The following is a 134,107-nucleotide window of genomic DNA, read 5'->3' as shown; positions in this document are numbered from 1 at the left end:
TCAAAATCAAAACCCAGTTTAAATGTTTAGACTGGCCATTTCAATATCCTTTGCTTGATTTGAATCTCTTTCATTGTTTAGCTCACAATTTTTTATTCCAATTCGCATCTAACCGTTAGGAAATTATGCTTATGTAATAGTAGGCTATTATTTCTTCAACAAGCCTTTGCTTATTTGTTCATTACAGCCACTTTATTCTTTTTTATGTATTTAAGATAAAACCATCAAAGTGTAAATCCAGTGCCCATACCTGTTTTTTGTTTGTTTTGTTTTTTAGTTTCAACAGCATCCACCAGTGAAGTTTATGCAGTGTTCACCGTCTGTGCTGTAAGGAAAAATTCAGAGTAGAAAATTAGTGTTTGACAGAAAATTTAAACAATACAAATAAATATAGCCGATTACACTAAAATCAGCAGATTAGGTATCCTACCGGCTTTACATCATTTGTTTGTTTTATATACAATACACCGTTTCTCGTATGTGTCAGAGAGACTATACAAGGACCTGTGACTCCTACTGAGTCACTGTAAAGAAGAAACGCATGCTGTTGAGTGAACGGGTGATAAATGAAAGGGACCAAAAAAAAAAAAAAGACCTCTATATTTAACCCTTTAAACCCGCAAGAAAAAATTCTAAATCACATTACTAAGCAACCCCTGAATGGAATAACACAGGTATAATTTTAAACCTTAGAATCTCTGCCTTTTTAATAAATGTAATTATATCAGCAAAAAATATAATAATAATAATAATAATAATAATAATAATAACTAGATAAAAAAGTTTGTTAAGACAAACTTTAAGTTGGCTTGAGAAAGCCTAGCGTGAAAGTTTTAAGCAGTTGTTGCCTGACTAGAGAGTTTGAAAAAGTTTGAAAAGTTAAAAAATTATACACACTCAAATTAACTGGTATGGCTATAACCATATCCATAACGAGTCAGAAAACTGATATAAGAGGTTGAAATCAGATCAAACCCATGATTAAGCTCTGATAAAACATTTCTGCTCATTTTTGTTACTTTATTATTATTATTTTTTTAAGAATTGTAATGTTTTGTGTAACAAAATGGTTTCTCTGTGTTTGGGTTTGACTGTAGTAATAATAATTCAAAAACTGATTCTTCAAATCAACATTTCAAACCAAAATAAATCTAAACCTTTACAAAATGTTGTCTTTGAGAATGTCAACATACATATACATAACCACAACTTAAAATAAAAATAATATTAATAATTGTATTTGTGTCTAAAAACAATTTACAGGCCTTTTATATAGAGATATATCAATATTTCAATGGGCAGAAATTAATCATGATTATTGCATAAATATTAATTAGTGCCATGATGTTACCATGATGTTATAAAATATAATATAATACAAAACAAAAAAATAGAAAAGAAAAATATATATATATTACATTGATTTAAGCTGGGCGGGGGGAAAAAAAGGTAAAATTTCAGGTCTCCGGTCACTTTCGACTGTGAAGATCACAAGTGTGATTCCCAAATGAGGAGCACCAGAGGGTTACAAATAATTAGGCATCATTATAAAACTTAGAAATTCAGCTTTCGATTGCATCCAACCATTTTCATCAACTCCTAACCAGTGCTGCCTGGTTCCTCTAAACAGGAATGTAAACCGGCTAAGAAATAAATAATACGCTTTTTTTTTTTTTAAATATAAACCTTAATCAAACACAAAATATGTGTCATTTGAAAACTTGGAGTCTGACCTTTACAATGCATGTGGCCACTTTGATTAACTCCTAAATAGTGCGAGTTATTTGCAGATAAAAATAAAAATACTATTTTTTTTATGTCAGAAACATCATACAGCTCAGATAGCCATGTGTCACACGTCATTTGAAAGATCTCATGGAGTAGAACTAAAACTTAGACTAAACTCGAGTGAGGCATTACTTCAAATTCAAAACAACCATTTCAAATCTGTAAAGGGCTAAGAGAAAGGCTACCTTGGTTCAAAATGCTGTAACTTTTGATTACTTCAAGATATCAACACAACATTTTATTCACAGCACACATGTTGGGGAACATCACCAAAAAAGTATTTTTTTCTCCTACCTTATTTCTTTTATGAGATACTGAACATCAATTAAGAATATTAAAGATTTCCCTTGACCACACTAGTGTATCTTACATTGTATCACCTATTTCTCAGTATGAGCATATTCAAATGCAAATCTTTTCCCCATAAAGATATAAACAAATTTCTATCAGAAATGAGAGTGACTTTCCATGTTTAAAGCATGTTGGATCAGCATTGAATTTTGGATTAAATCTGACAGCACATGTGTGAAGACAGTGATATTGAGCTAATGTTGATTTGTTGTTGTTCACAAGATCATGAAAGTATATCTCTGTGGAATGCTAGTGACACTTTATTTATAGCCCATGACTTACATCCATTACTCAATGCTTGCCATGTTCTTCAGTGAAACAAGATCAGGACGGACAAATGAGAAGCAGCCTCCTAACACTGTTGACATTGTTTATTCATTGAGTTGAAAGCTTATAAGAAAAATGGCTCTAAACAGTAACAGAAAAGGATTCTTCAGCTTGCAACAATAGCAGAACCCTTTTTTTAGGCTTCCATAAAGAACCATGCTTTGAAAGTGCTTGAGGGTGTTATAAATAACCTTTTTAATGATAGTTCACTCTCATTATAAATTAGTATCATCAATGTTATTTTTATATATTGTTTCTTAATATTGCTTTTATCTGTTCGTCATAAAACTAAAAAGAGCAAAGAATGCATTTGTTTAGAAACCAGTTACAGTTAAATTTGTATTTTAATTTAAGTGTAGCACAATCAGCTGACCTGGGATTTGATGCTGTCCTGTGCCTTCTGTCCAGCTCCCCAATTACTGCTTTATCAGGTAGGCTAATCATTCATTTTCCTCAATCAATTTTACATTTCAGGAATGTAACTGATCTCCATTCAGTTTAGCCTGTTACTACATAAAAAAAAGGAAACAAAATAGATCTATGTGAAAGTGACTGCCTATTTTGTGACATTTACAGAGATGAAGGTGATTGAAAACTCTTTTAAAATCTCTAGAACATAACCTTAGAACACTTGTCACTTGAATGCTAGTTTCATAGGAAAATTAGCTGTACATCTGCAACAAATTCAGGCCTGGAAATGTCTGGGTACAGGTTTTTGAACTTGGGGTCTAAAACGTGAGGTGCTTTTTTGTTTACTGTAGCCTCCTGCTCTTCCAAACTTTTGAGCTCTTCACTACCATTCTCAATTGACCTGTTAGCAAATCAGTAGCCTTTTGTAGCTTTTAAATTTCCCTGACATGGGATTCTTTCAATACTTTCTTTTGTTGCTTGTCCATGATTCCCCTCAAATGTCTGCTTTTCAAACTCAGAACATGCACAACCTCTTATTCATGGTTTCTTTGAAAACTTTCAGATGTTCATCAACTGTCCAAGCTTAACCATAACGTTTATCTACCTCAAGCCTCTTTGAGGCTTCTCCTCATGTTTCTGAATGTTCAAACTCTATGAGCTCAGGTCGCAGTCAACAACACTGGTCTGAACATCTAGGCCGATGATCAATTCCACTTCAAGTCTCCAATACCTTTCTTTCAGTGCTTGAATACTGCAACATTCAGTCGAGGTTCACAGGTTTTCAGCTTCTAAACAACAGCAACATGCCTATGTGTTGATAAGATTCCTGTTCAAATGAGGATCACAGGTTCCATGCCTCTTAAAATCAGCAACGTGCCGATGAGGTTCCTATTCAGACAAAGTTCTCTGCCTCTGGAAAACAGAAACGTGCAGACGAAGTAGGTTTCATTCTGTTTGCGATGCCAATAATTTTAAATCACGAATGAGGTGACACCAAGAATGTTGGTCATGGAATGAAAAGACAGGGATTCCAGGGTGCAGATAAGAGTCCTTTATTAATGCCGCTTTCTAGTCAAGTGTCAAATGAGAAGTGGCCCATGAGAAGAGACGAAGTGGTCTAGAACACAGATATCACTACTACATATATCTCCCTCTCTGTTTGCTCAAGCATTAGAATACTTCCCAGTTCCTGGCTGCACCATGTACTTATTGATCAGTTTTTAACAGAAACATAGGAGGTAGTGCAACCTTGCATATAAAATTATGATTACATGTTACACAGTATGAGAAGAATAAAGACTGAAAAGAAAAGTATATATGACATTTACAATATGCAAATACATAATACAGTACAATATAAAACAAAAAAGATCATAACTGTTAAACAACGCTATACTATCTAGACTGCTGAAAGCAACAACTTCAAATATGGGGATTTTGGGTATATAAATGCTGTCAACTGGCAATCCTAAAGATTACTTAGTCTGGGCTAATTTAGTGAAGAGACTCCATCTTATTTCAGTCAAAGCATTGTCTTAAATATGTGCAGACATAGGCTATTTGTTCATAATGAGATACATAATGAGAAGGATACATAACTTAAAGGTGCAATGTGTAATATTTAGCAGGATCTATTGACAGAAATGCAATATAATATACATAACTATGTTTTCAGAGGTGTATAAAGACACATAATAAACCGTTATGTTTATATTACCTTAGAATGAGTAGTTTCTATCTAAATACACCGTGGGTCCCCTTACATGGAAGTCACCAGCATGTTTATACAATAGGCTTAAACAGTGTTGCCAACTAATTAAAACTCAGAGGGAGTGTAAGCCACATTAAAAAAAGTGAACCGCTTAAGTCATTTGTGGATTAATGCGTATTAGAGATGCAAATCGTTTAAAACGATTCAGTTAGATTTGGTGAACTGAATGATTCGTTCGCGAACCGGATATCCTGTTTTGATTTGAACCCTCTCTCACAACAGACATAGGAAGAGAAGACAATGCTGAATAAAGTCGTCGTTTTTGCTATTTTTGGACCAAAATGTATTTTCGATGCTTCAAAAAATTCCAACGGACCCTCTGATGTCACATGGACTACTTTGATGATGTTTTTCTTACCTTTCTGGACATGGACAGTATACCGTACACACAGATTCAATGGAGGGACTGAGAGCTCTCAGACTAAATCTAAAATATCTTAAACTGTGTTCCGAAGATAAAAGGAGGTCTTACATGTTTGGAACAGCATAAGGGTGAGTTATTAATGACATAATTTTCATTTTTGGGCGAACTAACCCTTTAATTTGTTTCATGATCATTGTCACTCATATTTGATTGACCTAAATACTGTGCATAATTTCTTCTTCATTTTATCATAACTTGTATTAAAAAAAAAATAATCCAGAAAAAAAAATCCACCTTGCATACAGTTTGAAACCCAGATTTCAAATTCTCCACTGTTCCAAAGCCTACTGAACAGCTAGAAAAATATATAGTCTTTGCTAACCAACCTTTGACAAACTGCTAATGTTGGAGAAACAAACAAAATACCTTTTGGTAGATGATGTTTTTTTTCTCACTGATGTTCGATACGCTGCCTCCTTTTGAACAGTCACTCTTCACAGACACAGAGCTGGACACATGTGAGCTTGATCTTGCACTAATGACACAAATAATTAAGAGAGAAAGAAACATTTTATGACAACAAGAAATTCATCAATCTCATACAAAGACATTTGATGTTGCAAATGGGAGTCAACCACATTCGATCTTCAACAATGACCGTGCTTTATTATTCTCATCTTATGCCTGCATGTCTCTCTCTTTCCCTCACTTTCAGATTTTTTTCTTATTAGGCTCACCCTTTCTGAGTTCCAGTTGGTTTGGGATGCTGGCAGTCTTTATTAAACTGGCATGATTGCCAACTTCTCCGCTGCCAATCAAGTTTCAAGTTTCCCATCAGCATTTAAAAGCACACTGAAATGAAAGAGAGAGGATCCTTGATCCCCTGCTTGTTTGCCTAGTGTTGTGCTTTTGTTTGGTGACAGTTTAATCCCTACCACTTATAGTTTGCAATCTCGCTTTTATATTATTCTACTACCCCCCCCCCCCCCCACACACACACACACACACACAAAAACATTTTTTTTTTCTCTTCCCTTTTTATTGTTGGCGTTTGCTCTGTCCAAGAGAAAGTGTATAGGTGAGATGTTACGTGACTTACATAGTGCAATATGTAGGTAACTCAATGTTTAGACAGCTCAGGTAAAAAAGTGAACGTCAGCCTTTGTAATTTTGTCTGTTAGTTTGAGTAGGGAAGATTAGGGTGCTTGGAGATGAAATTTATGTTTTATTTTTTGTTTGTTGGTTTGGTTAGAAGTTGAATTATGAGTTTTTGTTTTGATTTTGATTTTCATTGGCATCACTTTGTGTCCCCTTTTCTTTTTGGTTTAATTATTTAGTTTATTGGTTTGTTAACACTTTTGTTAATATACCCTTACTTTTACTTATGTAAAATAAAACACTTTACTTGGGCATTACTTTGTTTAGTGTTTTCCTACCAATCATATCCCTACGTGTTTAACTTAGTCTCTTCTAAACTGACTTAATCTATAGACACAAACTAGATTCAGATTCAGATATTTATTATTAGTTTTTTTTTTTTTATTATCTGCAGCTATGGTAGAATAACTGCATGATAGTTAGCTATTAACCCTGGTACTGGCTATAAAGCAGTCTTACCTCTGTTTCTGTGAGAGACTCATCTCAGACAGAGAGATCTTACCTCGCTCCTGAGACATACTGCAGCTGAACAGCTCAACTCTGGGATTTTTGTGTCACTGAAGACGATCAGAGGCTCATCGTGACCTGGACATGACAATGTGACATTACTGAGAGGAATATCATGATAGTTCAGAGGAATACATAATGAAAAATAAGAACTAATTATGAATGTTGCGTTACTAACAAGCAATATGAAAATAAAATAGCCTATTCTACAAATATACTGCCACTTGCTGTTATTAAATGGTGTTAAAATCACTTCAGAACATTCCAATCACTCCTCACAACACAGGCCTCTCTTTATCAGTTTTTATGAAAATTATTGCATCAGTCCTTCTCACTTTGACTATTATTTCACAATCTACTTTATTAACTTAAATCTTAACATTTGGACGTTATGGAGAATTCGTCGGGTGCAAATGCAACCTATTTTTCTGTTGACAAGTCCGTGGTTTTACCTGTTGCCAGGGTTGTTTTTCATGTCGGCGGGTTGAAAAACAACCTCAATAACGTGATATTTAGCCACTGGAAATGCGAGTTTTGCAAAGGGAACCCCGCCAAAACACGTACGTGTATTTTATCCCCAGAAGCTATTGTTAAAGGGGGGCACTCAAATTGGGCTAGGGATAGTTTTGAGTACTGATTGGGTGGGTTATTTTGTGAAAACCTGGCAACCCTGATAAGAGCCAAAAACTGACAAGAAGGAATGTGGGCTAGTGATGGCAAGCAAAAGACGTGAAGATAAAGGCAGTTGGGAAAAGCTAAAAGGAAAAAAGCTAACAATTACATCAGGTTACCTCTGCCCGCAACTCTCAATATGCACAGCATGTAGCCTGTAGCACTATAGTTAAAACCCAGGTACAAGCATCCAATGTTATTTATAACATTTTCTGCATTTTCTGGAATAAATAGGCTACTACATTAATTCATAAAGAGACAGCAGTGGTTTTACAACGGGTTACATTTGAGAGATATTGTATTAGAAAATAGAGTAAATAAAGTAGCCTAATGTGATTAGTATGATTAACATGACATGCACACGCACACACACACACACATACACACACACACAAAAACATATGAATACTCAAATTAAAGAATTATGTTGTTTCAGGTTTGTATATTATAGGTTTATGATTATCATGGTAATATACATTTTGCATTCTGCATTCTTTTTATGTAGATTTCAAGTATTTTAGTTCATACAATAATACATTTATTTCAATCATGTGTTGGAAAAAAGAAAACAGAAAGCATCACATAATTTGTAATGGTTTTACTGGTTATAAGGAAAATTGTGTTGGTTTTAATGGAAACTGTAATGGCGCCTTTTGGTCTCTACTAAATAGTTACTAAATCCTTATGTAATATGTCCCAAAACACACTACGGTAAACCATTGTCTAATGCTTTTAATGGTTAAAAGTTGATGGTTTGTAATGTTTGTAATGGCATTTGTAGTGGAAATCATTCAAATTTCTGTTTTGGTTTAATTTTTGTCAGAAGGGTCACCATGGGTTTTGTGATATTATTTGCCATAAATACAACAGGATTGCTGTAATATTGTGAGATAGTTATGACTGTTTGTAGTTGTGGTGGGCTTATTTGGGAGAAAATCCAGGGCCTTATACTCCCAATCCGTCCCTGTCTTTCAGTAATTATGATGTACTCGATATGTGAGCAAGATATTCTATTTAGTCATACAGCAGCTTATTTGTTGCATTTTTTATTGAACAAACCAATTTACAGCAATATTTAGAACCTTATGAATTTAATAGAACATATTCGCTTCTGTTCATTCTTTCGATTTAAAAAAAATAATAAAATATGGTCATTTATTAAACTTCCGCGAAATGTACACGCACACACACAAAAACATATGATTACTCAAATTAAAGAATTCTGTTGTTTCAGGTTTGTATATTCTAGGTTTATGATTACCATGGTCATTTTGCATTCTGCATTCTTTTTATGTAGATTTCAAATATTTTAGTTCATACAATAAAACATTTATTTCAATCATGTTGAAAAAAAGAAAATAGAAAGGCCATTTGTTAAACTTCCGCAAAACCTAAATTTGTAACATAGTTAAATCATTTATAAATATATTGCATTACCTCAAATAACTGTAAACCTGGAAGTATTCAAACGTACAGTTACAGCAGAACAGACGATCTTGATCAACAGGAATTGAATCCAGAAATCTTTGAAACACTTTCGATTTGCAATCGCTGTTGAAACATGCGATCCTTCACCATTTTTTTTACATTTATTTTATAATCAAAATAAAAGTTTTCTAAACAGACTTGATACATCTTTGCCATCAACTGGACAGGGGCGTGAAGCACCACCACACCTGATTTCTCCTTCTTTCTTCCAACGGCAGATAACAAACTAAAATACCGTGTATATGGTCATTTGATTTTCTACTTAATAATAAATAAAGAGAAATGAGAAACGGTTTGATTTTCTTTCTCTTTTTTTTTTTTTGGTTTTGTTTATGAAACGAAAAAAATGAAAAGTTAGCTGGATTTTTCGTATTCTTGTTTATGGGTTAAAAAAAAGGAGATTATGCTTTAATATATGTTTTGAATATGTGTGCGGCGCTGAAACACCCCTTTCATCCCTTTGGTGCCGCACCATACCTTATATACCTTATAAATTCATGGGGGGAAAACACAACCCCACATAAATATATTTACATGTAGTCATTTAGCAGACGCTTGTATACAAAGCGACTTACAAATTAGGACAATGCATGCAAACAGAATCAACAAAAGAGCAATGACATGCTCACATCACTTATTTGATGCGCTTGGAGGAATTTATTCGCAAAATGCATTACCATATCTTAAGCCTAAGTCAAAAATCACCTCAAACGAGCGTAAAAACTTGAAATTCAGTATTCATTACTCGATTCTGATGCGATACTTCAAAATGACTGCAGTTTGAGCGCGAGGTGGTCTCTCGCTGCATAGATTTATTTGCTGCATTATATACATTTATATCCGCGAGTGTTCAAATTGGTAGGGTCTGTGTTAAATGTATATCTGTTAAATGTTCACATTTTTCACTTTTTATCTTCGTTAATTATTTGCGGTTAGGCTACTTTCGTTTTCGTCTTCTTCATGGCGGGTTTCAAACAAGCTGAACAAGTGCGTACTGCCACCTGCTGGAACGTGGATATTCTGCTAGCATACGTATATTTCTCAACCCTGTTCTGTTAACCATAATAAATGTTAACACTGCATTTATTTATGTCCCTGCTGCTGGATATTTACATTTCTGACATCCTAGGATTCCTACATGCAGTCCTTTGGGTTTGTATTATAATGTGCCAGCTATGTGTTTTCTGCTTCCTGGCCTTCTTAGTTCAAACCAAAACCACTTAGTATTGAGTGTCCCTTTCTCAGATGTGTGAAAATGATCTGTACCTGAGGGCAACATGTTCTATAATTATTACTTATGGAAGAATCTGTCATCTTTCATGGATCATGTCACAATCTCAATCCTACTTTCCTCGATCCCATCTACACTTCAATTTCCTATAAAAATAAAGACCGAAATCACAAAAAAACAATTACATTACATTAAAAAAATAGGGTAATCTCCCTAAAGTCATAATCAATCAAATGGAATGAATTACTCATAAAGACCGATTTTAGTTTGATATATATATTGATATATATATATATATATGATTTTAGTTTGATATATATATTGATATATATATATATATATATATATATATATATATATATATATATATATATATATATATATATATATATATCAAACTAAAATCGGTCTTTATGAGTAATTCATTCCATATATATATATATATATATATATATCAAAATTATCTTCTTTTATGTTCCATTTATGATATGTTGTAGCCTTAACATTGATGTGTAATACCTTATGTTGAATCAAATAAATTATTTTTTTCTAAAATTACATCTTGTAATCTCTAATTAATACTTTCTCATTTAACACAAAAATAGCTTTAAATAATCTTTTGTTGGTATTTTCGAAGCCAAATGTAATTTACAATTCATTAGATCATGTGATTAATTAGATTAACAGCCTTAATTGAAACTTAATAACATTTTGACTGTATTAATGAAGTTTTATCTTATCTTTTTTTTTTACACACTAAAAAAAAATCTATTCACGCAACATTATCTATTAATTTTACAGACATTTCTGTTAATTTCTAAAACAATGCAATGAAGTGTAAAATTCATAATACTAGTAAAACAACATCAAATAAATAAATACGGGGGTCCTTCAAATTATACACTTGTATTATTGTGGTGTAATACAAATTACACCACAATACCCCTCTCAACAGATCTGTTTTCTTGTTTAGTCACTAGAGGGAGCTAGGAGCGTTATTTGTTTCACACCCTGCAATCTGAGGTGTTTGAATGCAGTGCAGTTACTAAATGTAGTTACATATGATTTACAATAATGAAATATAATAATAAGACACAACAAAAATGACAAAACTGCACACAATTCCACAAAAAATTTATGTCTCAAGCCATGTTCAGTTTCCTTCAAAAAACAGTGTATTATTAGGAAAAAATAGTGCAGAATGTCATGCAAAGTGCTGAACTAACTACTAGCATGAAGTGAATACAAACTCAGAATTCTAAAATAATCGAAATACAAATTTGCATTAAACTGTGCACAGAACATTAAGGGTCATTTTGTGTCTGCTGAGACAGATTCTGATAAACTCTCGACAGGATGTGGTTTTTACTGGAACTCAAAGCGTTACAGACATAAAGTTCAGCCAGTATGAACTGAGAAATGTAAATGACAACACAAAGCTCTTTTTCCTGAGGTGTGTCAACATACTAATATACATTGCTAAAGCATTTTGGCTAGATAGGTTTGGAAATAATGGAAAGGTTTTGTTAATGCGGTTGTTCCCTTGACAGGGTCTTTGACCGCAGTTAACAGAAGATGCTCAAAATAAACCACAAGAACTGAGACTATCTGCAAACATTAGCTTTAGATCAGAGATCAGAGAACATTTAATGGCTTAGATTTAGATTTAGTAATAATATTAAATACTTAATATTACTTATTAGTACTTAATAGTACTTAATATTAAAACATAAATTCTGAACTATTACAGTCCTGGTTTGTTTGGACTATTGAATTTCAAAATTATGAAAAAGTAAAATGAGAACTGAAATAAAGAATTAAAAATATGTAAAAAAAAAAAAAAAAAAGAAAAAAGAAAAAAAAAACACGTAACTTTTAATTTATTATTATTTTTATTTATTTTTTGTTGTATGCCTGATATAAATGATTTATTTACTTATATCATGACTTCCCTCGAAATAGCTTTACTGTGGAATAAAAACAGTCAAATGAAGATCTTTTTTTTTTTTTCTCTCTCTCTTGCAAGATAAAACATTGCTTCCACTGTTTGCTCTCAAGACTCTAGCAGCTTAGTTTCTGAGTCAAAGTGAAACCTGCTGCTGCCTGAGCTTAATTCAGGTCAGTGTAGAGGCAGAAAACAACCCAAACGAATGTGGCTTCTGTTGAGTGGACAAACATCTCGTATGGGATCAGAATCCTGTCAAACGCATTGCAGTCACAGATCGAAAAATAATAAGAATAAATAAAAAAAATTAAAATACATGTAAAATAATAGTGCACAAAATCGAAAAAACTAATGCAATTTTTAAAATTAAAATTTAAAACAATGCGGTAATGGATCGAAAAATAATAAGCGTGAATCAAAAATGTAAACACATTTTAAATAATATTGCACAAAACTAAAACATGAATTAAAAATGTATTTATTTTTTTTACGTGCTTATGGTCTTTTCCCCTTTGCTCTTGTTTCCACGTTCTGTGCTTATGTTTCTAAAAGTTGCAGCTGCAGTGGCTGCTGTGGCAGGTGTGTGAAGATGGATAATCAGCATCATCAGGCAAATGCCGGACAATTGCCGGGAAATTTTAAATGCAACTGATAAAGGCTTTGCATGGAAAATAAAGGAGTGGGTTAATGAAGCTCGGCTAGAGTCAATATCATTTGCTCCAATAGTGGTAGTATCCCCAATTCCACCCCCCTGATAATAAATCAACCGGAAATAGACATAAAATTACATATCTATATGATTATATATATAAAAAATCATACTACTCGTTTCTTCAGATTTATACAGATGGGTCAAAGAGTAAAGAGACTGGAAGGACAGGGGCTGCATTCTATGTTCCAGATTTTGAGGTGAGGAAGGCTGAAAGGATAACAGATTGTGCATCAGTATATATACAGCTGAGATGATAGCTATTTCAGTGAGTGAGTGGGTGTTTGAAGTTTGACCTGATAACATTTATTCATTTATTTACATTTAGCTGACAATTTTATCCAAAGCGACTAACAATTGCTATATATGTCAGAGGTCACACGCCACTGGAGCAACTAGGGGTTAAGTGTCTCACAGTGGATTCGAACCCAGGTCTCTCACACCAAAGGCATGTGACTTATCCCCTGCGCCGGACATTTTAACAAAAATCATGATTAGGTTATACGGTTTACGACAGATGAGAATAATAATTACATTTATGTGGGTGCCAGCACACAAGATTGCCAAAAAAATCAATTAAAATGAAAGAACCAAACATAAACATTGCACTCAGTAGATCAGAAGGAAAACATTTTATTTCAGAAGCATGCGATAGGAAATGGGAGACAGTTTTGGACTCATGTCATACAGGTCGACAGTATTACAAGGTTCAAAAAACCATAAAGAAAAGCAAAATGATTCACAACTTAAGGAGAAAAGATCAAGTTATTTTCACACATTTACGAACAGGACATTCTAATCTAAATCAGACTTTACACATTATAGGGAAACATGACACAGGTCTATGTGATGTCTGTTCAGTAGAGGAAACTGTAGAGCATGTTATGCAAATATGCAAGACATATGAAGGATTTTTCTCGTGAACAACGTCAAACAACCCTATAATTTCACCAACAAAGAGAAGTTATCAGAAAACTAAGAAATAAGTCACTGGAACAAAAAGTTATTGCAAACACTCGCTGCTGAGTAAGAGTGAGTTTTTAACTCAACTTATTTAAAAAAAGTATTTAATGCTGGTGTTAAAGCTGTTAGCTTTCTGAAATGATCCACAGCGCTGAGCTCTGAGAAACTCCGCCTTTGTTCATAAGCCCTCCTCTAGCCCCAGCTGACCCGCTTTGGCCCAAAGTTTTCGTCGGGCCAGAAAACCCTGGCCTTTGGCCCAGAGGAAGCCCCGACGAGGCACGATTAAGCCCCGGAAGTGACAGTGGAAATGTGAGCGCATTCACTGCAGTTTAGTGATATCCAGTTCACGAACAAATCACTTGATGTAACGGATCTTCTTGAACCAGTTCACCAAATTGAACTGAATCGTTTGAACTGGTCCGCGTCTCCCCAATAAGCATTAATCCGCAAATGACTTAAGCGGTTAACTTTTTTAATGTGGCTGACACTCCCTCTGAACAGGGCCGTGCAGAGACCTTTGGAGGGGCAGGTGCTCAAAGTATAAATAAAGGGGCACATGGAACAAGGCTTTAAATGGTCCTGTTCAAAATATCAATACAGCAATATATTGTGATGCATTCCTTGCTGATTCGGAATAATTAAGAACAGCAGTTATAGTAAAAACTATAGAAAACACTAGTGATCGACCGATGTATCTGTTTACCGATATTTTTCCCGATATTTAAGCATTTTTCCATAATCGGGTATCGGTTTTGTAATATCGGATTCGCCGATTTACGGCGCCATCTTGTGGCCGTTTTGAGATTTCCGCCATTGCAGCCCGGGCGTCTGAGGAGATAAGTCAACAACAGCTCAGTGCACAGGTAAAGTATATGTTCTACTTGGTTTGCTTTAATTAATCAACTTTATTTAACATAACAGACATGCACAAATGAGATCTGAGACATAAATTCCTGATATAGTTAATTTATGCAGCTTGTTTCTAAACAATTGAGACGAACTCATTGAGTCACGTAGTGTTCGTCATGTCCTGCCCCAATAAAGACGTATCTTTACATGAATTAAATAAAACAGACATGAATGAGTGCATGTTGAAAATAAAAGCGTTGAATTTAATTCTCTATCTGTTGTATTTGCTCGCCATTAGTCTAGAAGAGAAAGTTCGTTCATATTAGCAACTGACGGATGATCTGGAGGCTTAAGCACGGCCACTGAATTAAACTTTTGACAAGATTATCTTGTTTAAACACCCTAGATTATATTTTCATTTACTACATAACAATTATTTCGCTAATACACATATAAATATAGCCTACCGCTTTGTGGAAATTAATTATTTATTATCTCCATCCGCGATCGCGGTTGATTAAGTTATAGTCAAACAGCACTTTGTCAGTTGGCATTTCATGATTAAACATTAGATTAAATTTAGATCATAAAATGCCAACTGACAAGTGCTGTTTAACTTTATATAGTCTCGGGAAAAAAAGTTCGTTCATATTGCTCAGCACCTGACTGGGTTGATGATCAGGAAGCCTCAAGCAATGCCACTGAATGAAACTTTTGACAAGATTATCTTGTTTAAACACACTAGATTATATTATCATTTACTACATAACAATTATTTCGCTAATACACATATAAATATAGCCTACCGCTTTGTGGAAATTATTTATTTATTATCTCCATGCGCGATCGCGGTTGATTAAATTATAGTCAAACAGCACTTTGTCAGTTGGCATTTCATGATCTAACGTTAGATTGAATCTAGATCATAAAATGCCAACTGACAAGTGCTGTTTAATTTTATATAGTCTCGGGATAAAAGTTCGTTCATATTTCTCAGCACCTGACTGGGTTGATGATCAGGAAGCCTCAAGCACGGCCACTGCATGACATTTTTGAAGGAAGCAGGCAGGGCAGAATGCTGAAAGACTCTGTTTTCTACACTAAAACCTAGTTCTGCTTAACTGGGATTATTAAGTTACACTACTAAATAGCTATGCACTCCTAAATAGCCCTCCCGCCCCCACCAATATGTTAGAATCATTTTTGTGCTTTATTTTTTTACCCGTTTTTATTTTTTTTACCTCATCAAAGCTTTTATTTTAAAACAAAGACACTTAGTAACAGTGCACTTACATTTTTTGGACTCAGACCCCTCTATTTATTTGTGTATAAATATAAAGTTTTTTGTATGCAAGGAGGGAGTGATTGTTATAAATAAAATGTTTTTTTTTTTCAGCTCATTTGTGTTGTAATAATTGTCAGAAACAGAAGTATAACAGTAAATAAATATCGGTTCTGCATATCGGTTATCGGGTACATAAACATGCAAATAATCGGTATCGGTATCGGTTATAAAAAATCAATATCGGTCGATCACTAGAAAACACCTGTGCCTCTACATTTTCCTCTTTCTCACCAGCCTCTGTCTCCTGGCTTGCTGTTCCCTGCTCTCTGTCTGTCACTTGTGCCTCTACATTTCCCTCTTTTTCTTCCTCTATCTCCATCTCCTCATTTGATCTATTACTTTCCACTCTGTGTCCATCTAGGAACAAGGCTCAAATTACTATTACAGCATTAATCTATTATTTTAACCATCACTACTATATTGATACAAAACATAAAAAAACTGATATTGTGATTAATATTATTATTACTGTTGTAGTTGTTGTTGTCTAAAATTGAACACCTTTGCAATGTAAACAAATGACAGCCTACATTTGTTATTCATATCCTTCACACTGCACTTTGATATCAGGTATATTATGCATTTTTTATTGACATTGATATTTTTACATTTATTTCCAGAGAGATTTACAGGCTAAAGTGGTCTTGCTGTTGTAAACACTGTTGCTATTGTAGAAAAAAAAATATTTTCATCAAATTTAAAATATAATTATATTTTAATTCATTTCTGAATTGTTTTTATTTTTATAATGATAATTCAGAGAATGAGAAAATCTGAATAAGCCTTACCAGTGTTGTGATAATTATTTTTAAGTCACTCTACATGTAAAAAAAAAAGTACCACTTACCAGCTGCCACGCTGCTGAAAATATCCTCTAGCAATTAAGTATGCGCATGTGGCTGAGGAATCCTCCTGGTTGGATGACGTCGTCGTCGTCAGGTGAAAGGTCATCATGTTGGTCATTTTATTTATGGCTAAATTATTATTAATAAATTGTACTAATATTATGATTGGGCGTGGGCTTATAACATTAGCACAGAATCAGTTCAGAATCAATCATCAAAAGAATCAGTTCGGTTCAGACGCTCTGTGTCAATCTTCTTCACTCTGAATCATGCATGCGCAGTATCATCAGCGCCTTGGTTTTCGAATAAAAAAAAATCGTCAAAATGTCAACCTGTTTTACAAGCCCAATTCCGAGATAAAATGGTTAAGGCTGGATCATGGAACAGGTGCGACTACATGCGCACATCAGTTTTGGGGAATTTTGCTGAACAACAATAAATACTGTAGCCTATTTAAATTATTGTAATGGGTGGGGGTAACAAAACACAATCGTACAGTAAATTTAATTTACTTTTGCTGTCTCCCTTCTAGTCACAACCCGGCAAAATGTTAATAAATAAATAAATAAACAAATAAATAAATGAACTTGGCAAAAGCCTACTTCCGAAAGCACCATCGGACCAGACTCTAAACCTCTGTTGTTTGAACAGATGCAAACGTCACCACGTGTTGCCGCCTGGGCGAGGTCAGGCGCGCGCCCTGCACAGACTGTCAGACTTCTGTGGGGTTTCAATGTTACGCAACATTTTAATGACCTTAAATAATGACACACAAGTTTCAGTTTTCTGAGCCTTTACGAAAATGATTTGGACACTTGATTTGTTCTTTTTGTTGTGCCTAGTTGGTAAGTTATAAATCTTTTTATAAAAAAAAATATAATAATAATAATAAATAATAAATAAAAAATAAATAAATAAAATCATAAAATACGAAAATTAACATTAAGGTTTAAATATTTACGTGCAGGTGTGTTTCATGTCGAGTCGCATGGAGTGTCAGTGATGGTAGGCGATTCTGTCACTCTGGACTCTAACGCTTCAGAAATAGAGCTGAGGAGTGAGATCGAGTGGAGGTTTAATGGCATTCTCATCGCTAAAGTTATTATGGGCAACCTCACCTATCATGATTATACGAGATTCAAAGACAGACTGACGCTGGCCAGAAACGGATCACTCACAATCAAAGACAGCAGAGTAACAGACACTGGAGGATATGAATTGAGTATTACTAGTAATAGGGAGTCTGTCAAGAGATTCAGTGTAACTGTTTATGGTGAGTAGAGTCCTCTCCATATTCCTAATGTAAACAGCAGACTATTATATCATTCTCTTAATGGTAATATTTCAGGATTATTTTAATATTTGAATTTACAGATTCATTTAAGATATGGTCCAAATTTACTGTTAAAACAGTTTAGAATTTTTAAAACTGTATTTATTATTATTATTATTTATAGAGGCATCACCTGTGCATTCTTGAATGCACATTATTGCAACCAGCCTTTTCTATTATGTATATAAAAATAAAGGTGTTACATGATACCATCATTTTGTCTAAATGGTTAAAAAAAGAACCTTTAACATCTGAAGAAACTTTCTGTTTGACAAAATGTTCTTTGTGGCAAAATAAGGTTCTTCAGATTATAAAACCATGAGAAAGAGGTGGTTCTCTTTCTCTTTATATATACTGTATATGCACAGTGCATATGCCGAGGCACCACTTCGTTTCCAGTGTAGACAGCATAATGCTTGCATCCGGTGTAGACACTTACAAAACGTGCAGTGCTGGTGAGGTCATAGTAAACACTCATGCAACATTCAAGAATAAAACATTCCTTTTGTATCTCTTATTGTACTCAGGTTTCATCTTATTTCATGTGTTGCAGCTCCACTATCCATTCCTGTCGTTACCAGTGACATTTCACAGTGTTCATCAGGCTCAGAATGTTCGCTGCTGTGTTCAGTGGTGAATGTGAGTGCTGTGACTCTCTCCTGGTACAAAGGAAACAGTTTATTGTCCAGCATAAGTGTGTCTGATCTCAGCATCAGTCTCTCACTTCCTCTGGAGGTGGAATATCAGGAGAAAAACAGCTACAGTTGTGTGATCAACAATCCCATCAGCAACAAGACCAAACACGTCTGCATTACCGATCTCTGTCGTTTGTGTTCAGGTACGTTAGCAGTTGTCATTTATTTACTGAGCAAGTCTCCGGTCAGGTACATTTGTGTGATATTAATGTATATTTTCTTTACCCGAGTTAGAAAATGTTGTTTCTGTGAATCAGTTCCCTCTTCAGATGAAGTCCATTATGGCGGAGGGACTGAACCTGTGATCCGATTGGTCGTCACTGCTGTGGTGGGTCTGGCTGCTGTGGCTGCGTTCATTGTGCTGGTTTATGACATCAGATCCAGAAGAGATGAACAGGATCAATAATGAATGGATCAAAACAATAATGAATCCTTTTCACAGACTATGATGATGTGTTTCTAGTTAGGTTAACAGCATTGCAAATATATCTTTTATATATTCATTTCTAAAAAATATATGTATATATATATATATATATATATATATATATATATATATATAATGCTATATTTTGTATTATATTACCTTAGTAGTAAATGACAATAAAACAAATAGCCAATAAACAGTGTGAAATAATAAAAGCTTAAATATATTTGCTTTTCCACAATGATAAATGGCAGGTTATTCTTTTTTCATTTATTTATTTAATTAGTAGATCCTAAATCGAGTATGGTTTTAAGGAAAGTAATTTAAAATCAAATGCAAATTACATAGCACCATTAGCATTAGAGACATTAGTCTCACACTCAAAGAAAAAAAGTGCCTAGACTGTCACAGGTGAAAAAAATAAAAAAATATATCCCTGAACCTACATGTTAGAAAGACTGCATAACTGAGCAAGTATATTTGATCCAAGTAGCTTTATTTGCATCATTACATTTTTTTTAAATAAATAAACATTGCCATAGGACTGGTATCAAATTACACATTTCATTAATTGTATTATTTTCCAAAACCTTTGGTAGCATTTTTTGCATGTTCCTGTTATGATTCCGGTCTCGTTTTCCCCATCTTAGTGTTTCAGGACTCTTATTTTGAAGTGTATTCTTGTTCCTATCCGTGCAGGAATCCAGCTGCACAAGTGTTGCTGTTTTTTGCCCCTTCGTTAGTTGTACGAATTCACCACCAGTTTGACAAAACATAAAATAGATGCACATCGTCATGATACTATTTGCTTCTTTCTTCCTTTACTGTGAGCATCTGATAATTAATAAAATGCTTCTGGATTTACAAAGGTTTTGTTTTTAAATGAATCATAAACCAAAACAAGATAATGCTGCCAAGGCAAGTTTTTAAAATGCCACTCAGTCACACTATTCCACAATTTAAACCTTTTTGTAATCATTAAAACGATAATATAGTCATGATTTATGTGCAAGTGTACATAAATTATGTAAAAATTCTGTGTCTGCTACAGAATAATCATTTAAGGATCAACGTTTTTTTATTTTTTTATTTTTTTCAGAGCAAACCAAAGAAGTCTATATGTACAGTACGTATTCGACAGATAACTTAATCAACAAAACAAATCAGACACTGGATCACATTGGACAGAACAACACAGAGGAAAGATATAATGTATATTTGGAGCAAACAGTACATGGACACCATGTTCTATTTAACAGGTTTGGTTATTCCAGTAATTCCAATGAAGATGAACCTTAACGCCACAGCATACATTTTTTTATTCTAGATAACTATTCAGTTGGAAAGCATTCAGAGCAAATCAAACATGTAGTGTTTCTTTACAAAGGGGCATCACCAACTAGGCCTGGCATGCATAATGCAGGAAAACATTTCTGCTTTTACTACACCGTTTTCATGTAAACATATCCCAGTACTATCAGAAATAGAGGTCACACATCGCATTTGTTGAAATAATAATCTCACTTGTTTTTCAAGTCAGCTGGAGCACTCATAGTATGCACAGCAGATATAGCTAAAGCAGCAGGCACCACAGAATGAGGTCATGTCGTGTGAATGCATGTGTGGGCCTTACTGAGCATACAGTCAAGTACATTATACATTAATGTAGCTATACATCCATAGTTTGAAGATAATCAATGAGTTTGAATGGCAAGCATCACCTTCACCTTTCCCTATATATATATATATATATATATATATATATATATATATATATAGATAGATATATATTTGTTTTCTAATAAAAATTTCTTAACTCTTTCCACAGTGCTATATGGTTGATTCTCAAACTCTATTAATGTGAACTGACTGACCTACTGCTGTTGGTCATTGTTTAGGTGCTGCCTCGTATAGCACTTGAGTTGTTTCACCACCTATAATAAACAGAAAAGAATCACATGCGTTACAATGAGAGAGATGAATAGTTCTGATCTACATGTAATGTTAATGCTACAGCTACACAAACCCAAATAATACAATAAAAGCTGCTAAATAAATGATACATCTTACAGTTATTTATCTTTCAAGCCACATTCATTTCATTTCCATTTATATATATATATATATATATATATATATATATATATATATATATATATATATATATATATATATATATATACGTCAAAGTCAAAGGAGATGTTTGAAGTGTTTTGATGTTAAAATACTTATCCCAGTTTAATATGCAGAGATGACTATGAGAAATTAATGTTGATAGGTTAATTTCTGAAACTCTGGCTCTGGTACTTACGAAACGTTGACCTGTTTGTTTAAGCATTTAATGTTGAGTCATCAGATGGACTCAAACTGCTAATTTTAGTCAAGAAATCTCTAGCTTCCCTCTATTAACCAAACATTTTCTGTCATTTGAACATGTCAGGTTGACATTCAATGCCATGTTTGAATTATACTCATTTTACTTACTCTTCTTACATGGCCAACATATTTCAAACCAACCCATCTTGAGCCCAATACAGATTCCAATTCCGATCAGGATTAAGATAACAACAATGCCTGCCAACACTGGACCAGTTGTCTCCCAGTGTGAACGCGGGGGGAGCTCTGTAATAGATCAGCAAATATTCCTGCTATTGAAGACATGTGTTGACAAAAGGCAGATTGACATTTTAATTTATTCCTAATGGCTATACATGCATGAACAATAATATGAGGCATTTCATAAGACTGCAGTACCCGGTTCTATGTCTGCCAGTGATCACTAGTGAAAATCCTGCCTCATTTCAAGTACTCTAATGTCACCATTGTTGATGACTGTTGATTTGATAATACACATCCAACTCAAAGTTGTCCTTCCTCCAGGGGGAGACTGACGCACAAAGGAATCCTTCATTGTGTCGCATTGAAATATCCTCACTTTTTTTTTTTTTTTTATATAAATCACCCAAAAAAATGTAAATGATGTAATCATTTTCTCAACCTGTTGTCATTCTAAACCTTCTTTCTTCTGGCAAACAAAAACCAGTTAAAAAATGTTATTTTCTGTTCCACAGAAGAAGAAAAGCAATGCCTATTTGGCATGACATGATGGTGAATAAATAATGACAGACATTTCATGTTTTAGGTTAAATATCCTGCAAGCTAGCAACTGTCATTTACAACTGAATAATAATAATGCTTAGAAATTTGATTGCATGCTGTTGACTGTACAATTAACACTGACACTTTAGAATAATGGTCCATTAGTTAATGTTAGTTATTTCATTAATTAACATGAACAAACAATTAACAATACATTACTGTATTTATTAATCTGTTAATGTTAATGAAAATAGTTATTCATTGTTAGTTCATGCTAATTCACAGTGCATTAAATAATGTTATCAAGCGCAACTTATGCCTTTGAATAATGCATTAGTTAATATTGAAATTAACATCAACTGAGATCATCTACATAAACCTCTGTATGCTGATTTCCACTCTCTGCTTGCCTCTTTTGATCTCAACCAAGTGTCAACTACTGCTACTCACAAATCAGGCAACCAACTGGACCTTATTTATACACGACACTGCTCTGCTGATCATGTTCTGGTTACTCCACTGCACACGTCGGATCACTTCCTCCTCACTCTTAACCTCAACATGGTCCCTGACACATCACTTACCCCTCCAAATGTCATCTTTCGACATAACCTACGCACACTTTCACCCTCCCGGCTTTCTGCAATGGTTTCATCTTCACTTCCTTCCCCTAAACTGTTTGTTCTGCTCCACTCTTACATCTTGTTAAGACACTTTTTGCCCCTTATCTTCCAGGCCAGCCCGTATCAACCCTTCTGCCCCTTGGTTATCTGATGTTCTATGCAAACACCGTTCTAAGCTTAGAGCTGCTGAAAGGGTGTGGCGTAAGTCCAAAAATACTACTGACCTTAATTTGTATCATTCACTCCTATATTCTTTCTCTGCTAATGTCTCCACTGCTAAAATGACATACTACCATAACAAATTAACAATTCGTCTAACTCTCACATGCTTTTTAAAACATTTTCCTCACTTCTTTGTCCTCCTCCTCCCCCTCCTGCTTCATCTCTAATAGCTGACGACTTTGCAACGTTTTTCATTAATAAAATTAAACACATTAGTGCACAATTTTCCACACCACAATCAGTCAAGCTCATATCACCAGAAAACTTACACTCATTTACATCCTTCTCTTCACTCTCTGAGGCAGAAGTCTCAAAACTCATCCTTTCTAATCACCCTACAACTTGCCCGCTTAATCCTATTCCATCTCATCTGCTTCAAGCCATTTCTCCTGCAGTTGTACCTGCACTCACTCACTCATATTATCAACACATCCCTCCACACTGGTGTTTTTCCCTCATCATTTAAACAGACACTCCACTATTACTATAACTCCACTACTTTAAGAAACCCAACCTCAACCCATCTCTTTTAGAGAACTACAGACCAGTTTCCCTTCTTCCTTTCATTGCAAAAACACTTGAACGAGCTGTGTTCAAACAAGTCTCTACATTTCTCACACACAACAACCTCCTTGACAGCAACTAATCTGGCTTCAGAAGTGGACATTCAACTGAGACTGCCTTGCTCTCAGTTGTTGAAGCTCTAAGACTGGCAAGAACGGAATCCAAATCTTCAGTACTTATCCTGCTTTTGACATGATTAACCACCAGATTCTCCTATCGACCCTACTGGCAAAAGGCATCTCAGGAACCACACTTCAATGGTTTGAGTCTTACCTATCAGATAGGTCCTTCAAAGTATCTTGGAGAGGTGAGGTGTCCAAGTCACAACATCTAACTACTGGGGTGCCTCAGGGCTCAGTTCTTGGACCACTTCTCTTCTCTGTCTACATGGCATCATTAGGTTCTGTCATTCAGAAACATGGCTTTTCATACCACTGCAATGCTGATGACATTCAACTCTACCTCTCGTTCCATCCTGATGATCCGACGGTAGCTATTCGCATCTCAGCTTGTCTAACAGACATTTCTTGCTGGATAAAGGACAATCACCTTCAACTCAACCTTCCCAAGACAGAACTGCTTGTGATTCCAGCAAACCCATCGTTCCATCACAATTTCACCATCAAGTTAGGCACATCAACCATAACTCCTTCAAAACCAGCTAGAAGCCTTGGAGTTATGATTGATGATCAGCTGACTTTCTCAGACCACATTGCTAAAACTGTCCGATCCTGCAGATTTGCTTTATTCAACATCAAGAAGATCAAGCCCTTTCTTTCGGAACATGCTGCAAAACTCCTTGTTCAAGCTCTTGTCCTGTCCAGGCTGGACTATTGCAATGCCCTCTTGGCAGGTCTTCCAGCCAATTCTATCAAAACTTTACAATTAATTCAGAACGCGGCAGCAAGATCAATTTTTATTGTGCCAAAAAGAATACATGACACACCTCTGTTTATTAATTTGCACTGGCTTCCAATTGCTGCTCGCATAAAATTCAAGGCATTGATATTTGCCTACAAAACTACCACTGGCTCTGCACCCATTTACCTAAATTTGTTACTTCAGACTTATGTGCCCTCTAGAAGCTTGCGTTCTGCAAGTGAACGTCGCTTGGTTGTGCCATCCCAAAGAAGCACAAAGTCACTTTTACAGACTTTTAAATTAAATGTTCCCTCCTGGTGGAATGAACTCCCCAACTCAATCCGAGCAGTTGAGTCCTTAGCCATCTTCAAGAATCGGCTTAAAACACATCTCTTCCATCTTTATATGACCCTCTAACTTTAACACTCACTATTCTAATTCTATTCTTTAAAAAAAAAATCTAACTACCTTTCTAATCTTTTCTTTTTTTCTATTCTATTTTCTTTTCATTAATTATGCAATTGTATGTGTGTGTATGTGTAATGACCTCTAACACTAGCTTGCTCTATTCTTTTTTATTCTATCTGTTTTCTTTTTATTTATTATATTATTTAAAATCCCATGCTATGTGTACTGTGTTAACCTAACTGAGACTTGTTATAGCACGTATATATCATTGCTCTTTTTGTTGTTTTTGATTGCTTCCACTGTCCTCATCTGTAAGTCGCTTTGGATAAAAGCGTCTGCTAAATGAATAAATGTAAATGTAATAAATGCTGTAGAAGGATTGGTTCTTGCTTAGATCATACTAACTAAAGTAGTTAACTAACATTTACTAATGGACCATTATTCTAAAGTGTTACTCAATTAACAATACATTTTTGTCTGCATTAATGCAAAATAAGATAAGAATCTGAGCATTTAAACCGTTCTCTATTTGGTAGGGTTTACATAAAAAATATATAATTTGATAATTGTGGAACCCAACAGATTCATAAAAAAACAATACATGATAGAAAAATCTGAGGCACTCACCACTAACTGCAATATGGAATTTCTTGTGTAAGATCATGCTGCTGTTGTTGATCTCCAGATCATAGTCTCCAGAGTGTTCAGTTTGGATGTTTCTGACGGTGAGGTCTCCAGTATGATCATTCAGTTTGATCAGGTTTTTCCATCTAGCATCAGTAGTGCCATTTAATCCATTAACTTGCTCGAGACCATCGACGGTCCCGAGGTTAGTACGTTTACATTTACTGAATGATTTTACTTTCAAAATCTTAATCAATATAGACTTACAATATGTCATGTGACAGTTTAAAGGCTCAGGATTCTAATATGCATGACCGTGATATTACAACAATAATATCATTCTCATTTGTATTAGGATTTCGTATAAATACACGCAACATTTAAATAGTGAGTTCTAAACTGTTTTTGTTCAGAGACCATGGCGGATAAATTCAGTCACGCAAATATCAGTGTAGTGTTCAAGATAACTATTTAAAAGAAAAAATCAGTTAGACTTTTTATTAAAAAATTCCAAATTTAAGACAAATATTGAGGTGACATTTGTTTTGATTAAGTAATATTTCTCATTGGACAATTACATTTCTTTTCTATTTTACATCAAATTTTGCACTCTGAGGTTGTTTCAGTAATAAAACCATATATTATTATATTTGTTCGAGTCTTACGAATAAAATAAACCCGGCCTCAGCATTTTTTCTGCAGCACTGATTGGTCGGAGATTCAAAACGCTCTAACAATGTAACCTCCAGAAATGCCCAACCCAATCTTCACTGTGCACAGTCAGTCAATGCAACGCTAGTTCAAATTTTGATGGGTGTAAAATGCCGCCAACAAATGATTACAGAGAATTATGTGGATTGTTTAGATTCTTCAGTAAGCCATATGTAGATTTTTAAGAATAGAATTTCTCATTGAGAATATTAGTCTTAATTACTCTTACTGAATGTTAACTGAAATGTTACTTGTTCAGGAATTTACCTTTTATTAGGCCACTGGCATCATAAAAAAATAGTACATTTTACTAACTGTATTCAAACAGGTTTTCTCAAGCACCCCCCTCATCTTCCGTTGGTTACTTAAACATTAAGTCCTGCACTAACCTCACTCCAATGGCTAAGTCAATGTTGCTCTGTCAAGCTGATTGTGATGCTCAAACAGGTTTTAAAACAGCGCAATGTCATTTTCTTTTCCAGATATTCCTTTTTTCAGTATTATCTATGAACGTCTCACTTGGACATGACCCTGCCTATTAAACTGGGAGCTAAAAAAAGACAATTTAACACTGAGAACACGTCACTTTTAATTCGTAAAGTCTATGTGAAACTAAATTTACAACCCATTTTATTGCAACTGATTTTTATCCAATTTGGCGCATTGCGAAGTGAAATAGTACATCCAATGAGGAACCAATGGGACCCAGCCTGATTTTATACATCAGAATGGATTAGATGGTAAAACGTGGGTGTTCCTTTTCAGAATTGGAGTCTGATTTGAATGTGAGTTACAGCTATTCTTAAAACACTTGAATTAAGTGCTCTTTTTAAAAGTAGCATTCTTCAAGAAGAAAAGCTCAGATGAACCTAATTTTCAGTGGCTCCGTCTTCTAATTTGATATATAACTTGGTCAGTATTGTGGCTTTGGCTTCATTGCTTTTAAAGTTGCACCGACACGTTTCCATTCATTTACTCCTAAATCCCTTTCATGGAAATAATTTGATTATTACTTGTCAAAATATTTTAACTTCTCTTAATTTATTGTCTACACTGCAATAATAATTTCGGATACGTGAGCAACGAACTCTTAACTAGTATCTTTCTAAAGAGCCCTCAGTTATGTCTGTAACCCAGAGGGTTCATGAACTGTGACTGTTTTAGTTTGTGTAGGCCAGGTTTGGGTTTGAGCTCAACTAGTGAGGGCGACAGTTAAATGGTTAAGTGAGCAATGAGAGTGCCTTGGCCTCCAAACTTCCACACAATCTGATCACCTCCTTGTATTTTAATAACATCAGTGTGTAGAGTGACCGAATCTCCCTCCATCAGTGACACTGACTGCACATCATCTGTCACAGCAACAAACACATGAACAATTTTAGGAAAGAGTTATACTTGCATATACTAATTGGTGAACATCACCATACTGTGTGGCTGGATTGCATTGAGTCTATTAACTCTCTCGCCCCACCTATTCATCTTTTGGACTGGCTTTTCATAAATATGTAATATTAACTGAACGGAAAACTGTTATAAAATACATCTCTTATATAGTATGCATTTAGTTTTAAAGTTTTGTTCTACCTGATTATATTATTTGTATTATTAGTTTTTTCTATTGCAAGTTTTGCTCAGAATAAGCACACTGTACTCTGAATGTCTTTTCCATGTGCCGTTTTTATTTTTAACTATTTCTTTTACAAATGGAAAATCCAAATCAATCTCTAAAAGGTGACACCTGATCAATTTGCAGTACATAAACTGTTCTCAAGCAATTAAAAGTACACTTGACCGCCTGCCTGGTCTCACGGCAGGTGGCTAATTGGTATGAATTTGTAAGACCTCATTCATATAAATTCATATGATTTGTGCTAAACAAGACGTATTTCGCGAGTCGTACAATTCGTATGAATTTGTACGAATGACGTACACCTAACCCCGCGCCTAAACTTACCAGTCACCGGGGTCTAGACAAAGCGTACGAGTGAGGTCGTATGAATTCGTACGAATTAGCCACCTCGTAAAATACGTACGAATTGGTCATGAGATAGCGTCGAGTCTTGAATGAATGGAATTAATTAATTAATTAACACCTTCGTTCCACCTTCCCCAAAACACATAATGAGAGTGTGAATGTCTCTTCAACATGAATTGACACTCAAACTTGTAAAGCGCTTTGGATGGCCATGTGGTCTGTTGAAAGCGCTATATAAATGCAGTCCATTTACCATTTACCATTTAACTGTTCTGTTACTATTGAAAACCAGTGTTGGGCAGTAACTAGTTACAGTAATAATTGTACTTTTTGTAGTAATTAGCAGTGTAACTTATTACTAATACAATTTCAGTTACCATCCTTAAAAAAGCTCCTTAAAAAAATGGTTATCAAAGAAATTATAGCTAAAATTAGCTTCAAGCTACACAATTAAAATGAGAATAATACAAGAGAAAACAGCACTTTTAAAACAGCACTTTTTGAAGTATTAAACTATAATAAGGAGCCTTTAAAAGATAAATAAAGCTCCCAGTGAACGCATAAACCTTATCACAGAGAGACCACATCAGTTCAGATAAACTTTCTGAGATCAGGACACAAACAAATTAGGCTAAATAATCTATAATGTAAAGAACAGAGAAATAAACAAGTTTGCCCAAGTTGTCGGGGAGAAGTAAGTTTGTGTCTTGCTCACAATTTAGACAACCACTGCTGATTGGCTACAAGTGTTTTGGGGTTCGGTCCAATCCACTTTCAACACCATTTCTCCGAAATCACATACTGCACTTTGAATCTAGGTAATTATCAGTTTACAGTTATTATAAGACCAGTTACTCACCACGGACAGTAACACTGAATTTCTTCGAGATCTCAGTTGTGCTCTTTATCTTTAGTTGATAAAGTCCAGTGTGTTCCGTTCTGATTTCTTTGATGATCAGAGACCCAGTCTGTCTGACCAGCTCCAGTCGGTCTCTGAATCTCTCATTATCATTGGCAGAGAAAATTCCAGCCGCTTCGTTCATTTTAGCTATAATAGAGTTATCATCTCCAAACATCCACAGTATGGTATCATCTTGCTTTATTACAGTAATGTTAGTGTCTAAAACGACAGAATCTCCCTCCATCACTACCACCGTCTTCACTCCATCTGCCACAGCAACAAACACATCTGTAGAACAAACATGAGAAGCATTGCAAAGAGAAAAGTTAAGACTTGTGCCATCTATTATTATTGTGTTGTTTTTGTAAAGACAAATTTACTGTATAACTAAATTTCAACCATAGTCCCTGCATGGAAGGCACAAATAGGCCTAGGCCTATACTAGGCCCAATCCATTATAACTAGTAAAGGGAACAGAAAACATACTCATTCCAGAATATTGCTCTATCCTTGCCATGTTGTGTTCATCATTGGTTTTGACATGGCCAGATGGAGAAACTGGAAAACACACAAAATATATATATATATTTAGACACACACACACACACACACGTCTCAAACTTGAATAGGCTAATGTTTTCATATTAATCTCATACAAATAAACTATAAACTGTGCACATGTGTGTCTAGTACAAAGATTGCTAATGAAAAAACCTACAATACGACCATAGTGAATTACATTTATTTATTACACAGCTTTTATCCACGAATGACACGCAGATTATTACAGGCGGTCAGCGCCCTCTAGTGTCTCTGATCACCAAACACATAATACAGTACATACACAACTACCTTACCCTCGAAATACATTCGCATTGGTTTGCTCGAGTGTGATTTATCACAACAACGTCCATTTGAAGTAATACACGTTTGTATGTATTAAAACACTGGAGATATTGAAGTTAGAAGGTATCAGCGCGTGCTCGTTTTCTGTCTGGCTTATATTGAAACCGAAAGTGTTGAATATGAATAAAAAGAGGCGAATACAAATCAAGGGGACTTACCGTCCAGGAGTAATAAAATCCAACAAATGAAGGAAAGGTTCCTCATAATTATATGTCGTTTCTGACCGCATCTAAACTGAATGAGAACCGTGATTCATCAGTATTCTAAGAACGGACTCGTAGCGAACAGACCAAGTCACGTGATTTCCGCGAAAGAGGACGCGTTACGTCATACCATTCCGAAGTGTTTCAACGTGAACCTAGACTGGGTCAAAAAGTTCGTGGCTTAACCTCCTGAAACCCGAGAGATTGCCTGTTGTGCATTTTATAATTTTTCTTGCTATTTGGGATATGTAGGACCTAATAAGTATAATACCTAAAATTTGTTTTTGTACAGGAAGTAGTTTTCCCAGAAAAAAGATGTCCTCATGTGAGGACAGTGGGTCTATCATGATGTGAAATGCTGCAAAGCAGTTTCATTCACTTTGCAAGCACAGATGCACATTGCATGTCATGCATCGCACACAGGATTTCCCAGTGCAGCCTTGTGCTCTGCATTCATGCATTTCATTTATAAAGTTATGTTATGTCCTCGGCAGAGGACATCGGGACTCAATTTCTAAAAAAAAAATGAAAAGACATGAATGAAAATGCATAGGCAAAAACAATAGATTTTTTTAAATCACCAATAAATTGTTAATGTTCAAGATTTTTTTTTTTTTTTTTTTACCAAACTTTGTATAAAGATGATTCTCAACTATGGTATAACAGAATAATTCAGAATAACATTTTTCTTTCTGCAAAATGTGTGTAAAATTACCATTAATGGGTTTTCTAATTATATACAATGTATCTATAAACTAAATATAATTTACATATAAATGTGTTTTTGGGGCAACATGTAATGAAAAAAGAAGTGTAATAATATGAGTAATAATTGTCAAGATTTTCATAATAATATATAATATTTAATAGAATGTTGAAATATAATTTCTTTCTCTATTCATTTGTTATGTCTCCAAAAATGCGTCATAAGCATGCGTTTAGTCCCGGTGTCCTCATCTGAGGACATGTATGAAATCAATGTCCTGTTTAGTAACAGAAAGTCATATTTTGATTTGAAACCCCATAACATATTTCTGAGATGTTGATTTATGACACAGAATTTAAAAATTAGACAGATTTAAATGATAACTACAATATATTATAGAAATATTATCATATTTCTATAAGAGTGTCACTAAATTAATTTCAGACATTTTGATGACCAAGGAGAGGGAGTGGTCATGTGAAACATCCAATCATTTGGTATCTCTGAAAAGCCCTGAATGTGCTCTGTACAGGACATCCAGATCTAAAACTGTGGCATGAACAGACTCAGAGAAATTCACAAAAATATAATGTCCTCATATGAGGCCACAGGGTCTCAAGAGGATAAAATAGTCTTTTTATTTGGGTTTGTGATAATTTTGGCGGGCTTACTTCAGAAATGAAGTTTAATAGATTTAAAAAAATGTTGAGTGTCCAGGGGCCAGTTAATAATGACCTAGTAAGAAAAATTGTGTTATTTTATGCTATGTTTATTCACCAGCAATAGCCATCATAAGCTATTCTAGAGAAGCCACATGTGAGCCCTACATTTATCAAAAACAGTGTCATATTTAAGAACAGTTCTTAAGTTATAAAATTGCCCATGGGAATGTAAAAAACAAATAATTAAAAACATATTTAATTGAAATATTAATTATATTTGATTCTTGAAAACTGGGTGGTTGTGTTGATGGCTAATAGTTGTTTTTAAAGGGTATTTCTCAGGATGTAGGCTACTTACTGTATCAGAAAAGTAAGTACTCTGTCTACACAAACCGAGAGCCCATAGACACGTTTGTCATATTTATATAAAAAAAACATTTGTCATTGTACAATGTGGATAAAATTATTTTCAAGATTTGAAAGTATCCATCACAGTTTATTTGTAATTTGTGCTCTTGTTCAACACTTTGACATTTGTTTGTACTTAATTAAATATTGTTTCATATACCACAGGAGTCTTTTTAACTGTCAGTTTATTTCCTTTATTCTCTCTTTCAAGCTCTCCCACCCGTTACTGTTTTTATCACTTCTCAAAACCCTTTATAATCATCTTCTGATAGCTCACAGAAAATAAGAACCCTGTCACCATTCAGTTACCCTCATGTAATTTTAACTTTCTTCCTTTCTTTTGTCTCTGGGACATAAAACATGTTATTTTAAAGACTGTCGACAAGCGGTTTTAGTGGTACCTCAGCACAGTTGTACAGCTCTCATGAGAACCACAGAATAAAAATAAGAACTGACAACTCCCTTTCTATGAAACATAACATTTGATTATATCATTTAAAAAAAAAAATATATATATATATATATATATATATATATATATATATATATATATATATATATATATATATATATATATATATATATATATATTATTGTCTGGAAGCTGGGCTAAATGAGTAACACAGGTCAGACCCTCAGTCACCTCTCAGATACCACATACAGACATTGTTTGTAACATAAATACTGGAATAGATGCACTAGTTAAAAAAAAAAACTACTATTTTGTTCATTATATGGTAAAAGAGGAGGAGATTTGAAATCCACCCATTCACTGTATATTTACAATGTGCCAATGTATTACAATTCAAAAGGGGCAAAAGAGATGATTAAAATAGATAAATAAAAAAGTCTATGAGTGAAAGCAAACGCATAAAATTAAAATAAGGAGTAAATGAGGTCCATTCGCACATCAATTATCAAAGCTTTACTGTATTACATACAGAGTATAATGTAACAAACACAATGAAATTTACTTAGATGTTTTTTTTTTCAATATTGTTTATAAGACAATACTGTATGTGCATTATCAGACAGATGGACATCGGAGAAATTCCCTAGATCTTTTGACATATGTGATTCCCTAGATCTTTTTTTGACAAGTGGTCATAAAACATACTGTGAGTTTCAGAACTCAAAACTTTTTTGTGAGTCTAAAAACAGATGTTTAAGCCAACCTGCCACAATGACCGGTTGTTTGGAATGTGTCACTTTATGATGTACTAGTGCGGCTAAAGAAGCCACAGAAGAAGATCAACTTCTGCATCACTGCCTATTTAGCCCCGCTCACCGTTCTGCACATGAAATGGGTAAGTAATGAAAGAGTCAAAGGCATGTTTACACAGAAATTAAATGATAAAGATTGCTCTGAAGGCAAGACGTTGTGCAGTGCCAAGTTCTGAAAAAAAAAAAAACCTTTGCATTGCCTTACTTCTGATCCAAACATTAGGAAAGAGTGGAAGTTTTAGGGTCTTTATTTCTAATGAAGATCCAGTCTGCATCAGTATTAACTTTGTCCTTTGTTCACCTTAAAGGGGTCGTGACATGATAAATCAAATTTGCCTTGAATAAAAACAGGCTACTCTAATCCAAATATAAATCATATGCATATATCACATTCCCACTTATTTCGCCAAATAGGCTAACTGTTACGGAGGATGTGCTAAAACGTATGTGCAAGTATTTGGAAGGCAACGGCAGCCAGTTTTGCGTCTTCATTTTCCAGGCCTTTCCTAAGTTACTGTCTTGCGGCCTGTTCACTGCAGTGAGTGAGCCCTTCTTAGTGCTGCTCAGAACACCAGAACCCATCCGCTTTAAGTGTGTCTGCAGCCACTGTGTACAGGTGCATCTCAAAATTGGATGACAGGGGAGATGACAAACTCTTGAAGATGTGGAACGTTAGCCCATCAATTCAGGGACAGCAGAGACACTCAGAGACCATTGTGGACTACTAGCCCCCATCGTGGACCTGTGACAGCAACATCTCCCTGCTAAATGAGCTGAACACCTTCTTTGCTCGCTTTGAGCAACAAAACAGCACAACTGCACAGAAGACTCCACCTCCTCCCGGCCACCACGTGATGAAGCTGACCCCACTCCGAGTCCTGACAATAATTCCTGGGTGTGTAATGAGAGACTGTGCAGCGGAACTGACTTATGTCTTCACAGACATTTTCAACATCTCACTAAGTCAGGCTGTTGTCCCCACATGCTTCAAAGCCACCACCATAATTCCAGTCCGGAAGATGCCGTCTCCATCCTGCTTCAAAGACTACCATCCAGTTTAACTTACTCCTATTATCATGAAGTGCTTTGAATTGCTAGTCGTGCATGAACCACATCCTGCCGCAAGTCATTTCAATGCATGTTGAGGGCAGCTGAGAAAATCATTGGTGTCTCTCTCCCCTCCATCCAGGACTTTTGTGGAACCAGTCTTACCCACAAAGCCTTCTGCATCGCAGATGAATCCACACACCAGCCACAAAGCTGCTTTCAGGGAGGAGACTACAGATGCCCCAGGCCAGAACCAGCCGACTGAAGGACTGCTTCATTCATCAGGCTGTCAGGAAGCTGAACTCCCTCCAGACCTTGTACATGTCAAACAATTGACAATAAAGCTTTGAGTTCTGGTGAACTCATTTCACCAGTAGAGGCCAGTATCACATTACAGCTCATTCAGGTTACGATAAAGAGATGGGAATATTAATTGAGCCTTGTACAACATTTCCCCTATACTTCCGGATTTTCTCTTCTGATGCTCTATCTTTACTTGTTTCCTATGTTGGATTAATATTGCTATGGATATTGATATGCTAATTCTCCATGTAGTCTTTTTCATATCCTCAGAAGCTACTATATATTGAGTCTATGATACTGGATAGAACAGTTAATAATTTAGACAGACAAAAACACAACAAAACCAGACACCTCATTCAATCTCAGTTATGTATGAGGTAAAATATATTAAATTAGGCATTTAAAAGATTGAAAACATAGAATGCCCCAAAAAGAATCAATATATAGATATAATCATTACTCAGGTAACAAAACAAAAATATAAAATTATTCTTGGTACAAGCAGATCCAGTAAGCCTAAAAAAAAGTATAAAATTTCTTGATTAAACGAGCAACAAGATTATATGATATGTCCATGGACACACACATACACACACACACACACACACACACACACATATATATATATATATATATGTAAACAGTTGAGACAAACCTTTCTCGATTTAAAAGAGAGAGAAAAAATAAATATCAGATACATGTCTCACTTAAAAGTGTTAAGGCCCTGATATACTTTAAGTTAAATTGACGAAAAACTAACAAACATGATGTGATTTTGAAACATTCTGATCAGCTATGAGTAAAAACAAGACCACGCTGCTTATTATTGAAGTTGTACTTACGATCAAAAGTCTGTTTCCTGAAATTGAAGATCTGGTGTTTTTCAAATGTCACAGCTGCAGTAAATATGTTCCCAAATTCAAAGCACATGTGATCCTCTTTTCTGGTGAATTTTTAAGATACACAGCTGACTAAAACTCTTTCCACATGTAAGACTTCTCCTTTTTATATACTGTACATGCATGTACATTTGTACCTCTTTGTTCACAGTTAAACAGTCTTTCTCCAGAGTGAGAATGCATATGTAATTTAAGAGTGTATGCATGTGTAAAACTCTTCCCGCACTGATCACATAAGTATGGTTTCTCTCCAGTGTGGATTTTCAGGGTGATCATTAAAGCTTCCTTTTTGTGTAAAACATTTACCGCATTGATCACATTTGTAAGGCTTCTCTCCAGTGTGGGTCCTCACATGTATTTTCAGAGTCCCAGTCTGACTGAATCTCTTGTCACAGTGTGAACACTTGTAAGGTTTTTCTCCAGTGTGAACTCTCTGGTGCCCTTTCAATGCATCGGATCTAGTAAAGCTCCTGGCACAATCAAAGCAAACGTGATCCTTCACACCGTTGTGTCTTTTTTATTTTAAAGAGGTCATATGATGTTTCTAAAAAGAACATTGTTTTGTGTAATGAAATGTGTTCATGCAGTTTAAGGTTTAAAAAACACATTATTTTCCACATACTGTACATTATTGTTTCTCCTCTATGCCCCCGCCTTTCTGAAACACGTCATTTTTTAGAAAGCTCATCAGTCTGAAAAGCAAGGTGTGCTCTGATTGGCCATCTATCCAGTGCATTGTGAATGCCTCAAGCAAGTGACCGAAATGTTATGCCCTTTACTATACTGTGATGCATGTCCTGGTCAAAACACCAATGTGACAAGACAATAACAATAAAACCAACTGCAAACAAGGTATTTTTTGTTCATTGTTCCATACTTCCCTACTCCCTAAATCTGTTGAAGTTTACCTCACTTTGGAACATTAAATCACGGATTTGCATTGCACAGCATCTCCACAAATGGATAAGTGTGACACCATATACCTCTAAATAAATTAAGAGTTTGGTTCCAAAATGAGATAATTGCTATTTATACACACACACACAGATATATATATATGTAATATAAAAGTAAAAAGTAGATGAGGAAAACTAGGATGCCGGTTGTATTCAAAGTGCCGCCATTACTGTCTAAAGCGCATGGAATGGTGCACTGTGATTGGCTGTTATTGTTTACAGTGCGTGGAATGGTGCGATGTGATTGGATGAGTGGATATAATAAATGTATTCTTGTGAAAACTCTGCGATCAACACTCAAGGAGGAAAATTTTATGCACCATATTCCCCCTTGTAAACTTAATTTCTGCTTAATGAATATAGAGAGATTATACTATAGCAATATAAACATGCACCAATAATAATAATAATAATAATAATAATAACAATAAGTAAAAGAGAAACTTTTAATGCATAACTTAACACATACTCCTAATTTTCTATGGTTTGGCCAAACACCACTATTAAATAAAGTGCATTCCTCCAGGCATTGCATTCAGTTTGTAGGATCAGGAAAGAAGAGACAATGGGTCTGGGGTGGAGGTTAATAGTCTTTTATTAATGTCACTTATCTTCAGGTGTCAGATGAGAAGTGGTGTAGAACACAGAAATCACTGCTACATATATCTCCCTCTCTGTTTGCTCAAGCATTAGCATACTTCCCAGTTCCTGGTAGCAATATGTACTTGTTGATCAGTTCTTATCAGAAACATAGGAGGTAGTTCAGCCTTGCATATAAATAAAACTATTACACAGTATGAGAAGACTAAAGACTGAATATAAAAGTATATATGACCCTACATTTACAATATGCAAATACATAGTATAGTACAAAAAGCAAGATGATAACTGTTAAGCAGAAAGCATTATAGACTGCTGACTGTGAAAGCAACAACTTCAAATATGGGGATTTTGGGTATATAAATGCTGTCAACTGGCAATACTAAAGATTACTTATTCTGGGTTGATGTAGAGAACTGACTCCATCTTATGTCAGTCAAAGCATTGTCTTATGTACAGAAAAAGGCTATTTGCTCATGATTAGACAGAAGGATAAATAACAATACAAATTTAAATAAATATATTTTGTATATAAAATGTAAGAAAATAAAATGCAATACAAATGTAAAGATTAAAAATAGCGTTTTGATAGGACTCGTATATGTAGCCCACAATAATTAAATGCAATCTTAGACTATCAGTTTGTATCATTATGGACGAGTTTAATCCAGACATCATTATGATGTAGACCTTAAACTGAATACTACATTAACAATAAGCATTTAACATTACTCACATGCTTCTATTAATACTGCATTATTTAATTTTAAGGTCTGAGAATTTTCCACCTGTAAACTCGATTTGTTAAGCAGCTATTTGAAGTTGTAGTAGCTGTAAGTTTGGCATTTCAGTATTTCTTAATTGTGGTTTAGCAATGTCTCTGCAAAATGACCACCACACATACTGATTTCTTACAGTACTAAATGGAGAACCTGCTGAGAATTCCTCATCCAACAGTGACCTTTTCTTTTTCTGTTGATTCCACAGGATCTTCCTGAGCTTTAGTCAAGGATGTTAACCACCCACCAAAACTACCAATGTAGTTCACACCAGCTCTCCAGCTGAGCAAATGCTCTTTCTCCAGACTGTAAAGAGGAACCAGAAGAGAACAAAGGTGTCGAGTAGAACAAGTTTGAAATAGTTACTATATTTTGTTTACTTTGAGTGCAAAGTAGACTTTAAAAAAATATTATATTTCTGTAATCAGTTTGGTTACTGATTTTAAACTATTTGACACACATTTTAAAACAATATTTGTTTGACATATAATAGATTTAAAGCAATTTACATGATGCTTGTTTGTGTAACTGTGACTGCAATAAAAGGATGTTTACTCACCTCAGTTCACAGTTTGAGTCTCGTAGCACATCAATGAGCTGCTGTTTTGAGCCTCCTATTTTATTGTTACTCAGATCAAGCTCTTTTAAAAACAGCAGTACTTTTGTTTCAGCCAAAGTCTGAGCCAAACAATCAACATCTGTAATGCCGCAGTCATTTAGACTAGAAAGACAGACAGAGGAAGATAAATTATTTTTACTTTCAATCTGAGGGTTGAACACCCAGTTACCGATGTGCACTTGCACTTGCCAGTGTTACTCCCTGTCAGTCAACCACTGACAATGCAGTTCATTTTCAAACCATAGATGGTGATCACTGGACAGCAGTTTCCTTGAAAACCCGCATAAACAAAATAGACTGCACTTTCTGTTTCTTCACATAGAAGAATGGAAGTCAAACAGTGTTTTCAAACAGACATTTAGCTTTTTTTTGTCTCTATAATGTTTACTGAACAACACTAAATACTTAGTATTTATTTTCAAACATTTATTTTTACTTAAACATTCACATTTCACAATAAAAATTGAAAATATATTTTAAATTATTTAACAAAATAGCTGTGTACTTTTGCACTTTAATCTGTTTGAAACATTTGATATTTCAAAATCACTATATGTTAAAAAAATGTTGTTTACATGTTGTTTTTATTTTTAACCCTTAGACAAAATATAAAAGATAAAACTTTGTGTACTATGTGTTTTATGTTTTGTATTTTTTATGTTCACGCCTTGCCCCAGTTCCTTTTTTCCCAGACGTGCATGTGGAGATGATGAAGTCGTGGACGGCCCCTTTTTTTCATCCAGAAGCCGCTCGTCTGCTTCTTTCATCTTCACCACTATTGAAGGCAGTATGGCTATGGGGTACATTGACATTCCAAGGTGGAGAGTGCGGTTGCAGTATTGTGCAGTAAACGCTGCCACTTGGAGATATCGTCCTCTTCTCCCGTCCAAAGCCTATAAGCTGACAGTGGCTCTCACCCAAAGCTTAAAGTGCTGTGGGCCAAGCCACCTCTGTCATGTATGCCATGGCAATCCTACAGATCCACCGAGCCAAGGCACTCAAATAAATGCACAAAATCTAGTGTCGACTGGGGGTTTATCCAGGAGCTGCGCTCGGTGACCATCTTTGCTCTCCGGTCGATAAAGGTCATGGTGCAGTCCCTCAGAAAGGCGATTTCCAATCTTGTGTCCTTAGAGCGCCATCTAAGGTGGAGAGAGAACTGTACATGCACTCCCCCCACCCACAATTCCTGCCGGCCCGAGACTCGAACTCACCATCAGGCTTGTGGGTTAACAGTGATCGATGCAATGCCTTAAATCATCTTAAAACTGATTAAATTGTAGACCAGGATGTCTACAGACACGTTTCATGTCACGTTTCAACTCACCTACCATCTCCTCCTCTGGAGTCAAACATAGCGCAAGTTGCTGCGTGCAGCCACATCTCGGGACAATCATGCAACCAAAGTGCCTTCAATACAGCTCATGTTCCTATGAGAATGGCAACTCCATTCTGAGATGGTCCGGCTGTTCTGGAGTCAATTTGGGGAAGCTCAGGAAAACCAAGTGGCCTCCCAGGAGTCTTTGGTGGACCAATTTAAGTGATTAACAGCATGCTTCAGTTTCTTTTGTTAGGGTCCATATGGTCATGGAAAAACTGGAAAAGTCATGAATTTTAAAACCATCAATTTACAGGCCTGGAAAAGATTTGGAAAGGTCTTGGAATTTTATTTCACAAATCTCTGTATAATGGAGCTATATTTAATCAGGTCCTGAATTTCAGTGGGGGACTGTGCATGTGTAGGCCATAGTTTTACTCATTCCCGCAGCTTTCAAGTTTATAATAAGGTAAATTCCTGCAAACCTTTATTCAATATAGTAGGTTAAATGAGTAAATAAATACACACAAATTAGATTAGTTACATTAATTCAGTCATTTGAAAACTGCATGAGTGATTAAGATGTACCACGTCTTGTCTCTTTCACTCTCTCATCGTCGCATCCAAGATTTTCGCTCACATTTTGGGACAGTTGACAGAACTGTCACTTAGCTAATCAGGTCATTGTTGCATTGTTGCAATGTTGCAAAAAATGTATCATTTGCACATATTTTTAAGTATTTTTAAGCAATTTTGTACTTGCATTCTCCAGAGGCTGTATTATGTGTGTTCACAGCCACGCCAAAGTCTACACGTAAAGCTACACGTAAAGCTGTCGTGTCTTTTGTGCACTCAAGTTCATTATTTCAAATGTGAGGCTATCGCAGGCTATCGCAGCACATCATGATGCAGTGGACAGCCGGTCCCTTGGAAAGCATGATCTCCTCATGAGGTTCCTGAGGGGTGCCTGGAGGTTACATTCTCCTTGGCCAGCCCTGGTGCCCTCTGTGGATCTCTCTATTGTACTGACTAGACTGCAGAGGGGTCCCTTTGAGCCGCTGGATTCAATCAAGCATAAATTCCTGTCTGCTAGAAGAAAAGGCTCCTGACCGCACTCTCATCCATCAAGAGGGTTGGTGAGCAAAGAGTGCATTGTGTTCGGGCCGGCCTACTCTCACGTTCTCCTAAAACCCAGCCTGGATACATACCTGAGGTTCCCACCACATCTTTTCGTGGTCAGATGGTGAACCTGCGAGCACTGCCCTCGGAGGTGGCAGGTCCAGTCTTGGTACTGCTGTGTCCCCTAAGAGCGTTGTGCATATATGTGGACTTCACCTGGAGCTTCGGAAGCTCAGAATAGCTCTTTGTCTGCTTTGAAAGTCAGCAGAAAAGGAAGGCAGTCTCCAAGGTGAGCTGTACCCTCTGGGTTTGAGGGATCACTGTACACGGAGTGCTGCCTACTCCTTGGCATTGGCGCACGGTGCCTCTCTGGCAGACATCTGTAGAGATGTGGGCTGGGCTATACCAAACATCTTCGCAAGATTTACAAGCTCTACATTGAATCAGTTTCTTCCCGTGTGTTGGGTGACAGGTATGTTGGATTGAGCTGGCTGTTGTCACACTTGCTGTGCCATTCCCCCTGACCCAGCAATGATACGAGTGCCACTATCCTCCTTCAGTAAAGTTCCCCGGATGGCGAACCCTGGTGGAGTTCCACAAGCACCCGTGGCAGTCAAACTGCGCAGAGCAGCCTGATGCCAGGCCCAGTACTGGTGTTAGCTTGCCCAAGACCTGGGTTTGTCCATATTGATGTCTCCACATGTCACCTCTGTTCGTGTAGGATGTGGCCTCCGTAGCACCCTCGTAATGTGAACCCAGACTCAATATGAGATAAGTGTTTGCTAAATTGCAATGTTGAATTTATTTATTATTATACTTTTGTTTTTGAGTGTCACTGACCTCAATCTCTCCAGTTCACAGTGTGAACTATTCAGTATGTCACACAGGATCTGCACTCCTTTGTTTTCTATTTTATTCCCACTGAGGTCCAGTTCTCTCAGGTGTGAAAGGTTTGAACACAGTTCTGAAGTCAGGATGAGACAATGTTTCTCTGTAATTCTGCACCCACACAGACTGAAAAAAAAAGAGAAAAGACAATGAATCATATCCATGTTAGGTTTGTCTGAGTTAAATGCATTATAACTAAATGTCATGTAGCACACTAAGTGGCCATTCACATATCGCGCCTAAAAATGTGTGGGAAACGCTAGGCGTGCCGCTTTCTCCTCCTTTCCAAAGCGCTCGGGCAGTTGCGCTCCTGAGGCATCTGTTGTTGCTAAGCTCTCCATGAAGACGCGGAAATTTCAGCAAAGGATAAATGGATTTGCAGCACTAAAAATCGCTTTCTTTTATACTGACTTGTATGAAATAGCCTAACCTAAAAGAATGACTTCAAGGAGTAATGCTCAGAATGCTTGTGGATTAAACATCTCCAATGACGTTCATTGCCATTGATTGATTTTATTGGGTTACAAGAAAAGGTAGGATATGAATTTAATTGCGAACTGTTATTAAGCTAATGATTTTATGACTGATCATGCTGTTTCTCATTTTCATAAGCAAACTGAAACACTATTTATGTACTGCTTAAAACAGTGCTATCTGTTCAAGAATAAAGTTCAAAATATACATATATTCTTTAATTTACAAAGTGGGGGAAAATATACTTTTATCAGTACTTTACAAAAACGTGATTTAACATTGCGACTATAGTAAAAGAGCATTATTAGAATTAAGGATGTTAGAATAAACCTGAAACACACATGATGGATGTCATGCAGTGAATTAAAATTTAGGTAAAGTGGCAATTTCTGACTTTGTGGGTGTTTTCAAACTGCTTTTTTTTAAGTTTCTAATTTCCAGACATGCCTTACCATCCCTAAAATTTGAAATAAACCAAACAAAGTATCGGTTACTCCTGTAACTCTAACAGCACTGCTGTTTACTGAAAAATGTTGATGATCATATTTGTGGCCTGTGGGATAACAGTGAAAATAAGTACACATATAAATCCAATTGCAGTTGTTAGTGAAGGCTGCATTTAAATGTTGCAATGACAAAATAAATTAAAAGTTTAAATGTTACAAATAAGTACAATATTGAATGCTCCCCAGCAGTTTGAAAACACCCACAAAGTCAGAAATGCTCACTTTTCCTCTGCAGAGACCTAAATCTTAATTTACTGCATGACAACCATGTGTTTCGAGTTAATTCTAACATCCTCAATTCCAATAATGCTCTTTTACTATAGTCGCAATGTTGAATCACATTTTTATAAAGTACTGATAAAAGTATATTTTCCTCCACTTTGGAATTTAAAGAATATATGTTTATGCTGAACTTTATTCTTGAACAGATAGCACTGTATTAAGCGGTTTATAAAAAATGTATCTGTTTGCTCATGAAAATGAGTCTGAAAAGTCTGTGTATTTATCAAATATTGAATTGACATACTGAAAGTGTCAACCTGTTTGCTTGTACATTCCTGTGTATCTTAATATTTAAGACGACAGTATAATGCACATATGCACATTGCCTCTTTTACATCTCTTAGTATATTAATATTTAAGAATAGAGTGTACTTTCATGCACATTATTTTCCAATATTTACTTTTTATATTTTGTTCTTATATTTGTATTGTTTACTCTGTTCATTCTTTCATAGCTATATTTTTGTATATTTTCATCTTTATAATTGCACAGATTTACAAATCCAGTGTAATTTTTACTTTTGCTAATTATAAATCACAGTATTCTGTGTTTCATAAGCAAACCTCCAGAAACATGTATTTCATTACCTCTTAAAATTCACAAAAAGCTCCATCAGTGTTACAGAAGATATTTAAAAATATATTGTCATGCAAGTTTTTGTACTGAGTAATGAAACTAACTGTATTTTTTCCAGTTTGCATTCTGAACTGCCCAACAGAACTCCAAGGCTTTCAACTCCAGAGTCTCCTAGTTGATTCACACTTAGGTTCAGCTCTCTCAGGTGTGACGGGTTTGATTTCAGAGCTGAAGTCAAGATGAGACACTGTTTCTCTGTAATACTGCATCTACACAGACTGAAGACAAGAGAAAAGACCATGTTAAGCTAACATGTGACTTAAATACATTGTGAATAAAAACCATACTGGCACTAATACGCCGCCAAAAACCTGAAAACCTAATTAGATGACCATAAACCAAGAAACCTCAAAAATTTTGCTTAAGAACTGATTTAGTGAAAAGTACTATTAGTCCTGTAAAAGCCATTTTACTGTCAATTTGTGTTACTGTCATTCATGTTACATCAGTTTTTTTTTCTCTTCTTCTAATTTATTTTTGTTTTTGCAGATAAGTTTTTTCAGACTTCAGCATGTGAAAATGTTACAGGTTTTGGAGGAGTTTGTTTTTATTTTATTTTTCTACTGTCACACTACTGAATCATCAGTCCATCAGCTAATAGCATAATACACTTTAATCACACTATAACTGCTGTACATTATACTTACTCTAGCTTTTCCAGCTTGCATTGTGGATTCATCAGTATATCACAGAGGTTTGTTGCTCCCAACTGACCAAGTTCATTCCCACTCAAGGCCAGCTCTCTCAGATGTGATGGGTTTGATTTCAGAGCTGAAGTCAGAGCTGAACAATCTTCAGCTTTTATAGCACAGTACCTTAACCTGTATTCAGAGAAATGAGACAAACTTTTCATTTTGTTTCTTTAAAATACCAAAACACTAAATTGTTTGTTGTATGTGAATGTTCCTCACCTCAATCTTTCCAGTTTTAATCGTGAATCCTTCAGTATATCATACAATTTATTCACTCTTGTGTGTTTAAGTACATTTCCACTCAGGTCCAGTTCTCTCAGGTGTGACGGGTTTGATTTCAGAGCTGAAGTCAGGAAGACACACTGCTTCTCTTTAATACTGCATTTATACAGTCTGAAGACAAAAACAGAAAGAACAATGGTTCAGATCCTTGATGACTGTCTTATAAAAACAGCAACATTAGACATATAGCCTTCCATATAGTATTTAGTTGAGTTTTTAATGGATTTTTAAGTTTTGAATACCAGAACCAGCTGTTTTCATTTTCTTTTCTTTTTTTTTAAACTATAGAAATTTTTTGTCTTTTATTTATTGTTGCAGCAAAAGTGAATCTCATAATATTTCTACAGAACATGTACACAACCAGTATATTTTATCAAATACTTTAATTATTTAAACACCTATTATTAAAGGTGACAGAAATACAGTTGGTTTATAGATGTAGTGTTAGGGTTTAAATACTGTAAACTGGGCCTCTTTGATTAAACAGTGACTTTCAATCAAACTGCTGTACAGTATACTGATACTCACGCTAGTATTTCCAGCTTGCATTGTGGGATCATCAGTAGATTGCTAATGTTTTCAAATCCAGAGTCTCCAAGTTTATTCTCACTCAGGTCCAGTTCTCTCAGGTGTGATGGGTTTGATTTCAGAGCTGAAGTCAGAGCAGAACATCCTTCATCTGTTATATCACAGCCTCTGAACCTTCATTAGGAAAAAGTGGAAAATAAAACATTTTGTAAAGACAAACGAAGAGGAATCATTTTTATTTCACCAGATAACAAAATACTCTCTCACAAAGTGTTCATTAAAAGATACTGAGCATAAAGTATCTTTGTTTAAAAACTGTCAAAGGGATTTTAAACATTTTGTTTCTTATATGTGAATGTTACTGACCTCAGTCTCTCCATTTTACAGTGGAGATCAATCAGTAGATCAGATAAGTGCTTCACTCCTTTGTTTTCTATATTATTTCCACTCAGATCCAACTCTCTCAGGTGTGATGGGTTTGATTTCAAAACTGAAGTCAGGATGAAACACTGTTTCTCTGTAATACGGCATCCACGCAGACTGAAGACAAAGAGAGAAAGAAAAATGAATCAGATCTATGAAGATCATCTAGAGTTTTGGAGGATTTGGATTGTTTGCCTGACTGTAATTTGTCTTCTGAAAGTCACACTTGAAATTCTCTCGAGCATCAGTTATGGAACATTAGTTCTATTCCAGATGCATTCACTTGACATCAAGTTTAGGACCGGTTCTTCAATATCAATTCCACACTTTTGCTCAACGGGGCAAATGTGTTTAGATCTGCTGTTCCCAGTTACATACAGTAAGGTTTCCTTAGTTAACTAAATTAGTTACCATGAATTAATAAAGAAAAATACTCATACAGCTCTTAACATTACTCACTGTGAACCATGAAAAAAAAAAAAAAAATTACGAAAATTAATCTGATCCAGTTTGCAATCATTATAGTACTTTATGTGTGCTTCCTGCCATTTCAAAAACCAAATCAATAAAAATGTTATTTAATCAGGAATAAAGGTTTAGTGTGAACATCAGCCGATAAGGACTGGTGGCCAATTAGTTGGTACATCACTACATTGCTCTGTTCTAAATCGCGCACTAAACCATTTTGAGGGGTTTGTGAGTTCTGGAAAAAAATTACGTACATAACCCTCTTCCCTGAAGGAGGGAACAGAGACGTCAGACCAATGAATTGGGATCTCAGATAGAGAGACCAATGTACTTTAATTGTATACTAAATGCGCCAATGCACATTGGCATTCCATAATTGCATCCAGCTGCTGCTGATCATAACACGAGTATAACTAGGCAGCGGATGCAATGCATAATCAGGTTTTTTGTTGAGGAGCATAGCCGGTTAGAAGGGAGGCAACACCGCCAGGAATGGCAGAGCGGAGTCTGCCAAGGTAAAGACACAGGCTCACCAAGAGAGGAACCATAGCATGGAAGAATACACACATGCGATCATATGGCACCTATGGGTTAACTAACAGGCAACTTTCCAGTTGTTAGGTCTGGTGTTGGACGCTCTGCCATATCCGGCTGCCAAGGGTGACGGAGGAACTCCACAAGGGAAGAATAAGTGCACATATCCAGTCCGTAGAGGGGATGGCACAGCAAACTAGACACTGAGCAGTCTTTCTGGTTTACTGGCCACTTGAGGCAAGATCCCAAGAGGCCACTGGCTTTAAACGAAGGCTATAAAAACGCGTTTGGTGTCGCCCAGACCACAGCTCTACAGATATCTGTCAGAAGGGTGTTTGCACTAACGCCCAAGAAGAAGAAACACTCCTTGTTAAGTGTGCTCTCAACCCAAGTGGCCATGGCATGCCTTGAGTTTGATACGCCAAGATGATAGGGGTTGCACCCCTACTGATTTCTGCTAGTCGATTTCTTATTTAAAAAAATACTTGAGTTACTCAACTACAGGCTATGCTGGCTATTCACCAAAGTAGCCCTCCTCTGCAGAACAAAAGAGTGGCTAGATCGGGGTATAGGTAAGGAGACTCCATCTATTTTGATGTGTTGGAGTCTCAGCAGAAATACAGCAATGGCCATACTGCCACAATGATTGCATGACATCATTCATGTAATGGAAATTAGCTCTTTCAGAAGTACTAAAGCACACAGGGGAACAACCGCCGCAGAGCCGTCACACCAACATGCTGGACGCAATCATCAGTGTGCATTGGTTCATTTAGTTTACACTCAAAGTATATTGGTTTCACAATGCAAGATCCCAATACATCGGTCACCAACCTCCCTCGGAGTAACTGACTCAAAGGGAACCATTGTTCTTCCCTCTACAGTAAATTAAATAATTACTGAACCAATATCAAACTTGGCCTAAATTCCATTTTATAATTAATTTTGTTTTTAATGGCCTGATTAATTGTAATACTTCATATTGTGACTCCTCTGGCTCAAACAAATGAGAAAATAATTTTATCAAATACGTGTTAAAAGATACTCACATTAGTGCGTTGAGTTTACAGTGTTTATCCTGCAGTAGAGCAGCAATCTGATTCACACGTGTGTCTCCTAGTTCATGTTCACTCAGATTCAGTTCTCTCAGGAGTAATGGGTTTTCACCCTGAACTTTTATCACATATTGGCAGGCTTCATTTGCAGCAGGACCCAAAAACCTGAAAAAGTAGGATTCAGTTATTCTGAACTAAATGTCCATTGCCATACAATACATGTTGTCAAGACAGAATACATTATTGTTTCTATTGACAAGCTCTAGTTACTGTTTTACTTTGAACATAAAAAATTACTTTTTGACGTCCAAATATTTATTTTAAAGAAATGTCCCGAAGTGCAGAAGGACAAAATATTTTCAGTTCAAATATGGACAATGACATTAGAATTCTTATTGGTCCCAGTATCATACTAGACACAGCATGTTTGTGAAGAACTGGAGACTCACTGATCTGCTGCAGAGTGACACAGTGTTGAGAATATGGGCTTGATGGAAATTAAGTGCATTCAGAAAAAGTGAATATCAAATTACTGAATATCAGCACATCTATAATATATTTTTATATGTGTTTCTTGTACCTTAACTAAACGGTGCTGAAATTTGTCACTAATGGCACAGAACACTTAGATGCACCAAATTGAAGATTTCTGTATTACTGAAATAATATTTTGCATGAATATTGAGCCTGCATATCATTAATATTGTATTGTTTCATCTTCTCTCACCTCAGTGTCTTCAGTTGACAGTTTGGATGCTGTAGTAAATCACTGAGCTCCTTCACTCCTGATTGTCCAGGATCATTTCCTGTGAGATCCAGCTCTATCAGGTGTGAAGGGTTTGATCTCAGAGCTGAAGCCAAAGCTTTATAACCTTCTTCAGTGATACTGCAGTCTAAAAGTCTAGATGAAGAAATAAGCAATGTCTCAAATGTATCCAGTTACTCAATTAGGAGGTTTTTAAGATGTTCTTTTTCAGATTATGGTATTATCTATGCCCAAAAAAAGCTATGTGACAATGTTGCCAAAATATTTTTAGACAAAATCATACTACTGATTTTTACTACTGTAAAATATACTACTGACATAAATTTTCTGTTCATGTTTAAATTCTCCAAATTCAAACCTGAGTATCTGAAGTGTGCACTGAGAGTTTGCCAATAGAGTGGAGATTTCAGTTACTCCAGAGTTTTCTATTTTATTTCCACTCAGATCCAGCTCTATCAGGTTTGAAGGATTTGAACTAAATGCTGATGCCAGAGCAGCACAACCTTCTTCTGTAATATTGATGCAATTAAGCCTATAGGAAAGAGGAAAAACAAATAAGGTTGACATACAATTGTGCAACTAGTAAACTTGGCTATTGCTATTTTAGTCCACAACATGAGATACTTACATCAGTTTTTTCAGTCTACACTGTTCATTCTTAAACAGAGTTGAGAAGATTTTCATTCCTGAGTTTCTGAGTTTAGTTTCACTCAGATTCAGTTCTGTCAGATTTGAAGGGTTTGAATTTAAAGCTGCAGTCAGAATATATGACTCTTCTTCTGTGATATCGCTGTTATTCAGACTGTGTTCACAGAAAATACAGATACAAATGAAAGCAGTTTCAAATAAATATTTTTCAAGAGTTAGTTAAAAGTCAACACGGCCTGTTAAACGATACATATAACACCCAACAAGTTCAAATGTATTAAAAGTATCATGATAATGTTAAATCTTACATCAGTTTGTTGAGTTTACAGTGTTTATCCTGCAGTACCACAGAAAGTTTGTTCAATCCTGAAAGTCCTAGTTCATCATGTTTACTCAGATTCAGCTCTCTTAGCAGTAACAGGTTTTCACCCAGAACTGTATTCACATACTGACAGGCTTCATCTGCAGCAGGATCCAAAAACCTGCAGAAGAGATGATGAAGCAGAATTCAATTCAACTAAACTTGATTTAATGAAAATAGCATCTGACTCTTATGGGAAACAATAAGAAATTGTTTATCTTGAATTCACCTAGGCACAAAAGATTGCTTTAGTGAAATAATATTTGTATTAATACTTAACAGAATGTCATTTACTTTGTATCATTTCATTACATCTCACCTCAGTGTCTTCAGTTGACAGTTTGGATCCTGTAGTAAATCACTGAGCTGCTTCACTCCTGATTGTCCAGGATCATTTCCTGTGAGATCCAGCTCTATCAGGTGTGAAGGGTTTGATCTCAGAGCTGAAGCCAGAGCTTTATAACCTTCTTCAGTGATACTGCAGTCTGAAAGTCTGCAGAAAGACGAAAACATCCAAGTTAAAAACACAGATCAAAACATGACTTCATTACTATAAGCACTCCTCACATCATTTGGATGTTTATATTTCCCAGCACCTCAAAAATGCATTCTGTTTATCAAAACTTTATAAATCTTTCTACACAATCATGTTTTTCACTACTGTAAGTAACATTACTGACTTGTTCCTTGTTACACAATGCCAGTTTACAGACCATTTGGAGCTTTAGCTGTACACTTATTCATGTTTAAATTAACTTAATTCATACCTGAGTATCTGTAGTGTGCATTGTGAATTTCTCAGCAGACTGGAGATTTCTGTTACTCCTAAGTTTCCTAGTTGATTCTCGCTCAGATCCAGCTCTCTGAGGTTTGAATTAAATGCTGATGCCAGAGCAGCACAACCTTCACCTGTAATACTGATGAAGTTCAACCTATAGAAGAGAGAAAAATTATGCATCTAATTGGTTTAGCTATAAATTGTATCCAGCAATATGAGATTTACGATGATAATCATACTGTAAAGTAAGGCTACTTCCACACAAAGTCAGAGCTTTCCCTATTTAATCTTTTATATTTCCTCGAATAAAGAAATATCTGCTTCCACATGAAACCACAAGACAGACACAAAAAGATGCAGTATACATGCAGTATACAGTGCTGTCCACACGAAAACACAAGGGTGGCTTTTTCAGATTTATCCATTCGGTTTCACTCTCCCAAAATGTCTGATCCATGTGGACGAAACATCTATACAATACAAAACGTATGCGTATACAGCTAAATGTGTCTCCGCGTGGACAGGGCCTAATATACACTCACCTAAAGGATTATTAGGAACACCATACTAATACTTTGTTTGACCCCCTTTCGCCTTCAGAACTGCCTTTATTCTACGTTCCATTGATTCAACAAGGTGCTGAAAGCATTCTTTAGAAATGTTGGCCCATATTGATAGGATAGCATCTTACAGTTAATGGAGATTTGTGGGATGCACATCCAGGGCACGAAGCTCCCATTCAGCCACATCCCAAAGATGCTCTATTGGGTTGAGATCTGGTGACTGTGGGGGCCATTTTAGTACAGTGAACTCATTGTCATGTTCAACAAACCAATTTGAAATTATTCGAGCTTCATGACATGGTGCATTATCCTGCTGGCAAGTAGCCATCAGAGGATTGGTACATGGTGGTCATAAAGGGATGGACATGGTCAGAAACAATGCTCAGGTAGGCCGTGGCAATTAAATGATGCCCAATTGGCACTAAGGGTCCTAAAATGTGCCAAAAAAACATTCCCCACACAATTACACCACCACCAGCAGCCTGCACAGTGGTAACAAGGCATGATGGATCCATGTTCTCATTCTGTTTACGCCAAATTCTGACTCTACCATCTGAATGTCTCAACAGAAATTGAGACTCATCAGACCAGGCAACATTTTTCCAGTCTTCAACTGTCCAATTTTTGTGAGCTCGTGCAAATTGTAGCCTCTTTGTCCTTTTTTTAGTGGAGATGAGTGGTACCCGGTGGGGTCTTCTGCTGTTGTAGCCCATCCGCCTCAAGGTTGTGCGTGTTGTGGCTTCACATATGCTTTGCTGCAAACTGGAAGTTTTTTTTTTCCTTTTCACACCATTCTTTGTAAACCCTAGAAATGGTTGTGCGTGAAAATCCCAGTAACTGAGCAGATTGTGAAATACTCAGACCGGCCCGTCTGGCACCAACAACCATGTCACGCTCAAAATTGCTTAAATCACTTTTCTTTCCCATTCTGACATTCAGTTTGGAGTTCAGGAGATTGTCTTGACCACCCCTAAATGCATTCAATCAACTGTCGTGTGATTGGTTGATTAGATAATTGCATTAATGAGAAATTGAACAGGTGTTCCTAATAATCCTTTAGGTGAGTATATAATCCTTTTATGGTAAAATACTCAAGCCTAAACAATTTTTACAACCCTAGACTGAACAAGCAGTTTGGAGAATGGTTGGTATGATACAGTTATATTAGTAGTATTTACGTCTTATTTCTTTATCTTTGAATGCTAAGGCCTCAAGCTTTTGTTTTGGTGTAAAACTGCACAGTGACTTTTAAGTCTATGCTACAAATCTGGTGAAATGCTGTAAACCATTCCACAAAAATGATGGGAATTCTGCAAATGTATAATTAAGTGAACCTTCCACATGCCCGTTAAAAGCAGTTTAATTAATGGGTTAAACTTTTAAAATACTTACTTCAGCTTTTCCAGTCTACACTTTACATTTTCAAACAGAGTCAAAATAATCTTCATTCCTGAGTTTCCTAGTTTATTCTTACTCAGATTCAGCTCTTTCAGATTTGATGGATTTGAATTCAGAGCTGCAGCCAGAACATGACAACCTTCTTCTGTGATATCGCTGTTATTCAGACTGCAGATTTGAGAAAACAGATTTAGTTTCATCTTAATATTTCCGGGAATGTATTAATTGACAGTTAAATAATACTGGTGGGCATGATGATGATGATGATGATTATATGCACATTACAGTCATATATGGTATTTCAGTCAGCACTCTCTTATAAAAGATAGATAAAACAAACATAGCAGCAAGATCTAAAGGGTCACTGTAACAAATATATAAAAAAACTTACATCAGTGTGTTGAGTTTACAGTGTGTATCCTGCAGTAGAGCAGCAATCTGATTCACTCGTGTGTCTCCTAGTTCATGTTCACTCAGATTCAGTTCTCTCAGGAGTAACGGGTTTTTACCCACAATTCCAGTCACATACTGACAGGCTTCATTTGCATCAGGTCCCAAAAACCTAAAGAAAGAAAGATGAGGAAGAATTTCATAAATAATTTACCTGCATATTATTTATTTTGTATTACTTTTTCACATAAGGTAAGTATGAGCCTGCATTTCATTTATATTTTTTTATTACACCACATCTCACCTCAGTGTCTTCAGTTGACAGTTTGGATCCTGTAGTAAATCACTGAGCTCCTTCACTCCTGATTGTCCAGGATCATTTCCTCTGAGATCCAGCTCTATCAGGTGTGAAGGGTTTGATCTCAGAGCTGAAGCCAGAGCTTTATAACCTTCTTCAGTGATACTGCAGTCTGAAAGTCTAGAGGAAGACAAAAGCAATATGTTATACCATGTTATTACAAAACATTATAATATCAAAAAAAATTCTAATGTATTTGTTTATTCTTTCCTCTTCTGGTCAGAGGGGAAAAACATGATTCATCATCTGATACCAAACATGTCTTTCCCTCTTCTTTGGTTTACTACAGTAATTTTTATTTGATCAAAATAAATAATTATTAAAACTCAAAAGACATAGTTATTGTTATTATTAAATTCAAACAATGGTTCACCCAAGTTTCTCCAGTGTGCAGTTTGTATCTTCTAATCCATTCTGGAGTTTCTTCACTCCTGAATCTTGCAGATTATTGTTGCTCATGTCAAGTTCTTTCAGACTGCAGTTTGATCTCAGGACTGTAGTGAGAATTGAACAGCTTTCTTCTGTTAGACCACAACCACGCAGCCTAACATTTTAAACAGGAGAGGGAGAATTTACAAACACAAAGTTCAATGAAATTCAATGCAAATTGAAAGTGCTCGATTCCAACATTTTGTGATTACTAAGAACTGTTTAGGTCACCTGATTTCTTTAACAGATTGAATGTGCAATATAATCTAGATTAATAATACTCACTGTAGTGTGTTGAGTTTACAGTGTTTATCCTGCAGTAAAGCAGTGATCTGATTCAATCGTGTGACTCCTAGTTCATTTTCACTCAGATTCAGTTCTCTCAGGAGTAATGGATTTTTACCCACAACTCCAGTCACATACTGACATGCTTCATTTGCATCAGGTCTCAAAAACCTGCAGAAGAGATGAAGTAAGACACAATTTAATTTCCAAATAAACTTGATGAAAAAAGCATCCAAATATGATGGACAGAAAAGTGAAATAGTTTTTCTTGAATTTATATTAATACAGCAGGTTTGCATTAGTGATATAATATTGTCAAGGTTACAGAGGGAGAGGACCCAGATGCAGAATGGAAAAGGGATGTTTATTGACAAATTAGACAAAGCACAATATGAGGGAGTGGCTTGAACAGTCCAGACAGTAGGATAGGGCATGCAACGGTGGAGCAGGCAGATGGGGTGGGGGTGGGGGTGGGGGTGACCGCTGTGGAGGGCCCTGGGTGACAACCAAGTGCAGGACTGTAGAGGAGGCTATGCAAGGGACCAGACCACAGCACCAGGAACCAAGGCCACTTGGCTATGGAGGTGAAGCCACACACGTCAGACCTCCAGGCAGGGAGACCCAGTGGCCAGGGAGAAAGCAGCAGGCAAGACAGCAACAGACAGACCTCATAAACCAGCGGCACTGATATGTGCTACTGGCTTTGATGTCTCTTTAGTGGTTAAACATAAAATATAATTTGTTTGGGGTAAATCTAACAGGTTATATTTGGTCTGTATTCGATTTATCCAAATGTTAAAATGAAAATAAAAAAGGCAAATTTATATAATATTTTGTTTCATTGTAATGGCTGCATATATGCACATATCCCTGAACTAAGTACATTTCTGCAGCTGTTATTATGTTTAAATGAAAACGAAAGGAGGCAGTGGTATTTGATATCCCATTTTGTTTTAATGTAAATATACAGAGAGGAAAATTGCAGTAGCCAAGGCGAGCTGACTGATGTTATCAAGTACGCTGCTGTTTGCAAATTTAACAGACTTGCGTTGTCGTGGACATCACACTCCCAAGTCGAATGCACAAAGTCTGAAATACTGAGGATGCACGTCTAAAATCAGCGTAACTTTGTATTGAGAAACCTGCGCAGACCTATGTCACAAGACTATTTGCCTAATATTCCTGGTACTTTACACCGTGGTGGAAACGCAGAAAGCAACAGGTCTGGGGGGAAAAAAAGTTCCTGGGGAAAAAAGTTCCTGGTACAAATGTTCCGGGCAATTTCGGTGGAAACGCGGCATAACTCACATACAAAACGAACCAGCAAACACATAAGGGAAATAAGCACAATAAATAGGAAAGCACACAAACACAAGGCGAGAACAATCAATTAATGAGCACCAAACAAAGACTAAACGAGGGGGTGTGGTAATGTGAAACAAGGGGCCAGGACGACAGGAACACATGGCCAACATAAACAAAGACAAAAAAATATTTGGTCATACACAGGAAAAACAGAGAAACACTAAACAAAGACAAAATAGACACAGCTGCCAGGGCAGAACCCTGACAAATATTATATAAACAATTCACCTGCATTTAATTTATTTTTATTATTTCATCATCTCTCACCTCAGTGTCTTCAGCTGACAGTTTGGATCCTGCAGTAAATCACTGAGCTCCTTCACTCCTGATTGTCCAGGATCATTTCCCGCGAGATCCAGCTCTATCAGGTGTGAAGGGTTTGATCTCAGAGCTGAAGCCAGAGCTTTATAACCCTCTTCAGTGATACCACAGTCAGAGAGTCTAGAAATGGAATGAAAATATTTCTAATTAATCAGCTATTCTATAATTTAGTTTAACTCGTTTAACACTGCCAGCGTTTTTTAAATTTTCACAAAAATACCATTGTACCCAGAAATTTTGTTGCATGAATATCTGAACATGCAATACGTAAAAATAAAGAACAGACCTTCTCATTTTGAACAAAATTTTATTTTTTAATCAACACTTGAATGTATGTACGTTTTGTAAAAAGCTACATTTTGAGCAAAAGCTGAAAAAAAAAAAAAAAAAAAAACATTTTTATCAAAGACTGCATCCGGATCATATTAGTATGGTGATCAAAGCATGGATTAAGCACATTATGTCTATCAGCACTCCAAAAGCTTTCACAATCCTTTATCTCTTCCTGGATTGACATTTTACTCTATGACATTAGGTCGTTTTTCTTTATATGCTGTTAACTGTTTTAATCAGCTATTCTATAATTTAGCTTAACTCGTTTAACACTCCCAGCGTTTTTTTTAATTTTCACTAAAATTCCATTGTACCCAGAAATTTTGTTGCATGAATATCTGAACATGCAATACATAAAAGTAAAGAACAGACCCTCTAATTTTAAACAAAATGTTCTTTTTTATCAACACTTGAATGTATGTACGTTTTGTAAAAAGGCTAAATTTTGTCCAAAAAGCTGAAAACAAAAAAACAAAAACATGTTTTTATCAAAGACTGCATCTGGATCATATCAATATGATGATCAAAGCATGGACTAAGCACATTGTATCCATCAGCACTCCAAAAGCTTTCACAGTCCTTTACCTCTTCCTGGATTGACATTTTACTCTATGGCATTAGGTCATTTTTCTTTATATGCTGTTAACTGTTTATGATTGCATTATTTTTCATATGCATCTGCTTACACATGAGATCGCTCGTTTCTGCGTCTTCATCATCTGTGCTTTTGATCAGGAAATTGTGTTCTCATTCAAGAGATGTATAATAGTGCCACCAAGCATATAACAGTGAAAACACAGAAAGTTGTATAATCTCATATTAGGCAGATGAGATGAAAGAGGAGACAAATTGTCAGTGGTGGGGAAAGAGTTAACAATATTAATCACTAAAGACATCTTCTACAAGTGAAAATGGATATGCATATATATATATGCAGAGTTGGGTAACTTACTGTAAACAAATTACTTTTCCTGGTAATGCAGTAAATTAATGCGTTACGTTTAAAATGTATGTAATTTGATTACTTATGTCAATAAAACTACGTCACTTAAGTTACAAATGCAGCATTAAAAATTATGACGTACAAATCATGTTTTTGGCTTTATTATGCATTTTAAAATGCCCCTATTATGGATTTTTGAAAATTACCTTTCATGCAGTGTGTATCACAGCTTTAAGCGAATGAAAACTCCTGCAAAGTTTTAAATGTGAAAGTGCACCATGTATAAAGTTACTGTCTCTCAAAAGAAAGAGTCGAAGAGCCTTTTCATGTTGACGTCAACATGAAATATTAGCATATTGCCCACCCATTAGATGGTCTTTTCACATTGGTCTGAATTAAAATCCAAGTTCATTCTTTGCCACTAGGTGCCGATTTTTGAGCAGTAAAGTAGCGGTTTCCCTAGTAACACTATACACAAAGCAGAACTGTGCTCACAAACACTGCTTTATTCGAGATTGAGGTCACTGCAAAGCAAAAGTGGGCGTTTCTGAATTTGTGGGTGTTTTCAAACTGCAGGATGTTACTCAATAATGCAATCAAAATGATGCCCCTTACCTAACCCCACCCATAAACCATAATCCAACATTTTCATGAGCAAAAGAAAAACTTTTTTTTTTTGCTTCATAGCTCAAAGCTATGTCATCATCACCACTCCTACAGCTGAGTTAGCTGGCTGCTCTCGAAATGCTATTGCAGTACTTTGATGCCACACGTGACAGTGCCGTGGTGTCGGTTCAAGTCGGGCAAAATTTCTAACTGGCACGCACTGCTTCAAGTCAGCCACCGATCGGTCTGCGCAGTGCTGCATGAATTCAAACACACCTCTGTACTTGGCTTTATCAGGCATTACAGGCATGATGAAATAAAATTTAGACCAATCGGCCCAATCAACGCAGATTAGCATTAGTTGTTTGGAAAAATGAATCAAATGAATGAATTATTCAGGAGTCAATGAGCAAGTAAGGTAAAAATAAATGCATATTATAAGACAATGAACGTGTTATTTTGACCTTGCATGCATGTCAACTGGTTGTTTGGGACTCACAAAACCAAAATATAAACCTTTTGTTACCCATAATATGGGCACTCAACATATTTTAGTCTGGCATTATAGTATGGGAAATGTTCAGCAAGTTGTGTAAATGTGTACAAGTTTATGTCTCACAGTAAGACTAATATAAGCAAAAATAAATGACTCATCAGAATGAGATCATCCGAGAGAAGAGGTGAATGATCACATGAGCTCTGTCATCTTCTTCCAAATTGGCTGTTGCTCACGAAAGTCGCTCTTCATTTGCAGAATTCTCAACCTTGTCGCATCACTGGACATGCCCCATCCGGTCACCAATAGCCACTGCCCCTGTTGTTGCTGAAAATCACCAGCTCTCCATTGAAATTAATGAGATCGTGTTACTTTGGCCCAATCCCAATTCTATTTTATACCCCTTCCCCTTCCCCTATCCCTCCACCTACCCCTTCCCCTTGTCCCTTGAAACCGAGTATTAAGGGGTAGGGGAGAAAATATTCCCCTAAGGACTGGGACACCACTACTATGCCGTCAAACGTCATCATTTGTCGTCTAACTCTTACAATACACACATATACTGGTGTGCTGGTGTGCATTAGAGCCTTTAATTATTGTTCTGTATTAATGAGCTGCTTACTGACACACACACACACACACACATATCGGAAACAGCGCACACACATCAAGGAGAAAATAAACTTGTCAACACTGCCCCACAACTTAACTTAAATACAGTTTAAATACTAAATCGGTACATTATATTTTTCATTGACGAGAGGATACAATCACTGTTTTTAAGTAAACTTTTACTTAAACCATCCAAGTGCACACACAGCAGTGAACACACACATGGAGCAGTGGGCAACCATATTGCTGCAATGCCTGGGGAGCAGTAGGGGGTTCGGTGCCTTGCTCAAGGGTTTCACCTCAGTCGTGGTATTGAAGGTGCAGAGAGTTATGGTTTTTCACTCCCCCCACCGACATTTCCTGCTGAACCTGATACTCGAGCCCATAACCTCTGGGTTAAAAGTCTGACTCTCTATTCAATAGGTCACGACAACACCCCCTTACCCCCCCCCCCCAAAAAGGAAACTGCACCTTATTTGTTTTGTGCTTTAGATCGGCCATTGGCCCACGTCGGGCCAACAGAGACGGTCGGGTTAGTTAGTTTGGTGTGTTCCACTCGTCGTCTCTTTGGGCTCACGATGGCAGCACGTTTGCCCAATTCAAAATGTTGAATCGGCCTCGGTGCCGTCAGGACCAATGGCGAAAATGAGAGCTCTGATGGGATGTTCTGCTCCCCATCAGCCTGCACTCTTTTAAGCAGCACACGCTGCACTCAGAAGACGGTCTCGAACCGAATGCAACGCTGGTCTAATCCCTCTCTCATTTCTCCACAGAAAGCAGCGTGTGACCTACAGCCCACCCACTTTGGAGCATGTCAGGACACCCACTTTCACTTTGGTTGGCAACGAAGATCACGGAGAACGCACGGAAAGCACCAGCCACCAGGAAGCGGCTCACCTCACTACACCAGGCACACTACACTATTAAATAAATCCACCCTCCGGGGCATTTAATTCACGAACCCTTGTGGAGTGATTCTTCACCCCTTGACACTATCTATCTATCTATATATCTATATACATATATATATATATATATATATATATATATATAGGTGTGTGTGTGTGTGTGTGTGATTTAAATGGTAGCAATGCTAAATAATACCTAGTTGTTTTTAGTGTATATTACGAAATTTTGCTTTTGGTACACCCTTGATAATGAAAGTTAGACATTATTAGTCAAACAAAAGGAGGTTTAAATGAATAATTTTGCATAATGCCCATACTGTTTTTTTTTTTAACAAGAGAGGTAGTAAACTGTGAAATTCATCATTTGTCTATTAAAACATGCAAAACAAAATCATAACCTTTAGGTTTGGTTGAGATCAGTTTTTTGTTGGTCATCACACAACTTACCTAAGTATCTCCAGTTCACACTTTAAATTTTCTAGTCCAGTGCAGAGCAGCTTCACTCCTGAATCCTGCAGATTGTTATTGTTCATGTTCAGCTCTTTCAGATTGGTATCTGAACCAAGAACTGTAGCCAGAGCTGAACAGCTTCTGACTGTTAATTCACAATCATTCAGCCTACAAGGAAAACAAGTCACATTAGATTGATACAGTATACATACAGTATAATACAGTAAAATGCATGAACTAAATACAAATATTAAATTTATTTTTAGGGGTGTGATGAGATCTCATGGCACGAGATCTCATGAGATCTGACTGGTCTCGCCAGAACGTAATGATATCCAAAATCCATGGAATTTGTAACATTTTGAATTAACCAAAATTAGGTCATTACACTTAAATCAAATCATGATATGGACTTGCATCTGAAACAATATAATCCCGCAAAAGTCGTTTCAAATATGAATCCTGCATGTTCTGCCTGTTTCTGTTAATGAATTGCGCAGACGTGCAGTTTACACACACACACACTAAAGCGCATGATGCTCACAGTGATTTCAGCGTCTGCCATCTCACTAAATGAGGACCTAAACACATGAACATCATCTCCAGAACTGCTCTGAGAGTCACTTCATGAGCATTTTACCATTTGATTTGAGTAAAACTAGCGTCATATCAAATACACAGAACTGTAAAGGTATTCTCATCAATCCGTCAAAATAAAAGTCTTTGGTTTAAAATAACGACAATGTGCCTATTAGTATTTTTTTGTAGAATATACATAGCCTCCTCCTACTACTACTAAAATGAAACAAACCTTTTTTTTAAAGTAATAATCACACAACATTTCTTCCATGTTTTAATTGTGATAGTAAATCCCCTTTGTTTGCCAAAAAATAAAGTTTGCTAAATTTTCAATAATTAAATGATAAATTATTAAAATAATGTTTATGCCTTCATTTGATAACCAGAAATATGTAAATACACAACACAGAATTTACGGGGGGGGGGGGGGGGGATCATAAGGCTACTTTAAGAAAAAATTGTATGCATTCAAATAGTTAGACATGCTAAAACACATAATTTGGTAACAATAAAAAATCTAAATAATATGGTAAGAAAAAAATAAAACATTTCATAGGGTCCTAAACATGCATTTTTTTGTATTGTGTTTTTCAGTTGAATAAAAGACTATTTTCCCCTATATATTTCATCATCAAGGATTTCTTTTTTTTTTAAAAAAGTCTAAAAATATCGTCTTGTCTCGTTCTCGTGAACCCAGTCTCGTGTCTCATCTCGTCAGTTGGTATAAGTGTCTCGTCACACCCTAATGTATTATCCATCTTTTACTCTTACATGATCATTAACAATCAACAATCATTATTGTAAGATTGGTAGGCTAGACTGACATTGCAGATACAAAATGAGTAGTATTTTTGATTATGTGACAAAATTGCTACATAAACCAAACAAGAATACCATTTTAAGATTTATAACTTTACTGACAATGAGTTTTATATTTGAAAGCACTCCATTGTTTTTTGAGGTGGAGAATATGGAGGTTAATTATTAGAACACTGAGAAAGTTTGAATTATCATTCAAACAAAAGAAGACTTAGATTAGGAAGTTGAGGTAAACAATAATTTCATATTGGAGTGAAAATAACAATGGAACAATGTTTTTATAATAAATATTATGTTCTTCTGGTACTAACAAAAAACTGCTAAATAACCAAATTGTATTAAATGACTTACAGAGCTATTTTGGAGTTTTTGATGACTGCTGATAATCTAATAAGACACTCATCTGATTTCTTGAATTTCTGAAGCTCAAACTCCTCCTGCTCTTCCTTTGATGTCAACAGCACAAAGGCCAAAGCAGACCACTGACCAGGAGAAAGTTCAGCAGGTGAGAGACTTCCTTTGCTAAGGTGGGTCTGAATCTCTTTCACCAGAGTTTGATCATTCAGTTCATTCAGACAGTAGAACAGATTGATGGATCTCTCTGGTGACAGATTAGCTTCAAATTTCTGCTTGATGTACTGAACAATTTCCTTTTTGCTTTGGTCATTTTCATCTTGCTGTGTCAACAGACCTTGTAACAGCAGCCGATTGGACTGGATTGACAGGCCAAGAAGAAAACGAAGGAAAAGGTCCAGATGTCCATTGTCACTCTCAAGCGCTTTGTCAACTACAGTCTTGAGCAAATCAGTCAAGGTTTGCTTTTTGCTGTCTTGTTTTGCAGACTCATGAACAAACACACTTTTCTTGTTCATGTCTAGAAACAGATGTGCATAAAGGGCTGCAATGAACTCTTGAATGCTCAAGTGAACAAAGCAGTACATGGTACCAAGAATGATCCCTGTTTCCTCCTTAAAGATCTGGGTACACATGCCTGAATACACAGATGCTTTATAGACGTCAATACCACAGGCTTCCAGGTCTGATTCATAGAAGATCACATTGTTTCTTTCCAGTTGTTGAAATGCCAGTTTCCCCAATGAAAGAATGGCATCTTTATCCCAGGAAACATCTGGTGTGTAATCTCCATCATATTTTCGTCTGCTCTGCTGGATCTGAAAGCGGAGAAAGTGTGTGTACATTTGTGTCAGAGTCTTGGGAGTGTCTACAGTGTTTGATTCCTGAAGTGTTTTGAAGGCGTCATTAGACTGATTGTTCTTCAGATCATTATTTGTTTTCATTTCCAAAATGTTTTGGAGAACAGTGGCTGAAATCCAGCAGAAGACTGGGATGTGGCACATGATAAAGAGACTCTTTGATTTTTTAACATGATCAATGATTTCTTTGGCCTGATTCTCATTTTTGAATCTTTTTCTGAAGTACTCCTCCTTTTGTGCATCATTGAATCCTCGTATCTCTGTAAGTCGATCGATACAGTCAGGAGGAATCTTACTGGCAGCTGCTGGTCTGGTGGTGATCCAGATGAGAGCAGAAGGAAGCAGATTTCCCTTGATGAGATTCGTCAGAAGAACATCCAGTGATGCTGGTGACAATACATCACACAATATCTCATTATCCTTAAAGTTTAGAGGAAGACGAAATTCATCCAATCCATCAAGGATGAACAGGACTTTGTACATATTCCTCTTTGCAAGGTTCAGTCCTTTTGTCTCTGGGAAAAACTGAGTTATAAGGTCCATCAAACTTTGTTTTTCTTTATCCTGTAAGTTCATCTCTCTGAATGGAAGAGGAAATATGAAGCTGATATCTTGATTTTCTTTTCCTTCAGCCCAATCCAGAACAAACTTTTGCACAGAGACTGATTTTCCGATTCCAGCAACTCCTTTTGTTAATACAGTTTTTATCTTCTTGTCTTTTCCAGGTTTAAATAAATGAGTGCATTCAACCTGTATCTCTTGTGATTCATGACGCCTGGAAGTAACTTCAATCTGTCTTACCTCATGTTCAGTATTGACCTGTTCACTACAACCCTGAGTGATATAGAGGTCTGTGTAGATGTTATTCAGAAGTGTAGCGTCACCTTGTTTTGCAATTCCTTCAAACACACGTTGATACTTTTTCTTTAGGTTTGATTTGAGATGCATGAAGACCAGCTTATCTAAACACGGGAACAAAAATATATTTTCATTACAATCTTTTACATTTACAAGTGATAATCTGACAGTCTATGTTCATAAGACTCTTACCTTCCAGAGTATCAGCAGCTTCATCTTGCTTCATATCTCTCAGGAAGTAGAGTGCAAGATCAAGAGCTGCTTCTTTGATACTGCACATGTCATCTTTATCTCTCACAAAGTATTGTGTGTTTTCCTTTTTTAATATTTTCTTAAACTTTTCCAGCTCGTACTTCAAAAATGTTATTATTTTGTCCTCAAGATGCTAAAAAGAAGCAAGAAAAAAGGTGTAGAACAAAAAATAACCTAAATCTATGTTCACATATAAAAAATATTTAAATATAAATAATTTACATATAGAACAAAAGTCCAAATGTCATCTAGAAGAAATTTAATTCCTACCTGGAATATGCTGTGGAGATTTTCTCTGAACTTCTTGTAGAAGTGGCCATTCTGAACCTTTGTGCCTGATTTCTCATGTTGAACCCTGTCAGGAAAATAAGGCTGGGCACTGATCATGTTAAACAAAGTAAAGAATAATCAGAATTACCAATGGGGTTTTATTTCTAGAATTAATTAAGGATTATTTTTTAAACTAAACATTAAAGGAACACTTTCATTTTCAATCTTTCTGCCGACTGTGGATAAATATAAGTTACAAATAAAAGTTCTTACCGCAAAGTACAGAATTTTTCTTCTGACAAAATGATTCATACTTTCATATATATTATACAACGTAAATGCATGTATGTGCACAGTAAGTGCATTGTATTAAATAATTAATTTAAATGTAAGTACCCAGTAGTTAAAGGCACTTACAGAAATATTAAGTGTAGGTCTACTTTTTCTGATCCAGGTAGGCTACATGTTAATAGTGTATAGGCATAATAATTTTAAGATATTTATATAGTATTTTATATTTAACTGATGGGTCTTGCTTTGTTTTTTAAACATTTTTCTGTGATGTTTTATTCTCAAATATCATTTCTCACATATTTGCATATTTACAAAAGCCATAATTAGCATGGAATCGTGCATGAGTCCAACACAAATTTTGTTTTGTAAGTGTATTTCATTCATTTACCTGAAATGTCACGGGCTAATGTAATAGTAACATAGACCTTAGTAATATTTTAAATAATGTTATGTTAAGCCTGTAAACATCTTTCACACATACTTTTTGCTATCTCTAGTGAAACCCAAAGTGTCCATGCACACACTCACTAGATTGGAAATCCAGCATGGCCACCATATACAACAAGCCAATTGTTAAATTGGAATGAAGCTCCAGGCCAAGTTCACTCCAAGTCAAGCAGCTTGCCAGACATTTCGTATTGTGTTTTATTGTTGTATTTAGTCATGTTCTCTCATATAGAGAAATTAACCAAGGTAGTGCTATTATGCAAACACATGAAATACCTTTTATTTGGTGATGTTTTTTTCTCACTGAATTTCAGTGGTTCATCTTTAGACTGGTCACTCTTCGCAGACACAGAGCTGGACACATGTGAGCCTGATCTTACACTAATGACACAAAGAACAGAGAGATGACTCATGTCTGATGGCTGCACACATTCTCGCTCTCTCTCCCTCCGCAGAAATATTTTTTTACTAAGAAAAACGGAGAGCAGCAGAGAAATCTGTTACTTCAATTAAATTACTTGTTTATCCAGTTTCTAACATCTGTTAATGAATGTCTAATTTAAAAACATCGATTATGTTCAACTCATTATTTCGGAAAAATTTGCTTCAGTATACAGATACCCACTGCTAAGGTCTAGTTTGAACGTGTCAATAAATTAACTGTCCCCAATACTGTGTTTGACTGCATCTGCCTTCTTTTTCACTACACAAAAATATTTGGTGCTGAAAAAAAAAGGTTCTGGTTAAATAATTTATGGTAGAAATCTTGCCCCCAAAACCTGATGGTTTTCTCCAGCATGATTTGAGATTTCTAATGTGGACTCAACAGCATATTCTGTCTGAACTGGTAGAATGAAATATAGCTTTGCTTACCTTTAACTATTAATGCTGGAGTAACATACAAAATACCTTTTGGCAGGTGATGGTGTTTTCTCAATGAAGTCTAGTATTGTTTTATTTAGTCACATTCTATCACATGCACATGCATACTTGAGAAATTGGCTTATGAAATGGTAAAATGAAGAACACATGAAATACCTTTTGGTCTGTGATGTTTTCTCACTGAAGTTTATTGGTGGATCACGTGACCGGTCACTCTTCACAGACACAGAGCTGGACACATGTGAGCTTACACTAATGACACAAAGAACAGAAAGAAAAATGCTTTACTACAGAAAATTGTCATTTCTGACATCTGCACATGCTCCCACAGAAATGCATGTTTGCAACCGCAGTTAAGTTTGCAAATTCAGAATCATTTTGTCTATAAACCCACAGTGCACTGTCATAGACATTCAGAGTGCTGTTTTGGTCGGTTAACCTGTTGAGCTTCAGAGGAAGAAAGATCTGATCTATGATTAGTCACATATTAATTGTCAACCTTATTTGATTGACCTAGAAATAGTGCAGAATTTCTTCTTAATTTTTGATCATAACATTTGTTCAAAAAAATTTCACAATCAAATCAAAGTTATCCTAAGACAATAACACATTTTGTTTAGGTTTTAGGACAACTTTGATTAAAGGTTTTGATCCACTTCAAATATTGACTACCGTATATTGGATGCATATTTTGTTTTAACCACAGGAATTTGATTCAAAGGAAATAAAAATAAAAATCTTGTCACGCCATAGAAATTCAGTGGGATGGGATCAAGATATTTGTTCTGGAATTAAAATGTCTTTGGAGTCTTAAATTATAATGTTTATGTGTTACATGCCTGCGTCTCTCTCTCTCTTTCCATCGCTCTCTGTAATTTTTCTTAGGCTCACCCTTTCTGATTTCTAGTTGGTTTGGATGCTGTCCTTAAACCTCATGATGTCAACTTCTCCACATGCCGATCAAGTTTCCCAGCAGCTTATAAAAAGCATGTTAAAATGAAAGAGAGAGGATCCTTGCTCCCCTGCTTGTTTGCCTTGTGTTGTTTTTTTTGTATTGGTCTTTGATCTAGTATCGTTTGCTTGGTTACAGTTTTAATCCCTACCACTTTTAGTTTACCATCTCACTTGTTATTATTTAGCTATGCTTTCCCTTTAGTTTTTTTCCCCTTCCTTTTTGTCATTTTGGTGGCATTTTCCCTGTCCAAGGTAATAAGTCAATTGACTTATATAGTGCAATATATAGGTTACTCGAAAGTGAATGCCAGCCTTTTTCAGTTTTGTTTGCTAGTTGGAGTAGGGAAGTTTAGGGTTCTTGGTGCTAAAGAATTGCTTCATTAGGGCTCAAGCCCGAAGGGGCGAAGAGCCCTATTGTTCCCCTAAGGATTATTCTTATTATTATTAGGGCTCAAGCCCAAAGGCCCCTAGGTGCAAGTCCAGGACTAAAAAAGGGAGGAGACTCTCTTTTGGTTTCACTTTTAAATCGGTTAAAATACATATAAATACTTGGATTTAATTCACACTGACAAGCTAAAGCAACATATATGATTATTACCGGGTCAGGGCTCATTAATAATTGATGTGTGGTCAGTGATACGTGAGAAACACAAGAGATGAATCACCGCTCTGAGCATGAACGTGTGGAATGATGAGCTCAGAAAAAAACGAGTTTATTCTTGATATATAGCTATTAAAAATAAAGTATTCCAGCGATATCACACAATTCACCAATTAGAACACACCAAGGGCTAAATTAAGATGTTTTTGAACTGTTTGTGTGAAAATGAAATATTTGCAGCTGCCTATCTGAAATCACTGCCTCCGATCAGCGCGCACAGTGTCACAAGTTCAAAACAAACGAATTTATTCTTGTTTAAGAGCTTTTTAAAATAAATTATTGCCATAAATGCACACAATACACCCATTTTAACACAACAAGAGCTAAATGCAGGTGTTTGTGACCCGTTTAAGTGTGCAAGACTATTTGAAAGCGCGACTGGCAGAATAACATATCTCTTGAGCTGCAGGTTTCTGCATTTCGTCGTACGAACGAACACATCACGGACAAGATTATTTCAAAATACATAATAGCTTGGCGAATATAAACGAAAACAGCCACGTGAACATAAACTGTTGAGAAATAAATCTGAAGTGGATCTACTGGATTTTAATATTAAGTGACCGCATATAGCAGCTGCATCTGTCTTCAATTTTAATCTATATAAAAAATGAAACTCATTAATCTTGGCTGCTTTTTTAATGTGTGTACGTATTTATTTATTATTTTGCTCTAACAAGAATTAATCTATATTTAATTAAATCAATTAAATTTTATTTTACATTTAATTTGTCCATTTCTGCATCTAAACGCCTAAAAAACTAAAACATGCTCTATTATACTATTGTTAACAATTTCTTTATCGTCCAATTTATCTGGTGTACACTTTTATTTTCATAATAAACTTGTTTGTTAGATTATACACAGTTACAGTGGTCTATAATAAATATTAACAGGTTTTGTTCAAGCTGTTTAGAATGACTGCAGTAGGCTAATTTTTTTAAATGTATTTTTTTTTTTTATAAATAAAAAACATTGGAAAACAATAACTGTTGTACTTTTTTATACATTTTGTATAATTTCATAGTTTATGCATTATAGTTATAAAAACAAATAAATTTAGCCTTATCCTTTTCTGACAGTTTTAGGGATTTTTAAAAATCCTAAAAAACCTTATTTGTGCTGCAAATAATAATTTTAAACTAATCTGATACTGACCTCTGACATCCTGTGACATGATATTTATTTGAATTTACATAATCTCATGGATGTAACAGTAAATCTGTTCAGCTCACAGATCAAGACTAAGCTGTAATGCAAGCAGAACTTTCACAAAAGCTTGTAGGTCAATAAAATAATTACAAAACACTTACAAATCATTTAAGGGATTTGATAACACTGTGAAATAATGTCTAATTTGTTAACATTAGCAAATGCATTGATAACACTTTATAATAACTGCACTCATTAGTAAATAGTCAGTTCATGCTTTATAAAGCCCATTCGCTTTTTTAATGTGTGCGTATTTATTTATTTACCTTTTTATACATTTTGTATAATTTCATAGTTTGTGTATTACAATTATATAAAAAAAAAAAAATTAGCCACTCACATAGAAATAGCTTAGGCCTTATCCTTTTTCTGACAGTTTTAGGGATTTTTAAAAATCCTAAAAAAAAACTTATTTGTGCTGCAAATAATAATTTCAAACTCATTTGATACTGACCTATGACATCCTGTGACATTATATTTATTTGAATTTACATAATCTCATGGATGTAACAGTAAATCTGTTCAGCTCACAGATCAATACTAAGCTGTAATGCAAGCAGAACTTTCACAAATGCTTATGAGTAATTTAAGGATTTGATAACACTGTAAAATAATGTCTAATTTGTTAACATTAGCAAATGCATTGATAACACTTTATAATAACTGCACTCATTAGTAAATAGTCAGTTCATGCTTTATAAAGCCTTGTCCCAATATTAATAGTCAGTAGTAAGCAGTTTATAAATACAGCTATAAATAGCTTGTCCTTGGTTTATAAGCACATTTATTAAAAAGGAGAGTAAAGGGTCAGTTATCTTCCTATGAAAAATAAAAGATAAAAATAAACAAACAACAACACAGATTGATACAGAACTCAGAAATTTTATTGTGGATTTATGATAAAATCAGCCTGTAAATGAATTCATACTCCTCCTCATACTACTCCATACTCCTTTTTCAACATGATGCCAATATACTGAGATGTTAAATTGTGAATGGGTTTAGGATAGCTTAAATGGTGTTGCCATAGAGATTTATTAAAGTAACATAAAAAAATACAATAGTTATTTTACTATATCTTTAAAATTTTTCATTCTAACTCTTCATAATTTTTTATATAAGTAGAAGTCATCATTTGAAGGAAGCACAGTAAGTTTCATAGCTTTATTATTTTCAAGAGCCAGCATAAAATTAAAACTATCATAACTTATAAATCAAGCTTGCAATTCTTAGTACCAATAATGGCCACCAGAGGGAGCTATAGGATTACTTTTAAATAATTATTGTAGAAACGAGTATGATTTAAATCATTTATAGAAATCTTTCAAAAAAAAAATAATATGAATTGTATGTATTTTACTGATAAAATGACTCTCACTTAATTAGAATAACAAGCTGAAGTATTGTGAACTGTATATTAAGAATAATTCTTTATAGGCTTTATGGACAGATACGTTTTGAGTGACTCTTGAAGGTTCAGCACCACATCCTCTTTTACCACTGTTTAAAGAATTTATCTTACAGAACAGGTGTGAATGAATTTAGGATAGCTTGAATGGTTTTGTCGTGGTGATTTTTTTTGAAATAATAGTAAAAAAGAACCAGTAAATGTCTTTTTATTTTTTTAAAGTGCAGCTTCTAAACACTTAAAAAAAATCTACACATAGAAGACCAGTCGTTCTGAGGCATATTTCCTCAGAATGACTGGTCTCATGACCATAGTTTCATGACTATACAACACTATATGGATGATAGAAAATTAAAAAACTATCATACATCTGATGTCACTCAGTCCCACTGTCACTGTGGGTAATGTGTGTGTGTGTGTGTGTGTGTGTTAAGTGAATTAGGTGTGAAACTATCAGGGTGCATTTAGTCTCCAGCGCCAACATTTTACAGAACTGCCACTTTCCTGGAGTCTCCAGAATTACTCGGTGTCAGGCTCTGAGAGACTTAAGATTCCAAAAAATGATTTAATTAGAATACCATGAAGTATTGTGAAATACTATATATTAAGGCTTTATATATAGGCTTTATGAACAGATTAGAGTGACTCGTGAAGGACCAGCACCACCTCCTCTTGTTCGATGGTTTGAGGAATATATCTTCCAGAATCTGGGATTTAGATTTAGGAGCTCATTTTTATTCCACCTCCTTTCCTGAAAAGTCTGTCTTGCAGAATTGACTAAAAATTAATCTTCACATTAATTCCTAATTATTTAGCAATTCTTTTTGTCAGTTCTTCTTGACCTGCTTTTTTCTTCTTTTCTGACCTCATGACCCAGTCAGCATTTTTTGTACAATGGTCAAGTCTTAACTTATCCATTTCTGTATTGCATTTGTGTTTGATATTTCTCATGGATATTTCATAATTTTCGACCTTACAGTTTGAGTTAAAACTCTATTTTAGTGCATTTCATCTGTAAAAGAAAACATGCCTAATAATTCTGCACACATGAATATAAGGAGTTTTTCTCTTCCAGCTTTCCTGGACTATTGTATAGCACTCATAAATGATTAAATAAAAAATAATGGTAGTTATTAAGATTGATATGGTTTGGAATTGGTAAAATGTGTTTGGAAAAAAAATCACAACAAAACAATATTTTAATGTTTAAGTTTGGAATATTAACTGACATGAATGAATGCTATATAAATATTGTTCATGTTAATGTTTATAAATGAAATCTTATTGTAAAGTGTTACTAAAGTTATATATATATAGCCCGCCATCGCTGCTTGCAGCTATATTTATTCTTCTTCTTCTTCTCCCGAATGAATCGCATTTTTGAGGGCTTTAACATGCTCAAAAAGTCATGAAACTTTGCACACGTGTCAAACCTGGTGAAAATTTTCGTCTGATATAGGATTCAGAAGAGGGTGTGGCAAAAATGGCTCGACAGCGCCACCTATACTAAGAAAATCAACAGCTTTCCAGCTATGTTTCACGTACATGCACGAAAATTGGCACACATATGTAACACACCAATACCTACAAAAAAGACTCTTGGACCAAAATTCTAAACCCAACAGGAAGTCGGTTATTTTTAATATTATGAGCAAATTTTGAGTAATTTTGGTCATTTCCATGTGTTGTATTTTAACGAACTCCTCCTAGAGATTTCTTCAAATCAACACCAAATTTGGTATGCCTAATCTAAAGGCCTTTGCGACATTAAATTGCGAAGATCTTGAGTTTTCATTGAAGGGCGTGTCAGTGGCGGCCTGGCGAATTTCGATTATTCGCCATGAAAAATGAAGTTGCTATAACTCACACATACAATGTCCAATCTGCCCCAAACTTCACATGTTTGATGAAACTCTGAACTTGAACAGATTGACATGCCCATATTCAGTTATAGTCATAGCGCCACCTATTGGCAACAGGAAGTGTCATATTTTACGCTGTGACGAACTACTCCTAGAAATTTTTTGACATCAATGTCTTTTTTGTGGTCAGTCTAATCTAAAGGCCTGTGCGATGTTCAGTTGTGAAGATCTTGAGTTTTCGTTAAAAGGCGTGTCCACGGCACCATGGCGAAGTTCGATGTCTCGCCATGTGAATAAAAGATGTTATAACTCAGGCATAAAATGTCCGATCTTCCCCAAACTTCACATGTGTGATAAGAGTCCTGACCTGAACAGATCTGCAGGCCAATATTCCACCGGGTGTGGCAGAATGGCTCGATAGCGCCACCTATACACTTTCAACGGAGTGTGCCTTGAGCTATGTTTCACGTACATGTACAAAAATTGGTACACACATGTAACTCACCAATATCTACAAAAAAGTCTCTTGGTATGAAATCCGAATCCCAACAGGAATTCGGTTATTTTGAATTTTCCCTGCAAAATTGGTGTTGTTTTTGCCATTTTCAGGGGTTGTACTTTAACGAACTCCTCCTAGAGATTTATTCAGATCAACACCAAACTTGGTCAGTGTAATCTAAAGCCATTTGCGATGTTAAATTGCGAAGGACTTGAGGTTTCGTTAAAGGGCGTGTCCATGGCGGCCTGACAAATTTCGATGTTTCGCCATGAAAAAGGAAGTTGCTGTAACTCAGACATACAATGTCTAATCTGCCCCAAACTTCACATGTTGGATAAGACTCTTGACCTGAACAGATTTACATGCCCATATTCAGTTATAGTCATAGCACCACCTATTGGCAACAGGAAGTGACATATTTTACACTGTGACGGACTATTTCTAGAAATTTTATGACATCAATGTCTTTTTTGTGGTCAGTCTAATCTAAAGACCTGTGTGATGTTTAGTTGTGAAGATCTTGAGTTTTTGTTAAAAGGCGTGTCCATGGCGCCGTGACGAAGTTCGATGTCTCGTCATGGGAATAAAAGATGTTATAACTCAGGCATAAAATGTTCGATATTCCCCAAACTTCACATGTTCGATAAGACTCCTAGCCTGAACACATCTGAAGGCCAATATTCCATTATAATGATAGCGCCACCTATTGGCAACAGGAAAATTGGCACACATAAATGACTTTGACATTTTCCACTTATATTAACGATTTGAAATGCATATTTCTCACCTTCACCTTTTTACTAAAGCCACACGATTGCGGTGAGCCCGGGTGCGAGGGCCCGTTCATCGCTGCTTGCAGCTTTAATTATTAGGGCCCGAGCACCGAGGTGCAAGGACCCTCTTGTATCTGCTTTGTCTATTATTATTATTATTCCGCTTCTTCTTCTTCTCCCGAATGAATCGCATTTTTGAGGGCTTAAACATGCTCAAAAAGTCATGAAACTTTGCACATGCGTCAAACCTGGTGAAAATGTTCGTCTGATATAGGATTCAGAAGAGGGTGTGTCAAAATGGCTCGACAGCGCCACCTATACTAAGAAAATCAACAGCCTAAGAGCTATGTTTCACGTGCATGCACGAAAACTTGCACACATATGTAACGCACCAATACCTACAAAAAAGACTCTTGGAGCAAAATTCTAAACCCAACAGGAAGTCGGTTATTTTTAATATTATGAGCAAATTTTGTGTAATTTTGGTCATTTCCATGTGTTGTATTTTAACGAACTCCTCCTAGAGATTTCTTCAAATCAACACCAAATTTGGTATGCCTAATCTAAAGGCCTTTGAGATGTTAAATTGCGAAGATCTTGAGTTTTCGTTGAAGGGCGTGTCCGTGGCGGCCTGGCGAATTTCGATGATTCGCCATGAAAAATGAAGTTGCTATAACTCAGACATACAATGTCCAATCTGCCCCAAACTTCACATGTTTGATGAGACTCTGAACCTGAACAGATTGACATGCCCATATTCAGTTATAGTCATAGCGCCGCCTATTGGCAACAGGAAGTGACATTTTACGCTGCGACAGACCACTCCTTGAAATTTTTTGACATCAATGTCTTTTTTATGGTCAGTCTAATCTAAAGGCCTGTGCAATGTTAAATTATGAAGGTCTTGGGTTTTCTTGAAAAGGCGTGTCCATGGCGCTGTGACAAAGTTCAAAGTCTCGCCATGGGAATAAAACTTGTTGTAACTCAGGCATTAAATGTCCGATCTTGCCCAAACTTCACATGTTTGATAAGAGTCCTGGCTTGAACACATCTAAAGGCCAATAGTCCATCGGGTGTGGCAAAATGGCTCTATAGCGCCACCTATACAGATTCAACGGAGTGCGCCTCGAGCTATGTTTCACGTACATGTACAAAAATTGGTACACACATGTAACACACCAATACCTACAAAAAAGTCTCTTGGTACGAAATCCAAATCCCAACAGGAAGTCGGTTATTTTGAATTTTCTCTGCAAAATTTATGTTGTTTTTGTCATTTTCAGGGGTTGTACTTTAACGAACTCCTCCTAGAGATTTATTCAGATCAACACCAAACTTGGTTAGTTAAATCTAAAGGGCTTTGCGATGTTAAATTGCGAAGATCTTGAGGTTTCGTTAAAGGGCGTATCCGTGGCGGCCTGGCGAATTTCGATGTTTCGCCATGAAAAAGGAAGTTGCTGTAACATACAATGTCCAATCTGCCCCAAACTTCACATGTTAGATAAGACTTCTGCCCTTAACAGATCTACATGCCCATATTCAGTTATAGTCATAGCGCCACCTGCTGGCAACAGGAAGTGACATGTTTTACGCTGCAACAAACTACTCCTTGATATCTTTTGACATTAATGTATTTTTTGTGGTCAGTCTAATCTAAAGTTCTGTGCAATGTTAAATTGTGGAGATCTTGAGTTTTTGTTAAAGGGCGTGTCCATAAAGCCATGACAAAATTTGATGTCTCGCCACAGCAAGAGAAGTTGTTGTAACTCAGGCATAAAATGTTCAATCTTCTCCAAACTTCACATGTTCGATAAGAGTCCTGCCCTGAACACATCTGAAGGCCAATATTCCATTATAATGATAGCGCCACCTGCTGGCAACAGGAAGATTGGGCACATATATGGAATAAATATTGATATATTCTACTTATATTTATGAGTTTAAACGCATATTTCTCGCCGTTCACCTATTTACTAAAGCCACTCGCTGCCGGTGAGCCCGGGTGCGAGGGCCCCTTCATCGCTGCTTGCAGCTTTAATTTTTATTTTTATTTGTCTGTTAATTTGGTTAGAAGCTGAATCATGAGTTAGATCCGATGTTCTGTTTTGTTCATTTCTTTGGCGTCACTTGCATCCCTTTCTTCTCGTGTTTAAAATATAGTTTATTGATTAGAATTGTAAATATATGTTTATATTCTGTTCATTTTTCATTGTTAACACTTTTGGTAATATACCCTTACTTTCACTTATGTATAATGAAACAGTTTTTTTTTTTTGGCATTACTTTGTTTTCTTGCCACCAACATTACTCCAAATTTTAGCATCCACCTTGATCCGTTTTACTTCACCAGTTGCACTTCCCAAAGAACGGCCCAGCTCTAGATGCACCAATCTGATCGCTTGTTATTTTTTTTGTTCTGCCACAGTATAAACTGCCTTTTCATCATCATAAAAAAAAAAAAAAAAAAAAAAACTTATGTCATGCATTCTTTAACTGGACTCTAAACAAGTGATTTTCCTACCAACCATATTTATAAGTGTTTGTCTTAATAGACAAACTAAACTCAAATTCAAGTATCCCCCCTCCTCATTGACATCTTCAAATTTTGATGAGATTAAGCCTTCAAAAACAAAATATATATATGTATATATGTGTGTGTGTATATATATATATATATATATATATATATATAGACACACACACACACACACACACACACACATATATATATATATATATATATATATATATATATATATATATATATATATTAATAATAATAATAATAATATATTAATATTATAAGTATTATTATTATTAATAATATTATTTATCTATCTCCAGACATATTAGAAGAAATGCATGATAGTTAGCTTTTAACTCTAGGATTGGCTATAAAGTCTTACCTCTGTTTCTCCAAGACACTCATCTTAGATGGATAGTCCGTTTCCTTCAGATCACTTCAGAACATCCAATCACTCCTGACAACGCTGGCCTCTATATGTTTATTACTATGCAGAAATGAAACAGTGTTAAAATACAAAAAGGGAAGAAAAGAAACACTTCACATATATAGTTTTCTAATAGAAATAATTTTTTTCAGTTTTTTATGAAACTCTTGTTTGTTCCCAGGCAAGCGGAGAGACATAGTTCCTCCAGCATGTCCTTGGTCTTCCCAGGGGCCCCCCATCTGATTCAACTCACCACCAGGTGGTGACCAGCAGTTATTTTTCCCTTTGACCATTATTTCACAATTTACTTAACTTCAAATTATCTCACAATATATTTTTTTCCAGTAATTATGATGTAAGTACTCCATATATTATTTAACAAAAATATGCTATTTAGTCATACAACATCTTATTCATTGCAATTTTCCTTTAACAACCCAAAAATACAGTAACAGAACCTTAAGAAATGTATTACATACAAACATATTCGCTTGGGTTTCTTGACTTCTTTAAACGAAAGACTTTGGTAAAGTTGGTTTTATATTACAACATTCAAACTTCGCGTTCAAGAACTTTCTAATTATATGTGCGATAAAGTTAATGTTTGCACATTCTAATCAGCGACAAGATATTTAAAAAACATGATATTTAAAAACAAGATACTGACCAGCGATTGTCAATTAGCCTACATTCTTCACAATCGATAAAAGTATTGTTTTATTCACATACTTACTTCCGAACGTCCAAAGGGGTCCAGAATGTCTAACGTGTAGCGTGGCAAACAAGTTAGGGACCGTCTAAAAAGTTGTACTTTTTTTTTCATTGTGCACAAACAGACATCTACGGAAATGTTGTTCACATTGTGGCCCAGGCCTTTTTTTTTTTTTCAGACAACAGTACATGTTTTCATTCCCGACTTGGAAACATAAGTGGAAACAGAGTGTTCTAGAAATTAAAATAATCAGAGTGTGGTCTGAGCAGCGCTACTGCTCCCACCAGGCGCATCAGGCACTGTGCATAGTGCACCAAGTGCTGAGGGGGCACCAAAAATAGCCTAATTAATTGTTTTTTTTTTTAAATGCCGGTATTATTTCATTAGCCTATAGAAATATTAGCCACATTTTAGCCATGTATATGTAACAAAAAAGGGGGAACAAAAAAGATATTTAATAATTGCTCTAGTCTAGTCTAGAAAGTACCCCCCACCCCCCACCCCCCACCCCTGCCGGATGGTCCGTTCTGGTTGCTCGTTTTTTTTTTTTTTTTTTTTTCTCGGGGTAGGGGTGGGGGGCATCATAAAGGAATTGTGCTTAGGGCACCTAAAATGGCTAGCAGGCACTGGGTCTGAGACAGCCAAACAAACACTGAAAGACAATACAAGTAATAGGCCTACATATAATTATAATAATAATAATTATTAATAAGTAATAATACAAATTGTCCAGTTATTACAAATATACAGTTAAGAGAGAAGAAAGGACTGTAATGATTTCAGACTTTATTGTAGATGTTTGGGTAAGAGTGGACTCTCTCTGTCTGAGCCTGCTTCTGCCTATCTTCAATGGAAGTAGGGGAGAGTGGGGAAAGTTGACCCACCCCCTGTATCTTGGGGGTGCAACTCTACATTTTTACTGTCATGTGACCATGTATTTTGGAACCACCCATTATTTCTGCCAGAGTGTGAAAAGGAGAAACACATGACAGAGCGGAAGGCACCCATTTACTTGAAAAACAGCTTTTGGCTTCTCAGTGTAATAACAGGTATAATGGTTGTTACATCAAAGCTAATTTATCCAGGTCTAAAAATATATGATAAATATAGGTCATTAAGCAACATATAAAACCATGCAAATCATTTAGCTAAATAATAGCCTCAGTTAGTATTGTTTTCTTTCCTTTTCATTTCATTTTGGGGAACTCATGGCCTAGTGGTTAGAAAGTTTGACTCCTAACTCTAAGGTTGTGGGTTTGAATCTCGGGCTGGCAATACCTCTACTGAGGTGCCCTTGATCAAGGCACTGAACCCCCAACTGCTCCCCGGGTGCCACAGCATAAATGATACCCACTGTGTGTGTGCACTTTGTGTGCACTTTGGATGGATTAAATGCAGAGCACGGGTCACCATACTTGGTGACCCATACTCAGAATTCGTGTTCTGCATTTAACCCATCCAATGTGCGCACACACACACACACACACACACACACACACACACAGAGCAGTGAACGCACACCCGGAGCAGTGGGCAGCCATTACACTGTAATGCTGATCAAGGCTGGACTTGTGGGCAGAGAAAATTGACTCGAAAGAAGTCAGAGAAACAAAACAAAGTCCAAGACTCGGTGCTCTTACCAGGATAAAATTCTGCCCAGGGGATTGATTTTATAACCTGGTCTCAACAGAGGGCATATTTCCTGCTGACTAATAGGCCTGCCTCTCTCTTCAACATATTTAAGGGGAGTATGTTTACCTTTAATAATCCTAATACTGATTATGCTGCAGGTGGAACAAACATGACAAAGATTTGTCTATGCAAAGATACTTTGAAAACATCGGTTTGCCTATAAATCCAGCTTTTTTATTGCAGAATGCTGTATTTCAGTCTCAGACCAAGAAGCTTCCAAGAAATGATTAGCTTTTTTAGTGCATAGAATAGAATCTTTATTGTCTGTTATGTACATAATACAACTGAAAACAGTGTAAAAAAATTGCTAACAACAAATATGTTTGTGGTCAATATGGTCCATCAGTCTTGACCTTGACGCGATGGAGCGGACTGGTGAATGTATGACCTGATGTGTTCACTCATCCAGCCAGTCGAGGATCAATGCTTCCCCTCGACAAGATTTGCGCTTGACGCCGTATAATCAAAGAGCAGCTCCTCGCATAAATTAATGTCTCTTTTGGCCTGGAACAGGATGACATCCCTCTTTCCTTCAGGGAAGTTCATCATGCAGTGGACTGACCTCAGGTTTGCTCTCTTGGAGGAATGATTGATCATCCGGCCCACAGTGTTTTCTGTTGGGTGACACTCACAAGGGAAAGTCTCAGCGTCCACACAGAGGTCCCGACCAGCCGCCTGGAAAAAGAAAAGGTAGGCCGTATCACCCTTGATGGATTCGGCCAACTTCCGGCCCTCTGCTCCTGTGATTACCTTGCCATGGTAATCACAAACGATGGAGCCCATGGCAAAGGCTTTGGTGGCAACAACTCCTGTGGTCAAAAGAATGTGTTATTATTTTTCACTCCAGGAGTACGAATATCTGCTTACAAGACAAAACATGGTATGTATTTTTATGTATTATGTTTACATACCTTGTCCTTTTGAGCCAAAGTCCTTGAGGGCCAGGCCTGTCCACTTTTGTTTCTGGATCGCAGTGATGATCCATGGATCCGACTCCACCTGCACCTCAGTGATGGGTCTCCACTTTGCCACTATGTCCTCGGGGCGAGGACAGTTGCCAGTCCAACCCTCTTTTTCGATCAGCAGTGACACCTTGCTGACAGTCGGTGGCCGTCTTGAACACTGGGCTGTCAAAGACAAATGTTAAATTAATATTCTTGTCCAAAATGTGAATTTTGTTACTTTGATTATAGAAATATGTATTCATTTTTTTTAATAATAAAACATCAACTTACACGAGAGGTACTCCTCCCGCTTGGCAAACTGCAAAGACCTCCACCTGTTATAAAACACTTTGTCAGATGGAAACCCTGCAGCGGTCCGCTTCTTTTTTGTGGGCGGGCTGCTACTCGTCGTGACTGGAAACTTCAGGAGAAACGCACCAAAGTCCCTGTCATACTGGTCAGCTGCGCCTCTGCCCCTCTTCTGTTTCCGAACTCTCCTCTCATCGGATGGCTCATCAGAAGAAGAGCTGAAAATTTGAGAAGATTTCATGTTCAAAATTTGACAGAAAAGCTAAACAGATCTTGGAAGTAGCTGACAAACAGGAAATATATGAATGTTGTGTGTTTTGGATGATGATGATGATGCATACCATGGCATAGTACTTTGGGCTCTTTTGACTTGCTGGCTTGAAAAGCTGGGTAAATCGTACCTGCAATGAAAAAAGAAAAGAAAAAAATCTCAGATTAATCCTCAAAGCTTTCAAGTTAATTTTTCTTACAGAAAATAATATTATTTGAACTTTATGTAGTACATAAGCCAGACTATCAACTTAATCATTTTATATTTTTCGGTACAGTGCGTATAAATGCAAACACTGTTATAAATGATTCTGCTGAAACGTACTGTTCATGCAGACGCCTGAGGTCACTCGTGACGTTGATAACTGGCAGCCCTTGTTTGGACAGGAAAAATCTGCCCTGGTCCTCTGCGCTGTCCTGCAGACATCCTGGACGAATCTTCTGGAAGTATGCGTCCAGTATCTGTGGAGATCAGATATGAGGTTAATGCATACCGAAAACTTTTAGAGATCTGACTTCTGACCCACTCAAGAATCCCAGGTGATGCATTCTTATCCTGCTCTCACCAAATTTTATTTTTTATTTTTTTTATTTTTTAAAGTATAAATCGCATACCACCTAACTGCACATTCTATTTATTCTTTATTTAAAAGGGACAATGCACATTTTCTTTATTAGTCTTCAAATGAATTAATTAGTATAGTTTATTAGTATAATGTATTGGGTAAGCTTTAAATGTGTGTATCATGAGCCATATATTTGAAAATGCTGGGCAGAAATCCTGTTAGAGAACTTACATCAGAGTCCTCCTCTGTGAGGGAAAACGTTGCAGTGTGTTTTGCGGATTGCACCTTGATGTGAATTTGTCCATCAACACTTCTCTTGTTGAGCCAGTCTGAAGCCTGGAAAACAAATGAAGAACACAGTGAGTGACTGACTTTATACGCACTCAGGAAACACTGTAAAGTAGAAGTACTTACTTTAAATGCCCTCACTGCGTCTGGTCGCTGGAAGTATCTCAGGACCAGGATGGCTTCGCAGAAGTACCGGAACAGCGTCCTTTGGTCTTCTTCCACATGCTGCTGATCCAGGAGCTTCCCGTGGATGTCCAGCATGTCCGCCTGTGATACTCGGAGGACTCTCTGGCAGTCTTGGAGCGCCGGCTGAGCAGTCCTAGAATGATTAGATGAAACAAAAAAATAAAAATAAGGAGGCGAGTTAGAAATGTTTCTGTATGTGTGCCCGGCAGCATTCCAATGACTCTGCATTAAATGAAAAGTAATACCAGTGAAAAACAACTCACTTTTTGTTGTGTGTTTTCACTGCAGCACTGTTTTCACTGTGATTGGATTCAGCCTGTGCCTCCATGGGGTCATTTAGGATTAAAAAATGCCTCTCACGAAGGTCTTCCAGAAGAGCCCGTCTGGAAGCCTCATCGGGGTACCGCTTGACCATGACGTTGTAGTCCCAGGTTCTGCCTCGGAGGGTCCAGGCCTTCATGGACTTTTTGGCTCGGTCCACCTCTGCATTCCTCTCCTCATTAGTCTGGTCCTTCATGCAGACCCTCGACAGGTGGTTAGGCAGCATCTCCTGGGGCCTGAAACACTGCAGACAGGAAATGATGCGACGGTCCTTGTCACTGTGAGAGAAGGCAAAAGAATCCAGAGAGTTGACTTGTGAAAGCTGTTCTTGATATTTGGTGACTTTTCTCATTTATTATCATGAACATGCATGCTGTTGGGTTTTGACATATACAAACAAAATCAACATTACATCCATAGAATAAAATGAAATGTTTACAGTTTATTATGTCAGGTATATCAAATGATCTGAACTTACCGCTTGGAAGCCATTCTTCAGAAATGAAAAAGCTGGTTTAACAACAGGAAGTGCAGGAGGAATCTTCAGTGTTGACTTCACCCTTTTCTTGGACAACTGAGTAACTGGGTCCTCTGAGTCTCACCTTTATTGACCACTTGGTAGCCTCCCCCCTTTTTCTGCAGAAGCTGATACATCAATTTAAACCTTGACCTGAATGGGCCAATTACTGGATGAAAATGGGCCAATTTTAAACCCCTTAATGGGCCATCTACACGAATTATGGGCCATTTTCGAAACAAAGTTGGGCCATCATAGTTGTGATGATTGAGCCATCAAATGTTGTTTTCAGGGCAATAAAATATCTCATCAGCCCATTTCTAAACTTCTCCAAGTCATTTGAAAATTAAAGGCTTCTTATTTGAAGTACGTTTTATTGTTATTGTATGAAATAGAATTAGAATTTATTTTAAATAATATTTTATTATTATAAATATTTTATAATTACTGTGCTTACAGTTGTCTTGATGCGAAATACAGCCAATAGTTTAAGATTGTTTGTACATAAATAAATTATTAATTCATCAACTCATTCATCACAAGACTTGTACTGGCCATACTGGCAAATGACTTCTCACCGGTGATTCCCGACGGGTTTAGAGGACTCCTCGTCGCTCCCCTGTCATTTCAAAGATCTAGTAGCCTACAACGGTGGACGTGACAAGTATAAAAGCCTCGTCCGTTTGGGAAGATGCGCTCGCAGTCAGTGGAGCCAAGTCAAAGTATACATCCCGTTTAACTTTCTTCTTCTTCTTTCAATTTTTTTTAAAAGTACATTACCGCCACCTGCTGGACTGGAGTGGTACTGGATTCTAACCTTTCCAATTTAAAAAATAAAATAAATAAAAAATAAAATAAAATAAATAAATAAAAATCACCTAAATTATTTTAATTAGTCATGTATTCCTTAGGAAACTAAATATATATTTAAAACATTTCACCTGAGCTTCTTTGTAGGATTTCTTCTAAGTTTAATCTTAACTGTTTTCTTTTTAATTGTGAACTTAATCTTTGTCTTTCTTCCTGATATTTAGGACATTGAAGGATAACATTCTCTACAGACTCTGGACATTCACATAATTCACAATTGCCATCATCATGTTTCTTTATTATTACCAAAGTTTTATTTAATCTTGTGTGTCCATACCTCATTCTTGACAACACATCCTCCTCCTCCTTGCTTCTGTTCATATTTCTGCCCTTTCACACTTTATTCTGGATATTATATAACTGTCTTCCAGTCTACCCATTGTCCCATAATGTTTGCCATTTGCCCTTAACAATGTTTTTAACTATACTCTTAATTTCTGCTTTGCTATAATTAACCTCAATATCTACATTTCCAGCTGCTTAGCACATTTGTCTGCCAAGTTTCCTACGACTTCTAAATGAGCTGGTACCCATATAAGAGTTATCTCAGTTCCTGATTGTATCAGATTATTTGCAATTTGTATTATTTCTATTACAATATCCTGTCTTGATTTTGACTGACATGTTTTGATGCTGATCAAAGCTGAGCTTGAATCTGAAGCAATTACTGCCTTCCCTGGCCTATTAACTTCCACCCACAGCAGAGCTAGCCACACAGCGACCAACTCCGCTGTATAAACTGCCAAATCATCACTGATTCTTTGAACTACTTCTACTTTTAATTTTGGGATGACATATGCCACCCCCATTCTTTTATCACTCTGTTTAGATGCATCTGTATATATACTTACATCCTCTCTATATCTCTCCATTAAATATCTCTGCATCCCATACCTGTCCAATGTCCATACCATTTCCTTGCTTTTCTTCTAACAATCCCAAATCAATAGCCATTTCTTTATATTCCCATGGTGGAGCAACTGGGAAAGGTACAGTAGTACTTACTTTAAGATCATTGAACCCCATTTAATTTACCTTATAATTGATCACCCAACCAAAACTTCTGACTTGAGCATTTCCACGCTCTTGGCATTGCTTCAAAACTAATTGACTCATGTGATTTCCAATATGGTTCAGTCAATACAAAAACCAAAACCAATAACTCACTTTCACCAGCAGAGGTCAGTGTCACATCAGTTCTGAGCATCATTAGATTGAGATTTAATCATGGTTTGCATATCCTCTTATTTGCCAAGCAATTGCTTGGGAATATTTTATGAGCGTTGTGCTACATTTCTCTTAAACCTTTCTCTTTTAACTGATTCTTTATTTTTCCTCGTTTCCTATGTTATATTAATAACTGAAACAGCAATCACAAGACAATTGATTAATAATTCTTAATTTAAATTGTTCTTGCCATAACCTCAGAAGCAATTTGATTTTAAATTTAAAATAGTTAATTTAGACAGACAATAACACTGCAATCCCAGACACCTCATTTAATCTGTTATGTTTGGGGTAAAATATAATTTACCAGGCATTTAAAATATTTAAAACACAGAAAGCCCCAAAAGTAGTCATGATATAAAGATGTAATCATTGCCCATATAACAGAAGTTACAACAAATCATGTCTTTCTGAAATCTGAAAAAAAAAAAAAAAAAAACATTTGTTTGGAGTTTATTTAGGTTGTTCCAAATGTTTACAATGGCTGTTAAACCAATTCAAAAAACAAAACAAACAACAAGAACAAAAATAAATAAATTTGCATATACTGTGCAAAAGTCTTGGGCCATTAGTATTTTCACCAACAGTAAATGGTTTTAAGTCAGTTATTTATATCTTTTGATACAGTGCGTCAGTAATATCAGTTTACATTCCTTTTCCCATTTTTTGTAATAATCGAGTGAGATTTTATGCACAAGGAATCTGACGGCAGCCCGTGATCCACACAGAAATCTGATCTCACCATCATCCAGTCTGTCTTCGATTACATTAAGAAACAGAAAAAACTGAGGCAGACTAAATCCAGAAGAACTGTAGCAATGTCTCCCAGATGTTAATGAAACCTTTCTGCGAAGCTACAATACTGTTAAAAGTTTTAGTCACTTGAGTAAACACAGTGTAAAGTGATACTTTCAAAAATAAAGCCATAAATAGATTTTATTTATCAATTAACTTCTATTAACTAAATAAAATCAGAATTTGGTGTAACCACCAATTAAGTTACACTTGCACATAGTTTTTGCAGGTTGCTTTTCAGCAAGGTTTCTTGAAGTGTCTTGGAGACATTGCCACAGTGTTTTCTGGATTTAGTCTGCCTCAGTTTGTTTCCGTTTCTTCATGTACACACAGACTGATGATGGCGAGATCAGATCTCTGTGTGGAGCACTGCTTATCCGTACAAAAACCTCACTAGATAATTACAATGAATGGTTAAAGCAGTGTTTGGAAATGTAAACTATAATTTCCTACTGACACACTACAAAAGACATGAATACATTTTTGTTGTTGTAGCTGAAAATACTATTGGCCTAAGACTTTTTTCATAGTACTGTATGCTGGTGTTAGCCGGTCCCTGCCAGTCCAGTCAAAGTCCAGACCTCATCCTGACTGGAACGCTTTGGCGAGAGCTGTGCATAAACAACAAACGTTGATAAACCAAAGCAATATTGTAAAGGAGAGTGGGCCAGAAACAGATCAAATTGTACAGAAAATGATTACATCACATTATTGCTTCTAAAAGTGTCCCTAGTTTGACACACGTGGCTTTACCATATTGGCTTTAATTTTGTTAAATAAATGATACGGTTTGATATACCATGTGTGTTTACCGGAGGTTTTATTTTCTAAAGTTTTTAATGATTTTCCCAATTTTTAAGATGATTTTTATGAACAAAGTTATATAGACAAATATTACACATATCCACAAACAGAATCCACATTTTTAAAAAGTATGGGGAAAAAATCAGAAAATATTCACTATACACTTTATTAAACTTCACTTACCTAGTCATACTGGTTTTTATTATCCCTTTTTTTTATGAAACACAGTTAATCTCAAAATATAATGAAATTCTGATTTATATTGTTGTGGTTTGTTTCATTCTGATGACAAATGAAAATGAGCTGAAAGTGGCAGTTTACAGGTGATTTAAACACAACGGCATAATTAATGAGGTAAAAACAGGACTATTGAAGCTATTTAGCAGCTCTGTTAACACTCTCAATCCTTAAATTGACATCACTGAATTCAACGATGAACTGCCTTTAACTGTCACTTTGCATTATTGAATCACCATTTTCCTAATGAATGTTGTTCAGTTCTTTGACACAATCTGTTTTGTTTAAAGCGCTATATAAATAAAGGTGACTTGACTTGACTTGACTTAAACAGGATCATCAGCAAAAAACCAAAATCGAAATCCATTTTATTAAATGCTACATTAACCATACACAACTATAATATTTTCTTGTGAAATATGGTTACATTTTCTAATAACTACTAGATTATTAAATTATTTCTCCTTTTTTATGCGAAACTGGAAATGATGAGACCATTTTAAGCTAAAAAAACAACAATTGTAGTGCTTCATGGCTTTCAAATACACATATTACGAGCAATAAATAAACAAAAGTTGATAATAAAATAATAAGTTGATTTAATAAATTGCTTAAGCAACTACACAAATCTGATGGAGGTAAAATACAGATGATTTTTCAGACATTATTTCCATTTTTTATTGCAGTTGACCTTAAAGATGACCTTTAATATATAACATCTTCATATAACAATGATGTTTTAATGAGGGTGTTTTTAACTGATTTATTATGAAGAGAGCTTTTATTACTCAATGCGTTATTGGGTCACATTTGATGATGAGTCAGCAACACACTTTAAATGTGCTTGAACTATTTTAATTTCAGACAGCTGTTTTTAGTATGACGGTGTAGTGATCCTAACTGAGTGAAACTGTTCCCACACTGACCACATGTAAAAGGCTTCTCTCCACTTTGGACCTTCTCATGTGTTTTTTTCTCCAGTATGAAGCCTCTGGTGCTTTTTCAATGTCCCAGCGGCGGTAAAAGTCTTCCCACATTCAAAGCACATGTGATCCTTCACGCCACTGTGTCTTTTCTGGTGAATTCTTAAATTACCCAGCTGACTAAAACTCTTTCCACATGAAGAACACGTGTAAGGCTTCTCCTTTGTATGGACTTTCAGGTGGACCTTCAGGTGTTCGGCCCTAGGAAATCTTTTACCACATTGATCACAGTTGTACGGCCTTTCTCCAGAGTGAGAACGCAGATGTATTTTAAGAGTGTATGTCTGTCTGAAACTCTTCCCGCACTGATCACATGTGTGCGGTTTCTCTCCAGTGTGGATTTTCATGTGTGACTTAAGGGCTCCTTTTAGTGCAAAACCTCTGCCGCACTGATCACACGTGTGCGGCTTCTCTCCAGTGTGGGTCCTCTCATGATTCTTCAGATTTCCAGAATGTCTGAATGTCTTTTCACAGTGTGAACAGCTGTAAGGTTTTTCTCCAGTGTGGATTCTCTGGTGCCGATTCAATACAGCTGCTGTTGTATAAGTATTTCCACAATCAAAGCACATATGATCCTTTACACCGCTGTGACTTCTCTGGTGTAGTTTTAAATAATCCATTCGTGAAAAACTCTTTCCACACAAACAAATGTACGTTTTCTGCTTTGTATGAACATTCAGGTGCCTCTTCAGGTTCTGTCGCCTCAGAAATGTTTTGCCGCACTGATCACAGTTAAATGGTTTTTCTCCAGAATGGGAACGCAGATGTAATTTAAGGGTCTTTGTTTGGGCAAAACTCTTCCCGCACTGTTCACACGTGTGCGGTTTCTCTCCAGTGTGGATTTTCTGGTGATCATTTAAGCTTCCTTTTTGTGTAAAACATTTACCGCACTGATCACATTTGTAAGGCTTCTCTCCAGTGTGGGTCCTCACATGTATTTTCAGAGTCCCAGTCTGACTGAATCTCTTGTCACAGTGTGAACACTTGTAAGGTTTTTCTCCAGTGTGAACTCTCCGGTGCCCTTTCAATGCATCAGATCTAGTAAAGCTCCTGCCACAATCTAAGCAAACATGATCCTTCACACCTTTGTGTCTTTTCCAGTGAAATTTTAGATTATCCAGCCGAGTGAAACTCATTCCACACAGAGAGCACACGTGAAGCTTCTTCTTTGTAGGAGCTTTCAGGCACCTCTTCCGAGTTTTTTTGCTGCATTGATCAGAGTTAAACTGTCTTTCTCCAGAATGAGAATGAAGATGTAATTTAAGAGTGTGTGCTCGTGCAAAACTCTTCCCGCACTGATCACACGTGTGCGGTTTCTCGCCAGTGTGGATTTTCATGTGAGGTTGAAGACTTTTTTTGGTTGTGAAACTCTTTCCACACTGAGGGCAGGGGAATGATTCCTTGGCTCTTCTTTTCGATGAGCAACTGAAAGATTTCTCCAGTTTTGACATGATGATGATTATTTGCTCTCCTCTTTCTCCTCCATCAGGTCTAAAATTAAAGATAAAAAGTCATAAGTTCATTTTTTGGGGGGTGAAATATCCCTTTAAGTGTTTGTGGTAAAAACAGATAATTTGAGACAGGAAATATATGCCAAAAGTGTTTAAAATGTGTATTATTATACCATTAAACCATTATTCCACACAAACTGAGATGAGTAAGACGTCAATAAAACATCAAAACAAGTACAAATCATTACAGTAGCTGTAAAAATAGGACAGTACAATATTAAGGCTAAACATCTATAGGTAATATATCATTATGAATATAGCTTGCTTTTCTAATAACATTCATAAGTAGTTCACACACTAAAAAGAATTGATAGGACATTATTTTAATGTTTCCAGCTTGTGATGTATTTAAAACTTTTTTTTGCATTATTTGCAGACTCGATATGAAGTATTTTAGCTCTAAACCTTCAATACATATTTTAAATGAATAAATGCAAAGTAACTAAAACTGATTACATGTCAAAAGCAAAATAATTAAATATGAAATTCCCAAATCCAGGTTTGACAGCCATATTATCATTCCAAACACCGAAACTATAATTCATACCAGCACAAAAACTCAGCGGACGCTCATTAGTGAATTTAACATTAGATCCTCACACTCTTGTTTCAGTTAGCAGATGCCAGAAAAGACGCAAAAGGTGGTTTACTTGAAGGAATAACAGTAGAGAAATGACAATGTTACCTAAATAGTAGTTTTTGGATTCTATAAATACAATATGAAACATTGATTGAACTCAACTTACCTCAGACTGAGGGCAGTAGTGGTGATTCCTCTTATTGTCTTCTGTTTATTGGCAGTTGGCAAATCAGCTTTAGGTGCTCTACCGCCTCCCACTGTAAAAGATGGAGAAGTTCATCTATCTAAAAGTAAAAGTATCAAATCTAGAGTAACACGCAGTCCATTTTATTTTTATGTTTTCATTACTTCTGGACAATTAACGAATTCTGCATTTGACAAACGTTTGTAATGCATATGTAACATTTGTTACAACTTCTGCTCTCTCATATACATAGTCTCTTACCATAAACATCAAAGTCAGGGGCATCATGCAAGGGGTAACATTAACATTAACACACACACACACACACACACACACACACAGAGAGAGAGAGAGAGAGAGAGAGAGAGAGAGAGAGAGAGAGAGAGAGAGAGCAAGTTACGGTTACTTACATACCCTGAAAGTAACCTCCTATTTTGGAACCGAAAACTGAGATTACCCTCTCACTTATCCTCAAAAATACCCGCGTGTCACATGACCTGCTTTTTGGAATAACGTTACCACCCAGGTCTTAACATTCCTCCCAACTGTTTGCGTTAACATTTATATCAGTCAGCAGACGCCAGAAAGGACCCACACATGACGCTATTTCCGAATAAAACAGTACACAAATGGCTTCGAAAAATGTTACAGTGCTACGATTATGATAAATGTTATGATTGTTTAAATAAAAGCTCTCCTCACCTCAGAAGATTCACCGCTAAGTGAGTGAGAAAGGGCGATGCGCGTGGAGAACGCTTCTTATTGTTATTTTTCTCCTCCTCCTCCTCCTTCTTCTTCTCTGTTCATTCGCGGTTGCAAGTGCATTACCGCCACCAACAGAAAGAAAAATATTATGGAAAGAAATATATACCGGTATATATATTCATGACCTCATCTTTCTTATGAAAAATGATAGCTACAAAGATTTGTACAAGCATATACAACTCGCAACAAGTATAAAAACAAAACATAAGCATAAATAAATAAACAAATTCATAAGAATATTTAAAGTGAAACAATTCAGGCCAGGGGTAAAATTAAAACAATTTAAAGTAACTAAACTCTTTATAGGTCTTTCTTGCTTTTTGTCTAATGTAATTGTTTAATCTCTTTTTATAAAATGTTCAAAGTTTGGCTTAGCTTTAGACCATTTTTTAAGAAGCAAAATTAAAAATTGTGTAAGAAGCACATCGTACTTTTGGAATCATGTACAATAAAATAAATAAATAAATGAGTAATAATAAATAAATAAAAACTACACATCATACAGATCAATTTGTATACATGTTTCAAACAATCTAGAAATGAAATCAGAAACATCCAACCAAAGCATTTTTTTAATAAATACAATCAATAATAATAAAAAAGATTCAGAAATAAATAAGGCATTGCTACAGAATTCACATTAGTTTCAGTATTCAAATTGGAACGTTCAAGAAAACTCCTTAATAGGGTACATTTTGTGTAAAATTTTATAGGATACCTCTGTAATTTTATTATTAATAAAAAACATATTTTTGTGTTTTTGAAGCCAAAAGTGGGCAGAGCCGGCGGTCGTAATCTTGGCAGCGCATCCAGGGGGCAGGGTTTGATATTTTATTGAAGCATGGGTGCCACCATTGGCTAGCGGACACCCACCTGCTGTTAGCATTCCATTGACTCCCATTCATTTTGGCGTCACTTTGGCAGCTAATAACTTTACATCTGAGGCATTTAAAGACTCAATTTGTCCATTCATTATTTCTAAAGAAACACGAAAATGTATAAAAGGCTCCATTACCTTGTATCTTACATTATGGCCCATTAGAGGCAGTTTTTGTAAAAATATGCTAACGATTGCGTCATAACCTGCGACTCTCTGTCGCACAGTAGATAAATTACAGTAAGAACAGCAGAAGCTTGCAGGCAATAATTTCTCTTGGCACAGCTATAAGAAGATTTAGAATTGTCTGACAGGTTGCTCATGTGACATCTGATCACTCATAGCAATATCCCATTGGCAAAAATTTAGCGCTGCATTCTTATTTGGAATAACTATCTGAATTTTTTTTTTTTTTTTAATAACAACTTAAACCATGGTCCTGTGGACGATATCCTTTTCCTACACATTAACCTTAAGGGAAAGTAAAGGTCTATTTTTGTATAGTTATCAGGATCCATAGCCTTAGGTGCCGATGGTAGACTAATTTAATGGCACAAAACAAAGCACACTTTAGCCTGTTTCATTTGCCAATTCATGATGCTGTTGTGATGTTGAGAGAGGTGCAAGATAAAAGAAATAAAGCACTTTAATTGGAATGATTTTAGCGTGTGTGATTTATCGCGGGCACGGATCGGGTAATGAGCCAAATATTAATGGGTCTGGGCTGGTGCAGATTTCATTTTTATATTATCACGGGTAAAATTGGATCTGGTGTTGAACTTTGTGGGTGCGGGCAGGTGCGGGTCTCCAAAAATGGACCCGTGCAGGACCCAGATTGACTCCCTTCTGCAGCCAGCCTCTAGCGGCCAGGTTGACGAATAACAGTTTAAGTCACTCCATTTGGGCTTCCCGAGAGAGAGCGAGAGGTTGCCACTTGGTGATGACACGCTCTTCATAGACCAGTCCTACTGAGTCTTAAAGGTGAAATTTGAAAGATGTGAAAGAGCAAAGACCAACTCTGTAACCAACTTTTGGATGAAAGTTGAAACCTCTGGTCATGAAAATGAACTTTGTTCACTTGACAACTTTTGACAATGCTTGTTTTTTTTAATAAACATTTGCTGACAAAGGTTTTGCATTACCCTGAGAAACTGTGCTTTCACTTGTAATAGTTCTGCAAGTGAGGAAAAAAAATGTTTACAAAGAACACAAAAATAAAGGTTTCTTTGGAGAAATCAACTTCTGCAAGCACAAACACAAAAATAGTTTTCCTCCATTCTCATATTGTTTTCATTGTCCTCCAATAGAAATGATAGATAAAACAATGTGAGTTAATGATTAGTCTGTGAACAAATATAAAAGTTAAAAGAAAAAAAGAGAAATATTTGTCTTTATTGGCTTGCAAGAGCAACACAAGGAGAAGAGAAGAGAATCAGAAGCCATTTACAAAGCTAGATGACAGTTTATATTACATTTGTACTTGTACATCAAAATGGTAGAGCTTTTGTTCACCGGTTTTTAGTTTTAGGTTGTTATTACATGGTTTACCAGAATAAAATGAAGGGATGTATGTTTATGGTGTAGTTTTCCTCAGCTGTTGACAACGATGAAATGAGCTTCAACATGCAGTATACAAAGTAACTTCTAAAGAAATGCAACACTGTAAGTTTAACATCCACTTCCCCGATCAATGTGCATGCCTATTTTAACAGTGTTATAAATGAGCCAACTCATATATCTTTTCACAGGTTTTCAGAAAATAACTGATCTGTATTCATTTCACTTAGATCTTTACTCAACCAGTTTGACATAATTGATTTTAGTTCAGGGTGTAAACATGTTTTCCTCTCCTCACAAATTTCCAAGAGATGTACTTGTATTCAGACCCATTTACCCTGGGTAAAACTGCCTACACTGAAATGCTGGAGGGGTTCCTTCTGTTGAGAATATCTCATCTGTGCTGTCTCCACAGCTGTCTCTTTATTTGAAACTAGACAGAGTGCCACACTGACAGCATTTCTGGCTGAAGAGGATTGGAATTTCCTGTGTTGGGCTCTGTTCACATGCTGGCTGTCTTGTACTGTTCTTTAACCTACTGTTGAATCATCTTTCCCAAAAATGAGAAAACCATTTACAGTCGCACAAAAATAGCAGACATGCTGAATGAAAATGCAAATTCAATCGCTAACGTAGATGAAGCTGATTTGCACCAAATAACAATATTTGCCCTGAGTCAAGCACTGAATATGCTCTTCCCTGACACTAAGCTAAACTGCACCATGCTTCTCAGAGGGGCTGCCTGCACACAATCACGATCTACTTCCTGATCCAGTTATATAATGCACTTAATAATGCAGAGGTGTTGTCCACAGCTGTTTTGTTTATTGTACACACAAGTATTAATAAAAAAAAAAAAACATCTCTCATTCTTTTAAGTATGTTAAATTCTCTTTAACATACTATAACATATTCATACTCTTAAAAACAATATCTGGGACTCCCAGCACTCACGTATGATCAAGCACTAACATAAAATCACCAAGAGTTGATGATTGTAAAAGTAAGGAATAACTGATGGCGGCCCGTTGAATTATTTGAAAAATAATGCACACCGAGGTGGTGATGTGGCCACGATGCGAAGCAGAGTTATTTTTCTAATAATTCAATGGCCTGGAGTCAATTATTCCGCTTATACTACGGTAACCACACCTCAAGACATCGATCAGATGATTTATGGGATTTGCCTGGATTTTGTACTTAAAACGCTATTGTGAGTAGGACTATTTCTTCCGCATCTCATCCAATGCCTCTTTTGCTAGTTCCAAAACGAAATTTTAAAGCTGGTAACAGAGGAGTGAGCCCTTGATATCGTTCTAATGCAGTTATTAATCACATTATTAGAAATAGAGCGAGAGAGACAGAGACACACACAGAGAGAAAGAGAATGAGAGAGCTTGTGTGAATTAGTCTAACTTATCTCTTTGCATCTCTAAACAGTGCTGTCTCCTCGCTAGTGAGAAATGTCATGTAAGGCCTTTAAGTTGCTACACTATATAGGCTAACTGCTAAAATCGTCAGGGCAACGCTCGTTGACAACACCTTTTTGTGCAAACTGCGTGACCGTTATTACAGCTTTACTTTGCAAAAGTGATATGGAACAGTAATGCGGTCAGGAGAGCTGCCTGGAACTATGTTCGCCGTGCGTTTCCCAGAAAATAATTGCACACCTTAGAATGTTCATCAGCCAATCAGATTCAATCATTCAATGGTCCAGTAGTATAATAGGCAATATTGTGGTTTACAGCAGGCTACATTCAATCTACTCAAGCTACTTTTCCAGATTTTCCTGAAGTAGCGCTTTCATTCTGTCTTTGGCGGTGCGTAAAAGTCAGTTTCTGTAATACTGTAGCACCATGTTTCTCTAACAAAATGTAGAAGGACCTATGCCCCCCACCCCCATTTACCAGTCCTTGAATCCATCTGTCTGAAATTCAAGTACTTAAAAGAAGCATGGGCACCCTGGCATTAATAAAACAGACATGTAGATCTTTACAGCTGAATAAAACAAGCACAAAAATACACAATTAAAATCCAAAAGCACTCAATATAACAATACGCTGTCAAGAATTAACTAATTAATAAAACATGTATTTAAGCTATATTGAAAACAGAGACAGTTATTTGGATTGGAAGACTATTCCATAAAAATTGAGCATTCACTTTTTTCAACAACAACAAAAAATAATGATGCCTACTGCCTACTATAATCTTTCATTTTATATCTTCCTTAGATATATGTTAGCCGTTTTACTCTATTTCTCTTTGCTCTGTAACGCTGCTTTATTTCATCTGTAATTTGTTCCACCTTTATGCATTAGGAATTATGTAAATAGCAACACATTAAAGCTACAACAATTAATTTTACATTTGTTAAATGCTGTAGGTTTAGCTGTTGGTTTTGAATAGTTTATATTTAGGTTCCCATTCTAAATAATTCTATATAAATACTTATTTTCATTTTTGTGATCCCTTATACAATGGTGTCTGGTCTAGTCCTGTTGATTTCACAATGTAAAACCATCCACCAGCATGTTTAGACCAGCTTTGAAAAGGCGTTGTTCACTGTCTAGGCTGTTAAGGAGAAATCAAAAGAGAAAATAACCAGTGTTGAATATTACGGTATTTCAATAAATTTTTTGCATAACAAGAAGTGTAAAAGATCACACTTAAATCAAACTTATGTAATGTTATTAGTTATCATGTTAATATGACATGACAAAAGATGTTTACTCACCTCAGGTTACAGTTGGAGTCTTTAAGCGCTTTACTGAGGTGCTTCCTTGAGTTTCCTATTTTATTCTTTTTCAGATCAAGCTCTTTTAAAAAATGCAAAGCTTTCGTCTTAGCCAAAGTCTGAGCCAAAAAAGCAACATCTGTAATGCCACAGTCATTTAGACTAGAAAAAGACAGAGTAAGAGACTTCCACTTTAACCCAGTTTAAATTAACAAAATTTCACAAGTGAAATCAATAATTTATATATATATATCTAATATGCTGAGTGTCTCAATATTTCACTAGAATAATATGCAACCTGGTATGAAAAAATCATTTTTTGAGGGGCTTTTTGGATTGATTTCATGACAAATTATCAGAACAAAACCATTTACAGACTAATGACTTTTATAACTTTTAAAATAATGATTTCTCTAATAAATAAATAAATACATCACTAAGCATCCCGAAATAAAATGTGAAATATTTAAGTGATAAAAAGTGTAAAATGTTTTCATTTAAACTGTTTTGGTAAATAAGTATTTTGATTCTTGTAGGTTTGTCCAATCCTGCTCCTGGAGGACCACCGTGTCCTTTAGTAGGACATTTTGGTTTCAACTCTAATTAAACACACCAGAAGCAGATAATTAAATATCTTCAAGATTACAGCAGGCAGGTTTGCTGGAGCAGGTTGGAGCCAAACTCTGCAAAATGTTGGCCTCCAGGAGCACTTCTAATGAACAAAGGCTTCTTACCTCAATCTCTCCAGTTTACAGTCTAAATTCTTCAGTACGTCACATAAGTGCCTCAGTCCTTTGTTTTTTACTTTATTTCCACTAAGGTCCAGTTCTCTCAGGTGTGATGGGTTTGATTTCAGAGCTGAAGTCAGAACAGAACAACCTTCATCTGTTATATCGCAGGATCTTAACCTAAAACAGGGGAAATGAGGCAAACAAACCTCTTATTCCATAACACTATATCATCTTCATGGAAAACAGAGTAGGGTGAATTCAACAAATCTGAAATGATGTCATATCCATATGTTCTTCAGTTTTGCTCCAAATATATCAGGGCTTTAAAACATCAGGTTAAACCTGTCGAAGGGATTTTAAACAATTTGATTCTTGTGTTTGAATGTTCCTCACCTCAGTCTCTCCAGTTTACAGTGTGAATCCTTCAGTACGTCACATAAGTGATCCACTCCTGCGTTTTTCATTTGATTCTCACTCAGGTCCAGCTCTCTCAGGTGTGATGGGTTTGAACACAGACCTAGAATCAGGATGAGACACTGTTTCTCTGTAATTCTGGATCCACACAGACTGAAGACAGAAAAAGAAAAGACAATGAATGAAACCTATGTTCATTTCATGTGTGAGATACATAATGGATAAATGCCATAAACTCTCTAATACAAAAGCAAAAATCTGGAAACATAATTGTATAATCATAACCCAATACTGGATAAATTGGATTAGATGATACTATTTACTGTCTCTGGAACCATCTTTCAAAAAAAAAAAAAGAAAAAAAAAAAAAGAACGAAAATCTACACATTATTTGTGTAAATTGAGATACAGAATTGACTGTATAACAATAAAAAATAATACAATGCAATTTAGTACATTAATCAAATTTGGTTGAGGGTAGTTTACCACCACTAAATACTAATTTAGCTTAAAAAATGTAGATGCAGTCAAAAGTTCTATAGTGCTTGAAAAACATATAATTCTGCCAAAATAATCTAATGTCATTCACTTCTATCTATTTCACAGTAAAGATTTGTCCCAGTTCAGCATATAAAACAATTTTCAACAAAATTTTGGTTACAAAGTTTCAAATGTTTCAGAGTTTAAAGTTCTTGCTACGGACACACATACAGAATCATCAAACCATTAGTTATAGCATAATAAAATTTCATCCTGCTGTAGCTGCGGTACAGTATAATGTTACTAACTCTAGTATTTCCAGATTGCATTGTGGGTTCATCAGTAGATCACAGAGGTGTTTCACTCCAGAGTCTCCTAGTGGATTTCCACTCAGGTTCAGTTCTCTCAGATGTGATGGGTTTGATTTCAGAGCTGAAGTCACAGAAGAACAACCTTCTTCTGTCACATCACAGCATCTTAACCTAGATTGGGAAAAATAAGATAAAAAAACAAACATTTTTCATTCTGTATTAGTCAAACACCAAAACAACAAATTGTTTTTTTCATGCATGTAAATGCTCCTCACCTCAGTCTCTCTACTTTACAGTTTGAATCCTTCAGTGTGTCACATAAGTGATTCACTCCTGTGTTTTTTAGTTCATTTTCACTGAGGTCCAGTTTTCGCAGATGTGAAAGGTTTGAACGCAGAGCTGAACTTAGACTGAGACATTGTTTCTCTGTAATACTGCATCCACACAGACTGTGGAAAAGAAAAAGTGAAATAACTCAGATCTATAGTGATTATCTTATTGAATAGCTACTGACTAGTTTAATTCCCAGTCTAATCTGATGTGTAAGAATTTTTTTTTATTTTGTGCTTAGACGTTATGCTTTGTATATGTATTCAGATATTATACCGCTATTTTTTGCCAATGTTTTTTTGCAGTATAATTTCTGCAGTAACGCTAACAGTCATAGATTGTCAATCATTTTATTTTCTCTCTGGCTGTGTAAGAGTATGTGTAAAGAATGAAAATGTTTTGGTCTCTGGATATTTTATGGTCTCAACATTTCTATGTTTCTTTGTTCAACATTGTGGAGCGGTTACATATATTTAATTCAACATATATTAAAAAGAATTGCTCTTTGTTAAAGTCTTTCACATTCATTCCTAGGGTTGGTCAATTTGTGTGACATTTTAATGACCACTTAGTCTCATCAAATGGTTCAAAATGACTGAACAGCCTAGGAGTGTTAAACAAAAAGTGTGATCATAGATGAAATTCCAGAATGTGCAGTGCTATAAATGATGTAACATGAAGTGTGGTGTCTTAAAATACACCTTAACAGCAAACTGTTACTAACGCTAGTATTTCCAGATTGAATTCTGGGTTCCTCAGCAGGACATCAAGGTTTTCAACTCCTAGTTTATTTCCACTGAGGTCCAGTTCTCTCAGGTGTGATGGGTTTGATTTCAGAGCTGAAGTCAGAGCAGAACAACCTTCATCTGTCATATCACAGTATCTTAACCTATATTGAGAAAGAGAGCAGAAAATAAGATAGAAGCTAATTTAATTATAAAAAAAGAAGAAGAAAAAGAAATAGACAAAGGAAGAGAGATCATTTTTATTTTACTATATCACAAAAAAGCACAAAAAATTTGAAGACCTTTTCATAAATATGTGATCTCATGAATGTTCCTCACCTCAATCTATCCAGTTTACAGTGTGAATCCTTCAGTACGTCACATAAGATCTTCACTCCTCTGTTTTGTAGCATATTGTCACTGAGGTCCAGTTCTCTCAGGTGTGATGAGTTTAATTTCAGAGCTGATGTCAGGATGAGACACTGTTTCTCTTTAATACTGCATCCACACAGACTGAAGACAGAGAGAGAAAAAACAATGAATCAGATCTACGATGATCCAGTAAAGTTAAAAGTTTGGGTCCCATGACAGTAGTTTTTCCACTTGAAAAGCACTTTATAAAATAATGCAGCTCAGAATTCAGCATCATAAAATGTACTTTTCAGAATATTCAACTGTAATTCTACAAACAGTTTTATCCCTCTACAGTAATGTAAATATTTGTTGACTTAACTGAAAATATATTTTTATATATTTGTTTTGCCAACTAAAAAAAAAGTTTGATGTCCCTCATTTTCATAGAGCTCTGGATAGAAAGCAATACAATTTTAAATACATAATTTTAATGTATCTCTAATTCAGGCAAAAGAGAAAATAGTAGTATCAACTACTGTAACATTACTATTAAAAGCAATTTAACAATGTAGAGCATGTAAAATACTCACATCAGTGTGTTGATTGTACAGTGTTTATCCTGCAGTAGAGCAGCAAGCAGCTTTATACTTGTGTCTTCAAGTTCACGTTCACTCAGATTCAGTTCTCTCAAAAGTAGTGGGTTTTTACCCACAATTCCAGTCACATAATGACAGGCTTCTTCTGCAGCAGGACCTAAAAACCTGCAGAAGGGAAGATGGAGCAAGATTCAATTCAGTTTGCAACTATTCAACTAAAATAAAAATGAAAATATTGCTTAAAAAACACATAAAATCACTCACCTCAGTGTCTTCAGTTGACAGTTTGGATGCTGTAGTAAATCACTGAGCTCCTTCACTCCTGATTGTCCAGGATCATTTCCTGTGAGATCCAGCTCTATCAGGTGTGAAGGATTTGATCTCAGAGCTGAAGCCAGAGCTTTATAACCTTCTTCAGTGATACTGCAGTCTGAAAGTCTACAGAAAGCACATTTAAAATAGTAATACAATTCATTACACAGAAGATCATTTTCTACCAAAAAACATTTTTTCATTTTATTTATTTTATAAAACAAATCATATTATTTATTTTCCTCTTTTGATCAGAAAAGAAAAACATACTTCATATCTGGCAGAAATATTAAGGCTGTGTTCACAACAAAAATGATAACTATATGATATAACTAGATGAAGATAAAAAAAATCATATTAAATTTAAAAGAATCACACCACAACTAATAACAAAGATATAGTTGAACAATATTGTTTGAATAATTTTAACAGTTAACATGTGAACACATTCATTAGAAATATTTAAAAAGTCTGAAAATCTAAACGTAACCAAATGTAATCAGTTATATTAATAAAATAATTTAAATAGTTACCCTTCTTCCTACATTTTAAATAAGATAACTTGTAGTCTTTAATCTACTGCATTTCCAAAGTAACCAGAGTTCACTAAAGTAATCCATAGTTATGCTACTCAACCATGTAGTTTATGAATTATATAAGGGTATTTTGTCATCATTGGAGTCTGCTGCCCCTCCATCTCCACTACATAATTAAAGATGTGATAGTTACTGCACAAAGTGTCCAATATTACATAATCTGGGTATTTAAAGTGCACTTATTCTTTTTGTAATTTTCAGAGTTAACATGTGTAGTGGACTACTGTTGAATTGGGACACAGCTATAAACTGTAATAAAATAAAATAAATAAATAAATGAATAAATAAATAGAGATGGATTGAAGCGTCTCCACTTACTTCCACTACAGAAAAGTGAAGCTAAAACATCCCAGTATAGCTGCTTAAATATGCCATAATAAACAAAATACTCACATCAGTGTGTTGAGTTTACAGTGTTTATCCTGCAGTAGAGCAGCGATCTGTTTCACTCGTGTGCCTCCTAGTTCATGTTCACTCAGATTCAGTTCTCTCAGGAGTAACGGGTTTCTTCCCACAATTCCAGTCACAAATTGACAGGCTTCATCTGCAGCAGGACTCAAAAACCTGCAGACAGGAGAAGTACATTGACATTACCTGCCGTTTAATGAATTTTGTGAAAGTATGTGAGTAATCATTTCAAAGGTTTCTGTATGATCAACATTTTTTACAAAACTAGTTTTAATGGTAAAAATTATATTTTAAATAAGCCTCACATTCCAATCTTAAAATGATTTCTTGAGAAACATAAAATGAGTGAGTAACAATCATAAGTGATTCAAAAATAATTTTGTCTCAAATGCATGTTATTGCAGTTGAAGTAAGCTGAAGCTCCACCACATATGATTTTACACACAATGCAATCTTTCAGTCAGTGTGTGATAGAAAAAACTGGAGTGAAAATCGTCCCATTTAGGTTGACAATGCATGCAATGTAGAATTTGAGTTAGAAACATTTTAAAACTTGTTAAAAGATGATGAATACATTGCTAGTGCTTTGTAAAAAAAAAAAAAAAAAAGTTGTGAAATCTAGCAACAAAATGGCTAAGTTGGCATTACTGGAGGTGAGTGTTTTCTGTGCATCTTTAATGCCTGGGGACAACATGGCTCTCAGAGTGTGCAAGATTGGAGGAAAATAAAGAATTAAGATGCAACATCCATTTTGTTCCCGATGTATACTATTTTGCTGCAAAATTCTATTTTCCTTATTTTTTATATTTTCAACATTGGTTGTATAAAAACAAGTTAATTTTATTGAAACTTAATTACTAATCCTCTTGACAACTTACTTTACTACTAGTTTTATTTCTATTAGTTCTATTGCACTTTATTATATTACTCACCTCAGTGTCTTCAGTTTACAATTTGGATCCTGTAGTAAATCACTGAGCTCCTTCACTCCTGATTCTCCAGGATCATTTCCTGTGAGATCCAGCTCTATCAGGTGTGAAGGGTTTGATCTCAGAGCTGAAGCCAGAGCTTTATAACCTTCTTCAGTGATACTGCAGTCTGAAAGTCTACAGAAAAATAAAAACATTAATTAAATTAATGCTGTGGATCAAATTAATAACAGCAGAATATTGTGAATCTTAAATTGACTAAAACACACTGGAGTTAAAAGACATAATCACAATGCAATATATAATACTGTGATTGATGTTGTGTTGAGTGTAACTGATGGCGAAATGTACTCACTTGAGTATCTTCAGTTCACACACAGGATTTTTCAGTCCCTCACAGATCTCTTTGACTCCTGAGTCCAGCAGACGACTGTTATTCAGGTTCATCTCTTTCAGGATGGTTTTGGAGGAGAGAACAGTAGCTAGAACTGAACAGCTTTTTTCTGTCAGCCTACAATTGTTCAGCCTGAACACAAAAACAGCATTAGTTATTATACAGCACATATTCAACACACATCAGATCAACAGATCCCACAGACCACACATGTGACCAAGGTTTTTTTTTTACACTGTATAAACAGAAGATATAAAATCATGTTTACTCACTTCATTTTCTCCACTTTGCTATGGGAGTCCATCAAAAGAGCAGAGAGCTTCTCTCCATCCAGATCTCCTAATTTTTCTTTACTCAGATCCAGTTCTGTCAGAAGTAATGGGGTTTTACCCAGGACTTTAGTGAGATACTCACACGCTTCCTGTGCAGCAGGACTTTTCAAAAACCTAAAAGAATGATTTAAAAAAATATATATATACAGGTCCTTCTAAAAAAAATTAGCATATTGGTAAGAAGTTCATTATTTTCCATAATGTAATGATAAAAATTAAACTTTAATATATTTTAGATTCATTGCACACCAACTGAAATATTTCAGGTCTTTTATTGTTTTAATACTGATGATTTTGGCATATAGCTCATGAAAACCCAAAATTCCTATATCAAAAAATTAGCATATCATGAAAAGGTTCTCTAAATGACCGATTAACCTAATCATCTGAATCAACTAATTAACTCTAAACACCTGCAAAAGATTCCTGAGGCTTTTAAAAACTCCCAGCCTGGTTCATTACTCAAAACCGCAATCATGGGTAAGACTGCCGACCTGACTGCTATCCAGAAGGCCATCATTGACACCCTCAAGCGAGAGGGTAAGACACAGAAATAAATTTCTGAACGAATAGGCTGTTCCCAGAGTGCTGTATCAAGGCACCTCAGTGGGAAGTCTGTGGGAAGGACAGCGTGGCAAAAAACGCTGCACAACGAGAAAAGGTGACCGGACCCTGAGGAAGATTGTGGAGAAGGACCGATTCCAGACCCTGGGGGACCTGCGGAAGCAGTGGACTGAGTCTGGAGTAGAAACATCCAGAGCCACCATGCACAGGCGTGTGCAGGAAATGGGCTACAGAGAAGCAGCACTGGACTTTTGCTCAGTGGTCCAAAGTACTTTTTTCGGATGAAAGTAAATTTTGCATGTCATTCGGAAATCAAGGTGCCAGAGTCTGGAGGAAGACTGGGGAGGAGGAAATGCCAAAATGCCTGAAGTCCAGTGTCAAGTACCCACAGTCAGTGATGGTCTGGGCTGCCATGTCAGCTGCTGGTGTTGGTCCACTGTGTTTTATCAAGGGCAGGGTCAATGCAGCAAGCTATCTGGAGATTTTGGAGCACTTCATGCTTCCATCTGCTGAAAAGCTTTATGGAGATGAAGATTTCGTTTTTCAGCACAACCTGGCACCTGCTCACAGTGCCAAAACCACTGGTAAATGGTTTACTGACCATGGTATTACTATGCTCAATTGGCCTGCCAACTCTCCTGACTTGAACCCCATAGAGAATCTGTGGGATATTGTGAAGAGAAAGTTGAGAGACGCAAGACCCAACACTCTGGATGAGCTTAAGGCGCTATCGAAGCATCCTGGGTCTCCATAACACCTCAGCAGTGCCACAGGCTGATTGCCTCCATGCCACGCCGCATTGAAGCAGTCATTTCTGCAAAAGGATTCCCGACCAAGTATTGAGTGCATAACTGAACATAATTATTTGAAGGTTGACTTTTTTTATTAAAAACACTTTTCTTTTTATTGGTCGGCACTGAGGTGCCTTGATACAGCACTCTGGGAACAGCCTATTCATTCAGAAATTTCTTTCTGTGTCTTACCCTCTCGCTTGAGGGTGTCAATGATGGCCTTCTGGACAGCAGTCAGGTCGGCAGTCTTACCCATGATTGCGGTTTTGAGTAATGAACCAGGCTGGGAGTTTTTAAAAGCCTCAGGAATCTTTTGCAGGTGTTTAGAGTAAATTAGTTGATTCAGATGATTAGGTTAATAGCTCGTTTAGAGAACCTTTTCATGATATGCTAATTTTTTGAGATAGGAATTTTGGGTTTTCATGAGCTGTATGCCAAAATCATCAGTATTAATACAATAAAAGACCTGAAATATTTCAGTTGGTGTGCAATGAATCTAAAATATATGAAAGTTTAATTTGTATCATTACATTATGGAAAATAATGAACTCTTTCACAATATACAATTTTTTGAGAAGGACCTGTATATATATATATATATATATATATATATATACACACACACACACACACGCAGTGTTCCACAGTTCCACAGTGGACCATTTGAGACCTTTATCTAGTTTCATACAGTACATTGGACTTAATGTCTTTCAATAATAAAAAAGAGGTTTTAATTACCTGATAGTTTTCAATTGATAATGTCCATTCTGTAGTAAATCACTGAGCTTCTTCACTCCTGATTGTCCAGGATCATTTCCTGTGAGATCCAGCTCTATCAGGTGTGAAGGGTTTGATCTCAGAGCTGAAGCCAGAGCTTTATAACCTTCTTCTGTGATACTGCAATTAGATAGTCTACAGAAATGTTCAAAATAAAATGTCTTACATAATACAATTGAAAACATGAAAAATTCAACATTGTGTTGAGAAATAATTTTAAAATTAAAAAAAAAATCTGCTAATAAAAAAAATCTTGAAATGTGTTTAATTATCTAGCATTAAAAATGGTTTAACACTATGATTTAAATCACTCACCTGAGAGTCTGCAGTGTGCAGTTTGTATTATCTAATCCAAGTTTCTTCATTCCTGAATCCTGCAGATTATTGTTGCTCATGTCAAGTTCTTTCAGACTGGAGTTTGATCTCAGGACTGTAGCGAGAGCTGAACAGCTTTCCTCTGTTAGACCACACTTACTCAGACTAAAATGATGAACATGAGTGGGATATGTACAAGCACATAGTACCTGAAGCCAACATTCAATGAGTACTGATAATTATTGTGTTTTGAGGAATAATACTCACATCAGTGTGTTGAGTTTACAGTGTTTATCCTGCAGTAGAGCAGAGATCTGATTCACTTGTGTGTCTCCTAGTTCATGTTCACGCAGATCCAGTTTTCTCAGGAGTAGTGGGTTTTTGCCCACAATTCCAGTCACATATTGACAGGCTTCATCTGCAGCAGGACCCAAAAACCTGCAGAGGAGAAGTACATTGACATTACCTGCCATATTAATAATTGTTTTCAAATGCTTGTGACAGAGCCTTTAATAATTTCAAAGCTTTTAAAAATAACCTTTTCTTGGTTTAAAAGATTAGTTCACTACTAGAAAAAAAAATCTGATAATTTACTCAACCCCATGTCATCTACAATGTGCATGTCTTTCTGGCTTCAGTCACAAAGAAATTAAGGTTTTTGAAGAAAATATTACAGGATTTTTCTCCATAAAATAAACTTTTTTTTTTTGGTTTGCAATGATTTGAACTTCCAAACTGCAGATTCAAAGGGTTCTATACAATCCCAACTGAGAAATAAGGGTCTTATCTAGCAAAACAAAAACATTTTTAAAGAAAGAAAATGTATAAAAAAAAAATGTAACCACAAATGTTAATTGTTATGGCCTGCAACCTTTTGTGCTGTACATGTTATTTATTTTTGTTCTTCTCTGTTCTCACTCTCATGCTCTTAGGTACCGCCTTGCTTGGTTTCTGTTGGCTCTCTGTGCTGTGATAAATCATAAAATAATTATGACAAAATGTTTCCTTCACCACACTCTCATCCGAGAGGTTCAAATGGAGAAATGGAGATGTTGTTCACAAAATAAGGTAAAATAACATTACGAGAGGATTTTGAAGTACACAAACAAATATTTAACCAAGTGTCTTTTCCAACGTGATTACGCAATGTATGATGATGTGCATGTGCATCGCAGAGCTAGTGCAAGATGAACATTTGTGGTTAGTATATAAATATTATTAAGAAAATGACTGATCGTTTTGCTAAGTAATATCCTTATTCCTTGGATGGGATGGCTTAGAGACCTTTGAAGCTGCACTGAAACTGCAATTGGAAAGTTCAGATCATTGGGAAACATTTAAGTCCACTAAATGGAGAAAAATCCTGGAATGTTTTCCTCAAAAAAAAAAAAATAAATAAATAAAAAAAATTATATATACTTTATAATTTTATACTTTATATATATTATACTTCATAATTTAATATCTCTCACCTCAGAGTCTTCAGTGAATATTTTGGATCCTGTAGTAAATCACTGAGCTCCTTCACTCCTGATTGTCCAGGATCATTTCCTGTGAGATCCAGCTCTATCAGGTGTGAAGGATTTGATCTCAGAGCTGAAGCCAGAGCTTTATAACCTTCTTCTGTTATACTGCAGTCTGAAAGTCTACAGAAAAGAGGTGTCTAACAATAATAATAATAATGATGATGATAATAATAATACTTTTATATATTAAATATGATTGAAATCACTGTCTTATTATTATAAGGAATATTGTTTAAATACCTATTGCTTTGTTAAAAAGTCAAGTTTAGAAATTTTTTTGCACCTCTTCATAAGTGCTGACATAAGAAGGCATAAGAAGAATCTTACCTTTCTATTTTTGGATTCGAATATTTTAACTCAATTTACATACCCAAGTTTTTCCAGTGTGCATTTTATATTTTCTAGTCCATTCTTGAGTTTCATCACTCCTGAGTCCTGCAGATTATTGTTGCTCATGTCAAGCTCTTTCAGACTGGGGTTTGATCTCAGGACTGTAGCGAGAGCTGAACAACTTTCCTCTGTTAGACCACAATCATGCAGCCTAAAATTAAGAACAGGAGAGAATTTATAAACACAAAATACTTGATGACAACATTCAGTGATCAATGGGGAGTATTAATTATAATTATATCTTTATGATAATTTAAATGTACCATAATACATTAAAAAAAATGCTCACATCAGTGTGTTGAGTTTACAGTGTTTATCCTGCAGAAGAGCAGTGATCTGATTCACTTGTGTGTCTCCTAGTTCATGTTCACTCAGATTCAGTTCTCTCAGGAGTAATGGGTTTTTACCCACAATTCCAGTCACATACTGACAGGCTTCATCTGCAGCAGGTCCCAAAAATCTGCAGAAGAGAAGATGAAGCAAGATTAATTACAATTTAAAGATAAACTTTTCATATTAATTAAATATTTTTTACAAATAAATTGCCTACATATCAATTGCTTTGCATTATTGCATTATGACTCACTTTAGTGTCTGTAGTTGACAGTTTGGATCCTGAACTAAATCATTGAGCAGCTTCACTCCTATTTGTCCAGGATCATTTCCTGTGAGATTCAGCTCTATCAGGTGTGAAGGGTTTAATATCAGAGCTGAAGCCAGTGCTTTATAACCTTCTTCTGTTACATTGCACTCAGAGAGACTAGAACAGGTATAAATATCGTAACATACAAAAATATACAATTATTAAATAATGCCTGTACACTTCTCTACACTGGAGAAAGATGTATGGATCAACATATATTTACTTCAAATTTCTTTATAGAGAAGTTATATTTTTCAAATTTTTACCCAAAACAAAGTGTTATGACCACTAATGAGTAAATATGTGTAATGTACTGTCTGTTTTATTCATACTGGAATCCAGAGGGAACCTTTATGCACAAACTCCAGAAATGAGACTCACAGAAGTAATTTAACTTATGATGTTGAAGGAAAACCTAATATTGAAAAAGGCATTCAGCTCTTGCTTCAACTGAATAAAACACAGGTAGAGACTTTTAACTGATTACAAGTGAAAAAAAATAATAATACAATTGCGGTAATATATGGTTTATCCATGTTCATCCATCCATCTTGGTTATTTCATAAGAATCAAGCATATTTTAATGCAATGCTAATAACATCAATAGTCTTTATCACTTTATAGAATGCTACACAATAATATGTATTCTACCTGAATCTCTGATATGAAAATCCCTCAAAACACAAAAAACAAAAAGCATTTAAAACACTTGACTAATGTTAAGAAGTGAATTTGGAGTGAAATCATGCCATTAAATGATCTGTTTTGGACAACAGGATTGTAAACAGGCTCACACACATTGCAAAATTGTATCGCGCACATGCTAATGCAATAAATGTATTCACCACACAGATGATTTGTTCTTAGCATGTGCAACATATATGTAACAATGTACAGCCCGACTGAATATAAGGCAAAGAAAAGGTCTTAGAGACCTTTAATATGTTACACATCAACTCACCTGAGTTTCTCTAGTTTATGGTTCCCTTTCAGTCCATCAGCGAGTAGCTTCACTCCTGAATCCTGTAGATTATTATTGCTCAGATCAAGTTCCTTTAGACTGCTGGAGTCTGAATGGAGAACTGAAGCCAGAGCTGAACAACTTTTCCCTGTTAGATCACACTTACGGAGCCTAAAAAATAAACAACTTGTCAATGTGTATAGATTCTAAAATGTAGAAAATTTACAATACATGCTCGCAAAATGCCCCCCCCCCCCAAAAAAATAAATAAATAAAAATAAAAGTTGTTCAGTCTGTACCACAATAAACACATACCAACATGACCTATGTGCATTTCAAATAAATCTATTGTGACCATATGTGTCCAGACACTGTCTTATCTATCTTCAGAAACAGGGTTGGTAAACACTGCTCTACATGACTTTCACAGGAGCATTAGTTATAAGGCTTTACATAAACTTAATTAACAGTATTTCAGTACATTGTATAAACACTTAATACATCTTGTAAAGAATATGTAAAAACAAATTACACGTTTTGTACCTCAGTATCTCTAATTTACAAGTTATACTTTTCAGTCCAATGCAGAGTTTCTTCACTCCTGAGTCCTGCAGGTTATTACTGTTCATGTTGAGCTCTTTCAGATTTGAGTCTGATACAAGAACTGGAGCGAGAGCTGAACAGCTTCTGTCTGTTAAGTCACATTCATTTAACCTACAACAGGAAAATACCAACAAACAAGCTGAAATTGAATACATACAATATATTTGCTAAATACAAATATTAATCATTCACATTTCTGAGGTTTTGTCATGTCCGTAAATAGAAAGCAGGAGACCTGGCTACTATATCAAAAAGTGTGTGGAGGATTTGTTGCTTGTTCTTTCAACAGTTACTTAGACATTAAACCTGCCTTCTCAGTGGCTGCATTTAATCAATACAGTTCTAAATAATAATTATTAGTTATCATTAGAGCATTTGTTTGCTTGATTTAGATAAGTACCAAGTGTGACCGGATGAATTTTATCACGGTTTGTGGATTCCTTAGAATAAGTTTCCATTTTAAGTTTTGCATATTCCCAATGGGAAGACACGCTCGCTGGCGTTGAGTGATACCTTGTCATTGATTACACCTGCTGGCTCAATCATTGAGTTGTGTTCTAGTGGCAGCCTAGTGGCTTTATAAGTATAAAGTCTAAGTGGTACAGGGTTATTCTGCTCTGTGTTCTGGTCTTGTGGTCCATAAAGATCCAGGGGTCTATGTACTGTTCCTCTTGTGTGTGTGCATATCCAAAGTGATGAGCGCCAGTAACATAAAGCTCACTGTGGTCTATGAATGATGTGTAGCCTGAGTGCTAGCTGTTGTTTCATAAGCAAGTATGTACGGCTGTTTCTCACGCTGGCTTCATCTACGGCTGTTCTTACGGCTGTTTTTAAAGAATATCATCTGATCCTACAGTTTCATTGTCCTTTGCATGCAGCTATAACAGTGGGCCATCACAGTACTGGACCGCTGCTCCCCTGAGTGTTCAGTGCATTTATATCTACAGGTGAAAGTGTTGATCTGTGATATTGATGCTTAACAGAAGGGCAGTGTATTTGTTTCTTTTGCTTTAGTTTCTTTTTGGTTTGTCACTTGCTTCTGGATTTGTATGCACTGATTTGCTGTGGGGATTGTCCTTTCTGTTAATTGTAAAACTTTATTACGGTCTCTTTGTAACTGTGGGTATTTAATTGGTAAACTGTTGATGAGACCATTTTTTAATATTGTAGGATTAATGACTTTAAAATTAAACGTTTTATCTGGGTAAGTCACGTCTCTTGCTCTTTTTAGTAGTCTCGAACCTGTTCCTTGAGCAGCACCTGAGGGTGCGTTGTATTTCCCTGGGTGCAAGCCCTAGGATGGCATAGTCATATTTGAGCGTTAGCTCAAACACCACCTGTACCACTCACCGCTTTCATTTTTGTCTTTTTTTTTTTTTGTTAAGTTTTGCTATGGTCAGTGAGGTAAATTGCACTTATTTTCTGTTAGCCATTAAGAAAGAACAATTCCATTCTGTGATCTGATCTGACTGAGCAAGCATTAGAGCTAAATTATATATGGAGAAAATATTATGTATATAGATATTAAAGATGCATTAAATGGATTCAGAACTAACTATATGTGACTTAATGTACTTTTCAAATGAGTGTAAAAATGACTTACAGAGCTCTTTTGGAAGTTTTGACAACTTCCAAAAGTCTAAAGAAACATTCATCTGATTTCTTGAATTTCTGTAGATCAAACTCCTCCAGCTCCTCTTCTGACGTCAACAATACAAATGCCACAGCAGACCATTGGGCAGGAGAAAGATCAGCAGATGAAAGACTTCCTTTGTTAAGTTGGCTTTGAATCTCTTTCACCAGAGTGTGGTCATTCAATTCATTCAGGCAATGAAACAGATTGATGGATCTCTCTGCAGATAGATTAGAGTCTAATTTCTGCTTGATGTACTGAACTATTTCCTTGTAGCTCTGGTCATTGCCGTCTTGCTGAGTTAACAGGCCTCTTAAAAGTGGACGATTGGACTCAAGTGACAGACCAAGGAGGAATCGAAGGAAAAGGTCCAGATGTCCATTGTCACTCTCAAGGGCCTTGTCCACTGCAGTCTTGAGCAAATCAGTCAATGTTTCACTTTTGTTTACCTGTTCTGTAGAGTCTTGATCAAAGACACTTTTGTTGTTGAGGTCTAGGAACAGATGTGCATAAAGGGCTGCAATAAACTCTTGAATGCTCAAATGAACAAAGCAGTACATGGTACCAAGGATGATCCCTGTTTCCTCCTTAAAGATCTGGGTACACATGCCTGAATACACTGATGCTTTAGAGACTTCAATACCACAGGCTTCCAGATCTGTGTCATAGAAGATCAGGTTGTTTCTTTCCAGCTGATGAAAAGCCAGTCTCCCCAGTGAAAGGATGGTATCTTTATCCCAGGAAACATCATACTTCTGTCTGCTCTGCTGGATCTGAAAGCGGAGAAAGTGTGTATACATTTGTGTCAGAGTCTTGGGAGTGTCTTCAGTATTTCTGATATAATTTTTTCTTTTAATTTCCAAAATGTTCTGTAGAACAGTGGCTGAAATCCAGCAGAAGACTGGGATGTAGCACATGATGAATAAACTCTTTGAATGTTTAACAAGCTCAACAATTTTGGTGGCCTGATTCTCATCTGTGAATCTTTTTCTGAAGTACTCCTCCTTTTGTGCATCATTGAATCCTCGTATCTCTGTCAGCCTATCGATACAGTCAGGAGGAATCTTACTGGCAGCTGCTGGTCTTGTGGTGATCCAGATGAGAGCAGAAGGAAGCAGATTTCCCTTGATGAGATTCGTAAGGAGAACATCCAGAGAGACTTGTGATGTTACATCACGACAAGTCTCATTACCCTCAAAGTTAAGAGGAAGACGGCATTCATCCAATCCATCAAGGATGAACAGGACTTTGAACTGATTCCTTCTTGTAAGGTTCAGTCCTTTTGTCTCTGGGAAAAACTGACTTATAAGGCTCATCAAGCTTTGGTTTTCTTCATCCTTTAAGTTCATCTCCCGAAAAGGAAGAGGAAATACAAAGCTGATATCCTGATTTTCATTTTCTTCAGCCCAATCCAGAATAAACTTTTGCACAGAGACTGATTTTCCAATGCCAGCAACTCCTTTTGTCAGTACAGTTCTGATCTCCTTGTCTTGTTCAGGTGCTTCAAACAAATTTGTGCATTCAACCTGTATCTCTTGTGATTCATGACGCCTGAAAGCAACCTCAATCTGTCTTACTTCATGTTCAGTATTAACCTGTTCACTACCACCCAGAGTGATATAGAGATCTGTGTAGATGTTATTCAGAAGTGTAGAATCACCATGCTTTGCAATTCCTTCAAACACACATTGATACTTCCTCTTCAGGTTTGATTTCAGCTGTCGCTGATGAATAAGGACAAGCTCATCTAAATACACAAAAAGGAGCAAAAGCACAATGGTATGCACCTCTTTTAAAATGCATACATTGATGATATGCCAGATTATTATTTTAGGAACATCTTACCCTCTAGAGTATCTGCAAGTTTATCTTGCTTCATATCTCTTAGGAAGTAAAGTGTGATATCCAGAGCTGCTTCTTTGATACTGCACATGCCCTCATTGAAGTCTTGCACAAAGTACTGTGTGTTCTCTTTTTGTAATATTTTCTTCAACTTTTCCAGCTCATTTTTCAGAAATACAACTATTTTGTTCTCAAGATCCTAAAAAATCAAACAAACAAACAAACAAAAAATGAAACACGTTTAAAACATATATTTTACATCTAAAATGAACTGCAGTAAAGCAAGAGTACATACAGTACATCAATGAAGTTGTGCTAGTTACACAGTTAACTACAAATTTACTAGAACATAAAATAGACAAAACTATTTTTTATTATAAATAGCCTATTTATTATTTAATACATTTGTGAGATTAAAAATGCAACACAACCTAACACAGGAGATTACACATCTCTGATATAGCATTATAATTTTATGTGATTTTTGATACAGTTCTAAAATGAAAGCTGTTCAAAAAGCCATGGAAGAATTCTTCTACCTGGAAGATCCAGAGGCGATTTTCACTGAACTCTTACGGAGGCGGTACGTCTGGAATTCTGAGGCTGATTTCTCATATTGAACCCTGTTATCAAAATTAATTTGTCCAGTGTTCACAGTAAATTAAAATAAAATTGTGTGTTTCTACACAATATATTGATATATCCAATATATCCTTAAGAAAAAGCAGATAAATGGCATGCAGAAAATTTAACTTTTTTTTTTTTTATGCAAAAGCCCAGTTACATGTCAAGACTTACTCTCTTGAAAAAAAAAAAAAAAAAAACTACTTATGCCATGGTAGCTTATGTTAAACTGTAAAGGTAAACTTAAAGGTAAACTGTGGTGTCTTGTGTCCACACCTGTTGAGAAGAAAAGTTGCCAGTTCCACATCACTCTTCAAACCCTTCTGTGCTTTTAATGTTTGCCACCGTGTAAATTCTGCACCAATATTAACTGTGGTCTTCTGTCCTTTGTTACTAAGTCACACAAAAAAAAAGAAAAAGAAAGAAAGAAAGAAAGAAAATACATGGAATTTAACAGGAGCACTGTTGACTTTTTTTTGGGTCAAACCATCATTCAATCAAACCAGCATTTTATTCCTACCCAGCATTCATCATTAAACAAAAAAGGGTCAATTTACAATGCAGTTAGATATAGTCACAAATGTCAAGAGACATATGAAATAAATTTTGGTAGATGATGGTGTTTCCTCACTGAATATTAACGGACGTAACATTGAACATTCACTCTTCACAGACACAGAGCTCAACACATGTGAGCTTGATCTTACACTAATGACACAAAGAACAGAGAGAAAAAACACTTTACTAAGTTATTCGATCTCATATGAATACATTCAGACTGAGGTTCATTAAAGGTTCATGAAGCTCTCTATTTTAGCACCAGTGAGTTATCACAACAATTCTGAAAAATATGAAAGATGTTGGTATATGTTATGCTGCAAATGGAGGCAGGCAGAAACATTACAATCATTACATAGGAAGGAATTAAAGCCATGCAACACTAAGAATTTAGTTTATGTTGTTATTTTATCACAGTTTACACAAATTCATAATTCAAAACACATAAAATACCTTTTGGTAGGCGATGATGGTGTTTTCTCACTGAAATTGGGTTTATCCTTATTTGACTGGTCACTCTTCACAGACACAGAGCTGAACCCATGTGGGCTTAACCTTACACTAATAACACAAAGAACAGAGAGAGAAAGAAAACATTTTTTTTACAGGAGCTGTTTCAGTCTCATTTTAATTAAGAGATTTAGTGTAATTAAATCCACTATAGCTGTGCATTTGTACTTCTCATGTATAGATGTTTAGTTGCCTGATGTATTTTCCATGGTAAATTTATGTCCCCTGTGTAATTGTATTATTGGAAAGAAGCTCCTGTTGCTCTAGATTTAATACTATGATTTATTGTTTTATGAAGTTTTAAATGCATGTACACCACAGTGGAGCTAATGTAACACTATAATGTAAAACACATGAAATACCTTTTGGTAGGTGATGATGGTGTTTTCTCACTGAAGTTAATTGGTGGATCATGTGACCAGTCACTTTTAACAGACACAGAGCTGAACACATGTGAGCCCGATCTTACACTAATGACACAAAGAACAGAGAGAGAAAAAATAGGAATCTCAATATCAAGAATTTTTGCACCACACTTAGAACTTTAACATAAACTATGTCCTGGTCTGAGACTTCATCATAATAAATGATCAGGACTGCAGCAATGAAATCATTGTTAAACTAACATCCAGTTGAAGCTGGTTCCTCACCCTTCATAATTCACACTTTCCTGTAAAACACCTGTGATTCTAAAACTTTACGACAGTGAATCCATATATGCATTAATTTAGTACCAACAAATATACCATAAATAAGTTAAAGCAACTATATCAGCAAAACTGACTTGAACTGCATGCAGTGAATGAACAGCTGAAAATGTTTACAGGCTAAGGATAGAGTTTTTTTTCCTTCTTTTTCAGATTTCAACACATTACATTTTAAATGTATATTGTCTAGTTTTTCTAGTATTTTTATGTTAATATTTAGTAATTTGTAGTGTCTGTTAACTAAAATTATGAATTTGTTTTCCCAAAACAGCAGTTACGGTAGAAGTGCAGGAGCACATTACTTATAATTATGAAGTACTGGCAATTTGCACCGTATTTCCAAATGTAAAATACATCATGTACTAAACTCTTTGTGACAAGGATTTGTTCTTCACAGAAATAATAGTTTGAAATAATTAATTGAAGACAGAAACAGTCTTACCTCTCTTCCTCTGGGAGACTCATTTTAGATGGACAGTTCTTTCCTCACTCTTCTGACATACTGCAGCAAAAATGCAAGTGCATACAGTAAAGCATTGATTTTTGAAGACAATCAGCCATTCAGAATGATCTGGGGCAGGAGCGTCGGACTGGGGGTAAAACCAGTACTGATTACCAGGGCCCCAAAGGAAGAGAGGGCCCTTGAAAAGTCTGGAATATATAGTTTTAAGGGGTGGTGGGGGGGGGGGGGGTCTGGGGATGACCAACGTGTTACTATAAATGACATGGCAGGAGAAAATACTTTCTAAGCCACATAACCACAAAACAACAGCATAAAAAAAATCTTTCAGAAATATAATAATCTTCAAAATGTAAAGTATTTTCTGGCAGCTTTGTCTGTTCAGAGTAACAACCTCTGAAATAAGAGCAAGAACTCTATGTTTGTCCGTAACATGTTTTGTCTCCTTTTTACAAACAGTTAGAAAATTATTTTATGAATTTACCTTGATTCATTTTTTTACTCCATGTATTCTCTCTTTTTGATCACAAAATCCTTGATTTTCCAGAAAAAATAATCATTCACTCAAGTATATTGAGTTTGACAGAAAGACTGACTGACGAAATAGAAACATCCCAGTTGTAGTCATTGAAGTAAAGCCATTGAAATTGTCATTGCACAATATAACAAAGTACATTTTAATTATTTCTATAGAAATGAGTGTTATGTACATATATAAATAATGCACATGTTATATTGAATAATGTTTTTGACACTGCTGTACCAACAATGATTCTCTTGTTTTTTAAACGCTCAGTGAGAAATACTGCCCTATACAGTAGCTCAAATGTCAAGCTATGCCCACGGCTTTGGCAACAAATTCCTTCCGAACAGCCCCACAAATACCAGAATATCATTATGTGTGTCTCTGTATTCCTGAAAAAAATTGTTTACCCCCGTTTGTATCAGCAAGTTATTCCTTACACATTTGTGCCATGTTTACGTGATGATTGTCAAGTGTCCGACGACTTGACACTATATATTTGCAGTACTGTTTGTTTTTCTTCGCGAGACAGGAATAAAATATATGTACAACATATCTGCAATATTGTAAATTCGAATTCATAAAAAAATTAAATAACTTGTTAAAGTTAAAACCTACTTGCCATGTAACAATATTGTTTAAAAAAAGAGAGTAATTCAGACTTCTGTGAAGCACTTAATTTATTTGCTGAGAAAAGCCTAGCTCTAGTATAAACAGGCTATTATATTATACTATTTTATTATACTATTATCTGCAGTATATAGACTGGGTGTTTGGGGTCATTAGGGGGAAAAGGGAGTAATAAAGTGTCTGTGTGGAACATGGAAACAGTGGATCAGTTGATTACAGTTGATCACTTTCAGTTCATTTACAGAAAACTTTCTGCATCCTGGTGCACTTTATCTCTTTATACATTTGTACATTTTATTACTTCTTCTTTTTTTTTTCTTTTTTTTATGCACTTTTACAAAAAAACAAATGTGTGTGTGAAATGTACCATTTAAATAAACTTGCCTTGCCTATTCATCATGGAATTTTTGTAAATCAGAAAAAAAGGGCTTTGATCCTTAATTCATTTAAAAGCGACTTTCTGACAAAACAGCAACTTAATTATTTAGTTAATAAATAGGCTAAGTAAAAAAAAAAAAAAAAAACTTAAATAAACCATTATATTCACCATTATACAATGTAGATAAAACTAAATATAATGTCTATAGTCTATAATATAATCTTCTGTTTTATCCTATATTTAACAAGGCACGTTATCTTTCTACAATACATTTACGCCATTTTAATATTTAATGAAAAAAGTTTTAGTGTGTCTTTTAAGAGTGTAAAAAAATTAAATAAAAATAAATTGATTTGACAATTTCTCACTTCATTTGCTTTTCATACTGTCTTTTCTTGCAGTAAGAGTCTGCCTTTACAGAAAATACAGGGCAGGAGACCAAAGACTTCAAAATAAAAGCACATGTCTGAACAAAAAAATCAAGACATAACAAAACCACATCAACACACTGATAACAGACTGTTAAAATATTCACTAACCTCAACTGAATCGGTTACTAACAGAGATAGACAAATTAAAACTGTTCCTTTAATTAGGCGATTCCGATGAAGTGAAGTCAATATCATTGACTGAGAGAGATTCTGTCTCTCTACACACTGGAGTTAAAGGACAAACAAATTATGTGATATTTTGGATGTTTGGACTTTAAGACATTGTCATAGCTCAAATGAATGAGGAAAAAAAATCATGGACATCAGAACTAGAGACTTTGGACTTTCTGAAGTAACAGCAGCAGAACAGAGAAGCCACTCGACATATTCAATATCATGGTCTATTCTGAGTAGAGAATTACTTGACCTGTTTCATATATGTGCATCTTTTAATATTAAAATTATAGTCATAATTGAGAATTATATTAAATCCACAGATTATATAGTACAGATATATCTATTTATATATTAACTATAACATTTGACCATTTAATAAAATTATAATAATGAGAATATCTCAAATTTACTATAAATTAAATTTATTCTCTAATATTTTCAGCTCTTCTGCATATTTGTGTCATTAATTACAGTTCTCAAAATCATCAGTCTAAAATATGTATATAAACAAAATTAATATGTATTTGTAAACTGAAGTTTTCATTTTGACATCACTATATAATTTAGTATAAATACCACTGTTGTAAGGGAAACAGGTCAATTTAGTTCAAAGGGAATCATTTAAGATTTTAAAGGGAATTTGAACAGAATCACTGTATCACGGCTGATCACTGAGACGCAGTGCGATTCACTGCACGAGCCGTTTAACATCAAATCTGCGCTGCATCTTAATATCCAAATTATAGTGAAAACACTATGAATTAGCACAGTAACAAGATCGTCAGTTTAAGACATTAACTTGTAAGCACAAATCACAAGATACTTCTCTTTTCAATATGAATAATGCTTTATACAGGGCTGCTCATCTGGGTTCCATCACAACAAGTTCTGCTACATGTCCCATACAATGAGCAATTCTGTGCCAAGACTGTAGCTAGATGAAAAAGCTTTTATTTGAAGTATCTGCTTCCTTGTGTGTCAGATGAGTTTCAGGCAGGCTACCTACTGCTTTCCACAAGATATTTGTAGCTTTGTCAATAAGCAGGAATGAGAATAATTAGGGTTAATGATAGGATATTAGGTAATTGGGGTGGGATGTAGAGGGTGTGGGTGAAGACTGGAACTATTTTAAATAAGTTGTTTTGAATCAGTTGTGTTAAACAAGAGACAGACTGTGGTTTGTGTTTTAGCAAATGTATAATTTAATATAAGTTGTATAGAATCATTTGTGATTTGTTGATCAATGTTTTTTTTTTTTCAGGAAGCAAGAGACACCTTCTACTGACCATCCTGTAAAATTTCACCATTTAATTTCCATGTGTAATAAACCAAGATGGAATTAACTTGCAATCTTGACATGACTTATTCCTTCAAATCAGAGATTAATGATAACAAAGATACAATTAAGATTAACTTAATTGTAACTTCTGATGACTTTAAGCAAGATAAGGGGTATATGGATCTGATCACCCTCACAGCTGTGCCCTGCATAACTGCTGGTCATCTATACATCTGTGGAAATAATTAAACATTTTTACATTAGTACTTAAAATATATGAGAACGAATATATGATGGGACCCATACTTAGAACAGTGTGTGTGTGAGAGAGAGATGCATTAAAACAAAACAGTATACACACTCTAACTGTAGTGTTTAAACGTAGGTCAATATCTGAACGAGAAATGTAGCTAGCTACAGGAATAATTTGAGCTATTGAAATATACCATACTATATTGTGCTACCGTAAAAATGAAATAAATAGGTGGACAATGGTAATCATGGTAAATTTGTTGTACTTCGTTAACTTCTCGTTACTGATCTTAAATGTATTCATAGAACTGACTTCATAATTCTAACGTTAGGCAAACAAGCACGTAGCTAGTTAAGGTTAGCTTACCCGAATCTGACAACTTTTTCAGCACCCAGCGTGACTTCTGTACCTGAACATTGGAGCCGAACCATTTCTCGGGTAGGGCTGTGCAAAATTAATCGAATGCGATTTTCATGTGCATCTCATCAGTAAAGGCGCTCCTATTATATTTTCCAACACAAGCGTTCAGATCAAGATTCCCAGGTTTTCAAAACAAAACCTTCTCAATTGCTTCTCAAAACTACACCAATGGTGTTTCATTCCAGGCGATAAAATACATTTTTTTTGACTGGGTTGTCTTGGTAAAATTCGAATTTTAGGGGCTATACATCACGTTATTGGGATTGGGGTCGCTTCGAACCACGGACATGAAAAACAACCACAGACTTGGCAACACTGATTGGCCTTTACTACACAGAGCTGTAGTTCATTGACAATCTACACAAAATCAATTTCAAAATCGCAGGCGATTCATTGTCGATTTTGAAAGTGGTTTTGTGTAGCTTGTCCGTGAATTACGGCTCTGTGTAGTAAATGCCGCTGCACCGAAAACAGTGTTGCCAAGTCCGCTGTTGTTTTTCCATTTCAACGGTTTGAAGCATCCCCGATGCCAATAACATGATATCCCTAAAAGCCGAATTTTACTAGGGCAACCCTGCCAAAAAAATTCTCCAACGAGGATCCGTGTGTGTGTGTGTGTGTGTCTTTCCTCTCTCAGTGATTCTCCGAAGGTGTGTGTGTGTGTGTCTTACCTCTCTCCAGCGACTCTCCGATGATCCATGTGTGTGTGTGTCTTACCTCTCTCCAGCGATTCTCTCCAACGATTCTCTGAAGATCTGTGTGTGTGTGTGTGTGTCTTTCCTCTTTCCAGCGATTCTCCGAAGATCCGTGTGTGTGTGTGTGTGTGTGTGTCTTACCTCTCTCCAGCGATTCTCCGAAGGTGTGTGTGTGTCTTACCTCTCTCCAGCGATTCTCTGAAGATCCGTGTGTGTGAGTTTGTCTTACCTCTCTCCAGCGATTCTCCAAAGATCCGTGTGTGTGTGTGTGTGTCTTACCTCTCTCCAGCAATTCTCCGAAGATCTGTGTGTGTGTGTGTGTGTGTGTCTTACCTTTCTCCAGCGATTCTCTATATATATTAGAAAATATATATTAGATATATTATATATATATATATATATATTATATATATATAATATATAAATATATAATATTTATATTATATATTAGAAATTACTTCCCAGACAGCACATGTACGTCTGGCCGACGTCGGCCCAATATCGAAACGTCGGCCTCTATACCTAAAACATCTATAAAACATCGGCCTGGTATAATTTGGTCAGTGCTCTGTTCTCCAGCTCATCAATCGTCGGCCCTGAGTTGGTTCACGGTACGCCATATTAAGTTAATTGCCTGCGAGTTTCTCCACCTGTCTGTACGGTAATGCGACAGAGAGCCAAGTGGTTATGACGCAATCGTTAGCCTATTTTTTACAAAAACTGTTTATACGGGGCCATAATGTAACATAGAAGGCAATGGAGCCCTTTATACATTGTCGTGTATCTTTAGAAATAAATAATGGACAAACAGAGTCTTTAAACGCTTCAGATGTATAGTTAGTCGCTGTCAAAGTGACGCCAAAATGAATGGGAGTCAATGGGAATGCTAACGCAAGTGAAGTTCTGCTAAAAGATGGCAGCCCCCACCCGACTTCAACTTCCGGTCGAGTTCCTTGCCCCTTGGGTTTACACTGTTTTAGTCTAGTGATGGGAAGTTCGGATCATTTTACCGACTCGAACTTTTGAGTCTCGTTCAGCAAAATGAACGAATCTTTTTTCGAGTCATTTTCGTTCATTTCGTTCATTTTAGCAAAATGTTATTAAAATATTAAGTGCTACCTCCCCAACACATCTAGTACTTATGCAAACGTTGATCACACTACAAACAATACAAAACTAAAATGCTATAAGATAAAGAAAAAAATACTCATTCTTTACCTGTGTCTTCAGTCTGTGATAGCTCATCTCACCTCTTATCTGACAAGAAGTCTTCGAGTTTAAGTCATTCCTTAATCACGCGACAGCCCCATACGCAAAACCAACGCGGTCTAGAACCGGAAAGAGAATTGATTAGTTCATCTCATGAGTCTTTCGGGTCGAGTTTGACTCGTTCCTTAATCACGTGACAGCCCCATACGCAAAACTAACGCAGTCTTGAGCCAGAAAGAGAATTGATTAGTTCATCTCATGAGTCTTTCGGGTCTCGGGTCGAGTTTGACTCGTTCCTTAATCACGTGACAGCCCCATGCGCTATTTCTGACATTTCTGTCACTGTGTTTTTGTTACTGTTTGTTGAGGATCTGTGGTTTGTTATTATTTTATAAATAAATAAAACCCTGTTATAAATAAAATTTTGATTAATTTGTCTTCTTGACTGTCTATCGGTAAATAAACACTAGGCTATATAATAATAATATAATAATCCAAGCTTACAATAAAAAGTATTTGTAGACTAGTTTGTTCATTTTTACTCCAATTTTGAGTTTGCTGGTATAATAATTGCTTTTCCTAGGCAGACTTGACATATTGGTGTAATATATGTATAAGAAGATCAAAAAAGGACATTATGACATACATTAAAAGCAAATAACATTTTGAATTTGAATTATTGTTAGTTTAAGACATTAAGGTTATGATAACTTCAGCTTTAACAGTTTTAACCCAGCTCAGAGTGAGGAGTTTCAGATCCTGGTGCACTGCCAGTGCAGGGGCCATGTTTTGGGAAGACTTTGACGAGAGGGTAGCAAGCTTGAAGCCTTCTGCTACCTCTTCTAAGACCTCAGATGCTATGATGGCCAACCTTGCAGAGCCACTCTTACCCCGCACATCAGACCCTCTGGCCTGGTGGAGGAGATGTTCACCAGTATACACAAGCCTTTCTGAAGTCACAAAGACAAGACTTTGCATTGTGGCCACATCCGTGCCATCTGAATTTTTTTTTTTTCTAAAACTGGGCAGATTATCTCAGATAGAAGAACTCACAGACTCAGCCCATCCAAGGTCAGGGAGCTTGTTTTTTTTTAATAATGCAAACATGCCTTAAAGCAAGTCCTAAAAATATAGCCACAGTGTGTTATTTATTTTAAAGCTTATTTATTTTTATTTATTTAGAAAAAGACTAGCTTGTTGTGCAATATTTTTGTTGTTGTGATTTTAAAAGTAATTTGTTATTGTTATAAGGCTCCGTAGCTTTAGTATCTCTTAATTTTCATTTATTTTTTATTCAAATGGTTTAAAATTATTTTTGTGAATAGTTATCCTCTTTGATATAAAGATTTTATTTTGGCACAAAAGTGTTATTTATTTTAAAACGCATTCATTTAAAATTATTATGTAAAAAAAGCAAAGCTTGTTGTGCAATATTTAGTTTTTCTTTTTTTTTTTATTGTACTTTTAAAGTTCATTTGTTAAGGTTATTAGACCCTGTGGCTTTATTACCTTTAATTTTAATTTCATTTTTAATTATTTACATTTTTATTATTTTAATTTATTTTGGAATAGTTGTCCTCTTTGTTACAAAGCTTTTCTGTAATAAACAATAAACAACTATTCAAAAGTATGTACAGTGTTTTTAATGTTTATAAAGTGTCATATGTTACAAAAGTATGGTTTACACAGACAATCTGATTTAATAACTGCACAACTAAACAAAAACAAACAAACAGACAGAAAAAAAGATCAACATTTTAAGCATAACCAACTCTTTATTTCAACATTCAGTGTTATGGAAAAGTACCACCATGACAGAAATTAAAAACAACAATTTGAAACCAGAAATGCATCATGTTACTGTAAGAGTAAATAATACTAATAATAAATAAGTACTATGCACCCATTTTGTAAGGAAAGTTGTAAATTAACTAATTACTCTAGCCAATGTTGTCACATCACAGTACAAAAGAACGAAAAACCCGAAGAACCGAAAGATAAACTATTCAATTCTCTGCATTCTTTTACTGTCAGTGTCTATTGGTTTTAGCGTATGGGTCTGTCACGTGATTAAAGAATGACTCGACCCGACAAGTATAGGTCTCTGCAGGAAAGTAATGGGAGTTATGAGATCAAGGTGTTTTTACACCATAATACCTGATTAGTTGATGTAATAGTGACGTTAGGTTTAGGGGTGGGGTTGGGTAAGGGGGATCATTTAGATTGCATGATTCAAAAAGCCCAGCAGTTTTAAAACACATGGTGATAAACGCCCACTTTTACTCTGCAGAGACCTAAGTCTCCGACCCGAAGACTCATGAGATGAACTAATCAATTCTCTTTCCGGCTCATATTGCATTGGGTTTAACGTATTGGGCTGTCACGTGATTGAGGAACGAGTCAAAAACCCGATAGACTCGAACTATGAACTAATCAATTCTTTTTCCGGCTCATGCTGCATTGGGTTTAATGTATTGGGCTGTCACGTGATTGAGGAACGAGTCAAAAACCCGATAGACCCGAACTATGAACTAATCAATTCTCTTTCCGGCTCAAGACTGCATTGACTGACAGGTGAATTACTACTACTAGAACAGAACCCATAGAATAATGCGCATGCGCAACTGAACGAATCACTCCCCGAGACGACTCGTTCTTCCCGAGTCACATTAAAGATTCGTTCAAAATGAACGAATCGTTCAAGAACGACACAACACTATTTTAGTCGCAAAAATCACACAGATATTACATACATTTGTTCCTGACACGTTTCTTGCTTGTTATTGACATGTTTCAATTAAATTTATTTTATAGAAACGGTTTAGTGTCTTTGGAAAAGTCTGTTAGCATTTTAGCAGTTTTCAGGTAGGCTAACCCTGATTGAGGTCTTGTTGATGAAACTCTGGACTTTTAATCAAATCTTTGTGTCTGTATGAGATATTTTGATGGCTCTGTGAATGTTTTGCTGGTGATTTTTCAGTACGTTATTGGAAAAGGCTGATTTACTGAATCGATGACGTCACTTACAGTGAGAGTGTAATCGGCTGAAATCAAGTTCACATGAGTTTTGATATTTCATGATAAACAGATACAAATTGTTCTGTGATTTCAGGAGGACAGAAAGAAACTCTAAAGAACATAAGTGAAGCTCCAAGATTTCAACATTTCTGAAGGGTTATATACTAGGGTTAGATACTGACTTAGAAATACAGGTGACCTGAAGAAGCTCAAGAAATACATCAATATGCCTTTTTCCGAATATTTTTCACCAATTTTAAGAAGTCCCTGACATCATAGCGTAAGTCGCACTCAACTTAAAACTAAAAATATAGATTGTGTAATTTTAAGATTATATTATTAGTAGTAGAATATGTATATTACATATGTTTTTATAATTGTTATACATTATTCTGTCTTTTATCTCCATTTCACCTCTACTCTAGCTTGTTTCCTTCTAATAAACCTGTAACTGCAGAGTAAATATTGTTGTCTCTGTGTCAGCTTGTTTTGTTCCTGGACTCTTCAGTGATGACGATCAGAGTCTGAGTGAACCTCCTGTCAGACAGTGAGTACCGTGGGGTTTCAGTCAGGGCCTTCAGTAAACAACTGTTAGATACCTGTACACATCTTACACATCTCTGTTACAGCTAACGCAGCCGTATGTGTAATGCACATATTATGCCCCACACAGTCTCTCAACAACAATGACGGCTGATCAACTTCAGCAGTAGGCTAGATTAGTGTGGGTTAAAGGGATAGTTCACCCCAAAATGAAAATTTGCTGTTAATTTACTTTCCCTCAGGTCTTCCAAGGTGTGGGTGACTTTTTGGTAACACTTTATAATAAAGTTCAGTTGTAAGTCACTTTTAAGTGATTAGTTAATGATCAACGAATCATTTTAAAAACATTCATAAGGCTTAATAAGTGATATACTAATAATTTGTGTACTTTTTGTAAATTAATTTTAAAAGTAATTTACAAGTAATTAGATTATGATTAACTAATTATTTACAAAACATGACTATGCGTTCATATAAATAAATGATGTTAATATTTTTATCTATTTTCTGTAGATTAAGTTATAAATTTACAAGTGACATGAATATACATTCTCTAATGATTAAGTAATATGCTATGATTTAAACATCTTTCATAAGCAATCTTTGAAAAAATAACATCACGAAAAAAAATCAAACAGATCCTTAATTGTTAATAGTTACTAGTTAATATATTATGAATCACTTATAAATCATTGAAATGTCAACATTGTACTATTATCTCAATAAACAGTATAAATCATTTACAAAGCTTTCTGCACCCCCCAATCTAAAGTGTAAACTACTCATCAGTTGTAAATGTTTTACAAACTTTGTGGTTTCCAGTTGTGTGTGCATATATATATATATATATATATATATATATATATATATATATATATATATATATATATATATATATATATATAGACACACACACACACACACACACACACATATATATATATATATATATATATATATATATATATATATATATATATATATATATATATACATACATACATACACACACACACAAAATCAACCAACCTGTAACCGGAAAGTTTACATTTACAACTGATGAGTAGTTTACACTTTAGATTGTGGGTGCAGAAAGCTTTGTAAGTTATTTATAACTTAATCTACATAACATAGATAAAAATATTAACATCACTTATTAATCATCTATGAACACATAGTCATGTTTTGTAAATGATTAGTTTATCATTAGCTAATTACTTTTACTACATGGCTCTGTGGGTACTTGATTCTGATAGGTCAGTTGCGACATTCCGAAGTATGTTATCCCTGTATAACAACCTGTAAAATGTAAAAACACAGGCTCATCCAGGTAACAACAGTTGGTGCTGTACTCTTGCTTTAACAATTTTTTTCTTGGTGGAAGCTGTGCATTTGTTTAGCTAATAAAATATAAAAACTGTGTACAACAGTTGTGTACAATTGTTTAATTATGTCATCCTGGTTAGGGTTGGCCTGATTGACGATGTCATCGTCCAATCGCCGATGGCTGATAGACATCACGATGCTGCGCTGGCAAACAGCGTCATCAGCTCCAGTATCTCGCCCGTGCATCTGTTGTCATGCGACAGAGAAGTCACGTTCTATAGACAGTTGTGAATGTGCTGACAGGTGGTTGCCCAGGCTATGGATTAAAGGTAATACTGTTGTAAGTAGTGTTCATTTTCTCCTACATATCGATCATTTCACTTCATTAGACCTCAATGTATCACCAGGAGCCACCGGTATTGATTTGGTCTTATTTTTTTTGTTTGTGTTTTTTCTGGACATCCACACAGCACCACAGTATTATCAACTAGAGATCGATGGATTTTACCAATACTGATAGCTAGTTTGGACCACAATGGCCGATACCGATTTATAAACCAATAGTTTTTAAAATGAATCCTGAACGAAATGGATAGTGAACAAGAGCAGCGGTCTGCGGTCGCGCTGCGGGTTCCCGGGTTTGTGTCCATTCTCGGACCATTCCATGTATTTCAACTGTAGAAAAGGTTGTTCCGAGCCGAAACTGACTTCTTTCATATTTGTCGACCAATATACAGAAAACTACATCAGTATATCATCATAAACACAAACGTTTTTGTCTTACATGAATGTAAACAGATGAGAAAGAAAACACACACGTACAGTATTTTTGTTCAAAGAGACAACAGCCTAATAAACGCGCTGTCTGTCATTAATGTTAATCAAAGAACAAAAGAAACAAAAGAAAATCATTCACTGATCTCTACTGGATATATTTAATAACTTTAATTGATTAATCTTTATTTTATTTATAAAAAGAAAACTATGCAGTGTTTTTTAAACTTTTAATTACAGTTTTTGTACCTGAAATTTTGTTTAGTTGTATTTATGATATTGCTAATTGATTTGTTTGTTCATATCTTACTACTGACTGTTTACTTGTCTTTAACACTTTAATATTTTTATTAATTAATTGTTTTTACTATGGTATTTTTTTTTTTTTTAAGCACAGGCAAAATTCCTCTTGCTGTGTTTTGTAAGCTGCTGATTTTTGCTCATGTTATTCAGCTGCAACAGAATGCTTTGTAAAAAGACAGAAACATGTTTGACATCTAAATGTTTGACTTAATTTTTTATATTGGATTTTTTATCTTATTGGAATTGAAACTAGGAATCGATAAGCAGAATCGGAATTGGAATCGATAAAATTCAAACGATACCCAACCCTACACACCGGACGCGTCACATTTAATTTGCTGCTATTTTAGAACAGTGCATGATTATCTAATCATGTGCAGAAGTCACAGTTATCACACACACCGGATGCGTCACATTCAATTCAAGCAGCGGTCTAAAACTGTTTATTTAATCACCAAACAGACATAAGTTTGCTTCAGGAATGAACTATGTGGCACATGTGTTTAAAGTTCAGTGTAAAAAAAAAAAAAATCAAACGGAAAGAAAACACGCAATCTGTATTACAGCTTTCTATATGAAGCATACAGACGTATTAGAGCCACAGAAACACCAACGTTTTGCTGTAAAATGCACAATACATAATTTATAGCCTTGGGTGAAGTCATTATGTAAATTTACAATGATTTGAGATTAATATAATGTTATTTAATAGAAAACTATGTGAACGTCTACATTTAAATTCGCGTTTGAAGTTTCCCACTCTGTGGAGCATTTTTTAAGAAAACCTGCCGCATAATCAAGGATTTTTGCCCGCAACAATCACAAAAAAATCTCGACTCAGATTAAAAAGTAATCACGGCCAACAAAATAACTTGTGCTTGGTGTTAACTGTTAGCCACTCATAGCACTCGTAGTTGCAATCTTTGAAATGGTGCATAAAAATGTTGCTGGTTTTCAGTTTAGGTGTAGGTCTTCCTTTCTCAGTTGTAGGTCCTCATTTCTCAGTTCTCTTTTTTCTGCAAAAGAGCACCTTAAAAAAGCATTTTAGTAGATATGTAGGCGATATGTATGCAACCAGATATGTAGGCTGTATTTTCTTTTCATTGAATTTCACTTTCGTACTTTGGAAATCCCTGACTAAAAGGGCAGTCTAACGCTGGGGTAGCACTGGGCACGTCTCTAGACCCAGAGGGTGTGCTGTCATTGAACGTCAAAATTTGATTGGCTGATGATTTTGTCACTAATGCTTGTAACAAATCAGATGTGACTTCTTTCATCAAAAGGGTAGCACAATCTGTAGTGCTGGCCATAGACTTTTTTAATGTAGGATATTCCAGGTCAACCTCAACTAAACTAATCACAAGCAATTTGTGAACATTACACAAATGTAAATGATAACTAAATAGTCTGTAAAAGCATTTTTCACACAATTTTGTTTTTTATAGGGCCAGCAGAGCCCTGCTCACCCTGACGGCCCACCGCTGCTGTCAGACAACATCTCCAAGATGCTATAAACTGCAGGACCAGTAAGTACAATCTTGAACATGCACAACTGTTTCATAAGTTTGGGAAGGTATGTTTTTTTTTATGTTTTTGAAAGTATTTTATGGCAACCACAGTTTAATTTATGAAATGAATACAATTCACTACAATTTAAAATAATAGTTTTCTATTTGAATATATTTAGAGAAGTAATTTATTCCTGTGATGCTCCGCTGTATTTTCAGCATCATTACTCCAGTCTTCAGTGTCACGTGATCTTCAGAAATCATTCTTATATTCTGATTTGCTTCTGAAGAAACATTTCTCACCATTATCAGTGTTGAAAACCGCTGTGTTCCTTCACTTTTTCAGGATTCTTTGATTAATAAAGTTTTAAAACAGTACAGTGTTTGAAACAGAAATGTCTGTTTTAACTTTTGATAATTGATAAGACAGTGATAATAATTGAAAATGTTTATTGATCAGCAAATCAGAATGATTTCTGAAGGATCATGTGACACTGAAGACTGGAGTAATAAAAATTAGCTTAGATCACTGAAATAAATTACATTTCACAATATATTCACGTAGAAAACTGTTTTGTTAAATTGTAATATTTCACAATATTACAGTTTTTTTACTTGCTTTTGATCAAATAAAGGCAGCCTTGGTGAGCAGAAGAGACTTTTCTCCAAGACGTAAAAAGAAAATCGTACTGACCCTAAACTTTCAACGGTAGTATAAATTACAAATATAATGTTCCACCTACTGAAATGTGTATTCCATTCTAAAGAGATGCCTGTTCCACAAATATTACATTTACAGGGATCACATGAAACACTTCATCAATAAACTGATTTTAGTGGCAGTGTGTTGATTTTTGTTTATTGATTGGTGAATTGGAAGTGGATGTGCGTTTATTAAACCTACTTGTGATTAAATCAGATATATATAGCAAAATAAGCTCAAATTGAGGCAGCAGCATCTATGGTGCATGGCCTGTAGTGAGGTCACTAAATTCTAATACCAAGAATTTATCAAAGTCCACTAAAGGAAGCAAAACCTATTGGTATTTTACTTTGAAATAGCCTTCCTAATAATATTTGGGGCTCCGACACACTTTTTTTTGTTGTTTAAATTAGATTAAAATACATAGTTTAGTATTCACACTACACATCTAATAACCATGCACTCCAGTTATATGTGATTAAATAAATAATATTTTGTCTGAAATAATATGAACAGCAGCAGCTATTCTAAACTTTCTCCTTTTTATTTCCTGTCTCTATCTCAGGATGGCCATCCCAAGGTTTCTAGAGATTACAGCAGCTCCAGACTGAATCCAAACTCACTCTCGAAGACTTCAGATGACACCAACGCTCACAAAGACTACAGACAACAACTGTACATGAACACACAAAACATTTGACACACAAAACAAATATTATCCTTATTTTGCCTATAAGGGTAATTTTGATGCTTTTCAAACTGCTTTATTGTAACGTCTATTATATCTGTAAATGAACAATATTTACTCTCTGAGTTATGTGGACCTACATGTACCCTTTTATTTGTAAGCATCACTCTGCAGGATGATGCAAAATGAAATCACGAGTTTTGACGAAATGACACAATGCAGTATCTAAATGAAAACATGCTGTTTTGCATCAGTTTTGCAGCAAATAAACGGTATCTTGGAGAAAAAATAAACATTGTTCTTTTACAAATGTTACCAACAATATAACAATACAAAATGGATTGAATTGTTTTTTACTTACCCTTTAAAAATGTTGAAAGATAATGTTAATGTTAACTGAATACAAAACTAGAGACTTGTTTAGTAAGATTTTATCAGAAATATTTTTGCATTTTTATCATGCAATTTAAAAATTGTAATTGCTTAATTATTGTTTGCCTGGTTTTATTTTGTGTTTATGTAACTCTTTAAAAAGTTCTTGGCATAAAGTTAGCCTGCGATGCTGACAGCACTGAAAACATGACTTATTATTATGAACTAGAAGATGGTCTTCCCAGTGAGTCTCAGTCATCTCTGGCTTTTTAAACTGTAACCTTGAAACATGCATTTCTGTAAACCTACTTTGAAATAAGTATTGTCAAAAGGTGCTATACTCATACAACATTTTACCATGCAAGTACTGTAGTAATGGTTATTTTTGTTTTTACTATGGTTTTACTGCAAACGCTGTAGTAAAATCATGGTTAATTTTCAAAAAAACTACAAATAATCCCGAATTATACACTTTTGATCAAAGCATCTGGTAAATGTTAATGTATTTGTACATGTAATATGAAATAAAAAAAAATATGAATAAAGTTGCATCTGTTCTTGAGAGTGGTGTGTATTGTTTTATTATAAACCAGCGACGGTAGCCGCGGGTGGTCCATAACGAGCAAAACGCCGGTGAACTGCGTCCACGCAGAGCAACCGGGATGTATCGTCCCAGCATCGGCCGGAGAGCATTTCCGATCAGAGGCCGACGTCGCCGAGACATCTTGCCTATTAGCAAACGCTCCCTGAGCGATATCGTCCCGATGGAATTTTGTAGGTCGGCTCGACATCGGCACAACGTATGTGTGCTGTCTGTGCGGTTCTTTCGGACAATTCGATCAAGTAAACCAGTTGAAAAAAAAAATGGTTCACCGGTTCTTTTGCGCTAGATGTAATGCCGTCATTGGCGATGATTGCCCTTCATTCAAGCCTTTGGTTTACCCGCACTTATAACATTAGCACAGAATCAGTTCAGAATCAATCACCAAAAGAATCAGTTCGGTTCAGATGCGCTCTGTGTCAGTCTGCTTCACGCTGAATCACACATGCGCAGTTATCATCAGCTCATCGGTTCTCGAATCGGACGCGTCCGACAGAAACGGTTCTCGGTTCAGTGTATGAACAAATGTCGAAATAATTATTATTTATTATTGTTCTGCGTAGTTTGAAGAGAAACATTTTTGGATCTTTATCCCGAATATATATATTTTTTAATCAGGAAGAGGCTGGGGGGTCAAATGGGGGGTCAAGGCATTTTTTGGCAGGGTCTAGAGACCCCCCAAGACCACCCCTGGTGCCGCCGGTGGTGTGTGTGTGTGTGTCTTACCACTCTCCAGCAATTCTCCGAAGATCCGTGTATGTGTGTGTGTGTGTCTTACCTCTCTCCAGCGATTCTCCGAAGGTGTGTGTGTGTCTTACCTCTCTCCAGCGATTCTCCGAAAATCTGTGTGTGTGTGTGTGTGTGTGTCTTACCTCTCTCCAGCGATTCTCAGAAGATCCATGTGTGTGTGTGTGTGTCTTACCTCTCTCCAGCGATTCTCCGAAGATCCGTGTTTGTGTGTGCGTGTGTGAGTGTGTGTGTGTGTCTTACCTCTCTCCAGCGATTCTCCGAAGATCCGTGTGTGTGTGTGTGTCTTACCTCTCTCCAGCGATTCTCAGAAGATCCGCGTGTGTGTGTGTGTGTCTTACCTCTCTCCAGCGATTCTCCGAAGATCAGTGTGTGTGTGTGTGTCTTACCTCTCTCCAGCGATTCTCCGAAGATCCGTGTGTGTGTGTGTGTGTGTGTGTGTGTGTGTCTTACCTCTCTCCAGCGATTCTCCGAAGATCAGTGTGTGTGTGTGTGTGTCTTACCTCTCTCCAGGGATTCTCCGAAGATCCGTGTGTGTGTGTGTGTGTGTGTGTGTCTTACCTCTCTCCAGCGATTCTCCGAAGATCCATGTGTGTGTGTGTGTGTGTGTGTCTTACCTCTCTCCAGCGATACGATTCTCCGAATATCCGTGTGTGTGTGTGTCTTACCTCTCTCCAGCGATTCTCCGAAGATCTGTGTGTGAGTGTGTGTGTGTGTCTTACCTCTCTCCAGCAATTCTCCGAAGATCCGTGTGTGTGTGTGTCTTACCTCTCTCCAGCGCTTCTCTGAAGATCAGTGTGTGTGTGTGTGTGTGTGTGTGTGTCTTACCTCTCTCCAGCAATTCTCCGAAGATCCGTGTGTGTGTGTGTGTGTGTGTGTGTGTCTTACCTCTCTCCAGCGATTCTCCGAAGATCCGTGTGTGTGTGTGTGTGTGTGTGTCTTACCTCTCTCCAGCGATTCTCCGAATATCCGTGTGTGTGTGTGTGTGTGTGTGTGTGTCTTACCTCTCTCCAGCGTTTCTCCGAAGATCTGTGTGTGTGTGTGTGTGTGTCTTACCTCTCTCCAGCGATTCTCCGAAGATCCGTGTGTGTGTGTGTGTGTGTGTGAGTGTGTGTGTGTCTTACCTCTCTCCAGCGATTCTCCGAAGATCCGTGTGTGTGTGTGTGTGTGTGTCTTACCTCTCTCCAGAGATTCTCCGAAGATCAGTGTGTGTGTGTGTGTGTGTGTGTGTGTCTTACCTCTCTCCAGCGATTCTCCGAAGATCCGTGTGTGTGTGTGTGTGTGTGTGTGTCTTACCTCTCTCCAGCGATTCTCCGAAGGTGTGTGTGTGTGTGTCTTACCTCTCTCCAGCGATTCTCCGAAGATCAGTGTGTGTGTGTGTGTGTGTGAGTGTGTGTGTCTTACCTCTCTCCAGCGATTCTACGAATATCCGTGTGTGTGTGTGTGTGTGTGTGTGTCTTACCTCTCTCCAGCGATTCTCCGAAGATCTGTGTGTGTGTGTCTTACTTCTCTCCAGCGATTCTACGAAGATCCGTGTGTGTGTGTGTGTGTGTGTGTGTGTCTTACCTCTCTCCAGCACTTCTCCGAAGATCAGTGTGTGTGTGTGTGTGTCTTACCTCTCTCCAGCAATTCTCCGAAGATCCGTGTGTGTGTGTGTGTGTGTGTGTCTTACTTCTCTCCAGAGATTCTCCGAAGATCAGTGTGTGTGTGTGTGTGTGTGTGTGTGTGTGTCTTACCTCTCTCCAGCGATTCTCCGAAGATGTGTGTGTGTGTCTTACCTCTCTCCAGCGATTCTCCGAAGATCAGTGTGTGTGTGTGTGTGTCTTACCTCTCTCCAGCGATTCTCCGAAGATCTGTGTGTGTGTGTGTGTCTTACCTCTCTCCAGCGATTCTCCGAAGATCAGTGTGTGTGTGTGTGTGTGTGTGTGTGTGTCTTACCTCTCTCCAGCGATTCTCCAAAGATCTGTGTTTGTGTTGTGTGTGTGTGTGTGTCTTACCTCTCTCCAGCGATTCTCCGAAGATCCGTGTGTGTGTGTGTGTGTGTGTCTTACCTCTCTCCAGCGATTCTCCGAAGATCCGTGTGTGTGTGTGTGTGTGTGTCTTACCTCTCTCCAGCGATTCTCCGAAGATCCGTGTGTGTGTGTGTGTGTGTGTGTCTTACCTCTCTCCAGCACTTCTCCGAAGATCAGTGTGTGTGTGTGTGTCTTACCTCTCTCCAGCGATTCTCTGAAGATCAGTGTGTGTGTGTGTGTCTTACCTCTCTCCAGCGATTCTCCGAAGATCCGTGTGTGTGTGTGTGTGTGTGTGTGTGTCTTACCTCTCTCCAGCGATTCTCCGAATATTCGTGTGTGTGTGTGTCTTACCTCTCTCCAGCAATTCTCCGAAGATCCGTGTGTGTGTGTGTGTGTGTGTGTCTTACCTCTCTCCAGCGATTCTCCGAAGATCCGTGTGTGTGTGTGTCTTACCTCTCTCCAGCGATTCTCCGAATATCCGTGTGTGTGTGTGTGTGTGTGTGTGTGTCTTACCTCTCTCCAGCGTTTTCTCCGAAGATCTGTGTGTATGTGTGTGTGTGTCTTACCTCTCTCCAGCGATTCTCCGAAGATCCGTGTGTGTGTGTGTGTCTTACCTCTCTCCAGCGATTCTCCGAAGATCCGTGTGTGTGTGTGTGTGTGTCTTACCTCTCTCCAGCGATTCTCCGAAGATCCGTGTGTGTCTTACCTCTCTCCAGCGATTCTCCGAAGATCTGTGTGTGTGTGTGTGTGTGTGTGTGAGTGTGTGTGTGTCTTACCTCTCTCCAGCGATTCCTCCGAAGATCCGTGTGTGTGTGTGTGTGTGTGTGTGTCTTACCTCTCTCCAGCGATTCTCCGAAGGGGTGTGTGTGTGTGTGTGTGTGTGTCTTACCTCTCTCCAGCGATTCTCCGAAGATCTGTGTGTGTGTGTGTGTCTTACCTCTCTCCAGCGATTCTCCGAAGATCTGTGTGTGTGTGTGTGTGTGTGTGTGTGTCTTACCTCTCTCCAGCGCTTCTCCGAAGATCAGTGTGTGTGTGTGTCTTACCTCTCTCCGGCAATTCTCAGAAGATCCGTGTGTGTGTGTGTGTGTGTGTCTTACCTCTCTCCAGCGATTCTCCAAAGATCAGTGTGTGTGTGTGT

At 36.1% G+C, this 134,107-nt stretch overlaps 7 protein-coding genes and 1 long non-coding RNA gene across 12 annotated transcripts; 2 read left to right on the top strand and 6 right to left on the bottom strand.

The window, feature by feature from the left end:
- The first annotated feature begins 17,696 nt into the window (after window positions 1-17,696).
- On the top strand, window positions 17,697-19,222 carry LOC113081512 (SLAM family member 5-like). The gene is made up of 4 exons (XM_026253581.1): window positions 17,697-17,997; window positions 18,611-18,696; window positions 18,793-18,895; window positions 19,010-19,222. Exons 1-4 carry the CDS (start codon window positions 17,727-17,729, stop codon window positions 19,156-19,158), a joined length of 609 nt encoding a protein of 202 aa, XP_026109366.1. The 5' UTR covers window positions 17,697-17,726; the 3' UTR covers window positions 19,159-19,222.
- Window positions 19,223-20,254: 1,032 nt separating this feature from the next.
- On the bottom strand, window positions 20,255-30,372 carry LOC113081510 (uncharacterized). Of its 3 annotated transcripts, XM_026253578.1 has the most exons (5): window positions 30,232-30,372; window positions 29,654-29,725; window positions 29,126-29,455; window positions 21,664-21,801; window positions 20,255-21,113 (listed from the first exon to the last, which is right to left on the bottom strand). In XM_026253578.1, exons 1-5 carry the CDS (start codon window positions 30,275-30,277, stop codon window positions 21,067-21,069), a joined length of 633 nt encoding a protein of 210 aa, XP_026109363.1. In that variant the 5' UTR covers window positions 30,278-30,372; the 3' UTR covers window positions 20,255-21,066. The 3 variants fall into 3 exon arrangements, with proteins under 3 accessions (XP_026109363.1, XP_026109365.1, XP_026109364.1); XM_026253580.1 differs by lacking the exon at window positions 21,664-21,801; XM_026253579.1 differs by lacking the exons at window positions 20,255-21,113; window positions 21,664-21,801 and adding an exon at window positions 27,392-27,640.
- Window positions 30,373-41,439: 11,067 nt separating this feature from the next.
- Window positions 41,440-76,454, bottom strand: LOC113081508 (NACHT, LRR and PYD domains-containing protein 12-like). Its single transcript, XM_026253576.1, has 23 exons — window positions 76,364-76,454; window positions 75,586-75,690; window positions 65,467-65,562; window positions 64,705-64,809; window positions 63,688-63,772; window positions 63,358-63,550; window positions 61,445-63,269; window positions 59,693-59,863; window positions 55,294-55,467; window positions 53,662-53,832; window positions 53,321-53,491; window positions 52,894-53,067; window positions 52,591-52,761; window positions 52,194-52,367; window positions 50,228-50,392; window positions 49,780-49,953; window positions 47,680-47,850; window positions 45,572-45,745; window positions 45,206-45,379; window positions 44,615-44,788; window positions 44,351-44,524; window positions 43,748-43,921; window positions 41,440-41,930 (listed from the first exon to the last, which is right to left on the bottom strand). The coding sequence occupies exons 2-23, from the start codon at window positions 75,606-75,608 to the stop codon at window positions 41,699-41,701; spliced, it is 5,145 nt and encodes a 1,714-aa protein (XP_026109361.1). The 5' UTR covers window positions 75,609-75,690; window positions 76,364-76,454; the 3' UTR covers window positions 41,440-41,698.
- Window positions 76,455-78,266: 1,812 nt separating this feature from the next.
- On the bottom strand, window positions 78,267-82,184 carry LOC113081505 (uncharacterized). Of its 3 annotated transcripts, none has more exons than XM_026253572.1 (10): window positions 82,014-82,184; window positions 81,397-81,588; window positions 80,861-81,196; window positions 80,538-80,730; window positions 80,355-80,459; window positions 79,883-80,019; window positions 79,629-79,688; window positions 79,270-79,505; window positions 78,946-79,161; window positions 78,267-78,843 (listed from the first exon to the last, which is right to left on the bottom strand). In XM_026253572.1, the coding sequence occupies exons 2-10, from the start codon at window positions 81,408-81,410 to the stop codon at window positions 78,455-78,457; spliced, it is 1,686 nt and encodes a 561-aa protein (XP_026109357.1). In that variant the 5' UTR covers window positions 81,411-81,588; window positions 82,014-82,184; the 3' UTR covers window positions 78,267-78,454. The 3 variants fall into 3 exon arrangements, with proteins under 3 accessions (XP_026109357.1, XP_026109356.1, XP_026109358.1); XM_026253571.1 differs by having other exon boundaries at window positions 81,397-81,563; XM_026253573.1 differs by having other exon boundaries at window positions 81,397-81,554.
- Window positions 82,185-86,041: 3,857 nt separating this feature from the next.
- On the bottom strand, window positions 86,042-88,901 carry LOC113081506 (gastrula zinc finger protein XlCGF57.1-like). The gene is made up of 3 exons (XM_026253574.1): window positions 88,888-88,901; window positions 88,609-88,699; window positions 86,042-87,842 (listed from the first exon to the last, which is right to left on the bottom strand). The coding sequence occupies exon 3, from the start codon at window positions 87,800-87,802 to the stop codon at window positions 86,330-86,332; it is 1,473 nt and encodes a 490-aa protein (XP_026109359.1). The 5' UTR covers window positions 87,803-87,842; window positions 88,609-88,699; window positions 88,888-88,901; the 3' UTR covers window positions 86,042-86,329.
- A 5,129-nt stretch (window positions 88,902-94,030) lies between these two features.
- Window positions 94,031-98,821, bottom strand: LOC113081503 (ribonuclease inhibitor-like). Its single transcript, XM_026253570.1, has 10 exons — window positions 98,768-98,821; window positions 98,498-98,668; window positions 97,893-98,066; window positions 97,553-97,717; window positions 96,774-96,947; window positions 96,496-96,669; window positions 95,687-95,860; window positions 95,297-95,470; window positions 94,563-94,724; window positions 94,031-94,399 (listed from the first exon to the last, which is right to left on the bottom strand). The coding sequence occupies exons 3-10, from the start codon at window positions 97,964-97,966 to the stop codon at window positions 94,333-94,335; spliced, it is 1,164 nt and encodes a 387-aa protein (XP_026109355.1). The 5' UTR covers window positions 97,967-98,066; window positions 98,498-98,668; window positions 98,768-98,821; the 3' UTR covers window positions 94,031-94,332.
- A 1,312-nt stretch (window positions 98,822-100,133) lies between these two features.
- Window positions 100,134-114,415, bottom strand: LOC113081507 (NACHT, LRR and PYD domains-containing protein 3-like). The gene is given in 21 exon segments (XM_026253575.1): window positions 100,134-100,145; window positions 100,889-100,925; window positions 101,104-101,274; window positions 101,415-101,588; window positions 103,568-103,741; window positions 103,922-104,086; window positions 104,189-104,359; window positions 105,394-105,567; window positions 105,818-105,988; window positions 106,127-106,297; window positions 106,424-106,597; window positions 107,442-107,612; window positions 107,985-108,155; window positions 109,648-111,424; window positions 111,523-111,718; window positions 112,059-112,090; window positions 112,093-112,142; window positions 112,420-112,536; window positions 113,155-113,262; window positions 113,574-113,681; window positions 114,361-114,415. Coding segments are annotated over 21 exon segments (4,347 nt in total). The 5' UTR covers window positions 114,384-114,415.
- Window positions 114,416-125,366: 10,951 nt separating this feature from the next.
- LOC113081502 (uncharacterized) lies at window positions 125,367-129,390 on the top strand. Its single transcript, XR_003282236.1, has 3 exons — window positions 125,367-125,601; window positions 127,784-127,864; window positions 129,115-129,390. It is a non-coding gene; the product is annotated as an uncharacterized LOC113081502 (long non-coding RNA).
- Window positions 129,391-134,107: the final 4,717 nt, after the last annotated feature.

The sequence above is a fragment of the Carassius auratus genome, unplaced genomic scaffold, assembly GCF_003368295.1.
Source record: "Carassius auratus strain Wakin unplaced genomic scaffold, ASM336829v1 scaf_tig00034504, whole genome shotgun sequence".
Lineage (NCBI taxonomy): Eukaryota > Metazoa > Chordata > Actinopteri > Cypriniformes > Cyprinidae > Carassius > Carassius auratus.
This window is presented reverse-complemented; position numbering and strand designations above follow the sequence as displayed.

Bases quoted from the DNA above. Each gene is read 5' to 3' on its own strand.
- LOC113081506 (XM_026253574.1), bottom strand. From the start codon at position 87,802: ATGTCAAAACTGGAGAAATCTTTCAGTTGCTCATCGAAAAGAAGAGCC.
- LOC113081505 (XM_026253572.1), bottom strand. The intron at 80,460-80,537 runs GTAAGTACTTCT...TTTGTTTTCCAG, and splicing joins ACGCAGTGAGGGCATTTAAA to GCTTCAGACTGGCTCAACAA. The intron at 79,162-79,269 runs GTAAGTTGATGT...TGTCTTTGACAG, and splicing joins GCGGGAGGAGTACCTCTCGT to CCCAGTGTTCAAGACGGCCA.
- LOC113081503 (XM_026253570.1), bottom strand. From the start codon at position 97,966: ATGCTACAAAACAGAGGAGTGAAGATCTTATGTGACGTACTGAAGGAT. The intron at 97,718-97,892 runs GTGAGGAACATT...TTCTCAATATAG, and splicing joins TGTAAACTGGATAGATTGAG to GTTAAGATACTGTGATATGA. The intron at 94,725-95,296 runs GTAAGAAGCCTT...GTCTTTTTCTAG, and splicing joins TGTAAACTGGAGAGATTGAG to TCTAAATGACTGTGGCATTA.
- LOC113081512 (XM_026253581.1), top strand. From the start codon at position 17,727: ATGGTAGGCGATTCTGTCACTCTGGACTCTAACGCTTCAGAAATAGAG. The intron at 17,998-18,610 runs GTGAGTAGAGTC...CATGTGTTGCAG, and splicing joins ATTCAGTGTAACTGTTTATG to CTCCACTATCCATTCCTGTC. The intron at 18,697-18,792 runs GTGAGTGCTGTG...CTTCCTCTGGAG, and splicing joins TGCTGTGTTCAGTGGTGAAT to GTGGAATATCAGGAGAAAAA.
- LOC113081508 (XM_026253576.1), bottom strand. From the start codon at position 75,608: ATGAGTGTCTTGGAGAAACAGAG. The intron at 63,551-63,687 runs GTAGGAATTAAA...GCTTCTTTTTAG, and splicing joins ATCTCCACAGCATATTCCAG to CATCTTGAGGACAAAATAAT. The intron at 52,762-52,893 runs GTGAGATGTGGT...TTCTTTCTTTAG, and splicing joins TGTCAACTGAAGACACTGAG to GTTTTTGGGACCTGATGCAA.
- LOC113081510 (XM_026253578.1), bottom strand. From the start codon at position 30,277: ATGAGGAACCTTTCCTTCATTTGTTGGATTTTATTACTCCTGGACG. The intron at 29,726-30,231 runs GTAAGTCCCCTT...TGTGTTTTCCAG, and splicing joins GATTTTATTACTCCTGGACG to TTTCTCCATCTGGCCATGTC. The intron at 21,802-29,125 runs GTGAGTAACTGG...GATCTATTACAG, and splicing joins ATTCAGTGTTACTGTCCGTG to AGCTCCCCCCGCGTTCACAC.